At 39.4% G+C, this 144,179-nt stretch overlaps 8 protein-coding genes across 10 annotated transcripts; 4 read left to right on the top strand and 4 right to left on the bottom strand.

Moving 5' to 3' along the window:
• The first annotated feature begins 51,092 nt into the window (after window positions 1-51,092).
• LOC129765226 (uncharacterized) lies at window positions 51,093-97,854 on the top strand. Of its 2 annotated transcripts, none has more exons than XM_055765299.1 (6): window positions 51,093-51,241; window positions 51,359-53,833; window positions 53,895-54,070; window positions 54,133-54,343; window positions 54,407-54,550; window positions 96,523-97,854. In XM_055765299.1, the coding sequence occupies exons 2-6, from the start codon at window positions 51,404-51,406 to the stop codon at window positions 96,676-96,678; spliced, it is 3,117 nt and encodes a 1,038-aa protein (XP_055621274.1). In that variant the 5' UTR covers window positions 51,093-51,241; window positions 51,359-51,403; the 3' UTR covers window positions 96,679-97,854. The 2 variants fall into 2 exon arrangements, with proteins under 2 accessions (XP_055621274.1, XP_055621275.1); XM_055765300.1 differs by having other exon boundaries at window positions 51,109-51,241; window positions 51,365-53,833.
• On the top strand, window positions 58,253-60,073 carry LOC129765228 (tigger transposable element-derived protein 1-like). Its single transcript, XM_055765301.1, has 2 exons — window positions 58,253-59,173; window positions 59,225-60,073. Exons 1-2 carry the CDS (start codon window positions 58,285-58,287, stop codon window positions 59,344-59,346), a joined length of 1,011 nt encoding a protein of 336 aa, XP_055621276.1. The 5' UTR covers window positions 58,253-58,284; the 3' UTR covers window positions 59,347-60,073.
• Window positions 78,432-79,702, bottom strand: LOC129765229 (U-scoloptoxin(11)-Sm6a-like). Its single transcript, XM_055765302.1, has 3 exons — window positions 79,373-79,702; window positions 78,921-79,317; window positions 78,432-78,813 (listed from the first exon to the last, which is right to left on the bottom strand). Exons 1-3 carry the CDS (start codon window positions 79,484-79,486, stop codon window positions 78,611-78,613), a joined length of 714 nt encoding a protein of 237 aa, XP_055621277.1. The 5' UTR covers window positions 79,487-79,702; the 3' UTR covers window positions 78,432-78,610.
• An 11,039-nt stretch (window positions 97,855-108,893) lies between the features above and the next one.
• LOC129768806 (peroxiredoxin-6) lies at window positions 108,894-109,786 on the top strand. The gene has a single exon (XM_055770695.1). It carries the CDS (start codon window positions 109,052-109,054, stop codon window positions 109,706-109,708), a length of 657 nt encoding a protein of 218 aa, XP_055626670.1. The 5' UTR covers window positions 108,894-109,051; the 3' UTR covers window positions 109,709-109,786.
• A 2,357-nt stretch (window positions 109,787-112,143) lies between these two features.
• On the bottom strand, window positions 112,144-122,997 carry LOC129769408 (WASH complex subunit 5). The gene is made up of 6 exons (XM_055771674.1): window positions 122,612-122,997; window positions 122,261-122,555; window positions 121,710-122,196; window positions 120,031-121,654; window positions 112,578-113,402; window positions 112,144-112,513 (listed from the first exon to the last, which is right to left on the bottom strand). The coding sequence occupies exons 1-6, from the start codon at window positions 122,734-122,736 to the stop codon at window positions 112,360-112,362; spliced, it is 3,510 nt and encodes a 1,169-aa protein (XP_055627649.1). The 5' UTR covers window positions 122,737-122,997; the 3' UTR covers window positions 112,144-112,359.
• An 11,879-nt stretch (window positions 122,998-134,876) lies between these two features.
• On the top strand, window positions 134,877-136,399 carry LOC129769892 (corepressor interacting with RBPJ 1). The gene is made up of 3 exons (XM_055772412.1): window positions 134,877-135,189; window positions 135,267-135,550; window positions 135,613-136,399. The coding sequence occupies exons 1-3, from the start codon at window positions 135,118-135,120 to the stop codon at window positions 136,229-136,231; spliced, it is 975 nt and encodes a 324-aa protein (XP_055628387.1). The 5' UTR covers window positions 134,877-135,117; the 3' UTR covers window positions 136,232-136,399.
• Window positions 136,264-138,692, bottom strand: LOC129769891 (COP9 signalosome complex subunit 1b). 2 transcript variants are annotated; one of them, XM_055772409.1, is made up of 4 exons: window positions 138,546-138,692; window positions 138,084-138,398; window positions 136,990-138,021; window positions 136,264-136,539 (listed from the first exon to the last, which is right to left on the bottom strand). In XM_055772409.1, the coding sequence occupies exons 1-4, from the start codon at window positions 138,567-138,569 to the stop codon at window positions 136,459-136,461; spliced, it is 1,452 nt and encodes a 483-aa protein (XP_055628384.1). In that variant the 5' UTR covers window positions 138,570-138,692; the 3' UTR covers window positions 136,264-136,458. The 2 variants fall into 2 exon arrangements, with proteins under 2 accessions (XP_055628384.1, XP_055628385.1); XM_055772410.1 differs by lacking the exon at window positions 136,264-136,539 and adding an exon at window positions 136,573-136,897.
• A 1,075-nt stretch (window positions 138,693-139,767) lies between these two features.
• Window positions 139,768-141,447, bottom strand: LOC129769890 (uncharacterized). Its single transcript, XM_055772408.1, has 4 exons — window positions 141,003-141,447; window positions 140,835-140,945; window positions 140,494-140,774; window positions 139,768-140,434 (listed from the first exon to the last, which is right to left on the bottom strand). Exons 3-4 carry the CDS (start codon window positions 140,648-140,650, stop codon window positions 140,016-140,018), a joined length of 576 nt encoding a protein of 191 aa, XP_055628383.1. The 5' UTR covers window positions 140,651-140,774; window positions 140,835-140,945; window positions 141,003-141,447; the 3' UTR covers window positions 139,768-140,015.
• Between the last annotated feature and the right edge of the window lie 2,732 nt (window positions 141,448-144,179).

Raw genomic sequence — 144,179 nt, 5'->3', positions numbered from 1 at the left:
ATATGTTTTTACTGCTGCTCTGTTCTTATTTTAAAGGACTTTAATCCGAAAGTCATCCGTCCCTGTATTTACTGTTTGTTTTTCAGAACGCTTATAGCTCGTTTATTTCTCGACAGATCGTAGAGTTCGTCTCCAAAACCTCAGTTCTTTTTCATTTTTATTTACTTTGTTTGCGGAGACTACAAATCTTACAATTCATTCTTCTCCGAAACCACAGTTTAAGGTACGGTAATGTGCTCAATAGTGAAATATATGATAGTGAATGAGCTTATGACCACCTATACATTCCCTATCACAGCCATCATTTTGATTGTACGATATGTGCATACGCCGAAAGATGCCCGGCGTTGAACATTTAATAAGTACAAAGCCTTCAAAAAAAATCAAGAATCAAGTTTGTAAAAAAGTCACAGGAGGGTTGTGTCCGAGACACGACCGCAGAGCTGACGTAGGATTCCGTTAGGTGATCTGTTGATTTTGGATATGTTTGAAGAATTACCTCGTTAAACTCTTTGATAATGATTTGATGGCCCTGAAAACGACCTTTTTTTTGGTTGTTGGGTATTGTTTGTTCACTCGACCAGTGTTTACCGAGTGATGATGACAGAAGGATGGTAAACAGTCTTTAGATGGTGCGTATCAGATAAAAGATACCGAAGTGGAACGAGATATGATGAAAACCGCCCTCTGTGATCCTAGACAAGATACCTCCTGTGATATGTATGGATGAAGTAAAGAAAATAACTCACCAATATATAAGATAATATAAGATAATTACCAATACCGAACACAATCATCAATTTTTCTCATCAGTAAAAACATGTAGAGAAAACATACTTGGAATGGAGAAAGTAATTTTCTTTTATAATTTTTACTTTCTAAGTGTTTATTCAACCCAACGTGAATTTTAATTGGACTAACAATACCTAATACTATATGTAGAGCATATGGGAAATCACATTTTCTACTATTTTGCATGCCTTTGCATGCTTTCCTTGGGTGAACACAACAAAACAGACAGCTTAAATCGAACGACCCGTTCTCGAGCGGGCCTTGGTTTTCATTTATGAGAATTGAAATAAATCGTTTCATATATCAAGTCATTTTTAACACAACTGCTACCATATACAATTTTACACTTACACTTGTGCTATATTTTTCACAATACACGATCAGTTATTGATATGAAATTTCACGAAGCAATCAACATTAAAGTTCCAAATTAAAATTTTATTTGCTAAAATTAATCGTATCACTCACCTTACTTTCAATACAAAAATGCCCCCGACTTGCATATATTTGCAATATCGATTTCCTCCAGGCAGCTTGGTTTTGACGTCTCTGTTAGTGAATATATTTCGGCGGGAACAATAGTTCCCCCTACATTCATGTATTTGCAAACCGATTTCCCCCAGGCAGCTTGGTTTTGATGTCTCTGTTAGGGAACACATTTCGCTGGGAGCAAAAACTCCCCCTTCTTTCATGTATTTGCAATGCCGACTTCCCCCAGGCTGCTTGGTTTTGATGTCTCTGTTGGGGAACCGCCGCATGTGTCGTCAATTTCGACCAATCAGAAGTGGGTATTTCCGTTAGGATAGGGGGTTGAGATTTTCCAATTGTTCAATAATTAGTTTCATAACATATATTATTTTCTTCAATATAAAAATAAATTATGGAGTGCCGAAATCGATTGACGCAAAAATATCATCAATCCATCAAGAAATGACTGAGCAATAAGCGTTTGAAATTGGACAATTTTCATAATGTACTCGATTTTCAATTTGTACCCCAATATGTTCCCGAAAGACGTAATCCTACGCCAAAAAAACGCAAAAACACAACACCAAAGATTCTTTTCAGAACCCCCAATATGTTCATAAAGAGTAAACGGTAAACTTATCCATTTTTCAGGTAGATAGGTAGGTATTCACGTAGGAGAAGAAAATAAAACAATATATTTAAAATATATATTTAGCAAAAGCTGTCCCCTTTGTATAGTTCTAAGTCACTCCGGTTATGTCCCCGACATTACCCACCCGTCATTTTCTAGTTCAAGTAAGTAGATTCGCGAGTTATAGGGAACAGACGAATCAAAAGTTTGCAATTGCAAACTCCCATGCAAAGTCAAAACAAATGCTCAAAGCTATGCATACTTAGAGGCTGCTTCAGCGAACATGCATTCGATTCTGCTGCGCTGATTTTTTTTTTGCGCTTTGTCTCTCGTTAGTTCGCAATTCGAATCTGCGATGTATCGCATAATTCGCATTTTCTTCTGCTGGAAGCGTACAAGCGTCTCGGTGGTACAACTTTTTGCTTCAAGCCCACAGCTCGGTCTCGGCGAGTTCCCGGATTCGTCACCCCACTGTCCTCCGAGCGCGCGCCATATTCGCTCCGTGGAACCAATATTTACATTCACTAAATTGGAAAAGTTTGCATGGGAGAAGAGAACGCAAGTTGACGTTCTGGTACTTTGATGAAACTTCCAGCAGCTTTACTTGGTTTCGCTTTGGTACACGGACGCGTGATTACGAAAGAAATCCGCAGATTATACGCTAACTTCAGAGGGGGTCGGACAAAAGACACGACGAAGCTGACAATCGCTTCCCGATAATGTCATTAAGGTCATCGCAGCTGTTGCGGTGATTCAAGTTGATCGATGTTTTACTCAATTAGGCTAAGCGTGATGGAGACTCGCGTTGGGATCTAAAGCGAAGATGCTTTTGACATGCGGTGTCAACTGTATTTCAATCGAACATTGTAAGCCCCAGTGGAAATGGATCCGTCATGAGTCATTAAGTTTTTGTTTTACTTCAAACACGAAAGAAAGTTTTTTATTTTTCACCAAAGAAGCCAAAAAGGTGTTGCCACGAGAACTCAAAAAACCAATATAAAATCTATCGTTAAATTGACTCATTTCTAGTGCCGTTAAAGAAACGAATAAAGTACTGAAGCCTTCCCTGCCGACAGCAGATCGTTTTCCATCATATGGCTTTAATCCGTTTACTTTTGCACCGCATCGTTTGATCATTTGCCCCAGAAACAACCCATCAATGTATTGTATTTCCCCGTAGAATGTAACTTAAAATCTAATTCCGCAATGAGAGAGTGATAAAAGCGTTTCTATTCATATCCCTAATTTTACGACAGTTGTAACAGCTTTTTGACCTTTTTTTCCCGGTCGTGGGCCATAAAACGTGTGTTCGGCAAATTAAAGCTGTTTGATGGTTTGAATGTGATTATCATAAAATCAACAACTTTAGGAACAAGTCTACGGAAAAAAGAAGGCAACGGCTTTACGGAAGAGATAAAATTGGACGAATGAATTAACGGTTTTTGCTAGGGTGGAGCCGCCGAGTGCGCCACAACCGCTCATTGCGGCTTCGTTTGATTTGCTTTTTTGTCATTTGGATTGTGGCTGAGATTATCTGTAATGCTATAAATTTTCTTCGAACTGTACGTTCGTTGCTCGTTCCTTCCTTATAACTAATTGGATGACACTACAAAAGGGATGACAATAATGAAATCTCCTCAAATATATTGTATGTAATACATAAATTATAATCCACAATGCGTCTCCATATATTTGCGATTTGTTACCTATCTAATAAATAAAACAGAATGAAGCTGACATACAGGTCGCAACCGCATAAAATAACAGATTTGCTGTCTCAAAATGAGAACAGGAGTATTCTAAGATACACCAAACACTCGCACCGCCATCCGCCCCTCCGTGGCACTTACGGTACGGCAACGGGAAGCGAGTTTTTCCCGTGAAACATAAAGCACAATTGCACGTGCAAAAATATTGCGTTAATGATACCCAGAATACCGCTGCTCCAGAGACGACAAGATGGAAATTCATGCTCACTCCCGGGAGCTCAAATATATTCAGGATCCGTTCGTACTTTCCTCCATGCACTGGCCTATTTTTCTCTAGTTCTTTTCATTGCCATTCCTTCCCTCACCCCACCGTAGGACTACATGTAAGTGGCAATGGAAGGATGGTTGTGGATGTGCTCGTTAATCATGCAGAAGCAACATGACGCACGTAATTCAATTTAGCTTCTACCATCGTAAATTACCATCTACGAGTAGAGGGATGACTACGGGGTTTTTTCCTTGTTACAATTAGACAATGACGGCATAGTTTAGGTGATCGGGTTTTATGTTTTTGTGGTATTTATTCAAACATTCATATAGTTGAGTTCTTTTTAATTGCTTGAAATATAACATCTGATACTAAATGATACCAATTTATCATTTTGAGAACATAAACATAATCAAAGAGCGGATTTTTAGGCAATCAAAATGTAGAACCTTCACAAAATATTCAATATACGCCTATGAAATGCGAATTTTGTTCGAACACATTAAATGGAAATGAACAATGGAGTATTGTTTATTCAAAGTAAGCTTCATTTCATCAATCTTCTGGCGATTTGTGCGCATTAACAAAAACAAAGCTTCCCATATTGCCAATAAGCTGAAAATATTATGATATTATCGATTATTATGAAGTGTTTTTATGAAGTATTATTATTATGAAGTGTTCATGTCTGCGTAAGAAGAAAATCGATTTTCAAAATCGAAAGAAATAACCAATTATAAAATGGAACGGACAGCAAAATAGAAAGGTTATGTATGCGCTGGGGGTGAAGCTGCTGTTGATGAGCCTTGACGTAAGAAAGTTAAACCGTATGAAGCTGATATTGCTCTTCAGTTTACGTGAACCATTTGGATAAGCAAAACACATAGATTTCAGGTATACTTTTTTGGGGCACTTGTCATTCGAATCTCAGAATGAAGCTTCCTGCTGAATTAAATAAAGGAGTATTAAAGCCTATCATAGAGAACGTGGAAAAAAAATGGTAAGGGGTTGTATCTAGGACACGACCGCATATGTTCGACGTAGAACTACGCAATTACATCATGCAATCCCCTTGTTTACCGCTTCGAATATTATTTTAGAATGCATCGATTTTTTACGTAGAACTACGTCTTTCATTAAGGGTGCCAAATCAGAAAACAGGTCACGTTTTTATGAAATAAAGTTCACGTTAATAACTATTTTTGCCGCAAACGGATTTTGGCGATTTACATACCAAACGAATCGGAAATTCCCTAAGATTTGTTTGATATGCTATACATTACAATCTCATGGTGTGTAAATGGTTAAAACTCATGAAAACCATAAGCGTTTCCAATTTCCCATACATTTGTTCTGTTCATTTGTGTACTTTCCCGAACAGAGCTGTCAATAACGAGCATAAGTTGCTCGTTATCAACGAAGGGGAAATCGTGAGACTTAAAGGCTCCGTGAACAAAGGAAAAGAAGAAGAACGAAGGGGAATATTTGCCTAGAGCATGGTTGCCAATAATGATTTTCAAAAAACTGGTAAATCGCTCTTTAAAAAACTGGAAGAAAACTGGATCCTGTAAAACCATTTTATTTTAAAAAGATTGCCTTTAAAATGATTTTTTACCCATTCCAATGATTGAGAAATATAATCTCCTTTGAAGCTTCGTGTCGTTCATAAAATGGCGAAATAAACAATTAATTAATCATATAAGTATAGTCGTCGAAGTCGAAGTCGTTGCTATCTTTTTCTCACTCACGCAGAACGTAGGATAAGAAAAATCAATTTTCGGTTCGACGTTCTTGCGTAGTTTGTTTCAGCTCCCATTTGTTAACATTTGAATACGGACATTGAAAATTGCAACGAATGGAAACTCAAACAGACGTCTCCGTGCACTAATTTATGCAGTGATCTATGTATCAAAATTCTGGAACATTTTTTCATCGGGTCCCATAATATTATTTCAATACTAAAAAGAGCACATTCAATACCAAAGCAACACTGCTCAAGTGTTACTGTGGTATTGAAAAGCTATTTCTCTTCAATTTTGATATTATTCTTTAGTATTTTACTTTTATATCAGACTTGTCCAAACTAAATTTGGGTATCAAGATCAAAATGAGGTATCCTTAAGTATTGCCTCCTGCTCGAGAATATACTTTTGGAAAAATATCCATAGTATACATACTTGCTAAATAAACACTATAGTGCGGTGTTTTATACAAAGCCTGCATTTTTTTTAAATATGCATCAAAAAGGAGAGTTTAGATCATGCGTAATATTAACTATTTAGAACTAAAAATTAAAAACTAATATCCCATTGATGTAAACGGAGAACCACCAAGTAATCTTGGGTTTTATGTTCATATCAATCAAAGTCAATGGAACTCATTGACACTAAGGTCTTCTTAATACAAAATGATTTGGAGGGCCTTTAACATTTGATGATTATACAAACTCAAAGTCAGCATAGCACACGGGCTCTGTGAACTTATTTGGGTAAGTCTATGAACATTGCTAGTTGAAATGGTAGTTTAATAAGTCTCAACTAGGAGGATCTAGAAATTCGGAGGAGTAAGCAAGAAAAAAAATAACACTGAGTTGAGTGTGAAATAAAAGACAGATCAATCCAAGGTAAACGCAAATTGGATCGAACGAAGAATAAATGTTAAAAAAAACTAAATTGTGTCAGGGATATGAAGGGTGAGACCTAAAGTCTCCGTGAACAAAGGAAAAGAAGAAGAACGAAGGGGAATATTTGCCTAGAGCAGGGTTGCCAATAATGATTTTCAAAAAACTGGAAAATCGCTCTTTAAAAAACTGGAAGAAAACTGGATCCTGTAAAACCATTTTATTTTAAAAAGATTGCCTTTAAAATAATTTTTACCCATTCCAATGATTGAGAAATATAATCTCCTTTGAAGCTTCGTGTCGTTCATAAAATGGCGAAATAAACAATTAATTAATCATATAAGTATAGTCGTCGAAGTCGAAGTCGTTGCTATCTTTTTCTCACTCACGCAGAACGTAGGATAAGAAAAATCAATTTTCGGTTCGACGTTCTTGTGTAGTTTGTTTCAGCTCCCATTTGTTAACATTTGAATACGGACATTGAAAATTGCAACGAATGGAAACTCAAACAGACGTCTTCGTGCACTAATTTATGCAGTGATCTATGTATCAAAATTCTGGAACATTTTTTCATCGGGTCCCATAATATTATTTCAATACTAAAAAGAGCACATTCAATACCAAAGCAACACTGCTCAAGTGTTACTGTGGTATTGAAAAGCTATTTCTCTTCAATTTTGATATTATTCTTTAGTATTTTACTTTTATATCAGACTTGTCCAAACTAAATTTGGGTATCAAGATCAAAATGAGGTATCCTTAAGTATTTCCTCCTGCTCGAGAATATACTTTTGGAAAAATATCCATAGTACATACTTGCTAAATAAACACTATAGTGCGGTGTTTTATGCAAAGCCTGCATTTTTTTTCGAAATATGCATCAAAAAGGAGAGTTTAGATCATGCGTAATATTAACTATTTAGGACTAAAAATTAAAAACTAATATCCCATTGATGTAAACGGAGAACCACCAAGTAATCTTGGGTTTTATGTTCATATCAATCAAAGTCAATGGAACTCATTGACACTAAGGTCTGCTTAATACAAAATTATTTGGAGGGCCTTTAAAATTTGATGATTATACAAACTCAAAGTCAGCATAGCACACGGGCTCTGTGAACTTATTTGGGTAAGTCTATGAACATTGCTAGTTGAAATGGTAGTTCAATAAGTCTCAACTAGGAGGATCTAGAAATTCGGAGGAGTAAGCAAGAAAAAAATAACACTGAGTTAAGTGTGAAATAAAAGACAGATCAATCCAAGGTAAACGCAAATTGGATCGAACGAAGAATAAATATTAAAAAAAACTAAATTGTATCAGGGATATGAAGGGTGAGTGATGGATATTGTTTATACATTTCGAAATTATTTTACATAAAATGGGTAAAACTGAAGCACACATATAAAAAACTGGATAATATTTGAAAAAACTGGAAGATTTTAGTGTTTAACTGTTTGACTGGATCGAGAGAAAAAAACTGGAAGAATCCAGTTTAAACTGGAACATTGGCAACGCTGGTCTAGAGTATAAACAGTGGATCTCGCTGAGGCAAACTTTCATTCTTCGTGAGGACACCGACTGAACAATATCGTTGCTGGGTGAGCTGGACGGTGAGGAGTGGAGGAGTAATACGAGGAAGAAATAAAGTTTTCCAAAGAACCTTTTTGAATATTAGAGACGAATGAACTAAAGAAGTTGAAAGTCTCACATATGTCTTAGTTTCGGATTGAGCTGTGGACGCGACCAAATTAATGACTCTCTGATGTCTCTTGCATTGCAATAATTGCATCAGACTGACGCCATTGCATTAAGGTTCTGAGCTACACAATTGTGTGGGGAATCATCAAGCTAGGCTATCGTCAGCTCACCAAGAAAATAAATGTTCTGGAATTTTGTCTGTGATTTGGTTTCACATGACGGTAGCAAAACTCTCTCCACAAATGTCATCAATCTGCTGATCTGATCTAGACCGGCAATATTAACAAAAAGGGCTTCTGTTGAGAAGAACGCAAAACGGAGATAAGTGTGTGCATATTTAATAGCTTCAAGCCATCGATGTATGGATATTTGTGTGTGTGTACGTGGCCTGTTTTGTGATTCGGCACCCTTCCTGAAAGACGTAGTTCTACATCAAAAATTGAAAAACCTTTCAAAAGAACTAAGGCTACAATGCATACAAACTGTGGAGATTCGGCAGCGAACAATCCAGGAACATGAGCCGAAGCTTGGCAAATTGGGCTATGATAATGAAGCCACAGAAGAAACACCCAATTCGAGTTAGCCGCCGACAAAGCATACTTGCAAGCAAACCTGTGTTCCACCAATTGTCCGGTTAGCTTGGAACATAGGAGACGGTCCCTTAGTTAGGTGCAATCGAGCGACACAGGCCACGTCCTTACAGTCACCAGGGTAAATGAAGGTATCTTAGTATGATATTCGCAGCCAGAAGGGTCGCCTCTATAGCCTGGTTTCCTTGCGATTATCATGGATTATCATGTATAGTTGTTATTGGGTAGAGGTAGGAATCAGGATTCGCTGAGGAAAGTGATTTGATTATGTAAACGCGAACTATCGATGACCCGGCGATACGAAAATACGAAAATCTAATGTATCGAAACACACGGCAGAGATCCACTTTAGGTAACCTGAGAAATTAAACCTGCAAAATGAATTCGACCGGCGGTATATTCTATTATTATGGTGGTGATTATAAATGTGGTGTTTACAATCAGCCTCTTATTGCGTGGGAACATGCTGATTCTGTTGTTGACCTGAACCCCTCGTTGACTTCCGCTGCGTGTGCTGCTCTATTAGATGGAGTCACCTTTCTCGATCTCCAGCAACGCAACTCCATTCGCAATTTTCGTGGCCGCACATTGGACCTGGTTTTCTGCGCACCCGACATTAACATAGTTATTAGCGAATCCGTATCGCCACTGTTACCGGTGGATCTGCACCATCCACCATTAGAATTGTCGTTATCAGCCACAGGTGGAGTAGTGTCGGCTGCTGAGAATCGTAACGAAGCTGAAAACCCGTTGAATTACTCTTAAATTGATTTCGCTGCATTCAATGAGTTTCTGTGTAGCTACGATTGGAGTGCCCTTGGTCAGGACGTTAACAACATGGCGACGCGCTTTTGCAAAATTGTCTGTAGCTGGCTAGTAACAAATACTCCAAGAAAAAAACCTCGGATGTCTCCAGCATGGAGTACTCCATTCCACCCCGTCCGAAGCCGAATGTGCTGCAGCTAATGTTCCGGAGGCTTTAATAGACTTACGGTCATTCGCTGTTACTCCACAGATGAATGAGAGAAGCGTAAAGAAGTTGAAACGGTAAACAGTTCCTGGCCCAGATGGCATTCCAGCAATAGTTTTCTGTCGCTGTGGTTCAGCTTTGGCTTTGCCACTCTCCCGTATCTACACAGCCTCGCTGGATCAAGGAATCTTTCCAGATGTGTGGAAGCACTCCTTTATGTTTCTCGTCTTTGAAAGACGGGTGGGTAATGTCTGGGACATAACCGGAGTGACGTAGGACTACACAAAGGGGACAGATTTTGTTAAATATATATTTTAAATATATTGTTTTATTTTCTTTTCCTACTCTCCTTCTCCTAATACCTACCTATCTACCTGAAAAATTGATTAGTTTACTGTTTACTCTTTATGAATATGTTGATGGTTCTGAAAAGAACCTTTGGTGTTGTGTTTTTGTTATCACTCGATATTCCCATCTTGTTCGGTTAAACCTTCCTGTTTAGCTATTGCGTTTGCCACTCGCCACAGCTTTCACAGTTGGAAAATTTCTTCCCATCCAGCTTGTGACATGTTGTTCAGTAAATTACATTTAACATCTTTGCCACTCACTGAAACTAATTGTTGCCTTGATGAGCGCCGAACCGAAGCTGCTCTGTTCTTGATGCGGGTTTCTGATTGTCGTGAGCAGCTTTGCAAGCCAACTCGAGCACTCCGACGGCCGAAACTCTATAATCGCTGTTAGGTATTATTGCCTTTCCCTTAACTTGTCCTCCTTTGTTACGTCCACGATGCCGATGCCGTACAACCACACGGGTTTACGGTTTGAAAGAAAATAAGATATTTTTTTGGGGTCCGCGTGTTTTATACTCTAGCGGTACACACTCACAGGATAGAGACAAATCGGCAGACTCAGCCAGAGGGGCGAGTCCAACGAGACGAACGAATCAGCGTTAAAAGGGAGCGATGGCAAAAAAATACATTCATTACGATTTGTTCGCTCGTTGGATTCACATGCAGGCTAAAAATGGTCCTTTTCAGGATCACAAAATTATCCTGAATCTAAAGAGTTTATTTTTATCACTCGATATCCCCATCTTGTTCGGCTAAACTTTTCTGTTTAGCGAGCGTCATAATTTGGACCCCGAGCTCTATGTTTACAAAAATGTCCAACTAAATATTATTACAGGTCCGTCCAATTAGCTAAATGTCGAGATAAGTGTAAATTACTGTACTTTCAATCTAGAAGCAATTTAAGAATTGGTGAAAATCAATAAGATCAGAACAACAGCCAAATTCACATACTCATCATATCCTGGCAAACAAATTATGAAAAAATCAATTTGTGTTTTATTATTTTGGATATTGTTTTAGAAAGCATTGAACTGTATTTCCTAAACTCTTTTTTTGAAGCTTTAATGGCCCTGAAAAGCGCCTTGTTTTATGGAATGGTTCCAATTTAGAAAACTTAGTACTCGTGGTTTTAAAAAAACCATTTCGAACGCCCTCGATGCCGCCTTGTTCTGGATTTGCCACCAAAGCAGTTTGTATAAAGAACAAACTTTTTTCTTCTGCTACCTAATGCCGTTTTGCGATTGCGTTTGCCACTCGCCACTCGCTGCAACTGCCTGCTGTTGTCTTGATGTGTTCTGTTCTGAATGCGGTTTTTATTATCGTCGTGAGCAGCTTTGCCAGCTAACTCGATCACTTCGGCGGCCGAAACTATATAACGCCGGCTAGGTGGACTGGTGCACTGGTACTAACGCGCTCGGCCTAGCTACCCTTGCGGGGAACTCCAGATCAACACGGTTCGAGCGGGATTTTGCCTTTTCCTTCACTTTTCCTCCTTTACCATGTCCAGACATGGCTGCTTGGGTTGGTTTGTTGATGTGTTGTGATGCGAACCGATGTGGTGTACGGTTTGAATGAGAATGATCGTTACGGCAGCAGAGCGGGGATTTTTAAGCTGACTGGCTGGCTCGAGAATTACGCATGTGTGAGACTGCGACCAATGTTTCGTTCATTTTTTTCTTTTTCCTTTCCAATCGTGCTTCATTCTATTTCGCTGCTGCTCTGCTTGCCCGTTTTGGTCGGTACGATTTGAGGAGCACAAAATGGACCAATCAAAAATGGGCACATAGTGCATTTTGACTATGCTTGATATTTCACAATTATTCAATTATTTATCTCAAGAAAAATGAAATGTTATTCGTTATGATAGATACGTAGATATATTTCCTATCAATTGATGCAAAAACCTTTGCGATCTATTGAGAAATGCTCGAGTTATAAGCGTTCCAAATCTTGCATTTTTTCCTACTTGTTCAGTGCTTAGATTTCCATTTCACCCCCTATATCTTCCGGTTAGACGTAGTCCTACGTCAAAAAAGGAGATGAGCGCAACAAGATCAACTATCGCGGGATAACCAGCCTTTCTGCCGCATCTAAGCTACTTGAGATGATCGTGAACGATGTTGTCTTCTTCGAAGTTAAGAGCTATATCTCACCAATACAGCATGGTTTTATGCCAGGACGCTCGGTTAGCACAAATCTTCTAGAGTTCTCATCGTTTTGTGTCAACCGACTAGATGAACGAGCTCAAGTTAATGCTATTTATACCGCTATTTATACCTATTTATATAAAGCCGCATTCGACTGAATTGACCACTGCATCCTGTTGAGTAAACTATCTCGCCTTGGTGCTTCTGAAGGATTCATCTACTGGCTGAGGTCATACCTTTCTGGAAGGACGCTCCGTGTTAAGCTCCAGTCTCACACTTCATATCCGTTTGCTGTTTGTTCAGGGAGTTCCTCAAGGCAGCAATCTAGGGCCACACTGCTGTTCGTGATATTTTACAACGACGTGTCGCTTATTCTCGCATCCGGCGGTGTATCGATCTACGCAGACGATCTGAAGATCTATCTGGCTATCACAACTCTCGAGGATTGCCTTCGGTTGCAGAGCTTGCTTGGCCAGTTCGTATGTTGGTGCCGGCTGAACAAACTTACCATCAGCATCACGAAGTGTTTGATCATGAGTTTCTATCGAAAAAGTCAGCCAGTTATATTTGAGTACATGATTGATGATATCATCTTGGAGAGAGTAAGTCAGGTCAACGACTTGGGTGTAGCGCTCGACCCTAAACGCACCTTGGACGCACACCACTCTGCGCTGATCACTAAAGCCAGTCGTCAGCTTGGGTTCATTTCAAGAATATCTAGGGAGTTCACCGATCCTTACTGCCTGAAGACACTCTACTGTTCTCTTGTAAGGCCAATTCCAGAAACGCTTCATCCGTAGAGCGCTCAGGCATCTACCTTGGCGTGATCCACGCAATCTGATGTCGATTACTGAATCTGGATACGCTTGAAAGTAGTAGGCGTACTCAACAAGCCACTTTCGTTGCCAAACTAATTTGTTGTGGATTAGATGCACGTAACTTGCTAGAGATGGTTAACTTTCGCGCTACCAGCCGAATCCTACGATCCTCGTATTTGCTGCAACCGTTCCCGCATCATTTAACGTTTGGTCATCATGAACCGATAACGGGAATGATAAGGACATTTTCATCAGTAGAACATGTTTTTGATTTCGGAGAACCCTCACAACGCTTCAGAAACAGGTTCGAGAATTATAATGTGCTTAATGTCATGTATTAATGTGTTTCTAACTAGTTATAAGTATTTTGACGTAGAACTACGTCTTTCATTAAGGGTGCCAAATCAGAAAACAGGTCACATTTTTATGAAATAAAGTTAACGTTAATAACTATTTTTGCCGCGAACGGATTTTGGCGATTTACATACCAAACGAATCGGAAGTTCCCTAAGATTTGATTGATATTCTATACATCACAATTCCCTGGTTTGTAAAGGGTTAAAATTCATGAAAACTATAAGCGTTCCCATTTTCCCATGAATTTGTTCTGTCCATTTGTGTGCTTTCCCGAACAGAACTGTCAATAACGAGCAACTTATCGACGACCAACGGAGGGGAAATCGTAGAATTTAGTCTCCGTGAACAAAAGAAAAGTAGAAGAATGAAGGGGAATACTTGCCTAGAGTGTAAACAGTGGATCTCGCTGAGGCAAACTTTCATTCGGCATCGGACTGTTGAGCAATCCAGTTCACTTTGCTTTCGCTGCGCTTCGATCTAAGATTGGGCCCCACCAGTGGTAATCCAACTTGGATATCGTCGTTTGGTTTTTCTGTTCGTTTTTCGCGTTATTCGTATCGTGTGTTTTTCTTTTCGCGTCATAAATTGGACGCTTCGCGTAGTGTGTGATGAGCAAGAAGAAGAGGAAGGCAGGCTCGAGCCCTGCAACAAACGAACGCATTGCCAGGGGCAATAAAATTTCGAGGCAAGCGTCATCTAATGATGCACGCGATGTTGGTGCAGTGAAAAGCGCTCGCACTGAACCGAATCTTCGCGAGTGTGACACCGCATCGAACAACAGCGAAGTAGGCGATTTCGGCGCCTCGGTCGAAAATCGCCGTTACCCAGGCAGCAACCAAAATCGAGCTCCCCCCGCTGGTGGTAAAGGCGGTCGCTCTTGACAAACTCATCAGCGAATTCGCATCGATGGGTGTTTCAGCAGAGTATAAGTTGTGTGGCACAATTCAGAATTTTTCCAAGCAGTTAACATTGTTTGTTTTCTGTCACCATAAGGGCTTCGTTGGTGCCATTGAGAATTCATCAATGCATTAAACTGACGTTATGGCGAAGCAGACGTTAAGGTGATCCAAAGCATTATAGAATAATATCCGAATGTATAAATAAGCGACTTATATAAAATAACAGCGTAGTTCTACGTCAACAATGCGGTCGTATCTTGGACACAACCTACTATAATTTTTATTCCATTAGGACAATGTCAGATGAATTTAAACTCAAACAAATAAACAAATTATTGCACGTACTTTCTATCGCAATCCAAACCAGAAGGCGAAGAAAAAACTGTGCGAAACATGGGAAGGTAACGGAGAGAACTCCTCTTAAAACTAATCGGACCGGCGATATAGTTCGTAAATCTACGCACGTAGTCTTCATTGAATTCCAATCGCGGCGGCGAAGAGCTAGATTTCATTTTTCGGACTCAAATTTTAACGTCTGTGACACTAGTAAATGAAGCCCAAAATGAGCCAATATTTTGCATAGGGCTTATTATCGTGCAAATCAACATTTTGCTGCAAGTTCCGAATGAAAGTTCCAGAGTGTCGATTTTCGAAAAAAAATATTCAAATTTAAATTTTTAAAAAATTCAAAAAATTATGTCTCCATTTTGGTGAGTTTACCACGATACCATCATACGTTGAGCTTTGTTAAATTTGAAGGGCTTTCCAAAAAAAATATACAAAAAAAAATCGAAGGGGGGGTTTTGAGATATAAAAGTTGTTAATAATAAATTTAATTTTTGAGAAAAAATTTTTAACAGTTTATTTAAAATGTTATGAAATGTTATTTTGAATTTTGAGTTCCGATTAAAAAAAAAAAAAAAGTTCAATGTTTCTGCATGAAAATCTGCCGTTATTAACATTGATCTATGATAATGAAAATTATTTGTACGAAGATTCGATAAAACCAAAGAGGGTCGCGTCAAAAATTGCCATTTTTCGGCTGATTTGAAGGGGAATTGCTCTATGAGGATTGCAAGTAGTGATGATATTTACACACACACACACACTAAAGTCGCTTTTCACGCGGTTTTTTACGCGGCTTTTTTACGCAGTTTTAGGAATTTACGCGGTATTTTATACGAGGGTTTCGAAATTCATGCGATTTTTTTTACACGACTCGTATAAACCTCGTAAAAACTGACCTCAGTATAAACAGATTTAATGTGCTAATTGGTGTGACTTTCCACGAAATAAGTTTGTATTGTATCACGGATCAATAACTGAGAAATGAAAGGTGCAATTGTAGTATGCAAAAAAAAATCAGTTGATCAATTATTAGAATATAGGTTGCATTTCAAACTAATAATTCACTGTTTGTTAGATTTTTACACGGAATTTGTTTTGTGTTGTGTTTTTTACGCGGATTCTGGAATTTACGCGGTTTTTTTACGTGGCCATATCCCATTACCCACAATCTCGTTTTCACGAAAGTTATGAAGCGGTCTTTCGGTGCACAATCGCTAAATGTATCCATCTTTCGATTTACGGTGCAATCATTATGCATTGAAGTATTCATCATCAACGACGAAGTGGTAATTTTTCGATCAAACATAAATATCTCTTTATGGAAAGGTCCTACTAGAACGCTCTCAGAATCGAATGGAAGCTGTTGTATAAGGTTAATTGAATTTGCTATTGATTTAGTTAGCATAAAATTGTGTTAGTCTACGAAAAGTTTAAAAAAAACCAAAAAGAAATCGATTTTTTATCTCTTCCAGATATTTTTGTCCACACACCCAGATAAAAATGTGTTTGTAAAATATTCCAAAACTCAAATACCTCATCATGAATTGATTTTTCACGAAGTTACAGCATTCCTAAAATGGTATTGCTGTATTATGGCTTATGCGCTGGCGTTGGTATTGCTGGATTCTGTTTTCGTTGTATTCTGATGAGTTTTTAATTTATTTTCGCTTTCCCACTTCCTTTTGGCTTCTTCTTTTTCTTAGCCATATAAAACTAATCAATCTGAGGTTTATTCAACAAGAGGAGTGAACGGCGCAGAAAAGACGCGAAATTTAAAAAAATCAGCTTTTTTGATTTACAGTTATTTTGTTGGACTAGAGTAAGGCCATTGTTTATTAGGTGCCTTATTTTCTATATTATATTTATTTACTTTATTTTCTCATTCTTATCTCTTGGATAGAGTCATATGTTTTGCTACTTGAATGGCACTTTTTGGTCTATACAAAGGGAGGTTTGCAGAGCCCAAATTGTACCAATCATAACGTGGAATTTAGCTACTTGACATTTTGCAACTATTCAATTAATTATTTTAAAAAAATTGTGATAGATGCGTAGAAAGATATCCAATCAATTGATGCAAACATCTTTCCGATGTTATATGATTATGTTATAAGCGTTGAAAACATCTTGTTATTTGATACATGTTCAGTTTTTGGATTTTCACTTTATTTTATTTTATTTTTTTCATATTATTAGCATCAAAATTCGGCAAGAAGACCCATCTCTGAAACGCATGAGGGTTCATTTGAATGTACGTTTTCACGTGGCACTAGGACTAACAGGAATATATCAGTTAGTTTTAGTCCCACGTGAGAATGTACGTTCAAACGGACCCTCATACCTTTTAGAAATGGCGCTTCTTCCCGAACTTTGATGTTGGCAACACCATTCCTGAGATCCATGGGAAGGTCGGTTTGGCAATAAGGTTAGGGATAATTAATGTTTACATATATGATAATATCAGAGCATTTGTGTTTATGGAACTATTGTTACCTGTAAGATATTTTGTCTTTGGAAAACTTCGTTATCTTATTAAAGTCCTCTCATAAATTTGAAAATATGAATTTTATTAAAACTGTTAATTCGTTTTATTTCAGCTGTGTGCAACTTTAATATCACACAGTGTCAAAGCATCATCAAGTGTACCCATGAACAAAGAAGCTCAATGATATCGAATTAACTACTGGAGCGCGGTAATCTATCAAATTAATCCTATAAAAAGCAGGCGATTCGAGTAGCTTTCGGCAGCGATAACTATCATCACAAAACTGGAAGTAGATTTCTCTGTTTCGTCCATTTCAGCCTTCATTGAATCCCATGAGAGCTCAAAGTGCACTAAGCGATGAGTGCTAGTCCAGCAACATCATTGGGCTGGATGATGAACGATAAAGTGGGAAAAGAAAGTATTGAGGAAGAAAACCGTTTGTCATTGTTAGCTCCATCCTTCACTCTTATATTTGGCTAGAGCCTCGGCCATTAGCAATCTTCGTTCAGTTTATTGCAGAGATCAACTCCCCATCGTTCCTCGAATATGTTGACACATACTCTCCTTTGTCAAGATAATAACACGCAGGAGACAATGCAGCGAATTGTTTTTGTTTTTGTGAGAAAAGTGGTATTTTTTCTACAGTGTAATATTTAGTTTTTTTTTGCATCGAATTTGAAATGAAGGCCTAATGAATTTTATAGGGAGCTAGACAGTAATTCAAACAGAAGTTTATCATTACATCGGACAAATCTCCGTTTCTCCATCATGGAAACATGGAAACAGAATGCCCAAAAGTGATGACACGAAACTTTCGACTGATAATAACAGAGGAAGACATTTTCTCTGACGGTCAGCACGAGCGGCTAGCATCCTTCTTGTGAACAGACCTTTTCTGTATTTGCGCCCGCTCGGTCGGTTATAGTGGAGGCAGTCGCCAGTAAAAGCAAACGGAAACGAAAGTTTTATTATATGTTTACTGTTGTATAATTTTATGGGCGTCATGGACACATCTTCATCGTCGAGATGGAGAATTCTAGATAAGAAGAATTTAGAGAGTAGAGATGAAATAAATTGGGTCTATTACATACAATTTACAACCGTTGGAAGTAAATCACATTAGGGGAAGTGGGGGAAATGTGGTCACCCTAAGGAACATGCCCATTTTCTATGTCCACATACCACTACAATTTCCGTTTTTCTAAGAATATTGTAGTTCAACTTATTGTTGTTCAATATAGCATGCGGCTTTTATCATGAAAATTGAAAAAAGTACAGTTTGCATTATTCGAAAAAAAAAATTGAAAATCGAAAATTTTTTTAAGCGAGGAGGTAAAGTGGTCACCTGTGGGGGGCAAAGTGGTCACTCGCACATATCATGCTAGAAGGGATAGATTTATGCGTGTTTTCATGTCCAAATTTATTTAAATTATTATTGAAATAATAGGAACATAAGGGTGGCAGCGAAAATGGTCATGTCAAATTTCAAAAACCGACCATGTACATTTTGTTTATTGGCCCAAAAAAATTACCTGTGCAAAGTTTCAGCTGCCACGAAGCATGGTGGTTTGGTTAAAGGAAATTTGGAAATTCGAAATTTTATTTTCGATGCTAAATGACTTTAAAATGCATGAAATGTGGAGATCTGGTATCATTTCGAAAAAAAAAATTTGGCCAAAAATCGATCTTTTGGGACTTCTTCCTGAGAGGTAATGAAGTTATGGGACAAAATAATTGTCGAATTTAAAGAACCGACCATGTACATTTTGTTTATTCGTTCAAAAAAATGACCCGTGCAAAGTTTGAGCTCAATTGGACATGATTTAGAGGTGCCTCAAAGCCCTCAAAGATTTGAATTTTTATGAAATAAAGTTAAAGTTAATAACTATTTTTGCCGCGAACGGATTTTGGCGATTTACATACCAAACGAATTGGAAATTCGCTAAGATTTGTTTGATATTCTATACATTACAATCCCATAGTCTATATATGGTATAAATTGATGAAAATTGGAAGCATTCCCATTTCCTCATACATTTGTTCTGTCCATTTGTGTGCTTTCCCGAACAGAGCTGTCTATAACGAGCAACTAATCGGCGAGCAACGGAGGGGAGTACTGTAATCGTAAAATGTGAAGTCCACGTGAACAAAGGAAAAGGAGAAGAACGAAGGGTAATATTTGCCTAGAGTATAAATTGTGGATCTCGCTGAGGCAAAACCTTCATTCTTCGTGAGGAAATCGACTGAATAACATTGTTGCTGGGCGAGCTGGACGGCGAGGGATCGAATGCCTTTCTCAAGGCAATGGGGGTGGAGGAGTAATATGATGGATAAAGTTTTCCAAGGGCTTTTTTGAAGGTTAGAGACGAATGGACTGAAGAAGTTTAAAGTCTCAAGCAAGGAAGGAAGGCAAACTTTCAGTATCGTTCTGCATTTAAAGCAATGAATATCGCTTGTTCTTCCTTGTTTTGCGTCATCACACGTCTTCGTTTCGGATTGAGCTGTGGACGCGACCAAATTACTCACTCGCTGATGTATCTGGCATTGCAATCATTGCATCAAACTGACGCCATTCCATTGAAGTTCTGGACTATCGTCAGCTCACCAAGAAAATAAATTTTCTGGAATTTTGTCAGTGATTTGGTTTCGCATGACGGTAGGAAAACTCTCTCCACAAAGGATGACAGCTAAGCTAATCTAGACTGGCAATATTAACAGAAAGGGCTTCTGTTGAGAAGAGCGTAAAATTGCGATTGTTTTGTGTTGCAAATTATGCAGTCGTAATGATAAATATAAACAAGGAAGGAATATAGCGGGAGGGAAATATTTACGCTAGGGTATTAGTAATGTATCTCTGTTGAGGAAAATAATCAGCCTTTTTCCGAGCAGTTAACATTGTTTGTTTTCTGTCATCAATGCATTGAACTGAGGCTATGGTGAAGCAGGTGTTAAGGTTGTGCACTAAAAAATTATTTGGGGAATACCAAGTTATTCAATAAGTTATATTAAGTTATTAATTTATTTGGACTCGCGTGCCAGTCGCGAAACTGCTTTAACTAGGATTGCATTTGCGCTAATCTTGATCATAATGAAGCAGTGCTACTCTTTTCGAGGTTGTTGAGATTAACAGATAGATTTTATTTAGTTTATTCAGTCTCCAAGAAAGTAAATGTCGTTCTGGAATTTTGTATGTGATTTGGTTTCGCTTACCAGTAGCTAAACTTTCTCCACTAAGGATGACAGCTGCGCTTATCTCGAGCATGTATTGTTCTGCGAGCACAAGAATGAATCATCTAACAATTATCGTCAAATGATTCTACAATTAAAAAAACATTTCAGGGCGACCAAACCGGTAGAAAGGTTATTTTAAAAATTTCGTAGCATTATAAAATAATATCCGCAGTTATAAACAAGCGACTTGAATTAAACTACAGTGTAGTTCTACGTCAACAATGCGGTCGTGTCTTGAACACAACCTCCTATAATTTTTTTTCCTGAGTCAAAACCACAATAGGGACCCCTTTAGGAGCAGAAGTTGATAATATATATCAGCTTTTGAAAACAGAACATGGTTAGTAGTAATCCTTCACTGATCACATTGCCCCTAAACAACAAAGTAATTTCTATGCGCAATAATCGCTGAAATTTAACCAAATATCTCTTCACCTCTCCTAGAATATGTGAACAGTCGTCCAAACTGTTGATTTGTCGAAAATATTAGGTCAAATAAACTAAATTTCACTAGAAATTCCTTAAATTCGAAACGAATAAAACTACGACCGAATGGCTACCGCTCTCTCGGTATTTTTGTTTTTGTTTATATTGGGCTGTCAAAAAAGTCCTGCGGTATTTTTTTTTTTTGAATTTTCATTTGTTCATAAAATTAGTTACAATCATCTGTTTTAAGTCAAATATGCGCCGTTTTGTTCCATGACTTGTTCCCAACGAGATGCCAACTTCATAATACCCCTGTTATAGAAGCTCGCTTCCTTATTGGCAAAAAACTCGGATAGCCAATTTTCACAGGCCTCTTTTGTGGCTAATTTCTGACTATCTAGCTCATTCGCCATGGACAAAAGCAGGTGGTAGTCACTTGGTGCAAGGTCCGGACTATACGGCGGATGCAAAAGAACCTTCCATCCGACCTCCCGAAGCTTCTGGCACGTCACCAAAGAAGTGTGTGGCCTGGCGTTGTCCCAATGGAAGACAATGCGGCCTCTGTTTATCAAAGATGGCCTCTTCTTCATGAGTGCTACCTTCAAGCGGTCCAGTTGTTGGCAGTACAGGTCCGAATTGAGCGTTTGGCCATAGGGAAGCAGCTCATAATAGATTATTCCTTGACAATCCACCAAACACACAGCAGAACCTTCCTGGCCGTTAATGAGGGCTTGGCCACCGTCTGAGCCGCTTCAGCGGGCTTCGACCACGACCGTTTGCGCTTCACGTTGTCGTAAGTGACCCACTTTTCATCGCCAGTCACCATCCGCTTTAGAAACGGGTCGATTTTGTTGCGATTCAGCAGCGATTCACATGCGTCGATACGGTCAAAGATGTTTTTTTGCGTCAACGTGTGTGGCACCCATACATCGAGCTTCTTTGTGAATCCAAGCTTCTTCAAATGGTTAATAACGGTTTGATGACTTATCCCCAGCTCTTGGCCGATGCTACGGCTGCTACTATGCCGGTCTTTCTCGGCTAATTCAGCGATTTTGTCGCAATTCTCGACGACAGACCTTCCGGAGCGTGGCGCATTTTCGACGACCTCTACACCAGAACGAAAACGTTGAAACCATCGAGATATGTAAAAAGTCGGTTGAATTGAAAAAAACGACCAGTTCGTCGACTAATTCGTAGGTCATCTTTAGGTAAAAATAATGTGATAATTGGGTAAATTGGCATCAATTCATAACATCCGGAAAGTCATGGCATGGTTTGATGAATCAGGGCTTCAGATTCTGGACTGGTCAGCTTGTTTAACAGATCAAAACCCTATCAAGAACTTATGAGGAGTGATCGGACGAATAGTAGAAGCAGCTTTCAAACAGTATGAGTGATTTGAAGAGCTTAAACGAGAAGTATACTCTGCGTAGCTCAAATCACGAAACAACAGTTAGGATTGGTTTTTCAGAGTTATTATTGACTGCTAGTGGTGAAAGTAGTGATAAAAATCGATACCTTTGAAGACAATTCGTAGAATAATGTTCGGGTCTTTAACTTCGTTTTTCTCAAGTTGACGAAAATGTTACATTGGACCTTTTCAAAAGTTACGCGAGAATTATGCAATAGTTTGTTTAAAAAATATATAATTCTCTTCCAATTGATCGAAGCATCTTTGCGATCAAGAAATGACCGAGCCAAAACATCCGGAATCTAAATTATTTCTTACAATTTTAGTGTTTAGATTTTCAATTTACTCCCCATATTTGCTCTTTCAGACCTGGTGCTACGTGAAAATTTATAAAACATTTTTTATGACCAGTTTACGAGGGCGGTCCGAAGCAGATCTGCAAGAGCTGGAAAACGAATTCCGTGACCTAAATTGCTCCGCAATGAAATCATTGTTACAGAAAACATACATGTTTAGGATTGCTTGAAGAAAATTCAATGTCAAAAAAAAATTGGAGTGCACAATTTTCTTATCTAAAATTAAACAGTATGAGTCATCTCGAAACATGTAACACATGACAACATGCAGTATATGGTAAATTTAACAAGAGTATTTACAAATCATCAAAGTCATTTTTTGTTCGTTTTTGAGGCTTAAGTAACATTTTCTTAGCTAATAAAACGAAATCAATTTTTTTATATTATTACAATTATTACAACATATATTAAATGGTACAGATTTTTGAAAGAAAAAGTACAGATGGAAAAGATTTTTAGCCTTCCTAGTACAGATGAATGTGTGACAACTCTACTGGCAGCCGGTTGACGACGGTGGCGAGGGCGTCCTAAATGGTCTTTCTCAAGTCCGAGAGTTTTCTCTCAAGTTTTCTCAATTGGTCGTTTTCAAGGCTAGAGGTGAATGAACTGACTATGTTTGAAACCACTATAACTCAAATGCCAATGACAACACCGAAGGTTTTGTTCAAAATCACTAAAATTTTCATAAAGTGTTAAATTTTCAAGTCATATCATTAACTTGGGTACATCATGTTTATGAACTAAGTAATTTTCTCAAATGAATGCACAACAAAAATCCTGACTCAATGTTCAGCCAATGTTTGGAAAAACATACCAATTTTATACTGTTTCATTGAAATGATAACATTATAATATATATATATATATATATATATATATATATATATATATATATATATATATATATATATATATATATATATATATATATATATATTGATGATATAACTATCAAATTAATATCACAATTGCTTCCTTAGAGTAATCCCTTGGTTTCACTATCATTTCACATGAGAACTACATTGTAATTATAACATAATCGGCAGAAATCTTACAACACTACTCATTATCGTTTGTGTTTGACGTTTCCTTAGCGTGAGCACGTAGAATTCACCCGTTCATCAATATTTAACTTTCTCCCGTGTTTCATCAGTTCTCATTTTCAGTTTTTTAACAGTTTACTGTGATTGCTTGGTAAGTGTTTCGCAGTTGACTATAAAATATTATCAAGTGTAATGTAATTTTCGTCCAAAAAATTACAAAATAAAGTGTCCGAAATTTAAATTCAATCTGTTCCAAATTTGATTTAGTGTCCGAAGTTTGATTCTTATTCGCTTCATTTGAAAAGCATTTTATTCGATGATGATTTTATGTTTTCAATCAAATTGGTACCAAAGTAGGAAGCTTAAAAGCATATTGAACTAATTTATAAAAATTTCAACCAAATAATACCTGTGCATAAAGTTTAGATCTGTTTTCTGCATCATATGCCTTATTTTTTTTTATCCCATTTATTTATTTCAGGCTCATTAGCATTTTAGCTGTAACAGAGCCGAATTTTAATCGTGTACATGTCACATGGTTATCATATCTATAATTATAGCACATTTCATTACACAGTTGCCATTCGCCAGTATTCCTTCTATACCATTGCATATGGTACATTTACACAGTAGCCATTTAGGCGTAAGAGTATTCTGTATTGTATTTTTCTTCCATTATCCAGTTAGACCACCGGACAGCGGAGAAAGTTGATTGATCATTGTTGAGCTATTTATAGAACAGCAGCCCGATGTGTCTTGCAGAGCAGAGCAGTTGTATGGATGAATCGATCTAATTTCGACCGTGGATCGATCTCCATCGCTGATGATTGTTGCGTGGACGTAGCTATTCTGTAACAACACAAAGATGGTCAATGAGGGCCTGAGTTTTGAACTCACGATCTATCGCTTACTAAGCGAACGCGCAACCAATGTGGCTACGGAGACCCCCTATCATATGCCTTAAGCGTCCGAAATATGATTCAGAACGGTATATACTTTTGGACATGTTTTTCAAAATATTTTTTTCGAGCAAACTAGAGATTGCCGGATTTTATGTGTTTATGTTGAAATATCTTCGACTAGTTTTTGCTATATATGCGTCCCACGCGATAAAACAAACTTTCTGCTAAATAGTTAATCCACGGACTCCATTGTACTTTGACATAATATCCGGAGCTATATCAAGCCAGTTTATTGGAACTGAAACAAAAATTTACTGAAAGGTCCTACATCATCAACATTCACGAAATATGTTCTTTCTTTATGCTAATCGGCTTTGGAAATAGGAAACGGTAACGGGTAGTCATATCAGAACCATGCAAAACAAAAGGTACTCCCCACTTTGCCCTGGAACTGGACTGGAATCGTAAAGCTTGTTACGATACTGGAAATACTTATTGGAGACGAGCATTCTTCTCATCGTCATCCATTCTGGCAATGCATCTGGATACATTATTTGATCGATGGTTATGGTCATTGAAACAGTGATAAGGCCTTTTTCCAATCTCAATAACATTAGATTGTATGCATTCGATTGGGTCCATAATTCGATTCTAAAACTCAACGTTTATACTTTCTAATAATAGTGGATAGATTGTGTTACCATTTGTTCAACAGTATAGTCTCAATTTGCGTTTGAATATAATGCTGATTTATCCCCCAAACACCAGCTATTGTTTTGGGTAAAGTACACATCACACATATCATTCAATTGGGCTAAACCGGGGGTAGATCTGCACACTCTGCGACAAATACGTACACAGAAAATTGTTAATTTATTCATCATGATTCATTTATATGTATTTTGCCGGTTATTAAATGTTGAATTATGAATCATATAGGCTTGCCGCATTCCAGCATTAAGTTCTGGCACAACGTAGAAGGAAGCCATAATTGGATTCTAGCGACCCATCTCCAGCGAATGGTTTCCCACCATCGTTTTGCGCACCTATTTTATTAGCGAAGTTAAAATGGGATGTAGGACACCCCGTGTAAATTTAAGCGGAATTAATATTGCTGTGTTTCACATTATGGTACCTTGCGGTTGGGTGGCTCTCAACTTCAGCTATAGTTTGCTTAGTGTGATTTTTACTCGTGAACCGGTGAGAAGATGGAATTAAGATATCCTCCTTTCTCTCAGCTTTTCGCGTGATGCTACTACACCGATAATGAAAATAAGAAATTTTATAGTTTCGATTCTCTTTTCTTCCAAGGAGCTGAACTAAATATGGAAACTATGCAGAAGTATATATTTTCAGAATTTAAATTGCATTCTATCAACAATAGGGATGCTTTTAATATATTTTTAACCACTCAGACAATGCATCAAAATTGTTCCTAGTTCGATGAAACAATTTTGCCATACTTTTATTAGGTTGGAAGCCGTAATCCTCAAAATGGGGGGTTTGTCTATAATGAGTTGAACCATCGTTCAAATGGGCGCCCAAAGCTCTGCCTGCTGTGAGCAAATCCTATTAACAGGTCATATAATCAGCACTTTACGGCACTCATAGGAACACAATCACGACCACCCCCCTATACGCTCCCGTTGCTACACTTGGGCTCACTCGGGAAGCAAAAACACGAGTGTTTGGCCGAAAATCCGACGCTGTTGTTGTTGGTTATGCCCGCATGAGCAGCGCCGAGTGGTTTATATTGAGTGAAAAGTATTATTATGACTCAATAATTACCGGCTTTCACTCTCCTCCGGGAAGAGGAAAATGTTTTTACTGAATTCAAACAGGGTTTCAGAGTGTTGAGAAATTAGCTGCTTGAAGGCGAGCGATTACTGGGAAGAATTATAACGTTCGCTGTTGAGTTTCTTTTTATTTTCTCTGACAATATCATGAAAAGTGCGCGGACAATAGAGTTGAAGTTTTTATGTTTTTTTCTACTCATCTGTAGTGCACGATGTATGCTGAAATCGTGCCTCATCCTAGTTTATGTTAAGTACGACATCAAAAATAGAGGAATGCTATGAAAATCGAATGTTCATCTGTTGCTACACACCTTTTATCTTCACTTTTATCATTAAGAGTATGGGTACAAAAGTACACTGAAAACCAATAATTATTATTGTATTATTCGATTGAATGTGGTTTATTGATTTCCTGGTTCTTCTGCATACCTTTTATGATACCCTGAATATGTCAATTATTTTTTATGCTCCCCGCAAGCTTTTATCCGAGTACTCAAATATCCGAACTTACCACTTATTAGACTTTTCTTATTGCCCAAATTGTGGCTGGGTTTATCGATCTGCCGTTGTGTTTGTTTTTTTTTCCCGAAGTCTTCTGACATTTGCCGCACTTGATTCCACGAAAACTTTAGCGTACTTTTCAGTAGAATCAGCGCGAAACAACATTACGGCATCACAATGTTTGCATAGCCGTGCCGTGGAAATGTGGTCGCGATGGCTGCGATGGCATTGAAGAGCACGGCTCAGATACTACACACAAAAACTTCTTCTGTTTCGCCTGGACCGAATAGGACTACTCTCTGGAATATTGTTCCCAGGCAAAAAATGCAAATCATAACCGATATAATAATACCCTGAAGAGAAGGAGACATTCACGGAAGAAGCTCAACTTTTTGATGCGGAAGGAAGTAATTTCCTTAGAAGCTATTATTATTATTTCGCATCTGAAGTCCGAACAAATACTGCTTTCAATGGTATTTAGTTCTGTACCGCATAATCTGTATTTGATTCGATTTGGTATGAAAATGTCGAAATTTCCATGAACCAAATTAAAATTAAATGATACCGTCCGATAACATTGATTGTCAACCTTCTTTTTACTCTCGCGTAGTTTTCATTTGCAGCGCAATCATTTCGAGCTTCTCAATTCTCGACTACCGAATTGAACTTTTTTAAATGCAAATAAATAAATAGTTCTATTCTTCCATTATCCAATTAGACCGGACAGCAGAGACAGTTGATTGATCATTGTTGAGTTATTTATAGAACAGCAGCCCGATGTGTCTTGCAGAGCAGAGCAGTTGTATGGATGAATCGATCTTATTTCGACCGTGGATCGATCTCCATCGCTGATGATTGTTGCGTGGACGTAGTTATTCTGTAACAACACAAAGATGGTCAATGAGGGCCCTGAGTTTTGAGAACTCACGGTCGATCGCTTACTAAGCGAACGCGCAACCAATGTGGCTACGGAGACCCTCTTCGTGTAATGTTTGTTATACATCAGTTCACGTATCCGGTTCGGCATGGATTCCACCAGCTTCTGGCACGTGGTGACTGGGATGGCGAACCTATTCCGTGGATCCTATTCCACAGTTGCTGCTTATTCTTCGACTTCTTCGTGTACACCGACCTTTTCCCGATCTCCCACAGGTTCTCTATAGGGTTCAGATCCGGTGACTGCACTGGCCACTCCATGACGTCGACTTTGTTATCCGGGAACTACTTTTTGACGGTCTTGGCGGTGTGCTTCGGATCGTTATTCTGCATGAACTGCCATTTCAGGGGCATCTCCCACTCGGCGTGTGACAGGATAACATCCCTCATGATTTGGGCGTAGAGGTACTAATCCATGATATTAGCCACCCAGTACAAGGGTCAATCACGTACCCGGAGAAGCACTCTCACACCATAACGGGTGTTATAAAAAAATGAGAATTTTTTCAATCATATATAAAAAAAATTATTTTTTTTCATCGATTTCAGTATTGACGTAGGATTACGTCTTTCGGGAACATATTAGGGTACAAATTGAAAATCGGAAATCGAGCACATCGTGAAAATTGTCCAATTTCAAACGCTTATTGCTCAGTCATTCCATGATGGATTGATGAAATTGTTGCGTGAATCGATTTCGGTACTCCATAACAATTTTTAATACTGAAGAAAATAATATATGTCATGAAACTAACTATCGAACGCTTGAAAAATCTCAACCCCTATCGTAACGGAAATACCCACTTCTGATTGGTCGAAATTGACGATACATGCGGCGGGTCCCTAACAGAGACATCAAAACCAAGCAAACTCGGGGGATTCGGCATTTCCAATACAACAAAGTAGGGGGAGCTTTTGCTGCCACTGAAATGTGTTCCTTAACAGAGACATAAAAACCAAGCTGCCTGGAGAAATCGACATTGCAAATACATGAAAGTAGGGGGAACTTTTGTTCCTACCGAAATGTGTTCAGAGACATCAACACCGAGAAACATCAAAACCAAGGGACATCAAAACCAAGCTGCCTCGGGGGAATCGGCATTGCAAATAAATAATATTAGTTAATTCTAGCAAATAAAATTTAAATTTGGAACTTTAATGTTGGTTGCTTCGTGAAATTTCATATCAATGACCGATCGTGTATTGTGAAAAATTTAGCACGAGTGTAAGTGTAAAATTGTATATGGTAGCAGTTGTGTTAAAAATGACTTGATATATGAAATGATTCATTTGAATTTCCATAAATAAAAACCAAAGTGTGTTCCCGCTCGAGAACGGGTCGTTTGGTTTAAGCTGTTTGTTTCGTTGTGTTCATTTTCACCCAAAAAAAGCTTCTACGGCGAGAAAAATTGTAAAAGTGAATAAGTATTAGACAAAGTGATTTCCCATATGCTCTACATATAGTATTAGTTGTTGTTAGTCCAATTAAAATTCTCATTGGGTTGAATGAACACTCATAAAGCTATTGGTAATTATCTTATATTACATTGGTTAGTTTTTTTTAATTCATCCATACAAAACATAGGAGGCATCTCATCTAGTATCACAGAGGGCGGTTTTCATCATATCTCGTTCCACTTCGGTATCTTCTATCTGATACGCACCACCCAACGACTGTTTACCATCCTTCTGTCATCATCACTTGGTAAACACTGGTGGAATGAATAAACAATACCCAACAACCAAACAAAACGGCCCTTTTCAGAGCCACCAAATCGTTATCAAAGAGTTTAACGATGTGATTCTTCAAACATATCCACAATCAACAGATAGCCTAACGGAATCCTACGTCAACTATGCGGTCGTGTCCTGGGCACAACCCTCCTGTGACTTTTTTTATTAATAACATAATGTATTTTCTTCAAAAAAATGTCAGTGAATGTTTGAGTAAGGGCCGTGGCCTGCTGTTCGACGCAACTTTGTCGCGATGCTCTCACAAGAACGTTGTACGGCACTTACGTCCATTTTCCGGATACAATTCCGGATTCTTGTAGTCAGTTGCTTCGTGTCCTTGGCCCTCCAATTGTTTTTATACACTAGGGCACTGAGTGAGCCAAAGAAATCCTCTATTGGGCGGCACTGGGGCAAGTTTGTTGGGTTACGATCTTTCGGCACGAACGGTATCTTTTTCTCCTCAAGATACGCCAGCGTCTTCTTGGCGTAATGGGAAGACGCCTTGTCCGGCCAGAAGACGTACATCCCATCCGCGTGATGCTCGTTCAGGAACGGCAGCAGGATTTTATCGAGACACTCTTCTCGATAGATTTGTTGGTTGATTGCCAGATCGCTCGGCTTAAACCAAGGCTTTGAAATGCCCCGGTCGGAAATGGCGATGTACAACATAACCTTTTTTTCAAACTTGTGCTTGAACTTATATTTCACTTCAGGCGATGTGGATGACTTGTCGCTGGAGTAGTAATTATCATTTCCTGGAATATGCGTTTTGGACAGCGGAAAATAGCTTTCGTCGTCCAGAACGAAAGACGTCCCGCGGTATTTTTTGGTCATCCACCGACACTGTGATTTAACCGTCTCAATATGCTCCTCCGTGTACTCCGGCGACCTCGTCTTCTTCCTGCAGACGATTCCTTCCATCTTGAGGATCCGATGGATCAATACGTGGGAGCAGCCATATATCTGACCGGCGTCACGCAGGCTGGTCAAACAGCTTCTTTAACGATGTCTTCCTCTGCTTCGTCATTATCATCACCGGACGAGCACTTCCGACCTTCCGCTCTACGTTCAAGGAACCCAGGATACGATATACCGTACTGACAGGTACATTTTCTTCCTTAAAATGTGCCACCGTGAACTTTTTTCCTTGCTGGAAATGCGTTTCGTAGAACCGTACAATGCACGTGCTGTTTCGACGCCATCTTTGCTTTGACTAAATTCAAACTAGCAAAACCAAACACGCCTACTGTTTCTAGGGAGCTCAAAGAACAATTTTCTTGGAGAATGAAAATTTTACGCTCTTTATTTGAGTTACTGAAAGGTATTTAAAAAATTCTCATTTTTTATTTAACACCCGTTATGCGTTGCCAAATGTAGATCGAAATGGCTACCATCAGGTGAATTGATGTTTTGTTAGAAAGGTGATGGTGATGACACAAACATATAGTTGTCCGTGTACGGGTATATGTCAACTGGAGAACGAAAATTACTTTTTTTGGCATTTTGTTAACATGTCTAATCAATAATTTGGTCCCCTATGTAGAAATCAAAGAACTATGTCAGAAGGACGTCAGAGAGTCGTATTTTAGCGTTACGTATTTTATGGAATTGATGATATGGTAAACAAGAATCGCAGCAGACGAATTAGCTTATCGCGATTCCAAAAAACTGAATAAATCAACTATAATTTTTTTATATATGTTCAACGAACCAAAACCATTATGAGCTAATAAAGATTAAACCACAATTTTTATTCAACGATCGCCTTTGATGGGTGGAAAGCGCATCAGTATCTTAACAAATACAGCTGTATATATGAATGTGAATATCGAATTATACAACATTAAATCATCAATGGAATTGAACAATTGCGTTCGGTGAAGAGCGTGAAGAAATAAGATGCATCTTTTCTGACAAATTTGCTTCAACTCACTTCCTTCTACATAGAAGAATATTTCCAATCTCAAAATGATACTTCACCAACTTACATCTCGAAGAACGGAATAATGAGGTTAATACAATAGTGTAATTCGAGGAACAGGAACACCGATTAATCATCACTCAATCTTCTTTTGAGCCATATTTACACTTCTGACCGTCAACGTTCCTCCAATCAAGCATGCTTCGCAGCTCCACTCAACGCTTTGCTTGGCTCTTGACTGGAAACATAAATCTGCCAAATGGGATTACTGAAGCGTGCCGCATGGAAGGGAAAATCAGTACACTCAAGCCAGCGTAAAACTGTAAATGATCTTCCGGTATGATGAAAAAGAGAGAGTGTATTAAAAATTATGCTAATCTAGCTCGATCGTGATTTAAGGTAAAGGTGGAAGGAAGCCATTGTAGTAGTATAGGTAAAACCACGTGTAAAATGGGGCAATATTGTTTGTGAGAGAAGAGCAAAGCAATGTATGAACGATATGTTCCGATGAACAATTGTAAATATAAATGTACAGGGTTTTCCAACCTTAAATTTCGAAAGTAAATTGAAATAAAACACACTTAGAATTCGAATTTCGATGAAACTTTTATTTCAAATTAAAGTTTGGTTTATGCCATTATGTGTGAAATACAACATCTTCCAAATGTCCACCTAGGGCTTCCTTGCACACCTTGATCCGGAACAGGTAATTTTCGATGACTTTTCGGCACATATGGGGCGGTATCTCGGTCATAACTTCACGAATGTTGTCTTTCAAATATTCAAGAGTTTGCGGAGAGTTGGCATAGACACGGTCTTTCGCATAACCCCACAAAAAAAGTCTAGCGGGTTCAAATCGCATGATCTGGACGGCCAATTGGCATCACCAAAACGCGAAATTATGCGTCCCTCAAATTTCGTTCGCAATATGGCCATGTTCGGTCGTGTTGTGTGGCACGTGGCGCCGTCCTGCTGAAACCACATGTCATCCGTATCCATATCTTCAATTTGTGGCAAAAAAAATCGGTTAACATGCGGCCATAGCGCTCACCATTCACAGTTACCGTCTCGCCGTCCTCATTTTCAAAGAAATACGGTCCGATGACTCCACCAGACCGTAATGCGCACCAAACAGTGACTTTTGGCGGATGCAATGGCTTCTCAACAATCATGTGTGGATTTTCTGAGCCCCATATACGGAAATTTTGGGTGTTCACATAGCCACCGTGTTCTGAGACGAACCAGCCCGGGAGGCTGAAAGTCTCAAAAATAAAGAATAAAAAAAAACATAGCCACCGAGCTCGAAATGTGCCTCATCGCTGGAGAAAATTTGATGCGAAAATTCAGCATTTTGCTACTGTTGTTCGTTAACCCAATCGACGTATGCCCGACGCACACCATTGCGGAAAATTAAAAAATGAAAATTTAACTTCCGAGTTTTCGACGTTTTTCACTATACAGTGCGACAGCAGATGAAAATTTTATATCTTGTGAATAATCGATTAGAGTATGGTTGATATTACTTGATGGGAAGTATGCGAAAACGATCATTTTCTTCACACGGTTTCGCAAAATTATTGATTTTCGAGCGAGGAGTGAGGGAAGGAGATAAAATAAACGAGCGCCAGTGCGCCACTCCGGCAGTGTGTTCCGCCGGAGTGCTACCGGAGCACTGCGCCGAAATGTATGCAGATCGCGCTGGTGTGATCGATGTGCAGTATCACTTTCGTGTCGCCTAAAGACGACGCTCGTAGCGAAAGGGTTCAAAAAAAAAATTCCACAGCGGTCGAATGACCTATCTCATCGTTACGAAATGTTCACTGAAAACAAATGTGAGACTATTCGCTTCAATTAAAACTACCTTCTGATCGGAATTTTATTTTCAGTATAACCTTCATCCTGTTGGATGGCGGTAATTTAAATGACGTATAATGATTAGAACATTCCCGAACCGACAGAAGCCAAAGTGCACTGCATTCAGACTTCCGCCGAAAAATGAAAACGTTGCAAGCTGTCCTTAATAGGACCTAAAACCAAATGCATGTCATACTCTTCATTGCCACCCGACACAGCATCCACTCGGCATACTGCATTCCATTCGCAGAGGCCACTCTATCCTACTATCGTCCTTATTGACGATAAAATGTTACCGGTTCACATACCGGGCCTATCTACGAGAAAAGGCTTCTCACGCATATAAATAATAAATAGAACTCCGATACACTCGCAACGGCAGCTACCACTAGAATTTGGTGCACAGAATGTGTTTTCGCTTACTGCAGAAATGCACTTCGCCTGCCACCGGAGCTATGTCAGCAGCATCCATGCTGCTGTGGCTGGAATGGACATTGTGATGATAATAATAAATTTCCGTGATCCGTCCCGAAATCCTGTCAATTTGTAAAGTGAAAATTTAATGAGATGTCAACGCAACGCAATGGCTTTTTTTTATGTACATGTGCGTCTAGAGAAGTCGAATGAAATAAAATCGAAGAACATAAAATAATTTGTTTATTGCAGAAATTTATTCTTCGGGTCAAACCCCATGGTTGTATAGCATTACGTTGTTGCATGTTGCTTGATTGTTCCCTGCATCTGGATTGACGGGCCCTGTGCGAAAATTTCAATTCCCAACATTTATACAAAATAACAGGATCTTGAATCAAACAAGTTAACAATCACTTGAGTTGACAAATATTCATTTTATTATATCTTTGCTGAATGAGACTCTCTGCCTCCTGTTTACCATCGATTACGGAAATAATTATTTATTCCATCATATAATTGCTAATTATTGCACGGATTAGCAAGATCCTTTCCCATTTGGAAGGACGTCGCAAAAACAAGGCAAATGAATCACGCATGAATACCGAATGTTCCACTTACTATGGTGACGGTTCCTAATTTGAATAATGAATGAGAACGTCCATCACAAACCGTAACGGCGGTCTGATTTATGCATGAGGGTAAGAATTGAAAGATTCACAAATAAGTAGCAATGTGTCTGCTCTTCCACTGCCGCCATTGCTGTTTCCAAGGGTAGCGATGGAATCTCCCAATACGAGAGTGAGAGTTCGTTTTTTTTTTTGTCGGTGATGATGATTGTTGGTCCTTGGGATGGTTCGTGTGACCAATTGATTCACCTGGTTCTATACTTGAGTACATGATGTAGCAAACGAGTGGGATGATTTGAATTCATTTGTTTTTCTTGACTCAAAGGACACCTACTCTGCGAAGGACCGTGGTAATTGGAAAATAGTATTTTGTGATGATGACGATCACACTTAAGTGTGATAGGTATCTTTTGTCATGTATAATTTGCAAATCTTTCTTTTCTTTTAGCTTATTTGATTTGGTTCAAGCATAGCTACAAATTTACACAACTGCACAGGTATAATTATTTCTCTGTTCTATGTAAGCGGCGAGTGAACTGCAAAGTTTAAAGCCTCTGAAAAACAAAGAATGGAATGGAATTTGTTCTACGAAGTGTCATAAAGCCCAATATACGAGGTCTGTTCTAAAAATATCGCGACTTGTGAATTTCCGCAGGTAACGTTTATATTTTTGTGACGTTATTTTGGTACTCATGTCTCTCACTTATGCCGGTAAGTTCGGTCATTTTGAATATTAAGTTAATTTTTGACAGGTGCTTTGCTTGCACGTATTTTGGCTCGTCTCTGATTTTTGGCTATTCCCATTCTGCAGCTTCCATTCGTATCCCGCGAAAATTCAAAAATCGCGATACTTTTTGAAAATATCGCATACTACACAGAACGAACAGAGTCCACTGATAATTTATATTCGTATCACGTGGTTGATTTCCTATTGATATAACACTTATCGTGCGGTAGATTGTTTCTAAACACAAACTGGTAATTACCCAATAGCCTACTCTACTCTCCCCCTCGTACCTACAGATTTTGACACGGGCAAATATTAATATGCAAATACGGCGGAGATGCGCTTAATGTATCACTAATGCTTTCGCGTGATAATATCAAATTGATATCAAATTTGTCACGTAATAAATCAAGGCTAATCGGGTCTATGTGTTTGTCCACAGTTAATGAGAATTAATTATTGCCGCACTCGAGGCGATAGAAACCGCGTAACAAAAATTGGCATTTGATTGCAGTTCATTTCAAATTAAATAGTGCCGTTTGTCGTCGAGTTGTGTAAACTTTTTTTACTGGTCTCCATTGAATTCAATTTTGTTATCCCTTTACCCTTATACGACGAGAAACATTATCGATCAAATGTCCACGGAATCACCATAATATGCGACTTCCAATTACTCTGCATCTAACATTGGCATTCCCATCAAATTTACGCAAGTTGCAAGAATACTAATCAGATTTAAAAAAAAGTTAATTTGTCATTCTTAATTTTTATTTTGATAAATTATTCATTTCTCCTGAAATCCCACTATTGTCATCATCGCTTCCCAAATTCGAAGCTCGATGTCGTCAGCTCAAGCTTGACGTAGGACATTGAGAACAATTGCTTTTGAGTTAAGTCTTTGTAACTGTTCAGAAATCCGTAAATTTCACTCATTCAGAACTCCAAATGGTGGCCCCAGAAAAACCGTTTGTTATATGAACTGAACTAAACTTCAAACGGGTTGCAAGAGTCTTAGTGATAGCAAAAATCCGGAATCATTCATTAATAATACTTTCTATTTGCAATAGTAAACTCATAAAGAAAAACTCAGATAGATATTCCAACTTTAACACGAAAAACTCGACATTCTCTCTTTTTTTTGTATCGAGGTTTGTAAATGTACATGAAATCCTTATTGATAAAACCGTTTCTAGAGAAATATTAATCGATAGGTCCCCTTTTTTTTCTTTCGTTCATTCAATTTAGCTGAAGAAGCCATCATCTTACAGTGCATTCTCATACTTAATTTTCAATAGCTAGCTTGTCTTTGCGATATTATACTTGTCTGAAACATTTCCTGTGGTGGGTAGTAATAATTATATCGCCAGGTAATGCAGATTAGATATCTTATGACACTGAGTGCTCTTGTAAAATTTGTGTGGATTCTGTAGTGAAATGATCCCAATGAATGCTGTTTATTTATTGGGAAGGGAAAGCGAATGTACATGTGATTTGAGAATGTACCCTATTATCATAAAGTACCGGGAATTTAAAAATAAATCAAAATAGAGGTAAATGTCAGGCAGATATATTTTATCTCCTTCAAAATATGGTCCATATGGCCAGTTTAATTTTTTCATTGCAAAATTATCTACATTTTGATCGTACTCAATATCATATCTATATATATATAAATGGATTTGCCATACAAATGAAACAAAAATTTCTGCATTACTCGAGAATTAATCAAGTAAACGAAACCAAATTAGGTATATGGAGGTGTTAGAGTGCAATAAATGTAAGGGGGAGCTGCCATACAAATGAAAGACAAATTTCTGCATAACTCGAAAACTAATCAAGAAAATGCCAAATTTGGCATGCGTAGGTTTTAGGGGACGCAAAACGTTTCTATGGTGAATAGACACTCCTCCCGTCTCTAAGGGGAGAAGAAGGGAGTGGTCTGTCTTTATTCTATCATGTTGTCTGTATCAAACATTTATTCCATGTAACGGAGAAACATGTTATTTACAAGTGGTTGAAAAATCTTGAACGAGAATTGTGTCTGAAAATAATTTGATATTATAATGATGAGTTTTGGTAGAAGTACTAGGAATTTTATAGTAAAAGGCAAATTCAACGGGGTCAATTAGAAGATCAATCAATGAACAGTTCTGCGATTGGACTCATGAACTTTCGCTTAGTAAGAAAACGTAAATGTTTGAAGCTTTTGATAACAAAAAGAAAATTTTGGGCGGGACGAAGTTGGCCGGGTCAGCTAATCCTACATAAAAAAAGACGTGCATTGAACACGATGTGATTAGATAACAATAACTCTAGTAAAATCTCTATCAACATCAAGCTCTTTAAACCGTCGAATTTTTTTTTTTATCCAAAATATATATTTTTATTAAGGCTCATATGGCGTCAACCTGACGGGGGCGGGAGTTCAATATTTCGACAATGTTTGCCTTATAACTATGTTAGTAATATGTAACCGATTACTCGCGGTTGGCTCGAGGTTAGTATTACAAGTGTTTTCGTAATTGTGATGTTGCTGTCTCCAATGCTCTGTACCTGTGCCCGACACGGGATACTTCCTATTGGGATGCAGCTGACCATTAATCAGCAACGCCCCCTAGTCTGTACCCCATATCTAGCGTGGTGCGTCTTCTCGACTCGAGGAATCCAGGATAGAATGGTCACTAGCCGGCGCAAACATCAGCTCGTGTAGAGTTGTCATGAGCGGTACAACCTTTGGCTCTTGTTGAATGATCAGTGGACTGCACAACCTTTGGCCCGTGTATCTGTAAAGAGTGTGTGTATGTATTGCCGCGACTAAGTAAAAGATTATAGATCGGATAGGAGGGATATGAAACAGAGACACAACGAAGGAAACATCATTAAACGTTGACATCGGCGTTTCTGAGGAACAGGTATAGATGAAGCAGAAGATCAGGATCACGGCTACCTAAGATATCCCGGACGGGGATATCCGATTGTCTGCCTTTTGCTCTCAGTGCTCTAGAGAGCTTAGAGCGAGCAGCATGGAATCGGATACACGACCAGACAATATGCTCGATGTCGTGGTAGCCATCGCCACAATCACATAGATTGTTTGCTGCGAGCCCAATGCGATAGAGATGCGCGTTTAGGTTGTAGTGATTGGACATAAGCCGAGATATCACGCGAATGAAATCACGACCGACATTCAATCCCTTAAACCAAGCTTTCGTCGAAACCTTAGGGATAATCGTGTGTAACCAGCGACCGAACTCATCTTCACTCCACATGCGCTGCCAACTAACGAGTGAGTCCTGACGAGGAATGTGAAAAAATTCGTTATAAGCAATTTGCCTTTCAAAAAGTGTTCCTTTTGAAGCGCCCACCTTAGCTAGCGAGTCCGCTTTCTCATTCCCCGGAATCGAGCAATGAGAGGGAACCCATGCTAAGGTAATCTTGAATAATTTTTCGACCAAAACACTCAATAGATGTCTTATTCTTGTTAGGAAATAAGATGAGCGTTTATCAACTTTCATTGAGCGGATTGCCTCTATTGAGCTAAGACTGTCTGAAAAAATAAAATAATGGTCGATGGGCAGTGTTTCAAACATTTAGAGTCAAAATATACTCCAAGGTATTTGAAAAACATCGAGTGCCTGATCGCTTTGCCGGATAGGTGAAGCTGGAATTGGGCGGGTCGAAAATTTGTTAATAATAAGTGTTTACCATCGGAAAATTTAAAATAATTCTTAATATGCATCGACTCACCTTGTCCGTCACGGTAGAGATGGACAAAACAGTTCACTTTGATGAACCAAAACAGGTGTAAGAAAAGCAGTTGTCAAAAATTATCTGAAGATTCGAAATAGCCGTACTTATCAGCATGAGTGAGAGACATGAGTAACAACATAATGTCTCAAAAAATCTAGAATCGAAAAAATTCGTAAATTCGAAAGTCGCGATACTTTTTGAACAGAACTCGTACACAATAGAGGCAAGCCACCTATAGCCATCCCGTCGGAAGTTGTGTGCGTTATCGCCGAGATGATTCCTATCGGCATGAAAGTATTAATTGAAGAGAAGCTCGTGGAAATCAACTGAATTCCGTTTACACTTTATGTGAGAAAAATCAATAATAGGGGAAGGTGGCCCTTACCCGATCTGCTTAATTGCAACGGCTATTCATCACATAGAACTCTCTTTTTATGACTTCGGCAAAATGAATACTATAACCCTTAAACTATGTTTCATACTGTGCTAAAAAGGGGAAAGCAGGGGTAAAATCGGAAGTCCCTTTTTTCGACACCTTCAAAATTGTGGTCCTAAACCGACCTCGTCATGGTCCTGAACCGACTCTCAATTTTTTTGCAGCGAACTTTTTTCTACTTTCATTTGGCCGGAAATGACACACACTCCAAATCATATAGATGATAGGTGAAAATAACTGACGAGCGAAAAACGAATATAATCTTGTTTTGACTTCCGGTTTACTAATCATTGCTTGTAATGATCAACAATGATGGATATCCCCTACGATGTGGGTATTGCGTGAAAAACGGCACACCGGAAATAATGTTAGGGTAGTTTAGTTAAACAAACGAAAGAACGAAATGGTAGTAAAAGTAAAAAAAGTAGTAAAAAAACACGAATAAACAGAAACGGAAACGGAAACGGAAACGGAAACGGAAACGGAAACGGAAACGGAAACGGAAACGGAAACGGAAACGGAAACGGAAACGGAAACGGAAACGGAAACGGAAACGGAAACGGAAACGGAAACGGAAACGGAAACGGAAACGGAAACGGAAACGGAAACGGAAACGGAAACGGAAACGGAAACGGAAACGGAAACGGAAACGGAAACGGAAACGGAAACGGAAACGGAAACGGAAACGGAAACGGAAACGGAAACGGAAACGGAAACGGAAACGGAAACGGAAACGGAAACGAAAACGGAAACAGAAAGGGAAACGGAAACAAATGCAACGTCAACGCTCAACGTTAACTCTCAATGCTAAACGCTTACCGCTTAACGCTAATCGATCAACGCGCAAACACAAACGGGCACACACAGGGGAAAAATGAAGGGTAGGTTTAGGACCACCCTGACTATCTTGAATTAACGACATGCCGTGTACTACAGGTAACAGGCAAATTCAATTAATATTGCTAGTTATGATGATCAGACTATAAGCAGTCGAAATTGCCAATTTTTGTAATTTTTCGACATGTTCTTGTAGAACATTTAACTTACCAAAGGGTGGTCGGTTCTGGGCCCCCGATCGGATTAGGGCAACCTTCCCCTTTCATTATTTGGGTAAACATTTTTCTATGAAAACACAACTATGAAGGGCCACTCATTTTTTTAGAATTAACCTTCCATCTATTGGAGAAATCGAAGCAGCTGCTTATCATGCTAACATGCAAACTAAGACCTCTGTACTGTTAGCTTGTATTGGCCTCCTAAAGTTGAGGTTAGCCACGAGCAGATTACTGATATGTGCTCACTCCTTCCTGAGCCACGTTTGATCTTGGGAGGCTTCAACTCTCACGGAATAGCCTAGGCGGGAACAGTACGACGACAACCGTTCATTGCATATATCAGTTCTGCAACAGCTTCAATATGATAGTTTTGAACACTAGGGAAACAACACGTATACCTAAACCTCCTTCTAAATCAAGTGCTTTTGACCTTTGCATTGCTCGAATTTTTGGGAAAGTTTGTCCCGATTCCGTTCCCGTAAATAAAATTGTTCCAAATAAAGGATGTGTCACATCAAATTGCATCACGGAAAAAACGCTGTAGAAATTCGCCCAGTAGACCGATCCTTTTGAAAATTTTAGACAGTAAAATAAAAACTATTAAACAACTTTTGGCATTTTCTTTTTATTCATACCTCGAGCCCAAGCCCGTATGCTCGCACCTTCCTCTTTACCCCGTCCATAAGGTTCTGTACAACGTCAGGTTGTAGTTTTTTTTGAACAGAAATCCATTTTCTCTTGAAGTCCACCTCCGATTTGACAACTTTTGGGTTCTTCCGGAGGGCCTGCTTCATAATCGCCCAATATTTCCCTATTGGGCGAAGCTCCGGCGCGTTGGGCGGGTTCATTTCCTTTGGCACGAAGGTGACCCCGTTGGCTTCGTACCACTCCAACACGTCCTTTGAATAGTGGCACGAAGCGAGATCCGGTCAGAAGATGGTCGGGCCCTCGTGCTGCTTCAATAGTGGTAGTAAGCGCTTCTGTAGGCACTCCTTAAGGTAAACCTGCCCGTTTACCGTGCCGGTCATCACGAAGGGGGCGCTCCGCTTTCCGCAAGAGCAGATCGCTTGCCACACCATGTACTTTTTGGCAAACTTGGATAGTTTCTGCTTGAATCTGCTGTTTGAATCTCCTCCGAAACGCTGAATTTGTCCTCTGCGGATCACTTCTCGGATCACGTCTAAACTGCTTAACTACGCGCTTGTGATCTTTTGCACTGACGGAGCATCCATTTTTGCCGTTCTTCACCTTCCGGTCGAAGGTTAGGTTCTCGAAGTATCGTTTTAGTACTCTGCTGACCGTGAATTGGACGATTCCCAGCATCTTACCGATGTCCCGATGTGACAACTCCGGATTCTAGAAATGAGTGTGCAGGATTGATTCACGACGCTCTTTTTCGTTCGACGACATTTTTCCAAATTTACGAAAAATTGACAGTGAAGCATGGCCAACGTACACTCTTATCTGATTATCTATACACTCTTATCTGATTATAAGCGAAAGCTGAAGATATAATTCCTAAAACTTAAATTTCTACAGCGTTTTCTCCGTGATGCAATTTGATGTGACAAACCCTTTATTCCACAATATTTTCAATTCCATCTGTTTATTTTTATTAGACTCATTTAGCACATAAACTGTAACAGAGCCGAATTTATTCGTGTACATTTTTATCTCATGTTGTATATTACACAGCAGCCATTTAGGCGTAAAAGTACTCCTATCTCATCAATACATATTTTTATCTATTACACAGTAGCCATTTAGACGTAAGAGTATTCCTATTCTATCGATACACCACACATGTCGCCTTTTTCGGCGTAAGAATATTCCTATTGTTCGAATGTTCACAGGGACTGTTGATATGAGGCTTCCATTGGTATGTTCTAAACAGCACTAAATACCGATGCAGCCGACCATAATGTAAGCGATAAGTGACTGGGATTACCGTCACATGATGGTTGTTGCGTGGACGTAGTAGATGGTCAGTTGAGGGCCCTGATTTGTGAGCTCATGATTATTCGCTTAGTAGCGGACACGCAACCGATTAGGCTACGAAGACCTCTCAAATATTCCACTAAGTAGGTTCCGATAGAAGAATTCGATTTCTCTCTTGCTCTTCTTTTATATAAGAATTCTGCTCCAGGATCAGATAAAATTAAGTTCAACCTGGAGTCTCTGGAGCATAATATTGTTCAAAGTGATTGAAGACAAGTACGAGTTATAGCTATTCAAAAATCAGTAAAACCAGTGTCCGACTTCTATTCGTACCGTAAAACAAATGGTTCCAGTATTTTTGGACATAAAGAAGACCTTCGATTTAGTTTCAATACCACCTCTATTGAATAACATGTTATATAACTTGCTTTGTGAGAAACATTTTATTTTTCTCACGGAGATTCGGCAATAGGTCAAGTCTCTTACATGGGTTTCCAGGACTCACGAATAAATACCCTTTTGTACAACTTCTACGTAAGCGACATTGGTAATTACTTACAGGAAATTACAGCCTAAGACAACTTGCAGATGATGGAGTGGTGTATGTCGTAGGACCGAATGAATCCGGCCTACAAGAACCCTTACAAGATACTTTGAACAATTTTTCAACCTGGGCTATTGGACTAGAAATTGAGTTCACCACGGAGAAAACAGAGATGGTCGCCTTTTCTAGAAAGCATAGACCAGCAGAACCAAAGCTTCAACCTTCGGGTAAACCGATCACTCATGCTATATCATTCAAGTATCTATGGGCTTGGTTCGATTCCAAATGTGCTTAGGGACCCATATTAAGTATCTGAGTAAAAAATGCCAACACAGAATAAACTTTCTCCGTACAATTACCGGCACCTGGTGGAGAGCCCATCCAGAAGATCTCATAATGTTGTACCGAACAACTATTCTCTCAGTGATGGAGTATGGCAGTTTCTGTTTTCAATCAACTGCCAAAACACACCTCATTAAACTCGAGCGAATTCAGTACCTTTGTCTCGTATTGTGTTGGAATGTATGCCCTCAACACACACCATGAGTCTCGATGTTTTGGCAGGCGTACTCCCACTAAAAGATCGCTTCAATTTGTTATCTCTTCGGTTTTTCATTTGGTGTGAGGTTATGAACCCATTGGTCATCGGAAATTTTGAGCAGCTGATCGAGTTAAACTTTCACTCTGGATCCATGAGTTCATACCAAGAATACATCTCCCTGAAAGTTGATCCTTCTTCGTATATTCTCAAACGTGTGTGTTTTCCTGACTACATAAATTTCTCTGTGCATTTTGATCTGTCCATCAAGAACAAAATCCTCAGAATTCCAGATTACCATAGATCGGAGATCATTCAATACGCGCTGGCGGCATTGAGCTACGTTTCCTAATTTCGGGACGCCAAAGATTAAAATTGATTTTCAGGCGGAATGAACACATATTTAAAATTATAATTAGGAATGAAAATTAACTTCTCTACAGCAAATTAGTATTTTATTTAAATGAAACACTTTTCTTCGCAGGTTGTGAAAAAATCTCCTGTTTTTGTAGACAACTTATATCTTCTTCTTCTTCTTCAATGGCACTAACGTTCCTAGAGGAACTTCGCCGTCTCAACGTAGTATTACTTGCGTCATTTTTATTAGTACTTAGTTGAGATTTCTATGCCAAATAACACGCCTTGAATGCATTCTGAGTGGCAAGCTCTAGAATACGCGTGATCACAGTGCAAGTCGGAGGAAATTTCTTTGATGAAAAATTCCCCCGACCAGAACGGGAATCAAACCCGAACACCCGGCATGTTAGTTATGACGCTAACCACTCGGCCACGGAAGCACACAACTTTTTTTTTTATCAATTCGTTTATTTTTACAGGCTCAGTTACTTAAGTTTAAAGGAGCCGAATTCTTAAATATAATTTTGAAACTATATATATAAACAATTTTCTTACATCTATGGTTAGTAAGGTGGAAAACCGATTACTCGCGGTGTACTCGAGTTTAGGAGGGTGACATATTTTTAGGAGAAGGATGGGATATAAGGAAATTGTAACAATGTTGATGAACACTCATTTCATAAATCTATTCGTATATCTATAGTAGGGATTGTTAACCGGTTTTACCGTTACCGGTTTCACCGGTAATACCGGATCATTTTTCATTACCAAATTATCGGTAATTTTACAATAAATAACCGGTAATTTCGGTAATTTTTCATGTTTAGACCATAAGAAATATTTGCCTTTATGTCACTTTAAAATATTACTCGAGAATCAAAATAAGATCGTAAAACACAACTGGCAATGTAACGCCGATTCTACGATCTCCGAATCTCAGTTCAAAAATCGCTGCCCGATCTGAAAACGAAGCACAGGGTATGCTTCGGCGATAAAGGAATTGGTTGATGCCCTCAAACGAGTTCTGGTCGCTGTTGAACTATGTCTTTATGAATTTTACGTTGAATTACAATTTATGCTAGAACAGCTATCGGAACAACCATTAGAATATTTGGTACAGCTGTCTGAAGCCCTGATTGAAAGGACTGAAACGTTTCGTATATGCAGATTTGTTCGCCTATATGAATAATCATTCTGCTCGTGGTCGGGACACAATTAATGATGACTTCGGCATCTTCTATCAAAAGTCGGACTGCAATGATCAAGCAGGCATTTGAAATCGTTCGAAATTTGAAGATTATGGTATTGATTAAGTAGCTAGACAGCAGGAAGGAAAAAATCCACTGGACTTTGCCGAGCCGGCAAAACAGTTGAGCATCAAAGAAAAACGTGAACCACGATTGCAGCAATCAAAGGCATCAACATCCAACCTCCAATCCAAGCTCAACGTCTATGAATGGATTGATGAAAACACTCAGACAAGAGTTTTCGTACAGAGGATGTCAAAGACAAATACGTGGAAATATTATTCGATACTCTTCGTACTGTATGCCCAACATCATTGGATTCTGAACGTGCGTTTTTCTCTTCTAAAAATTTCGTCAATGATATCCGATCTAGATTAGAAGATGAAACAATTAACATTGTTTGTGTCCTTCAGTATTACTTTAGCCAACAAACTAAGTAGCAAACATTGCAAAATGTTTTCTTGTAAACTAATCATTATCAATAAAAACCGTTTGATCAAGAAAATGGTTTATTTTAAAGTATAATTTCTATCGGTGATTTACCGGTATTACCGGTAATGAAATTTTCATTACCAAATAACCGGTTATTGAATTATTGGCACGGTAATGCAATCCCTAATCTATAGTGTATTTACATTTCAACTTATTCTACTATTTATAGCAAGGGGACGAATTACCCGCAAAGGAAGGAAAGGAGGGTATAAGGATGTAGGGACAATCACACACGAAGATCTATAGCTTTAAGGAAAACATATATATGGGACATGTAATCAAGGTCTAACCGAGCCAACACATCTCTCACCGGCACATTGGGCTGTCTTCCTCGGGCCCGAAGGGAGTTTTCTAAATTCGATCTGGCGACCAGATACACCTCGCACGACCAAACAATGTGCTCGATGTCGTGATAACCTTGGCCACAAACGCAGAGATTGCTGCTGGCAAGATTGAAACGAAAGAGTAGTGCATCTAACGAACAGTGATTGGACATGAGTCGGGAGAAGGTGCGAATAAAGTCTCGACTCAAGTCTAGACTTTTGAACCACGGTTTGAGGCTAACCTTAGGGATAATCGAGTGAAACCACCGGCCCAATTCATCTTCATTCCACTTGCGTTGCCAGTTAGCGATGGTATTTTTGCGGACTAAAGAATAAAATTCATTGAAGGCGATTTGACGCTGATAAATATCGCCTTCAATTGCACCTACCTTTGCTAATGAGGCAGCCCTCTCATTACCCGGAATGGAGCAATGTGAAGGGACCCAGACAAAGGTAAGCACACAACTTATATATTATAATTAAAAGTTTAAGTGAAAATGTCGGAAATGTATAGACAAATGGTTAAATAAGACTCAGAAATACGTGTTTCAAGTAACTTAATAACATGACATGAAAATTTTCATTCGAATTTTAACATTTTAAAACAGGCTTCCTATCTTAGAGATCGCTATCGACGCTATCGGGTTTGGGTCCCTAATTAAAAGTCGACACGGCATCAGTGTCATCGCGAATTGCGATAAATTGTACTTTACTGGTGGGTCCTCTATAAACGAGTCCACAGGGTTTGAAGTGTTTATTGAAATTTTCAACACCTCACATAGTCTTCAGTTTCCTTGCTCAGTATATATTGCTGAATTGATGATTATCCCTATGGTTAGCCTCAAACCGTGGATCAAAAGTCTGGACTTGAGTCGAGAATTTATTCGCGCCTCCTCCCGTCTCATATCCAATCACTGTTCGTTAGACGCGCTACTCTCTCGCATCCATCTTGCCGGCAACAATCTGTGCGCTTCGCGAGTAATCGGTTCCCTTCCTTGCTAACAGTAGAATAAGTTGGAATGTAAATGCACATTATATATAAGAATAGAATCAAGAATTTGTTCAAACCATCGATATTGTCACACACTTTAATATATCCCCTCCTCTCTCTGAATAAAATTTGTAATCCTACTGGACTCAAGTCGACCGCGAGTGAACGGTTTCGTATCCTATTCACCATAGAATTAACTAACATTTTCAATTATTAGTTTAAAAATAAATAGAGTTTAGAGTTTGGCTGCTTGAGACCTATGTAACTGAACCTGTAAAAATAAACGAATATAACAAAACAACACTACTATTTCATAACTGTAAATTACGTAGTTAATCACATTCTATAAAAAATATTCACATAATCATAATCATAAAAAACACCACAAAAACAACCTGAATTATAAGCTCAACACTCAAGCCGAATTTAGACGAAGTGAGTTACTCGGTTGGTTGCGAGTAAACGTCAATCGATCCGAAGAATTACGAACGCACCCATACCACGAAATTTAACATTTGAATTGCATTTATGGGGCTACTCGCAGCCAAGCTACTTCCAAGTTTTTTTGTCTTTAAACGAGCGAGTAGCTCTATACATACAAATCAAATATCAAATTTTGTGGTATGGGTGCGTTCGTAATTCTTCGGACCGATTCGGGACATCGAAGCTGAGTTTGACAGCCAGTTTATATCACGGCTTACAGAGACAAGGCTAGTTCTTAAGCGAGTAAACTTTTTTTTTTTGATGACGTCTTCCGAATTGTCAGTGTAAACAGTCGCCAGTTGTATTTTGTTTTCCGACTTACGCGTAAATGTTCCTGAAATGAAAAATCGAAAATGGTTCAATGCGCTGTGAGCGGGTGTATAAATTATGAAAATGACATTATCGGGCCAAAAAAGAGATTCTTTCGCTTTCCGAAAAATCGAGAATTATGTTCTTTGTGGATAAATGTTTTATCAAATTATTCATGGTGTTAAATATAATCAACTATATTATCAACGCACAAACTTACAAAGCACGAAAAATAAAAAATAAGAACACATTGTTTACTTCAACGACTCAGATGACGTCACTAAAAATGACTGATCCGGAGTAGCTAGCCTTGTCTCTGTAAGCCGTGGTTTATATGAAGCAAAGATAAACAAAACGCAAAGCAAAAAGTGGTGGTTTTTAACAAGTAGTTTCACAACTGTAGTGAATTGATTTTGATGATGGTAAGCGTTGAATGGAAGGATAATATTCTACAGAGCTAATTAGGTTGAAATATATACACTAGCAACAAAAGAAACATATTTTTATTGCTGTAGAAAATGACGCTTTCTCTGCGGCGGGAAAAATTAACACAACTTCAGGAACAAAATTATCAATGAAAATCAAATTGTCCGTATCAAATGAATGTTCTAAGTAAAAGTGTAACGAGTTTTGTACAAGTGATAAAAAAATCGTGAGCGAATACAGTGTCTAGTGATGATTTTTTTTCGTGTTTTATCAGGAGCCATTATTGGGAGAAAACGCAACATGCAATGTATTTGTGGGCTTGGGAGATATTTTTAATTTCACTGCCGGAGGTAGTCGTTCGGTCGTCGAGGGTTATTTTACATACCTGGTGGAAAGAAATGCAACGCGTTGATATGAAGATTTCAGGTACGGTTGTTTATCAATGGCTCAATTTACATCCGGAGCCATTAAAGCTATTCGAGGTATGAGGTTTCATCTGTTTTCGATGAAAGGTTACACTATTCTGGGCCAATATAATAATTTACAATCTGGAACGACTATACAAATCGAGCGACAGTTAGATTCAGCGTTTTGATCATATTTTTCAGTATTACTAACAATAGCAATTTCTTTATTGTAAAGGCAATTCGTTCAACTTATGAGGTCCACTTTTCAAAGGTTCTGGTGAAAAGATTTAGGAGTTCTTCTAGTGATGATTATACACGAATCCGAACTATGTAACCTGACCATGCAAACAACATTTCAAATTAATTTTCATTCAATGTATGAAAATTTACAACTGCATTTGACTGCATGCTAGTCTCAATGAAGGTACTTTTATTCGAGTCTGTATTGTATGTCAACGCCATAAATAAACGGTTCCTGAAGAAAAACTGCTTTACTAAGCTTCACTCTATCACTACGTATTCGTTTTTTTATAAACTACAAAAGAATTCGAGAAAAAATAGCACTCAAAGTATAGTTAAAAAACACACGGTTTGTTTACTTTTTTCTCATACATTCATAATATCCGCTAGATGGAGACAGCGTACCTTCTATGTCGCGAATTGCGTTTACTCGCAACCGAGTAATGTGTGATTCACATAGAACGTTACGGAGAAGGATGTCTACGTTCCGTCAACGTCTCCACCAATTCACACATGCAGTCAATGCTTCCACCAGCACAGTCACGTCAAATGTCAAACGAATGATTTATTTAATGCTATTAAACAATTTTAAATTTCAATGCCCTCTTTCGAATCAGCATGCCTAGAATCAGTTCTAAATTTTGAAAAATTCGATGAAAATCATTGAGTTCAATTATTTAAATGCTTATTTATTTATTAATTTTGTCAAACAAATGTAGACTACACACTTATACACTAATGTTACAATGTTTTCTTAGGTTAAATATTATTTTTGCGGTACATGTTTCTTTTTAGCTGTTTTTTATTCATTGTTGTGTCAATTATTTCGCAGTGCTGATTGTATATTGATAGGGGCGTTATTTGCATAATTTGTTCTGGATGTTTTGGTTAGAAACAAATTTCGTGACGACCAGGTACATAGAAATTTAGTTTTTCTTGTAATTCAGCTGACTGTACTCGTTGCTAAATTAGGTCATTAAAAAAAGAAAGCATTGCAAATTCACGGAGTTCTTTTAGTGTTTGGATGTTTATGAGCATGCAGCGTGCTTCATATGAAGGAAGTGGAAATAAGGTCCAATTGAGTTTACGAAGTGCAAATAGAAGAAACTGTTTCTGGACTGACTCAATGCGTTCTTCATGTACGACCATATACGGGTTCCAAACGATGTTACAGTATTCCAGAATAGGCCTTACATATGTAATATATAAAAGCTTTATTGTGTATGAGTCCTAGAAGTTATGTGAGAAGCGTTTGACAAAACTTAACACACTATTCGCCTTATTTATTACAGAGTTGTAGTGTTCTATGAATGTGAGTTTACAGTCCAGGACGATGCCTAGATCTCTAACTATTTCACATTTTTCTACATTCTGATTTCCAAGACATATTACAATATTTGGTACATGTTATTTTCTGCTAAATGTTATAGAGTTGCATTTTTTCACATTCAGTTTTAGTAGATTTTTATCACACTAAGTATGGAATACATGTATTTCGTTTCGAAATGCTTCGATGTCGTTTTCATTTCCAATTTCCGGGAAAAGCTTCATGTTGTCGGCATACACAAGTACATTGATACGCTTGAGAACGAAGGAGATGTCATTAACGTACAGAATGAAAAGAAGAGGACCAAGATGATAGCCTTGTGGGACTCCCGAAGTGACTTTTACTGGAGAATTGGAGAATTTTGAAAATGAACAATTTGTTCACGGTTTGTTAGATAAGAATTGAGCCAGTTTAAGAGTCTTTGTTCCATTCCAATTTTCTGCAATTTGAAGAGTAGTAATGGAATGTCGATGCGGGACCCGTCGACCCTTATTCAACAATAATAATATATAGACTATTTCTCTCAGCTAGTCGCAAATGATTTTCACTCCGAAATTCGGAACTATGAGATATGTTGGCATAAAAAGTACAGTAAGTTATTTATAATGCGACATGCCGAGGCACCACTCATTGTCGCATTGGAGGCGATTTTGACCAGTAATTGGACATTCGCGACTGGTGATGACTTTTGACGTGGTGCCATAACTTGGGCCCCGAACTCAATGTTTACAAAAATGTCCAATTAGAGGTAAAAATGTCCAATTGAACGTGTTGCATCACAGTTCTGTCCAATTAGCTAAATGTCGAATTAGATGTAAATTACTGTACAACCAAAATCAAAACAAAAGCCGATACACAAAGTCCAGACAAAAACCCAAGGAACCGTCCCTCTCCGTCAATTATTCTTTTCTACAAATCCTGCCGGTCGTTTTCGTTGAACGTATGCTGACGGGTCGTTACGTTGCCGGTGTATGTAAATGTTTTCATAATAATTGCATGGTAGAAAAACTGACGTAACGTGACGCGATGGGGCGTGAACGTGACGTGGATGTCGTATGTGAATCGCACTTAGCTCACAACGTCTGAATCCGGCTACAGTTTGCATTTTTTCTCAATTCCCACCTATTACATTGTGTACTCAACCTGACGGTCGAAATGCCCCTTTTTTCAATCGTAATCACGCTTGACGCCACCTCTGTCGCGCGACTTATAATTGCTGTCACAGCGACGATAGCATTAGCTGTATCGAAAAACGAGCAAAATACAAAAATATTTGTTTCCTAGCTGAAGTTTATTATATATTGCCGCAAATATTATCATTATAAAGCAAAATACAGTGAGAGGCAAAGGTAATTGTGGTGTTTTCGAAACTGTTCGCATGGAATGAGAAAATTGTGATTGTTTATCAAAGTTTGCCTCCATCGCTACCGCGCAGAGTAAGAATCTAATGTTTACCTTCCTATAAGTTCTAGCGGATTCATATTGGACAAACTTTGAATGAGTAAGCCAGAATGAGCTCAACAGAGTTGGAAAAAAGCACGAACGCGACTTCGTTCGTTAATCTGCCAGTGGATGACGGCTCACTAACCACTCCGATGGCTATCGGTGTGGGCAAAGCGAATGCGGGCGATATTTCCATGAGCGACGAGGAAGGGAGGGTTATAACGACACTGGAAAGTCCAAAATATACTTTTACTTCCACGGCTTCTAAGGATACAGTTATAATTCATAGTCAAACTATTATCAGACCAGCTAAGGCAGGATTGAAAGAGTTAGATAAAGCGGGAAAAGATGCATCGAGCGCTAAGAAAACCGAAGATTTACTAGCTAAAATGAAAAGCCGGTTGAGTAAGCAGATCGATCTGAAACTGGTTACGCCTCCTAAGTCGCAGCAATCGCCTGCGCAGGGCGATACGAGTGGTTCTATTGAAATTCCACACGATTTGATACTGAGCAGTGACATCCCGCAAACTCCACTTTCGTCAGCGGCAGCCGCCAAAGAATTGGAGGATCATGATTTAATTGCTATTCTAGAGGGAGATGACGTTGAAATAACGGAGAATGCTACCGAGATTGAGGTTAGGGTTGGCCGAGGTGAGGACGGCTCGTACAACGATGATCAGGTTTTGGAAGAGATTCAAATATCTTTTGTGGATGAACAAGATGTTGAGCAGGAACAGAAGGATCGAGAAAAGGAAATAGCAATGAGGCAAATGGCAAATTTGCCAATTCTGCCAAAAGGCAGAAGACCTAAGAGCAAGACACAAGTACCATTTCCTGTGATTCCCAAATCTCCAAATGGACCACCGAAGTTGGTTACCATTAAAGGGCAAACAACTATCAAGCCCGTTCCAAGACCAATTGTTATCAAAAACGAACCCGAGGATGAGATCTCCCCACTCAAAAAACACATACCTGTCTCGAAACCTGTTCCGAAGGTTACTCCGGTGGCTATCCACAAAGCCCGTATAATGTCACCACCCGCAACACCAAAAACGGTTATTCCTGCTCCGAAACCGTCACCGAAAGATATTATCAACTCACTGGTATCGGATTGGGACGACGAACCAATTGTTCTGAAAGAAGAGCAACTCAGTCCCGCAAAACAATCGCCAAAGCAACCACGCGTTTCTACGATGGGTCCTCCTCCGATGGGCCCTCCTTCAATTGAAGAACCGCCCAAACGATCCCGTATTATAAAAAAGAAAATTATTTGGGATCCTGACAATCCGGAAACACATATGTCCTTCGCGAGTTTTGTGAAGTCCAACAGAGCCAGAACACAGCCTGAAGAACCGGAACATAAGGACACGCCAGTCACAGCGCGACCGCCAGGTACAGGCTTTCGCCGGAAGCGAGCGGAATCTGTAGCGGTTCACATGATAAAAGATACTCCGTACATACCGCCACCTTTTCTGAAAAGGGCAAGAACACCTGAACCCGTAAACAAAACCATTCGTCCGATCAGCATCCCGAAGGGACCCACCATTACACGCAAGAAAAAAAGTGAAATTGAAAAACTTCTCGGAGATGAGGGCGCCATCAATATGCTATACGATGTTGAATGTGAGAACAGCAACAAGGATCTGCTGAAGGATGCAGATATAAACTTGGATTCCGACGATGAGGATGAGAAGCTGCAAGCAAAGGCGAAAATAATAACCGACGCGGTCATCAAGCAAGGGACGTCTCCGAACGAAACCTCAACGCATGTCCCGCGAGTTAGAACAAAACGTGCATCGACACCCCAACAGCAAACATCAGTGAGCCCAGCTCCGACATTGACAACCACTGTAACCACCACTCGTAAATCCGCAGGAACCGCAGGAAGTGGACCTGGCCGCAAACGTAAGCAGACTTCCGCTTCCGATGATTGGGACTATGTGTACAGCTCCCGCAAAACTAATGATGACGCAATGATCATTCGTCGACGCTCGAACAGCTCCTACTCCAGCTCGACCAGCCCGAGAAGATTGAGTGTTGAGCAGCAAGCCGCCACAAACGAAACTCCGACGGAACCGGCTGAGAGTACAAGTTTTGAGTTCGTCAAACCATCGAGTAAAATATCACCCAAACCAGGCAACATTAAGCTCGACTCATCGCTCGTTGCAAACATGAAAGGAAAACTGAGCAAAGCCCTCGGAAATAAACCCAACGTGAATGACGCTTTGAACGTTTCGATTCCGTCGTCTTCCTCCGCTAGAGAACCTCCGGAAAAGAAAGCTAAAGTATCCCCTAAACCGAAGGTAATGAAGAGTGAAACGATTACAACAACTGTAAAAGTCGCGGAGAACGGCAACTCAAGCTTATCCGGAGAGTCTACACAGGATAAACTTGACGAACTAAAATTGAGTGAATTGAGTTGTAAACTTTGTGGCAATTATGCTGAGGTGGTGTTGGCACCCAAAGAGACCAAGCTTAAAGATGTGTTCACAGTCGAGGTAAGAATTATGGGGAAACTAAAATTAAAAGCACCGGCTAATCGCATATATTCACTTTCAGCTGATGAACGAACTAAAAGACGTACTAAATTCATTGAAAAACGATCCGATCATCCGGGTAGTGCTGATACGCTCGACCGGCAAGCATTTCTCCCGAGGAATAGATGTTTCGTACCTGATCCAACCCAACGCTGAAAAGCGAAAAAATGCTGCGCAAGTTTTCAGCGGTCATTTGCGGTAGGCATGGTTTTCCTTCAATACTTCCACATCATCATCGGCGAACCTTTTGTATCTTACAGAAACTTCCTCCAAATATTGGCCTCGTTCAACAAACCATTGGTGGCAGCTGTTCACGGGGACGTTCTTGGACTGGGCGTCACAATGCTACCCCTGTTCGAGGTAGTTATTGCTCAAGATAATTCGACATTCTACACCCCATACGCAGTGTTTGGTCAACTTCCGGAGGCGATGAAGATTTTCAGCACGAGCAAGAATTTGAAGCCAAAAGCTGTAAGTTATTTACGCCTCATATTCGAAAAAGAAATCTAAAATTAGCTATATTTGCGCGCACAGATTACAGATTTACTATATCTTGGCAAGAAGATATCCGCAACGACCGCTTTGGACTATGGTATTATAACAGACGTTGTGGCGTCGGAGAAGCTACAGGACAGGGCCAATAGCATCACAAAGAAGCTAGCATCCCTTTCGTCGCAGGTAAGTCACTCATACGGCGTGAGAAAAAATAATTCCTTTTCCGAGAAGTTTGTGACGCACTGAAAACTGTTTGGCATTTTTCATAGTCTCGAAGATTTGCATCAAAACCATATTGACCCCTTCCATGAGGTTGTGCACCAGAGAACCAAATTTCAAATCTAGCTCTAGGAGAAAATTGAAAACTTCATTCGAATAAGCACTAGTTATATCATAATTTTTATGAAAAGAATTTGATTTTTATGCAGCAACCTTCGAAGGAGGCAAGTTTAAAAAACTACCTAATAATATTTAAAATATTTTAGGTTTTCACTATTTTTATGTTTCTTGAGATATCTCTGCACTTGCTTAACCAAAGCTCAATGTCTATATAGCTTTGGATGGATAATTTAATACTTGTTTGAGGAGCCGTTGGTTGGTCTAGGTTTCATTTTGCAATTTGTGAGAAACAAGGATTTGAAAAACAGGTCTTTTGAAGCGTTGTCACGTCACAAAAATAGAGCATTTTTCAGTTTATCAGATGAATCTAAGTTCAAATATTTTTATACTTGAGTTTCTCTGAGCAAACAAAGACGGTCAACAACCCACAAAATTTGATTAAGATAGGTCCATATATAGAGGAGCAACAATTGTTTCCAGAAGTTGTTGTCACGTCACGCAAAGTATACAATCGATTCCAGGGTGATGTGACAAAATTTTGACTCACTACAAACACTTTTTTTTCGTTTTCATGTGTACATCACACTAAATTACACAATGTTATAGTAAAATCGAGAAGCGTTCCTACAAGAATCATCAGTGAGAGAATATTTTTTAATTAGATTGGCTTTTTGTCAATCAAACACATTTGGGATGTCGCAACACCCAACTTTTTACTGTTTCCGATTATTGAACATTAATGTTGTATTTTCAGTTCCGTTTCAAAACATACAAAAGAACTTTCTTCTATGTTTTGTCGACAATAGATGAACGTAGATTCAAGAATATAGAATATAATCTTGTTTCGACTTCCGCTTTGCTGATTAAATGATAAAAAATATGTAAAACCCATACGATTTGGGTGTTGGTTGCAGGTGGCGGAATCGAACATCGTATTCCGATGTCATTTTAAAATCGAGGATGGTGACTTCCGGTTCGTTCAAAGAGGTTCTAAAACACCAAAAATGACATGAAATCACACAATACGAGTTTTTTAAAAAACTGAATACACTGGAGTCGCTTTTTACGCGGGGGATACGTGCCGCGTAAAAGAAAACCGCGTAAAAAAAAACCGCGTAAATTCCAAAATCCGCGTAAAAAAAAACCGCGTAAATTCCAAAATCCGCGTAAAAAAAAACCGCGTAAATTCCAAAATCCGCGTAAAAAAAAACCGCGTAAATTCCAAAATCCGCGTAAAAAAAAACCGCGTAAATTCCAAAATCCGCGTAAAAAAAACCGCGTAAATTCCAAAATCCGCGTAAAAATAAACCACCCTAAATTTTAAAATACACGTAAAAAACTAATAGTCAGTGAATTATTGATATAAAATGCAACCCATATTCAAACAAATTGCATATTGTGTGCATATATTGCGTGACACAAGGCTTCACGAAGGTAGCTCCTTGGCCGATTGCATGTAAATACCTGTTTAACCGTTTGAGTGCGGAGAAGCGCGATAGCGCTCCTCTTGTTTCTGCGGGGAGCACCTTTAAACATAGGATTTTGTCTTTCTGGAACATGTTGGGGGTACAAATTGAAAATGTCCAGATTCTACCGCTTATTGCTCATCCATTTTTCGATGGATTTAACACGTTAAGCCCCGATTTTTTCGTGCTCTGCTTCCCATTCAGCGCGCATCAAGAGCGTTTGAACAATATAAGTGTCGGTCCCAGCTCCCGAAGATACTTATTGTATAAATAAAAAACAGTCAGAGATTCAACTAGAAAGTAGTTACAAGTAGGTTTTTACGCATTTTATGCCTGTTTTATCTTTGAATTATCTGTAAATCGCTACAAGTTGTTGTTCCGTCCAACGTGCAACAACCGAGTGGTAAGTAAAGAGCTGTTTGGTTAGGTGGCATGACCAAAATACGTAGAAGCATATTTTAACCCTGCCTCAAATTACTATTTTAACAACAAATTTCAAATGTAAGAGTATACAAACTGTTTCTACAGTATCTTATATATGTATTGGCTACATTGAATTGTTCTAAAAGCATACCTATCTGTTATATGGTCGGTGTTAAGTCAGACCGGGCCATGTGACATTTTTATGATTTCGAGAAAACGAACATAAAGTTTAATGCTCTGCAATTTACAAAGCATTTAATTTTTTCGTTCAATATTGTTCTCAGAAGTTTGAGCTACTCTCTGCCAATACTGTGATGTATGATAGTTGTAAAAAAACATCAAGTATCATGCCAAAAAAGGCTGTTATTTGGCTGCCTATACGTACAAAGTCCGCTCTGACTGAACTAAATGATGTATTTTTTGAGAGTTGGTTCACTATGACTGAACAATTCCGAACAGTATTCGTCAATATATCGTCAAATTTGAACTCATTGTCATCGTTACAGCCTAAATCGCACTCTGAAATAGTATATTTTGCGATCATTCACACTGCATTTTTCACTGATCCGTTCAGTCGGAGTGAACCAATTTTATTTTTATGCAGTCGGGCACAGCGTGTGTTGGTGATGGCTAGCTCATAGTTGCGCTGTGGGAGGGGTACTCGTGGTTTGTGGGGTCGTGTGCAAATTATGTGTGCTGCTAGATGCTGTCGCTTCAGTTCGTTCGGTGTGGAACTGAACACATATAAAAGGACGAAATCGCATTAAGAAGTTATTCGTGATTTAACCTTGCAGTGAAAGTTAAAGTGAAAGTGCAGTTCCTGAACCGTGGTGGTTGTAGAGTCTAGCCAGTTTGTGTTCGGTCGAGTTCGGCCAGTTCCCAGCGAGTTACCCAACCTTGGGGGTAATCGTGTGCAGTTCCGCTTTTCGACAGTTAGCTGAAGACGTCAGCAGTATTCAAAATTTTTGATTAAAGGCATACTCTAAAATGGCTTCGCAAAAAACCGCCTTCAAAAAAAACAGATCAAGAGTGTCTCTTTCTTTGGAAATGAAGCTCAATATTTTGGATGCCCTTCAAGATGGGAAATCTGTTGCAAACGTCGGCAGGAATTTAAAAATCAACGAATCGACTGTGCGTACAATTAAAAAGAATCAAGATAGCATCAGACAGACAGCAGCTCAGGGCACTATCTATGCAACAAAATCCTCATCATATACACGAGATCCATTGATGGTCAAGATGGAAAAGGCACTTCATATGTGGATCGAAGATCACGCGCAGAAGAAAATACCCTTGGATCAGGAATTAATAAGGGAGAAAGCTTTGAGCCTTTACCTTTGGTTAGAGAAGAATGAGCCGTCTTCAAGTAAAAAGAAAGACTTTACCGCGAGTAAGGGATGGTTTTATAACTTTATACGTAGTAATTCCATTCGCAACGTTAAAATCAAGGGTGAATCCGCATCGGCCGATGTTTCGGCTGCAAATAGTTTTCCTCCAAAGCTCGCTAAGATCATAAAAGAAGGTGCGTATCATGGTGACCAAGTGTTCAATGGAGATGAAACGGGTCTTTTTTGGAAAAGAATGCCGTCTCGTACCTACATTACGCAGCAGGAGCAATATGCCAGTGGTTTCAAAGCGGCCAAAGACAAGGTTACCCTGTTATTTTGCAGTAATGCTTCAGGCGACCTTATGTTGAAACCGCTATTGATCAATCGTGCTATGACGCCCCGCTCGTTGAAGGGGGCTGATTTCAACAAACTGCCAGTGCACTGGAAAGCTAACACTAAAGCGTGGGTCACAAAAGCCGTTTTTGAGGAATGGTTTTACGATATGTTTATTCCGGAAGTGAAAACATACTTGGAAGGAAAAGGTTTGGAGTTCCACGTGCTTTTGATTTTGGATAACGCTCCAGGACACCTAGTTATCAAGCACCCAAACGTTCAAGTTGTGTTTCTTCCACCGAATACAACTTCTTTGTTACAGCCTCAAGATCAAGGAATAATTGCTGCTTTCAAGAAGTTGTACATTAAACAATGTCTTCGGTACATCCTCGAAAAGCTTGAAAGCGATGAAACGATGACGGTAATTCAAGCGTGGAAAGAATTTAAGATAAGAGACGCTCTGACGTTCATAGGAAAGGCTCTGTCTTCTATGAAATCTAAAACATTGAATTCGTGCTGGAAGCCACTATGGCCAGAATGCGTGAAAGCTGGTTCAACAGACCCTTCAAATGTGGAAGAATCAGAAATTCTCATTCTGGCACATGCAATTGGAGGGAAAGGATTCAAAGATATGGATAGTAGAGACGTTGAAGAGCTTCTTGAAGACACCGAAATTGAAGATGATGAACTGATGCAGAGTTTAGTCACATCGGAGCCTTTAGAGGACGATGAAGACCGGGATATCAAGCCATGTGATATCGAAGACGGGAATAAATTAGCGGATACCCTCGTAAAACATTTTATGGAAAAGGATCCTTGTGTTGAGAGAGCCGTTTCATTTCGGAATGATTTGAAACTGTGTATGCTTCGCTACAATAGATTGAACGAAAAAACACAGCCAACAGTTATCGATGAAGGTAGTGACATTGATGTTTAAAGTGAAAAGTATTTTAATAATATCTTTACAGATGACGAGGATTTCAGCTTACCATTGGAACGCAGACGATCTCGTCCGATTTCTTCGGATGAGGAAGATATCGCCACATCATCTAACCGCAAACATCCACGTGTTGCTAATGATAGTGATTAGATCAATAAAAGAAATTCTTTTTTCCACTTGACTACAATAAAATTGATTTATGAATACATTGGTAAAAATATCATGGTAAAAAACTAAAAATATGTTTAATTAAATTTGTCTAAATTCCGAAAACATTTGTTTGTATTGTAATTTTTTCAAATTGCAAAAATGCAATTTGAAAAAATTACTTTCGAACTACTGGACCGCTTCACATGATCGATATATCAAATTAAAGCCAATTAGCTAGTCTTTCTTGAAAAAATGTTATACTAGCAAAACAGTTGGATTTTGTTTTCGTAATTATTGATTGTATTTGTTTGCTTATAGTTTACATGATCCAAGGACGCTATATTTTTTTATGTTTCTTGAAAGTTCTGGTTTTTCCACACAAGATAATCGAAAATCAGAAATGTGATTTTTATCGTTTTCGAGTTATGAGTTTGCCGATGGTCCGAAAAATCAGATTTTTCTCTTTTTCTATAAATAACTTTTTTCTAGAAAGAAGAAGCTTTCAAGAAAAAAATATTTAAAATATAGTGCCCTTGGTCACGCAACCATATAAACTATAAAAAACAAGTACAATCAATAGTTACGAAAACTTGGCAAAATTGGTTGTACTGTTCGAAAAATGAGAAAAAATGTTACTCTATGTTTCTATATTTTGTATTTTATATGAAACATCTAAATTGGTAAATTTTATCAACAATTAGAGCGACAAAAACTCTAAAGTTTTTAATTTGTTATTAATTTTATCAAAAAAAAAAAAAATGCATAATAAACTTGATTGTTTCTTGAAATTTAATTGAAGCTTTCTGAACGCTCTATAATTTGTTCTTCGACATCTAGCTCCTATATTTTCTTATTCCGCAGCAATATCATTTTAAACAATTCCTGGTGAGTCTTCAATTAGAATTTCCTAATTACCACGGTTTTTACTCCATTGTACTTATAATATCCAATAAACTTTCACCTTAACTTTGAAATATTACTTTTTTTCTTTCTTGAAAAAAGGCTATTTGAGATATAAGACTTTTTTTTCAAACTGAGTGTATTATAGTCCAAAATTGTATATAATCGAACCATAGATAATCGTGTCAGTATATAATCGACTCTGTATATAATAGAGTGAATATATTACTTCAGAAATCCGGTTTCATTATTGTGGTTTTAGTTGAAAACCTGACCAAGAAAATTCATTTTGCTTTCGTTGGATTGCGCCTGCGAACTATGTGCTACAAGAACGGAGCTTACAAACATCTTTACATCAGTTGCTCCACAATTGGACTGTACTTGCATCCTAATTTGTGGACTATTGCTGTATTTGCCTGAAAATAGAGTATCCAAACTACAGTTCGGAATATGAATCATGCGTCGAAACTTGATTCAAATTCCGATCACTACTTTAATACTAATTTTAAAGAAGATGTCTGCATAAAAGATTTCTAGTAGATCCATACCTTTTATAGCACTTAACATGAAAACAGCATACAAAATAGTTATACAACTACAAAAACTGAAAAACTGCGGAATTTGCTAACGCAAACAATGTGTTATTGGTTTCGACACATTTTTTGCAAATGCTTAGTCTTATGAATTATAAGCTGTATCGATACCTGTAAATGTTATTTGAATGTAGCCAATACCTCAAACAATGTCAAGGCTTTCATTATTCTATTATTTATAACATTAAAGTTTAGTAAATTTACATTTGAAAATTAAGTGTTCGGAATTTGAGACAAAACAGTACTTTGAGCTCCATCAACCAAATGTGTCTATCTTTTGAGTCGTAGTAAATGATATCTGCTTCTATGAAATGCTATAATATGCATGAACAAATTCAGTTCAGAAAAAAGCAAAAAGCGTTTGAACTTTTTCACCGTGGAGAAATATTAGGTTGTCTTATGTCCGATTGGGGCAGTCTTTCTTTGGAAAAAGTAAAAAGCCTTTGTGAATCACGAATATACATATTTTTACTGGTAGATGAAGAACAATCGCTAAGATCGGACGCAAATAGATAGCATCCTTTTCTCCAGAATAGTAAAAAAAAACTTGAACCCTCGAAACTGTATTTATTTCTATACAAACATTTGAAACAAACCATCTCGATTACTACGGCAAAAAACTTCACCACATATGGTTAAGGGTGCTTCAAGTAACTCAATTTTCAAATTAGGCTTTTCAAAAGGAATTACATTGCTTAAAAGTGGTATCTCTCATTCGTTCAATAGATTATTTTCAAAATTACACAAATGAATTTCGAATACTTATTCAACCATTGATCAAAATATCCGACAAATCTTTTGACATATTGTAAAGTGACAGTCAAAAAATATACGATGTTACATACTTCTGTCCGGTACTGTGAGTAAATTTAACACTTAACGCCCACGTTTAATCTGGGAAAGCAAATAGCGCAAAAAAAGAAAATGTAGAACTGGTTTTTCCTAAATGAACAAATAAATTCCTATTTAACAATCATAACATTTTCCCCTCCAACAAATATGTCACCAGAGGAGAATTTTCGATCATTGCTTTCTACGGAAATCAAGTAAGGACGCAATACATTTTAGATGTAAGGATAGTTTTCAAGAATTGAGTGTGAAGTGTGAGTGTGAATGAGAATGTATGAATGTATGAATGTGAACATTGTTAAAATGTCCTTACATCCCATCCTTTTCCTAATGAAAATGTGTCACCCTTCTAAACTCGAGTCGACCGCGAGTAATCGGTTTCCTATTTTATTAACCATAGAATTAAGGAAACATGTTAATATATTCTAGTTAAAATATAGTGATGAATTTGGCTCCTTTAAACTTATGCAACTGAGCCTGTAAAAATAAACGATTTAATTAAAAAAACAGTAAGGACGTTGGTCCAAATGACGAACTAGCCAAAGGCTGAGTGTCATAAATAAAAATAAAAAACGGGGACATATCTTTCACATTTTTTAGATTGGTGTTTGACATCTCTTGAAATTTTTTTTGAATTCATATCGCTTGGAGTCTTTTGAGTAAAATTTACAAAAGATATTTCATATTAAATTTGTGTTGAAACATATAAAATTTCGCTGAAATACATCCGAAACAAAAAAAGGGGATCAAGCTCACATTACTTACACTATTGTTGTTTATTCTTTTTCCATTCGGTTACCAAAATCGTTTCAACGCTAGCTGAAATCGAACCCAGAATCAGGTACCAATTTCGCCAAGATTGCGACAACGTTATCACGAGAATACTAAATCTTATCCCTCAGATATACCGTGTTAACCTCGAGCAAACCACAGTTATTTAACTCAATTCCCAGGAGACAAACATAGAAAAAATGAATTTGGCTCCAAATATTGAAGCAAACGTACTTAAGTCTTACAAATGAACAAATTGAGAAGAAAATACAACATACCGCGTATAAATCGATTCTTTTGGAAAAACCGCGTAAATTCCGAAATCCGCGTAAAAAAAAACCGCGTAAATTCCGAAATCCGCGTAAAAAAAAACCGCGTAAATTCCGAAATCCGCGTAAAAAAAAACCGCGTAAATTCCGAAATCCGCGTAAAAAAAAACCGCGTAAATTCCAAAATCCGCGTAAAAAAAAACCGCGTAAATCCCTAAAACCGCGTAAAAAAAGCCGCGTAAAAAAAAACCGCGCAAAAAAAAACCGCGTAAAAAGCGACTTTAGTGTATACAGGAATCCACGTTTATTTATTCATTACAATCAAAAGACCTGGACATGAGTGCCCTAATGATACCTATTTAATTAATAACATAAAATACTTAATCTACTTAAAACTATGCCTAACTGGAAAGAGCGGTCAAGAATGATACATCGGTAAAGGTAAACAAATCAATCGTTCTCTTGTTTGTCCTGTGCTAATTCTTGTTTATTTACTGTTTTTGACTATCCTGTACAACGATTTTTGTGTCAACGAATCAACAAATCATCGCTACATCGAAATCACCTCGAGTTTGATTGCCTACCAGATATCGAATCTATTTATTTGAGATCTAAAAAGTTATCGCCCAGTGGAACACAAACAATGGCTAGCACCTCAGTTTGCCACTCTTGTGCTTTGGAGATAAATGAAGTGGAGAAGATTACTTGTGACGGCTTTTGTAATTCAACCTTCCACTTGAAATGCGTTAAATTGTCTGTTGCTACTCGTGAAACAATAAAAAACTGTGCCCAGATATTCTGGCTATGTAATTCTTGCACGAAAATGATGAAAAATGCCACATTTCGTCAGGCCATTTCATCTACTAATAAAGCCATTGAGGCTTCTCACGATATGCACAACAAAGCTCTCACTGAGCTGCGAACTGAAATTGAACAAAACACTACCAAAATAAACTTGGTTTTGGAACAGTTCCCTAACGCATCGAATCGGCAAGTAATAGAACGGCCACCATTGAAAACAGGCCCGCTTGACAATTCGAGGAAACGTGCCCGAATCGACGACGAGCCAAGGAATGAAGTCGTTGCTGGTACCAGACTAACAAACTCTGCTGTGATAGTACCACTAGCGGTGCGCCCGGAGAGAGCTGATTTATTCTGGCTGTACTTGTCTGGCTTCGACCCCAAAGCTACAGAGGATAACATTCGTGAACTTGCAAAGAGTAACTTGAACACAAATGAGACCGTTGACGTTCGAAAATTAGTTCCTAAAGGTAAAAATCTTGACGAACTTACTTTTGTTTCGTTCAAGGTCGGTGTTGTGTCGAGTTTGAAGGAAGTCGCACTTTCGCCCGCAACATGGCAAAAAGGAATCACTTTCCGGGAGTTTGGTCTCGAAACTCGAAGTCCATTTCAATTCCGACGGTGAACATTTTCTTTCACTACACCGCCCGCACTTACCCGCACGCCCGAAAGATGACGAGAGTGTAATGAGAAATTCGTCATCACGTACCGATCTATCTGTTTACGTTCCAAATCGCACACCGAATCGACCCGCTCTATTTTCATTCACGCTATATTACCAAAATGTGCGTGGCCTTCGCACCAAACTCAGCGAACTTCACATGGCTCTCTCTATTTGCGACTACGACATCTTAGTGTTTACCGAAACTTGGCTTAACGAACTAATATTGGATACAGAGTTGACTGATGAACATGTGATATATCGTTGCGATCGTTCCGCTGCCACAAGTCGCTTTCGACGTGGTGGTGGAGTATTGATTGGAGTTAAACGGCACTTGCGAAGCAATGTTGTGCATGTCGATAATGTCAACCAGCTGGAACAAATCGTTGTTCGTGTTGCTGATGACAACAGGGATCTATTTGTATGTGCGATATACCTGCCTCCCAATACTGAACCGATGAATTATGAGCAACACAGTGCATGTATTCATCGTATTTGCAACCATATGAGAGATAGAGACAGGATACTGGTGTTGGGTGATTATAATTTGCCACTGCTACACTGGGGCTTCGATGAGGATATCGGAAGTTTCATACCAACCAATGCATCATCTGAACAGGAGACTACTCTGGTGGAATCGATTCTTTCAGCCGGGTTACAGCAAGTAAATCAACTGACGAATGACAATGGGAGAATGTTAGACTTGGTTTTTATCAATGACATAATGTGTTGTGAAATTTTCGAACCCCCCATGCCGTTGATGAAAATAGATCGCCACCATAAGCCTTTTATTGTCAAGCTAACCGTTTTGAATATGACACGTGTGGATAGTTATGAGGAGCAATATTACGACTTCAGGCAATGTAACTTCGTTGATTTGAACGCTAAAATTTCGTCGATTGATTGGAGCGAGATTCTCACAGTGGGCACAATAGATGAAGCTGTTAGCCGGTTTCATCGAAAGCTGGATGGAATCATTCATGGGAGCGTACCTTTGCGCAAAAGGTTTGTTCAACCGAAGGGTAAACAACCGTGGTGGAACAGAGATTTAGGGAATCTTCGAAATCGACTTAGGAAGGCACGAAAGCGGTATTTCCAACTGAGAGGCGATGATCAAAAGACTGTTGTGCGGGAATTAGAGCGCCAATTCAACTCTTTGAACCAAGCATGCTTTAGATCTTACATAAGCCGTGTGCAGAGTGACGTCAGGACCAAACCACAACAGCTTTGGAGACACATCAAACTACATTTATCGTCCAATGGAATTCCTCAGAACGTTTTCTACAAAGGCAGTACATCGTCATCATCAGTTGACTCAGCTAACTTATTCTTGTCCTTCTTTCGAAGTGTGTTAAGTAATAACTCACCACCTTTGTCTGAACGGTACTTGAGTAATCTGCAGTCATATGACCTGAACTTGCGGCTTATTTCATTCACCGAAGAGGACGTCTACAGGAAGCTGAGCCGTCTCGAAGCCTCGAAGGGAGCCGGACCGGATAAGTTGCAACCTTCTTTCATCAAGACATGCAGCTCCTCGTTGGCTTTGCCGTCTACTTTGCTTTTCAACCGTTCGCTGAGAGAAGGGCAGTTTCCCGCATTATGGAAAACTGCATCAATAATCCCTATTCATAAATCAGGTGACGTCCACAATGTGCAAAATTACAGAGGAATATCGATTCTGAGCTGCATGCCGAAAGTTTTTGAAAGTATGCTGCTGGATCTCATATACCCATCTGTCCGCCACATCATCGCAAACGAACAACATGGGTTTGTCAAAAAACGGTCTACCACATCAAATCTCATGAGCTACGTTTCTCTGCTAATTGACAAAATTGAGAAAAGGCAGCAGGTTGACGCCATTTACGTGGACTTTTCGAAAGCTTTCGACCGCGTTCCTCACGCCCTTGCTGTGGAAAAACTGAAGCGATACGGGTTTCCACTTTGGCTAACCAATTGGATTAATTCGTATCTGACTGATCGTAGTGCACACGTACGGATTGGCTCGTCAGTTTCATCGCCCTTTTCTGTCACCTCTGGCGTGCCGCAGGGCAGTCACTTGGGTCCTCTGCTCTTCGTACTCTTTATTCACGATATTTGCGCTGTTCTCAAATCGCCTAAGTTGATGTATGCAGACGATCTGAAATTGTTTCGTGTAGTAACATCAAGTATGGACTGCTGTGCTCTTCAAATGGATGTAGATACTCTGCTGGGATGGTGCTCAATAAATGGCATGGAGGTGAATATTAGGAAATGTCATGCGATAACATTTTCGCGACTTTGCTCACCAATCACATTTGAATATACGATGGGGTCGACCGAAGTGGAAAGAGTTGCAGCCGTCAAAGACCTGGGTATCGTGCTCGACAACAAGCTAAAATTTACGCAGCATATTGCAACGGTCACCGCTAAGGCTTTCACCGTTCTTGGGCTCATTAGACGCCACACTCAGGCATTTAGAGATGTCTATTGCGTCAAAGCATTGTATGTGTCGCTCGTACGCAGTATAGTGGAATACGGTGTTACTGTTTGGGCCCCATACCACGCTGTTCACATCGCTCGTCTGGAACGTGTGCAGAAAAGTTTTATCCGATATGCTCTTCGTCATCTCCCCTGGCGCAACGACCAACATCTGACCACATATGAAGAACGCTGCGCACTGATTCACTTACCGACACTGCAGAAACGACGAGAATTTCTCCAGAGACTGCTGATTTTCGACCTTCTTAACAACAATCTTGACTGTGCTGAAGTTTTGGGCAAGCTTCGAATCAACGCTCCAGGTAGAACAACCAGACAATTTGTTTTCTTCCGGCAAGCAGCACATCGTACTATATACGGACAGAATAATCCCTTGGATGTTTGTTGCCAACGGTTCAATGAAGTGTATCATTTGTTTGAATTCGATATGTCCAGAAATGTGTTTGTTATAAGGATTCAATAATTGAATTTTAGTCTGTCCGACAATTTCTTGGCGAAGACTGAATAAATAAATAAATAATTCCTTAAACTTGCGCGAGATAAGTGGAAGTCATAAGACAAGTAGCAACGGTTAAATACACGAGACATTGTAACTGTAGTTTTGTGCGAGAGTGAGGGAGGCAGAGAAATGTATGTGAACGCAGGTTACGAAGGCGTATATTAAATCGGTCGACTGAAGAAGATCAGCACTATCGATTTTCGAGGAAATTAGATCGGATATAAAAGTAGTCTTCGCTACATCTCTAAGTAGACTGAGCAAATCGAGTCCGATCAATTTACAACGATCCTCATAGCTGGATAGATTCGAAGGATCACTCCAGGGCGAGTTACGTAGGACGAAACGGACGAATTTCCGCTGGATCGCCTCAATTCGCTGGACACTATTTTGATAGTAGAGAGACAGCATATTCAAGATGACGCACTAAAGCACAATAAAGAGCTTTTATACAATGTTGGTTTTTGAATTGCTTGGTGATGCGAAAAATGATGAGATATGGTCGCTGAACGTTAGCTTTGATTCTAGGACGATACCAAGATAGTCACAACACGGTTCAAAGAGATATTGCGTATTTTATACGAAAATGTTACAGGCGATCATTTCCGCGTGAACGATATGACCGAACACTTTGCTGAATTTAATACCATTCTATTGGTTTCGCAGCAATCAGAGAAAATATCGAGTTGTTGTAGGAATATCGCATCATCGACACTATTTACAGTGTAGAACAATTTAAAATCGTCCGTATATGCAAGTTTGGGACACTTTAGACAAAGATTAATATCATTGAGGTAAAACAGGAATATGTAAGGGTCAAGATGACTTCCTTGAGGTACGCCCGATGTCACCCGAAAAGGAGATGAAACGGTGTCCCCGATTTTCACTGACATCACACGATCAGTCAAATATGAGTGTAACCAGTTCAAAAGAAAACTATAGAAGCCTAGGCGTTGGAGTTTGACGACAGTGATATCGTGATTGATTTTTGTCGAACGCGGCCGAAAAATCTGTATAACAGCATCGATTTGGTTACGAGACTGTAGAGAGTGGGCGTTGAACGATCTATACAGCACCAGATTTGTAGAAGTTGACCTTCTGGGCATGAAACCGTGTTATTTATCGGAAATGTAACTGCTGCAGGCGTGTGAGATGGATCAAAGGATCGTCTCCCTATATAATTTTTAACGTCCTTCTTGCTGCCTTTTTTAAAAACAGAGTCAAAACGTTGTCACGTGACGCTGGAATGGGTCTTTTATATTATTTATTCAGATCAATCGCAATTAACCTTTGACAAGAATGTCTATACGTTAACCATTGAATATCTTGTGAAAGTACATTTATTCCAAACCGTCACAAGTAACTGGTTCATTATGCCGCTGAATCCAAAAATCTTTTGAATTCTTCGAGCTTATGGTAATTTATTTCGTAGTAACATTGCAGTAAAACTCCGATGATGCCACGGTGCAGAATATTCGCGAATGCAAATTAAACATCCAGTTTTTGAAATAAATATTAAAAAACAATTGAAGTATCAACAACAGGAAGAGCACAATTAGGCCCTTTGATGCGAACGTTGAAAATTACCGACGGGTTCATTGCATATCGTAAATCTATAGGCCATCATCAGTCACAAACCCATTTTTATTCATTTGCCCCTCGAACATTTTGACAGAAATTGAATATGACATCTATTATTGATATATAAGTGCTTTCTAACGGCTGCGGCCAGTTAACACATTAAGGACCGCACGTTTTGGGGCGAACTTGAACGCTTCATTTGTTCGGATTCCAGGAATGAGATCGTTTTCTTCGATGTGGATGAGACGAAGGCGAGCCATCGGTAGGCCTTGTTAGTTTCTTGGCAAACCAAGGGTTTAACCTTCAAGTGTAGAACATACGGGTTATTTCGTTATCAATCCGTAACAGACGGAACGCGAAACACGAGAAATCTCGTGAGCGGTCCGCAATAGAGGTGTGCAAATCAGCTCATCATGATGAACAGCTCTGATCATATCAGCTCATCTAAATGAGCTGTTCTTTATGAACAGCTCTTCAGCTCAGTTGTCAGAGCCGACTTTCAATTTGGGTCCCAAACTCGATAGCCACGAAGCCAGTTTGAAAATGTTAAAATTCAAATGAAATTTTTCACACCATATTATTAATTACTTGAAACACGTATTCCATACTATTATTTACAACAGACTCGGCGAGTACAACATTTCCGACATTTTTACTGAGGCTTTACATTACAATAGAAAGTTTTCTTCAAAAAAAAAAAATCTTATGAGATTTTTGCACCGCCTGCAAACAAAGTGTTTTTCATTGAAATAGAATACTCATTTGATACACAGAAGTTAATTTTCATTAATAATTTGAATTTTAAAAACGTGTTCATTCTGCCTGAGAGCCAATTATTATTTTTGGCGCCCCCTAAACTGGTAAACAAAGCTCAATGCCGTCAACGCGAATATAACAGTTGAAAAGACGAGGGACAAATGAAACTAAACTGATGTCTTAACACGAAGAGCGAGAGACGGTCAGTTCATTTGAATCTTACAGCTCACACACTCTCTTCAATTCTACAGCTCTTTTCTCTCCTTCATCATCATCAAAGTGAGCTGAAGAGCTGTTTGATTTTTTTTGCGAGCTGTTCCGCGTCAACTCACTTCAAAGAGTCGATTCTTCGGAACAGCTCATGAGCGGATGGCACATCTCTAGTCCGCAATGTGTTAAAGAGCAGTCCAGTAAAAGTACACCCAGTCAGCGAACAACTACTCTGCTCAAATATGCATGGTTGACGTAGGCGCCAACATGACCAGAATCCAACTTTTTACTGATTCACATTATTTACCGTGTTATACATACTCCAAACGTATAAACATGGTATGTTTGTTCGAAAACAATCGAGATTCATTGAGAAACTCATTTTGACGTAGCAGCCATTTGTATGCAATAATTACGTCGCTCCTATAAGAATCAAGCTCCATTTTAATAAGGTCAGAGTTAACCATATTTTCACCTATATACGTTGTTTTTTGTATAATGAATAGACCCACAGTCCTGAATTATTTTGGAATCGAATTCCGCAGGTTCCGGAGACATGGCTGAAACAAAGCCAAGGCCTAGAGAAATCCTGAAATTCATAGTGTGAATGTCAAATTTGGTCATTTTCAATTAGCTCATTTAAAGTCACTTTAAGCGTTTATAGATCCACTGTGGTCACCCATACATATTCCAGATTGATTCTTCTAGCGGAATGGACTTTGTCGATCTGAATTAAACTCAATCTTGAGATATATCAAGGATACTAATTGGTGTGAATTTTAACAGTCATTAACGTATTTGGATGTCTGGTCATATTCGGCCTGCTTTCTGTACTTATCCCAAATAAATAGGGTTACTACTTCTGTATTCATCTAATCCAGAGGTACACAACCATTTTTTTAGAGGGGCCACAAACACCTGTTAGTCATGGTGCCGCGGGTCGGAAAAAATAAAGAAGGGCGCTGTCCATGATACAACCGCATTGTTAACATTGGGCTATAAAATCCGAACCGAATCGGATGTGTGATAGAGTTACGATGGAGACAGCAACCGCTGCGGAAAAAATTGTCGCCTTCAGTTTTCCATCGAAGTGTGCAGTTTTATAATCTGGAAACAATCCTCGAATTGACGAAAATTTGTTGATTGGATCGGAAAAAGTTACCGATAAGTCATTCACGATTTATCCGTCATTCTGCTAGTGACCGGATGGCAGCGGTTGCCTTTCTCGTGCCCGAATGTATAGTTTTGTTTTCCAAATTGTCGTTTTTTGGCGACTGGAGGCGAACGAATTGAGAAAGTTTGAGTCTGCCACTATAATTTCAAATATCGTCACCAATAAATCCGAACATGCTCCAAAATTCACAGAAGCTCCCTTCCAGCAAAAAAAAGTTATAAAAATCAAACTGCTTTTCAATACTTGGGATATTATTTTAGAATACTTCGAAATTTTTGAAATAACTCTTTTGTCGAAAGTTTTTTAGCCCTGAAAAGGACCTATGAGTTTGCGTGGTATTGTAGAAGCAGTTGAAGTTGGGTGATTCATGAATCATTCTTATTCTCGCAGAAACAATACACGAAATTTGTGTAAAAATTTGAACCAATCCTGCAAATATTCGTTTTTTGATACTGAGATTTCCTTACGGAGTAATTTTACCTTTAGGGTCCGGAATTCATTCTCCAGATCTTGTATGTTCCCATCGTAGAGTCCGGGAAACGCCTCTAACACAACGTTAATGTTTGTCAAATCATAAAAGTTTCTGGGATTTAACATTGCCGCAGCCTTGAGCATCGGATCACAAAATCGAATCTCTCTCACTTGATCAGCTCCACGAAAAACTGCGACAAATATCCTTAAAAAGGTTTTGCCTTTCGCTGTCCATTGTTCTGATAGTGTCTTCTGCTACCATTCCAACCTAAATATTTTTACCGCTTTTCAAATTGTCTTCAAAGTCAGTAGCATTGGACATTGAAATTGCAATATTTTTTCTTTCCACATTGTCCGTAGAACGAACGCTACATTTGCTATTTCTATTTCATAAAAACATGTAATGGTTTCTAGGGTTTTCATTATGTTACAAATACAATTTTGTTATAAATAAAGTAACTTCAGATGGATCAACCAGAAGAACCCGCCGGGCCGCAGGTTGAGTATAGCTGATCCAATCGCTTTTCACATTCATGTTATTCGTAGCAAAAAGCACTATATGCTTCTTCATATCATGTACATATTCAGCCATTCCATGCCAAACCGATATGGTGGTTCTTAGATTTCTTTAAAAATTGGTAATTTTGTTCTTTGTCGCAAAGTATTAGATCCGTATTTTTCAGAAATTCATCACTTTTGAACTACTGGGCTTCGCTTCGCTTCTTTGTTTCAGGGGGCTTCAAACTTTGCAGTTCATTCGCCTCTGCCGGATCGATCTGGCCGACCAATATATCAAATTGAAGCCCATGAACTAGTCTTCTTTGAAAAAATACCATACTTTTAAAAAAATATCTATGTTGTTTCCGTAATTCTTTTTCTAGTTCAGAGGTTTTCTAGCTTACATGGTCTCGAGAACAGAGCGCTGTATTTTTCATATTTTTTTGTTTAAAGCTGAGTTTTTTACATAACATATCCACAAATCAGAGAGGCGTTATTTTTTGTTCCTAGGTTATGATTTTTCAAAATTAACCGATGGATCGAAAAATCTATTTTTACATCTTTTTCCCCACCACAAAAATTCATTACTTTTGAAAACCTTGCATCTCCAATGTAACGCTCTCGTTTTCGAAGCATTGAACTCTCACCCCGTACAAAAATGAAACACATAGTCCTACGTCAATATACCAAAAAATTAAAATGAGAATTTTTGCGCTTACGTCACTGCGAGATTACGGCAGTACACTTGTCAGCCTGCGAGTATACTGCAACTTCGGATTCCTGGGGTGCGACAAAGGGTCCGTGTCGCGAAACTGTGAGTTTTAACAAGAAAGGAGAGTTACATCAAAATCTACCGTTGGAAGCTCAAAATCGAGGTGGTATATAAACCCGTCAAGCTGAGTATTGCTCGATTTCATTCGTTGAAGTGCTATTGCGTATATTTCGTTTTTCCATATGGTTTTATTTTCACGTGACAAATCTCGCACGAAACTCTACCAGTATGAAGTTTTTCCCTTTGATTAAACGTTTCAAGCTGGTTCTCAAGATCTATATACGTATGAAAATTGTCCATGATTCTACGTTTCCAAAATTCTTCGAATGCGATCGTTGTATACACATACAACCAGTACACCATGTGTTTGGGATTGTCATGAGTACTCGAAATACGGGTCTGGTTCTCCGATTAAAGGGTGTGTCACATCAAATTGCATCACGGAAAAAACGCTGTAGAAATTTAATTTTTAGGAATTATATATTATAATCAGATAAGAGTGTATAGATCACGTTAGCCATGCTTCACTGTAAATTTTTCGTAAATTTGGAAAAAGAGCGTCGTGAATTAATCCTGCGCACTCATTTCGAGAATCCGGAGTTGTCACATCGGGACATCGGTAAGATGCTGGGAATCGTCCAATCCACGGTCAGCAGAGTACTAAAACGATACTTCGAGAACCTAACCATCGACCGGAAGGTGAAGAACGGTAAAAATGGATGCTCCGTCAGTGAAAAAGATCACAAGCGCGTAGTTAAGCAGTTTAGACGTGATCCGAGAAGTTCGGTCCGGGATGTCGCCAATAAGCTGAATTTGTCAAGTGCATTCGTCCAGCGGACCAAGCAGCGGGAGGGCCTGCGTACATACAAGGTTCAGAAGGCTCCTAACCGCGACGAAAGGCAAAACATGGTGGGGAAGACGCGAGCCCGGAAGCTGTACACCGAAATGCTGACGAAGCCGCATTGCCTGGTAATGGACGACGAAACCTACGTCAAAGCGGACTTTCGTCAGCTGCTGGGCCTGTTGTTCTTCTCCGCAGAGGACAAATTCAGCGTTCCGGAGGAGATTTGCAAGCAGAAACTATCCAAGTTTGCCAAAAAGTACATGGTGTGGCAAGCGATCTGCTCTTGCGGAAAGCGGAGCGCCCCCTTCGTGATGACCGGCACGGTAAACGGGAAGGTTTACCTTAAGGAGTGCCTACAGAAGCGCTTACTACCACTATTGAAGCAGCACGAGGGCCCGACCATCTTCTGGCCGGATCTCGCTTCATGCCACTATTCAAAGGACTTGTTGGAGTGGTACGAAGCCAACGGGATCACCTTCGTGCCAAAGGAAATGAACCCGCCCAACGCGAGAAATATTGGGCGATTATGAAGCAGGCCCTCCGGAAGAACCCAAAAGTTGTCAAATCAGAGGCGGACTTCAAGAGAAAATGGATATCTGTTCAAAAAAAACTACAACCTGACGTTGTACAGAACCTTATGGACGGGGTAAAGAGGAAGGTGCGAGCATACGGGCTTGGGCTCGAAGTATGAATAAAAAGAAAATGCCAAAAGTTGTTTAATAGTTTTTATTTTACTGTCTAAAATTTTCAAAAGGATCGGTCTACTGGGCGAATTTCTACAGCGTTTTTTCCGTGATGCAATTTGATGTGACACACCCTTTACATAATCGTGTGTCTGCTGACGAACAATTATCTATTAGCTTGTTTCAAAAGTTCTTACCCTCGAAGGCCAATCGCATCCTAGGTGTGTGGTAGCATTCTGAATAGCATATTCATCGCCTTTCACACAGAAGAGATGCCTCATCATGGGCCGTTGCTATAATTAACATCAACTGTGTCGTTCATATGCTCACACGGAGCAACTGCATAACTATTACACCACATTTCGCATGCTCGCTGACATGACGTCGTTCTGCCACATATCCCATAATGCTATCTAACGTACACCTCATACGCAGGCTGACGAGACGGTACTCCGCCTAGTTTCCACCACACGGTCAATCCTCTGCACAGAGGTTGTTCCGCCACGTATTCCACGAGAAAGTATTCGCGGAGAGCGAACACTCAAACTGAACGGTTCATTTTTTGCATAAGGCTTACAAATTTCTTCACATTTCAGTACCTCTCACTCGAAGCTGTAAAGTGGCTACACGTGATACGTGGCGGAACAACGGTTGCGATACCATCGTTTTCACATTCCAGCAAGGAAGGTATGGTCCACCTACCGTGTGACACTCCCTTCTTCATACTCCAGTACCGCGATTATAGCGATCTTGCAACTTTTCGATACCATTTTTATTGTACTCTTTCGGTTTTTCCAAAATAGACCTCAGTTTCGGTAATCACTTCATCATCGGTCTTAAGTTTCTTGCCAGCGAGCATTCTCTTCAGGACTGCGAACAGAGAATAGTCGCTGGGGGCCAGATCTGGAGAATACGGTGTATGCGGAAGCAATTCGAAGCCCAATTCATGAAATTTTGCCATCGTTTTCATTGATTTGTGATTTTTTCCATTTTTTTTACAATAACAAAAGTTGCTTCACTCTCAATGCTGTAATTCATGAACCAATCGACCGATTGCTGTCAAATATTGACACGTATCCATTGAAAGATGGTGCTTTGTGATAGTCAAGTAGATTTTTGCAAGAGGGGCCATCTAGACATCAACCTTTTGAACTTTTCAGCCGAGCTTCTATATCATGGACAGACATACAGCTGTACTAGCGTTGAACGTGTACCATCGTAGCATGACAGACATGCTATAGTTGTACATTGCACCGCGTGTCAAACTGACAATCAGAATTTTGACCATTTTTCACCACATATTTCAATGAAAAAGGTTTTTATTTAGCGTCTAAACTATCAAACACAACATCCAGGTTTCCAATCTGAGTTATTAACTCAAGAACAAGTCAATGAGAAGAATGTTTACCAAGTGTTTTGATTCGGCTTGTTTATGCTACCCACCACTAACCGTCTATAGCGCTGCGCACTGTTCAACTGTAGCCATGTACAACAGTGAGACAGGTCGGTACAGATACAGCGATTGTACCGAGTAGCTTGCATGGTTCTAGCGCTGTACATCGCGTCAGACATAATAGGAGTACCGGTAAGTTTCTTCGTTTTTATTTCAAAAATTAATGCTCTATTTTGCAAAATGGTTACAAATTTAATATTCAAAGTATTGCCCATCGCTAGTCACAACTTTTTCCCATTTTTCTGGCAATTCACGGATCCCTTTGCGAAAATAATCGACCGGTTTGTTGGCTAACCACGAATCGATCCAATTTTTGACTTCATAAAAAACAGAGAAGTGCTGGTTAACCAGACCATGTTGCATCGATCGAGAAAGGTAGTAATCGAACGGAGCAATGTTTGGAGAATACGGCGGGTGGGATAAGACCTCCCATTTCAGCGTTTCCAAGTCGTTTCCGAGCATTGTCGTGCTGCAAAATAACTTTATCGTGTCTGCTCGTATTGTGGCCGTTTTTCCTTCAGTGCACGACTCAAACGCATCAATTGCCGTCTGTAGAGGTCCCCCGTAAAGGTTTCATTCGGTCTCAGCAGCTCATAGTACACCACATCCAGCTGGTCCTACCAAATAGATAGCATAACCTTATGGCCGTGAATATTCCGCGCGGCCGTCGATGTTTTCCGTAGCTTTTTTCTTTATATTGAAGTAATGAAGTAACACTCCCCGCAAAAACACACTCGTTGGTACGAAATTCGACATATTCGAAGTGGCAAAAAACTATGTTGTTTACGCTTCAACTTTTTTGGCATATACTGAAAAAGACGCGCAATGACAGTAGCTTTACAACAAATGTCTGGAAATTTGATTCACTGGAATAATAATCAAGTTTCGTAATCTGTTGTAAAACCGAAGAAACTTATCTGTACACCTTATATAATAGTACATCGGCAAACATATCAGTAAAAAATACTCTAGATTTTCTATCCACTCGAATGAACCATGGCTTGGTGGTATTTAAGAATTAAGAACGACTCCGAAGACTCGGGCTCAGTCCCACGTATAGCACAAGGTTGGTACATCAAATCGAGGAGACAGTAAATCGCGACGTTACATGCAATTAGAAAACATTTGGCATCACAATACTTTTTTGAAAATCCCGATTTCATGTACTAGAATCATGAAAATCAATTTCCATACACCACTGACGATTAGAAAGCAGTCTTACACAAAAATTAGAATTTGTAGCGATGGAATGAAAAAAAATGGTTGACGTTGGGTAAAATGTTAGTCTTAATCTGTCCAAATATGTATGGTATGTAGGGTAAACAACAACATGATAAAAATCCATTTTTTTCACCGATTCGCTCGCTTTCATCACTATGTTATACATACGCTAAACCTATAAACATGGTATATTTGTTCGAAAACATTTGAGAATCATTGAAAAACTATTGTTATGTCTAAATGTACACAATACTGAAGTCACTTCGAACATATGGCAATCCGTTTGAAAAAGGTCAGAGTTGACCATATTTTTAGCAAAATATTTATTGTTTTTGTATAATCAATGGACCTACTGTCCTGCGTTCTTTTAGAATCGAGTTCCGCAAGTTCGGGAGCCATGACTGAAATATGTTTCGAGTCTATAAAAAAGAAGATCTCTAAACTTCATCATTTGGATGTCAAGTTTAATAATTTTCCTATAACCAGAATAAATATTGGTGCTGCTCATGTATTCATCCAATCGCTTCTCAAGAGTTTGATTTCTCATTTCTAAGTTGTGTTGTTGAAAATAAGCAAATATTATAACAAAAAATCCTATCTGTTTTGTTCTTTGATGTTTTGTTTACGAATAGGTTACATATGAAAATATAAGGACGGTACTCATCCTACATACGCTTCTCTCATTTATTTAAAACTAGCAAACTTCGTCCCGCCCAAAATTTATTTTTCGTTATCACATTCACGTTTTCTTACTAGCCGTTCATGGGTCCAACCGCAGAACTGTTCATTGATTAATCTTCTAATCTACCATTTAAAATCACCTTTTACAATAAAATTCCTAGTACTTCTACCAAAAATCGTCATTTTAATATCAAATTATTTTCAGACACAATTCTCGTTCGCAGTTTTCAGTTCTCGATTTTTCAACCACTTGCAAATAACATATTTCTCCGTTATATGTTATAAATGTTTTATACAGAAAGTATGATAGAATAGAGACAGCCCTAAATCGAACAATTGCATTCTCGAGTTTTGCTCTTATCAACTCGGCGATCCATTTTTATGTATACAGATAGAAGACGAGATAGGAGGACGTTTTAACACAAGAAAAATCATTTCCACCTACGAACGAAGATCAAATTCGTAAGCGCAAACATCAAATGGACTAACAACGCTTGTCAATATGTAATTGTAGAACATATGCGAATTGAATTTTTCAAACTTTCCCATTTTCCTTCGGAGTTTTTCGAAAATTTGCAATTATCATGTTTGGTTGGAATATGTGTATTATTTTTATTGGACATTCTCTCCATTCCAGAGGAGGGAGGGATGTCATACCATCAAAGAAACATATTTCTCGTACCTAAAAACCCACACATCCCAAATTCGGCTCCGTTTGCTTGATTAGTCCTCGAGTTATGCAGAAATTTGTGTTTCATTTGTATGGCAGCCTTCCCCTGAGAGGGGTGAGAGGAGTGTCGAACCACCATAAAAACATTTATTGCTCCCTAAAACCTCCATATGCAAATTTTGGTTCCATTTGCTCTAGTGGTTCTCGAGTTATGCAAACCAACATTCCCCCCCCCCCACCTCTCTGAAACCAGCACATGCAAAATTTTAGTTCCGTTTGCTTGATTGATTCCCGAGTAATGCAGCCCCCATAAAAATCAACAACAAAAATGTCACATGGGCAACATCGACCATATGAAAAGAATACAAATATAATATAATAAGAATTTTTATTATAACACCATTTATTGAATACAGCATCGTTAAAAAAAGATCACCACCAATCATAATCATATATCGGCAAACATCGTGCTAAATATGCAGGCCCTCGATAGAACAACTCACTCACTTCGGTATGATACTCGTCCAGATCGAATTTACACTGGTGCGACACCGGACAAGTGCATCGATGAAATATGAATCCATAATCCTGCCTGGCATATCCGCAAAATTCGTAGGATTTACATCGTTCGAAGGCTGAAATATCAAAAATAAACATAAAAAATCCAAAAAAGTGACCCATGTGGATTTGAGTATAGTGAAGTGCAATTGCATCAACAAAATATAAGCGCTGCATTCATTACCAGCACAGCGATAGTTGTCCACCACCGTTAACTGATGACGTTCGTCGTTGAAATTTTCGCCCGTTTGATTCACGAAAATCCATTGCTGCTTCTGAGCGTCGCACTGACAATGCACTTCAATAGACACATTTTTGGCGCCGTACTTTTGATAGAGGGTCTTCTTCTGCAACGCTATATCATTCGGTTTGCATTTAGCCAAACCACTCGGTGCCGAGCAGAATTTCATCTGGGTGCGGCTGTTCACATTCATTATGTGGCCATGCTTACTGTATGTTACTGGACAGCTTGGCGTTTTCAGCGGACAGCGACAGATTTTCTCTACGGCACTTGGCATCCAGTAGCGATGATGAACGATGTTGCATACTTCATGCTCACGGCATATTCCCGTCAAGGTGTCCTAGAAAACAATGACTACAATATGTACAAAGGTGACTTATCTTAACAGGGATTACGTAATCTTCGAAGTGGTATCTGTAGGCTTGAACCGTGACAGATGTGACTAAAATATGTAACGTTATCCACACAAAATTCTCCTTCAATAGAGCCATTACATTGCGAATCCACATTCGCCAACAAATCACAGTCGCTTCAAATGAACTAAACGCCAGATTAAGACTGAAATGAGCCAGTGCAAATCACGGTAAAAATCCACCCGAACCCGAAGTGTGTTTGTGTACGAAATCCATCAATTAGAACATCTCCAAGCGCACAAAAGTGAGAGCTTATGCTACGCCGCGAACACGCCGCTGCAAATCAGCATGCTATTGACCACGCGACTCAAGAGGATTTCTCCCGACCACGATTTTCTTGGCCATGCAACAAGTGCTAGAACGTTTGACATGGAAAATAAATTTCCCGCGAACGCTTAATTTTTTTTATTACCGTTCCCAGCTGTGTTTTTGGATGCCACAGTGCTGTCCAAATGGAAGATACACTTCGAGTTAGTCGCAACATCAAATTTGTATGCCTCGTTTAAGCGTGTGGTAAAACAGCTTCTTAGAAAATGTGACGGTGAATAGTTCCACTCTTCTGCTACGCACTGTATCAGAGTGAGAAGTAGAGCCACTTGAACCACTCGAACCGGCCGTGGACGGTGGAAAAGACGACGAACAACATCCGGGAAACATCATTTGTTTTCACGCTGAAGATTGGAGCAAGATAAATGGTCCGTTGATGTGGACGAGGAGAAGAAACGGTTTGAGTTTTGGCATCTAATGATGGACAGTTTGAAGACGTAAATAAACAATTTATCAAGCGATAATTAATTGGTAGAAAATGAAATATGATACACTGTAGAAATCCTAGGTAGCAGCAGTTTCAAGATCGAAACCTGTTATAAAAAATGTTATGAAAAAAAATTGTTCTCTTTCGAACTTGTCAAGTGGTCCTGAAAAAAACCTTTTTGATGTTATGTGGACATGATGATTTGATTCGTGAACCCATGTGCTGATTTGTAAAGAAACAATTGGTTTTAATTAATCCATAGCAAGATCTATGTAAAATGATGGAGTCAATCATGCAGTGCAGAGGGGATTGTGGTGAGTGCCCCTTTATGTATGTGTGTATTTGTGGCAGCTGTTTCAATTCCCAACCTTCATCCCCGGATGCGAAACCCTTTTTCGCTGCTGAAGCTTTCGTTGGCCGCCTTCTTATTGGTTTCGACCTTAGGGGTAATCTTTAACCCTTCTATACTCGCGTGCAAAATCGTATGCGTAATCGTGCGTATACTCGCGTACGGTTTCACAGACCGAATGTTGAACTTTTCTGTAATGTTGCTATTGTCTTTTTTCAGGCTTTATTGGTATTTTTTTGAAGAATAGGGTATAATTGATTAAAAACAACTCCAGAAAATGGATTCCTCGAGTCGAGAAAGACGCACCACGCTAGATATGGGGTACAGACTAGGGAGCGTTGCTGATTAATGGTCAGCTGCATCCCAATAGGAAGTTGCCCGTGTCGGGCACACGCATAGAGCATCGAAGACTGCAACATACCAATTATGAGAACACTTGTAATACTAACCTCGAGCCAACCGCGAGTAATCGGTTACATATTACTAACATAGTTGTAAGACAAAAATTGTCAAAATATTGGACTCCCGGCCCCGTCAGGCTAACGCCACATGTGCCTTAATAAAAAATATATTTTGGGAAAAAAAAAACTCCAGAAAATATGTTTTCTTCGTCTTTATTCAGTTCTAATAGTCATCTAATTCAGCTTTCTCAAAACAGAGTAATTTTTGATACTCCAACACAAATAACAAAATTCGCTGACTATCCCTGCCATGATAAACGCTAGCGTTGCGCTGCTTTTCTTCAATGTTTTTCAATAACTGCTATAGCAAAACTGTACCAAAACGCGAAAGACTTTCTCGAAATTATTGGGCACAATATGATATAATATAAAAACATTTCGTATCAGCGACACAAATTTTTATTTACTGTTGAAAAATACTGCTTGAATCGTTTCGCTTTCAACTGTATTTTTGTGAGGTAGATTTGCATATCTTACTAAAAAATTAACCCTCAACATAAAAATATGAAATTAAAAAATTATTTGATAAATAATCGAAAAATCCAAATTAAGAACCATCGTATCCTGAAATATTGCGTTGTATTATGAAAACGACAATATATTTTTTCTCTTATTTTTGTTATTTCATGGGGCTTTCGTTTGTTTCCATTCGTTAATTTGAGGACGATTTACCTTGCAGCAGCATTCGTCTGTCACTCGTTCCTTCCTCTTATACACCGATCACCATACACAGTTCGTTCTGAACTGTACACACAGTTCAGCCAGCTGTCAGTTCGTTCTGAACTGCATACACAGTTCACTGACACCGTACAGTTCGTTCTGAACTGAACTGTATACACAGTTCAGCCAGCGGTCTTCGTACACAGTCTTTCTGAATTGGGTAAGCAGTTCATGTGAACTGTTGCCCAGTAAAAAAGAACGACCGTTCGTTCACTCTTTTTGGTGAACTAGTTCTTTCGAACAGTTCATAAACGGTTTGCTCATCTCTAACTGTCAGTCACCGGTGACTTACGCAGCAGTCAACGTGTTAATTAAAAATAAGCAACTGAATATAATTCATGAAAGTGTAAAAAGCTAGAAAATAACCTAAAACAATTTAAACGATTGTGGTTTAAATAATATGAGAATCAGAACATACCATAACTGCACGCTTGATACAAACTTATTTCTTACATTTCATGCAGTTGTAGCGTGTTTTTCGGGTCTTTTTTCGAAAAGAAACATGTATAACGACCTTCTAGATAGTTACCAGATGATAAAGGTTCTGGAATTTCAAGTTTTCATATTTCTAATATTCTTTGTCTCTGTGTTCTTGGTAAACTAAGAATTAATGCCTGTTTTTATAAGGTACGAAAAGATGATACAAATTTCCTGCAACTTGTTTTCTTGTCGATATTGCTCAGCCCATATATTAGGCTGTCAAAAAAGTCCTGCGGTATTTCCGCGAGGTGTCGTTGTAAGCGCGTAGTTCTAGTTGTATTCATTGTATCGAGTCATACTATAGCTTGTTGGAAAGGTATTTTTGCGCGCTATAATATAGTCCTTGACAGTGTTTTGTTTGGTTAAGTCGTTCGTGAGTTATCGTGTCGCAAATATGGAGCAAAATAAAGAGAAAATCCGACATATTTTACAGTACTACTATGACAAAGGCAAAAATGCATCTCAAGCTGCCAATAAAATTTGTGCAGTTTATGGACCCGATACAGTTTCCATTTCCACCGCACAACGATGGTTTCAACGTTTTCGTTCTGGTGTAGAGGTCGTCGAAGATGCGCCACGCTCCGGAAGGCCTGTCGTCGAAAATTGCGACAAAATCGCTGAATTAGCCGAGAAAGACCGGCATAGTAGCAGCCGTAGCATCGGCCAAGAGCTGGGGATAAGTCATCAAACCGTTATTAATCATTTGAAGAAGCTTGGATTCACAAAGAAGCTCGATGTATGGGTGCCACACACGTTGACGCAAAAAAATATCTTTGACTGTATCGACGCATGTGAATCGCTGCTGAATCGCAACAAAATCGACCCGTTTCTGAAGCGGATGGTGACTGGCGATGAAAATTGGGTCACTTACGACAACGTGAAGCGCAAACGGTCGCGGTCGAAGCCCGCTGAAGCGGCTCAGACGGTGGCCAAGCCCTCATTAACGGCCAGGAAGGTTCTGCTGTGTGTTTGGTGGGATTGTCAAGGAATAATCTATTATGAGCTGCTTCCCTATGGCCAAACGCTCAATTCGGACCTGTACTGCCAACAACTGGATCGCTTGAAGGTAGCACTCATGAAGAAGAGGCCATCTCTGATAAACAGAGGCCGCATTGTCTTCCATCAGGACAACGCCAGGCCACACACTTCTTTGGTGACGCGCCAGAAGCTCCGGGAGCTCGGATGGGAGGTTCTTTTGCATCCGCCGTATAGTCCGGACCTTGCACCAAGTGACTACCACCTGTTTTTGTCCATGGCGAACGAGCTAGGTAGTCAGAAGTTAGCCACAAAAGAGGCCTGTGAAAATTGGCTATCCGAGTTTCTTGCCAATAAGGAAGCGAGCTTCTATAACAGGGGTATTATGAAGTTGGCATCTCGTTGGGAACAAGTCATCGAACAAAACGGCGCATATTTGACTTAAAACAAATGATTGTAACTAATTTTATGAACAAATGAAAATTCAAAAAAAAATACCGCAGGACTTTTTTGACAGCCTAATATATTAAAAAAAATATCCCCTAAACTGTAATTGTAAAAAAAAATGGGTGGGTTATATCTTAGACATAACCGCAAAGTTGACGTGGGACTATCTTAGTTTAGTTAGTTAGGGACTATCTTAGTTAGTTAGTTAGTTTAGTAATCATTTATTTGTATTGAATAAATTTTTGATTGAACAAAATAATTCCCGAATTGAATTTAATTCAATATATTTGCTTTGTGAGTAAAAATATTGAACAAATGTCTTGTAAGGTCAATTCATACATTGTGACAGATTATGTTCTTCATTACGAGTACATCAAATTACTGTCCTTTTACGTTTTGTATGATGCTTAGGACTTATAAAATATGTCAACGGAAGAGTTATCAACCGATTATTGTATTTTACATTTCCCTCTGAAGTTTGTATCTCTCGTGTGTACGCACTTCTCGATTACTAAATTTACTTGATTTGATGAACTTCAGGCACTCATTTTCTATTTTGACATGTACTTCGAGCGCATATTGTTTAATCAATAGGCGTTCTCGCAGCAAATGGTTATCAACATTTTGCCTAATCTTCCAATGATATGCGTAGAAATTCAGATAGCAGAAGACATGCAGGCATATCCTTCAATGCAATCTTGAATAGCTGAGCCAAAACGTTGTGTAATCCGTGTTAGGAAAACACTTTCCGGAAAGCAAAAAAAAAACATGCGGGTGCAAATATATCATATTCATATACTATATTCCAGTCTGCACAAAGGCAAGCGAGTACAAAAGTATTCGCAATATGTATTTATTTGCAAGACACCTTGGTTTTGAAGTCTGTGTTAGGGAAACAACTTTCAGTCGGAACAAAAATGCCCCCGACTTACATGAATTTGCAATACCAATTTTCCCACGCTCCATGGATTTGAAGTCTGTGCTAGGGAAACACATCTCAGTCGGAACAAAAATACCTCCAACTTGCATGTGTTTGCAGTGCCGATTTCCCCCAGGCACCATGCTTTTGAAATCTCTGTTAGGGAACACATTTCGGTGGGAACAAAAACTCCCCCCACTTTCAGGGATTTGCAATGCCGATTTCTCCAATGCTGCTTGGTTTTGAAGTCTGTGTTAGGGAACACATCTCGGTGAGAACAAAAATCCCCTTACTTTCATGTATTTGCAATGCCTATTACCTCAAGGCTGCGTGGTTATGAAGTCTGTGTTGGGGAAACCGTAAATCGGACCAATCAAAACGAGGCAGTTAGGGCGTTTAGATAACGCTTAACATTTCACAGTTATTCAATTGTTTATCTAATGAAAAATAACATTTTATTAATTGCGATAGATGCGTAGAAATATTCCCTATCAATTGATGCAAACATCTTTCCGATCCAGTAAATAATGTTAGAGAAATAAGCATTCGAAATCTTTCATTTTTTCCTGCATGTTCTGTGTTTAGGTTTCCATTTTAGCCCCCCCCACCGCCCCATATATTCCGGTTAAACGTAGTCCCACGTCAAAACCATAAGTCATCGATTAGTTTATAGTTTACAGTTTACAATTCTTCCACAAATGTGTATATGTATGTATGACCCTTGTATTTAGCTATTTTTAGAAAGTAAAACACTCGTATTTTTCTCTTGCACGTATGCAGTGTTTGGATTTCGATCAAAATCGAATGATACACAATGTGTCATGCAAGTAAACTCTCACGAACATATAACCAAATGAGAGGATCATTCAGATACTTGTATGAATGTCAGTAATCACTTGTGTAATATTTAGTGATTAAACTAAGAGAGGAACGAAGACTGTTGATTGCATATCCGATCTGTATCAAACATCGCATACCATTTTCGAAGCCTGCATACAAGTTTGAACCACATATATCGTCCCATTTTATTATAGCGAAACCCACTGAACAGAAAAGTGCAAAGCAATAAATGATACAAGAAAAATTACGTCATCATTTAGTCACCATTTGCGGGGAGCAGCGAATGGAAAAAGAGATAAAACGCGAGAGTTTTTGCTTCTCACTGGAGCGGTGTTGCTAGTAAAACTATGCGGTCTATATGAATATACATATTTCAAGGGATAGCGGCGTTCAAAATGGAAAATATAATCTGACTACCCTCCCTTAGCCTCTATCGAGCTAAATAATCATATAGTTTGCACTCTCTGAGACTTAAAAATCAGGGTCTGCTACATTAGCTGAATATGAATCTTTCGCTTTGCGTGGTCCGTACGATCCTGCTGTTTCATGATGCATGGAGAGCTCGACATGCATATGTTAGAGGCAAAGAAGAAAATAAGCTTTCTGACCAAAAGCGTATATGATAGCTTTGCTTGCATGCTGGTGTGCAATAAAGTGTGAGCCGATGCAGAGTTGTCTCGTTCTCTTTTGTGTCGTGATTTGCAACACATAACAACAAAAGAATACCGCTGGGGGAAATGTTTTCTGAAAGATCATATTTGAACGAACGAACGCGATTTTTTCAATGAGTGGATCATTTGGCAAACACTGCACGTATGAAAATAACAACGAATAATATATGATTCCGTTCAATTCAGTGACAAAAGGGACTAACATCAAATAAGAATAGTCCGGTAATGATCTTTTGCATTATATTCAATAAATATTTCACGCTACTAACATTAATTTATACATTTCATTGAACAATTTTAGCATTAGCATTAGCATTGAGCAAGTTGCATAATATCGTAGGTGGTACGAATTCAAAACTGTTATGTTAAAAAACAAGTCTCCACCCGTTGCTGATGATTAGTAATATCTCTTAGGTAAAAGTATGTTTCCTCCAACAGTTAAGAACTGTCCTGGCCACCTCCTTGCTAAGGAAAGGGAAGGAATGTTAGTTCGACATTTACTTAAGAGAGATGCAGAGAACTCTACGACCTCTCATAAATATCTCGGGAAGTTAGGAATATGTTAGTAGGGAAGGTAAGCCATAGGATACACTCAGCCTATTACTATTACTATTACTACTACTTAATGCAAGTGATATCTGCTGAAAGAATTGGTCAATGAAATTCTATGATATTACATTGTAGAATGATATAGATGCATTCCGGCCTTCCGATTGTTGTCACGTTGAATCTGCGGGAGTGAGTGTGTTTCAATTATCAATGCGAGACTAAATATGAAGTGTCACAAGTCCTCTTCGGTCTTCTGATCGTTGCCACGTTAATTGTTGCGTTAACCACATCTAGAAATTGGAACATGAATTGAGAACCAAAAGACACTCAGAAACAGAAATACGCGTCCAGCCATTTTCATGAATCTCGAACGAAATTGGAAACATTCAACACGAAACATACTTCACACGACGAAATATGCTATAATAAAATAAAATATTGTTCAAATAAATAATAAATAAATTTAATATGTATGTAATGAATTAAAAATATGACAATGAATGTATATTGTTCTGCAGTAAGTTACATTTTAGTCAACATGCCGAGCCACCACTCAGTGTCGCATTGGAGGCGATTTTGACCTTTAATTGGACAATCGCGATGACAATGGTACAGTATCGACATCTGTTGGCGACTTACAATGTGGGAGCATAATATGGGCCCCGAACTCGATGTTTACAAAAATGTCCAATCAGATGTCAAAATGTCCAATTAAACGATTCGCCTTGCAGGTCTGTCCAATTAGCTTGATGTCAAATTGGTTGCAGCTAACTGTATAACAATAACATAACAAATAACCATATATCGAACAGAACTCTCCAGAGAATGAATTAAAAATATATGTAAATATTTTGATATTTTCAGTGGCTCTGCAATACGAATTTGAAAAAAAAATAATGTTGCTGTTTTGATATAAAGGATTTCTTTTTTTAATTCACATTTTATTTTTATTGAATAATAGAAAAACCTGCAGGAGTGAGAATGCTTTAGTTTCTAACATGAAAATAATGTTGAACATGAATATAAACATTACATTTTAAACATACATATGGAATATAAAATCGGAACCATATAATCCATCTGCCTCTGGAATGTGAATTGATATTAAAACTATAAAGTTGATAATATGATGTTGCTGAAGTATGCAAAAATCGACACGAACAAAATCAAAATTATCACTCCTATTCAGATCCAAGCTTAAATAAAACTTTTACTACATAATTGAATATATGTGAAATTAAATCCAAAATATATTTCTAACAAAATGAAAATGAACATGACAATAAATTTTTGAGATTTTTCGAAAATGTCCCCGAAAAACGGATGTATTTCGTTACCCGAATACGAAGGCTGTTTTGGGTAACCTGAAAAGTCTACCGAAACGTTTCCTCTATTTTCGTAATGTGTTTATCAAAATTAGTCTCTAAAATAGTCAAAAAACTTATACATTTCATTGAACAATATTCTAAAATAGAAAAAAGGTCGCGAGGCAAGGCGCAAATTGAGAAGCGTATAGCGCTCGTAAACGAACACGAGACTACCAACACGACTCATACGTGCCACAAACGTAGCGTGGTGGAGCGCATATTCAGTCACAGTTTGGTGTAAATAACGTGCCACTCGCATACAATGTCTGATTCACACAGATTTGCGCGATATATTTATTTACTAACACAATCACCCGACCGGTACGACCACACAGTGCCAAACTCACCGCACTATATGATTGTTCACCAACACAACCACCACAACCGGTACGACCAGCACGAGAAACTGTGGTTCAGCCACAGCATCACGCGAGTCGTGTCTCACGAGCGCTCCACAATCTCGCGTCATCTGGCCAATTTGCGCCGTTCTATCTGTTTTCATTAGCCACAAAAACAGGCGCTATATCGCGGCAAGTTACTCGCGCTATACGCGTCTCAATTTGCGCCTGGTCTAATCCTCTTCCTCGCTTCTCTCCACACGCACGCTCTTCTTTCGCTCTCCTCTCCACAGATCCGCTCCTCCACCTCGCTTCTTCTTGCCGACACACCTTTCGTCCCCTTCCTTCTTCCTATCTTTCACTTTTTTTTCACTCTACTGCTCTATAACGCGCTATTTCTTTTTCCGTTTTATTTCTTTGTGAGAGGCACTGATCGAAATCTTCTCACTGCGAGCAATCACCTCCGCGTCTTCCCCCACTGCTCATTTCACTTATTCTCTCACCGGAAGTTGCCGGGCCATTTACACTTGAGATCTTCCGCTATCTTATTTTGCCTTCTTCGCACACCACGTGTTCGACCAACTTATTCTTTTCACGGAATTGAAATTTCGACTATTCGCGCTCTCCAATTTCGCCAATTGGAAGAGCGACACTGCATCCACTAACTAGTGCCACGTTCCGCACTAACAGCCTCTGGCTAAACAATTTTCGTGCATGCGGTACACCCGCAGTTGCACACACCATGCAGTTGCGCTGAAATCTGCATAGCACTAAAAACCACACGGAGATTTCTCCACCACACCACTGCTACTCTTGCTGGTTCCTAGTGTTGGTGCGAGCGATCGGTTTTGTTCTCGCTTTGCTACCATACAGATGAAGCATAAATTTCTGGATAACTCAAGAACTAATCAAGCAAATGGAACTAATTTCGGTATAAGGATGTTGTAGGGGGCAATACAGGTTTCTATGGTGGTTTGACACTCCTCTCCCCTCCCTAAGGGGGGCTGCATTACTCGAGAATCAATCACGCAAACGGAACCAAATTTGGGATGTGAGGGTTTTTGGGTAAGAGAAATGTTTCTATGATGGTATGACACCCCTCTGCCCTCTGGAATGGAGCGGGGATTTCAAAAAATTAATGTAACGGAGAAACATGTTATTTGCAAGTAGTTGGAAAATCTTGAACGAGAATTGTGTCTGAAAATAATCCCCTAATCATAATATTATAATAACGAGTTTCGAAGAAGTACTAGGAATTTTATAGTAAAAGGTAAATTTGAAGGGTAGATTAGAAGATCAATCAATGAACAGTTCTGCGATTGGACCCATGAAGGTGCGCTTAGTAAGAAAACGTTAATGTGATAACGAAAAATTAATTTTGGGCGGGACGAAGTTTCCCGGGTCAGCTAGTAGAATATATGATACGAAAACATATGTTAAGGACGTGAAACAATAGTCCTCAGAAACTTTATCTCATTTGGAATCTTGAGATCCAGAGTGGCTCGACATCCCTGTTGCTCGCACTTGATCGAAGAATAAGGGCCCCCGCACACTGCAGTCGTTTTTTCAGTCGATAGTTTGGTCGGATTGGTTTGCTAGTGCGCACACTAGCCAACTGTCGGTCGAATATTCTCGAAAGACTGTATTCAATTTGTGTTTGACAACGGAGAAGAGAACGGCGAAGGAGAATCAAAAAGAGATTCAGAGAGCTTTGGGTGCATCCCACTCTCAGTGATTTGCATGGCGCGTATGTCGGATGCCAAAATTGAGAGCGAATTGAACTGTCGACCGATAAACAATCGTCGTGTGTGCGTAGGTCGATGCTAGCCAGTACTGATTAAACGGAAAGCCGATAGCTGGCCGACAGAATAGTTTAAACGCAATCGGGAAGCCTATCATACTTTTTTATCGGCCCAAACTGAATTGGTGTAGTGTGGGCATATGCATATAGCTCCATACTGATTAAGTCGTCCGTCCTATCTATCATCCGACAGAAGTCTGCAGTGTGCGGAGACTCCAAGACTAAGAAGCCAGTTCTCATGTCTTAGGTTTGTACTGTTAACTGTCTTACAGTTCGTAATAGAGATGGGCAAACCGTTCGCGAACGGTACAAAATAACTAGTTCGCCAAAAAGAGTGAATGAACGGTCGTTCTTTTTTAAAGAACGGTTTTTCGCTACACAAACTGATTGCAACGGTTTGCGAACGAACTGATCTAGAGTGAACTGTTTTGGAACGAACTGTTTGCGAACGAATGAGTGCAGCTGAACTGAATAGATGTGGAAAGCAGATTGCGCTAGACAGAATGAATAAATACAACGAGAACGCTTGTAAAAAACTAACAAAATCTAACGATATTGTCATTTACAAGCAAAATGCTTGTAATGCAGGGCTTATTTTGTTAATGTATACGCAATTTTGAGTTTAACATTAAATTAAATTTTCGTAGTTTTAAAGTCAAAGCTATATATTTCTCAATGTATTTTTTTAGTTGTAATTTTAATTTTTAATTCTTAAATCTTCTAGTGAGAAAGCATAATGGAAAAATTGTTTTACGTTGCGCGTTATATTTTGTTATTGTTCGCATGATTGATTGTTTTTTTGTCGCTATTATAGTGACTTTCAACACATTTGGATGGTTCGTCACTTTTTACTTCCCTTTTTGGAAGAATATCGGGAGTGAGAATTGAACTCGTGATCTTTGCGTGAGAGGTATGGATGTAACCACTACGTCAGATCGCCTCTACGTGGATTGATTGTTTGTGAAAATCGAAAAAAGTCGTTATTGGATTTTTTCTCTGATGGAACAATTATGAAACACGATCTTTCATGGAACCTATGTTTAGTCCTAACAGAAAATAGGAGGTTGTGTCAAAGACACGACCGCATTGTTGACGTAGAACTACGCGGTTATTTTATATATTTTATAATGCTGTGAAATTTTAGAAATAACTGTTTGGTAGAATGTCATTTCATCTTGCTACATGTTATTTAGTATTGCCTCAGTAGAATTATACCTTTAGGCATCGTTCTTACAACGTAAACCAAGCGCCAAAGAAGCGTTCGCCATAGCATGCATACACAGTCATACATTGGTGGCTTGAAGCTACTAAGACTATAAACACTTCGTACCATTTTGCATTATTCTCAAAAGAAACGCTTTTGTTAATATTACTGGCCTCGAAAAAAGTTGCATTACTTTTTCATGCTCAAGATAAGCGCAGCTATCATCCTCAGTGGAGAAAGTTTTGCTATTGGCAAGCGAAACCAAATCACATACAAAATTGCAGAACAAAATTTACTTTCTTACTTTCTAACTAAACGAAATAAACTGTTTCTGTTAACAACCTCAACAACCTCGAAAATAATAGCATTGCTTCATTATGATCAAGATTAGCGCAAATGCAATCCTAGATGGAGGCTGTTGGAGTTGAAGCACACTGGCACGCGAACTCAAATAACTTTTAACATTCCAGTACGACATTCAAGATGTTTGGTATTCCCCAAATATTTTTTCGTGACAGGGCCAATGCACACGGGAGCAGATACAAAAAGGGGTTTCAGCGTAGCGAAGATGCACTATGAAGCACGCACGTACGCACACGTATATCCATATATCGATGGCTTGAAACAACTGAATATACACACACTTATCTACGTTTTGCGCCCTTCTCAACAGAAGCCCTTCCTGTTAATATTACCGGTCTAGATTAGCTTAGCTCTCATCCTTTGTGGAGAGAGCTTGCGAAACCAAAATTCCAGAACATTTATTTTCTTGATGGGCCGACGATAGCCTAGCTTGATGATTCCCCACACAATTGTGTAGCTCTTAATAATGCAATGACGTCAGTTTGGTGCAATGATTGCAATGTCAGAGTCATCAGCGCATGAGTAATTTGGTCGCGTCCTCAGCTCAATCCGAAACGAAGACATGTGATGACGCAAAACAACGAAGAACAAGCGATGTTCATTGCCTTGAATACAGAATGTGACTGAAAGTTTACCTCAGCGAGATCCACTGTTTATACTCTAGGCAAATATTCCCCTTCATTCTTCTTCTTCATTTTCTTTGTTCGCGGGAACTTTAAATCTTATGATTTCCCCTTCGTTGCTCGTCGATAAGTTACCCGTTATTGACAGCTCTGTTCGGGAAAGCACAATGGAGAGAACAAATATATGGGTAAATGGAAACGCTTATAGTTTTCATGAATTTTAACCATTTACACACCAGAGGATCGTAATGTATAGCATGTCAAACAAATCTTAGGGAATTTCCGATTCATTTGGTATGTAAATCGCCAAAATCCGTTCATGGCAAAAATAGTTATTAACGTTAACTTTATTTCATAAAAACGTGACCTGTTTTCTGATTTGGCACCCTTAATGAAAGACGTAGTTCTACGTCAAAAGGAGAAACTCCTGCCGTTCTTCGTGAAAGGGTTCCCTGATGGACTTCGGGAAAAAATCATATTCTTCATAGCAAAAGGCTTGAAGTGTATCATCCGTTACTGCTCTGAGGGGTACAAGTTTATGGTTCCTTCTAGGAACCATTACAACGCCGTCAAAGAAATCCTAAAACAACAGGGCTGTGAATATTACAGCCACGACATCGAAGCTGACAAACCTTTCAAGATGGTGCTGCGTGGACTCCCTGACATGTATGTGGAGATCCTGTTGGAGGAGCTTAAGCAAAATGGTCTCAAGCCGGCCCAGATATATAAAATGAAGCGACATGACACATCCCGTACATATAGAGATCAACTATATTTGGTCCATCTAGAAAAATATTCAACATCACTGAAGTATTATAGGTTATATATACTTCAGGTTATATAGTGCATGAAATGCTACAAATTCGGGCATGGGGCAAAAAACTGCCATAAGGCTGAGCACTGTATCCAGTGTGGCAAAACCCATGAGAAAAATGCATGTGATCTAATCGAAACCGCTGATCCCGTCTGCGTAAACTGTGGAGCCGCACACAAAGCCACCAGCAAAGAATGTCCAAAACGTGCCGAATACGCCGAGATCCGGAAAAGAGCAGCTGTCAGTCATCAACGTGGTCGAAATCGCACCATGCGTCCAGCCTTTTCGGAATTCAACTTCCCTTCGCTCCCGTCACGGCCAGTGGTACCGCAGCTAACCTAGCTCCTCTTCCTCTGAATCATCGAGTCCGTAGCAATGGTGTTGCATCTTTGGTAACCAACCAAGCTGGCTCCAGCAGTACTGCATTTCAGCAGCAGGACTCTTCTCCTCCTCCAGGCTTCTGGGGAAACCAGCACGGTCCCACCCAACCAGTTAACGGAAGGTATGTCGCAGATCATCGTCCATCTAACAACGCTCGATACCGACATTCAAAAAATGATGGTGCAAATGATGCACTTCATGACAAACTTCAACGTTCTTAACTGGAATGGCCACTCTGTGGGTAAAAAACAGCATGAAGTCATCGATTTTCTGCGACAACATGATATTCACATTGCTTTTTGACTGAGACTCACCTCAAGCCGGAGAAATCCTTTAACCTGCCCGATCACACATTCATCAGACTCGACCGAGTGCAACAAGGTGGTGGCGTCGCCATTGCCGTCAAGCGAGGTCTGGTGTATAGGATGCTGAAACTTGGGGCCGAAAGCGTACACCTTCTTGGCGAGCACCTTCAACCGTTGCCTAGACCTCGGTTACTTCCCCACCGCTTGGAAACAATCCAAGGTAGTACCAAGACTGAAGCCGGGTAAGGATCCCACCAACCCGTCAAGCTATCGTCCGATTAGCTTGCTCTCGTCGCTCAGCAAGCTCTTTGATAAACTGATATACACTAGGCTCCTACAACACACCGAATCGAACAACATCATCCTTGAGATACAATTTGGCTTCTTGAATGTAATTTTCAATTCCAAGGGAACTGGCAGATTATTTTTCAGCAACGATAACATCTTTCCGGAATCTTCTCGTCGCTGGATGGCAACCAAACGAAAATAGTTCCGCGCGTGTATGTGTGTGTGTGGCGGCTGCTCCGATGTCTCAAGTGGAACCGTTTGTGGCATCACTCTCCTCCTGATGGATTCCCTTCTGGCCTAAGGTGCACAAACAGGCTTTTGGTGACACCGTTCATCAGCGCTTTTATGATAAACGAAGTTAGCTTCACCACAACAGCGACAAGATGCTCCAATCGCTGTTCAATTATAACTGAGTGGATTTCCGAGCAGCGCTCGCTTATATACCGATTGGTGATTTCAGTAGCCCGTTTTAAAAGCAATGTTAAGGCTATTGAAACAAGTTTTTGGATGAAAAAGTAACAAGTATATAACGCGTAGACAATTTATCTTTCGAATGAAGTGTTTATCATACCATTTCGTTCAGTTGTTTAGGAGCTATTAACGCTCAAAATCTCGGTCTCCGGCGTAACGCTTCCGTTTTCGAAACTTTGATTTTACACCCCGGTATAGAAATGAAACACGTAGTCCTACGTCAAAAAACTGTGGATATGGTAACCATGATGTGAGATGATATGTGGCGATGTCAGATTTTTCACGTAGGACTACGTCTTACGTTAAGGGTGCCAAATCAGTAAACAGGTCACGTTTTTATGAAATCAAGTTCACGTTAATAACTATTTTTGCTGCGAACGGATTTTAACGATTTGCATACCAATCGAATCGGAAATTTGATATGCTATGCTTTGATATGCTATACATTACAATTCCAATATGGTTTAAATTGATGAAAGTTGGAGGCATTCCCATTTCCCCATACATATGTTCTGTCCATTTGTGTGCTTTCCCGAACAGAGCTGTCAATCACGGGCAACTTATGCAGCTGCTAGAATAGAAACAACGAAGGGGGATAGCGAAAAAAGAATATTTGCGAAGTAAACTCCACCATTGCATAGTAAGTAAGCTATCGCTAGCTTTGTTGACGGTTTTGACCGAGAGTCGAAAAACAATTTTTCATAAACGGTCATTCTCGTGATGTTTCATCTTTATCGCTGCAACTGTGTGCATCTGTTAGACGCGTGTTTGATGCTTGTTGAATGGCGATGCACGGAAGATTACGATTAAGATTAAATACTTAGTAAAATGCGTGCATTTTACAAATTACGACATATGTATTATTACGATATATGTATATGTATGTATATGTATTGTTCTCGCAAAGGCAAGAAAGAATCGTTGCATTTCGAAATGATTCTACAAAACCACGCAAGTCATTTAACCTTTTCAGGGTTCTTGGAACTTTTTACTAAAGAGTTATTTATGAAGTTTCGACGTATTCGCAAATGATATCCGAAATAATAAACCAACAAATTGAAACGCTCCGGCGTTTTCGGCTTCTGTGCAGCGATTTTTGAGGATTTAGTTGACTTTTTTTTTTTTTTCGAGAAGGCGCACCCGAAATCATCTTTCTACTTGCTGATCGCCCTCTTCACAGTAGCAAATACGGATTTTTTACTGCAAAAACAAACCCAAATATTGGTTACTGTTTACTTCTCCCCGGTAGCAGCGATGACATTTTTCGGCTTCTTCTCGGTGGCTACCTTCTATGCCCTTCCCTTATTCCCGGGAACGATTGCCTTTTTCGATGCTGGCGCCTTCTTGGTCCCCCTCTTAGCGGTCCCATTCTTCTGTCTGGTGGACTCCGTTTTAGCCTTAGGTGGAAGCTTGAACTAACACGACGCACCAGTGCTGTTCGTTTGCACAAACAGGCTCTTGTTGGTGACACCATTCATCGACGCTTTCTTGATAACCGAAGTTAGCTTTGCATCAATTTTGAGCAACGATAACATGCTCCGACCGCTGTACAATTATAACTGAGTGGGTTTCCAAGTTGGTACCTGCTTATATATAGATTTTTGTGATTTCAATAGCTTTCGCTCATAGCAATTTTTGCGCTATTGAAACAAGTTTTTGGATCAATAAGTAACAAGCATATAACGCGTAGACATTTTCTTCTTCGAATTAAGCAGTTGTAATACAATTCCGTTCAGTCGGCAAAGCATTATTAGAGCTCAAAATCTTTTTTCCCCAATGTAACGCTCTCGTTTTCGAAACTTTGAACTTACACCTTAGTATAGAAATGAAAGACATAGTCCTACGTCAAAACATCGCCATATATAAATCTCAATAATAACCTTATAGATTCACTTCTGTTGAAAAAAAAAATTACTCACTTTTTTTCAGCAATTCTACCAAAATTGATCCGGAAACCTTCCAATCACATGTTATAACAATATTCCTTCTCTCCCTTACTTTCTCCTTCACAGGCACACAAATCAATCAAATCTAATCTACGACAGGAATTGTTGGGCCGATTGTATGAACAACTAGTTTCCGAACAGAAGAAACTCTGCCAGCAATGGGTCACACCGGAGTGTCAGGAAAAGTTCAAACAATTCGTCTCCAGGGGTGGAGAGTGGTGATCCAATTATCCGTAAAACAACGGCGCTAAGCGTGTCTCGTGGTAAACTCCGATGGATACAAAGCAATTTGGGTGTAAATAAGTGAGAATATTTTTTTCTATTTTCTATATTTTTTTCTAATTTTACCCAATGCCACAATCCTTTGAATTAGTTAAAAACTTTTTGGGCGAAATTGAAAAAAACGATGAATTGGCAACATCGCTTTTGTAATATTTTTATTTTATTACACCATTGAATTAATACTTAGATGCAGCATCATCAGATGATTTGACATGTTATGACTTGAAAGTTTGATTCTTGACTATTCAAGAGTTAATTGTACTGCAATTGACGAAATTAGTTTTTTCTCATCTTGAATCCTAACGTACATCTTCGAATGACTCTGTGACTCTCAGCGTCGAAGAGCCTTGTTAGTAATATCATGTTTAGTGAAATGCAATTTTATTATACTTTCTTTTATAATAGTTTTATGTCTACACGGGGTTTGTAGCAATTAAAGGTAGCGAGAGGTTCTGAAAGTTGTGAATTGCTCTGTCAATATAACTTTAGGAAGTTTTTTGTTGGAAAAATATCACACAAGCAGAGATGTGGAGTCGGTTTTGAGGCCTTATTTGGATATGTTTGATAGAGATCATAGATTCTAGTTCCAAGACAAGTAGCTTTTTCATACTTCCCGAAATTATCCGCCATTGACCTTCATCGTCCAGCTTCAGTCACTACAAATACACTGACTGTCGATCACCGCCGTGATACGGAAATGGTGTATAATCTTATCAAAACTACTACTTTTACTACGCTGAAACATTCTACTGTTTCCCAACTGTGTTAATTTGAAATCATCTTCTGTCGGTAGAATCCAAATGCCCAAAATATTTATCACAGTTATGGCATGAGAAACTCCAATGCATCAGCTCACTCTGATCGCTCCGTCAACATTTTCACGACTTGCAACCATGTTCAAAAATACTATCACATCGTAAAAAAAGATTCCTCTCCTACCCTGTCGTTGTCGACAATTTTAGAGTTCAAGAAGCAAAAAAACTGTTGGATTCTGATAGTTGGAATAGATTAGATACACAAGATTTTTTGTTACTTTAAGACATATATTTTTTATTTCATTTCTATTAATACTATAAAAAGATTATAATAAAGATTATTGTCAAACCTCGATTTAGATCTTAGCCTCTATAACAATTTCTGTTTACGAGAAAATGTTGAGAAAACCTTCAGCGCAATCTTGAGAAAATCTTCGTGGTCTGCTACTGAAAACTTCTGAAAAAAACGTGTATTATTTATTTGTTACAGTGATACACAGTATTTCCCGGTTCATGGCTGCAGTTCTCCAACGTCGAGTGGCGCCATTCTGGCCAAGCCCTGCTCCACCTGACCCAAACACCCTCGTTCGCTGGACAACTCTGCTCTATGACTTCACCGGATTCGATCCGAACAGTCACCCAGATTCTGTACTTCGATCGAATCGAAATATTTCGATCGACTTGGCAAATCCTATCGTCTGTTTCGTTCGATTTGTTTTTATATTCGAATATCTTACGTTTAAGCTATTTTGTTTCCGAGCATTTAACGAGCAAAACGATCGGAATAGAGAATAGCAAATGCCCGGTATTCTAGCAACGTGTCCCGCTCGTTGTACTCACCCGGCCTTTACAATATTTTTTGAATGCGGAGTGCGCCATAAAGTTTCCCCAGTTCGTGGCTCATTGTACTTCCCCGTATTTCGTTTTCCTGTACACTGCCGTATATTGTTGTGAGTATTCGACGTTGGAAAGGATTACCGGTTTATGAGGGTTTTCTCCGTACGAGATCGGAATTTTTTTTTCCAAAATAAATATTTTTGTTAAGGCTCATACGGCGTTAGCCTGACGGGGCCGGAAGTTCGATATTTTGACAATATTTCTTATTAGCTATGTTAGTGGTATGTAACCGATTTCTCGCGGTTGGCTCGAGGTTAGTATTACAATTTATTATAATAATTATGATGTTGCAGTCTCCAATGCTGTGTACGTATGCCCGACACGGGATACTTCCTATCTGGATACAGCTGATCATTAATCAGCAACGCAATCATCAGTTCGTGTAGAGTTGTCATGAGCGGTACAATCCTCAGCTCATGGTGAATGATCGGTGATATTGGAATTTGTTGTCCTCAATTTCGGGATACGAAGCACGACTTTCCAGTGGAATGGAGACGTAGTAGTGTGATCTCCAACCCCAAAGTCGGACTGAATATCTATTCCTTGAAAGAATACCGGCCAATACCTCCTGTACGTCTAAGATCCTGGAAAGAATGACAAACCGATGGCTCGTCACCCAAAAATTTGCCTTTCGACCGGGGATGGGCAAAAACACGTATTTCGCATCCCTTGGAAAAGGTGTAGCTGAAGCCAATAAGAATTGACAGCATTTGGAGATGATAGCCGTGGATCTGGAGACGACGTACAACTGAACCTGGATTCCAGTTGTAGTTCTAAAGACACTGGCAGAATTGGGGGTAGACGGCAACCTGCTGCACTTTGTGAAAAGCTTCGCGACAAACCGAACCTTCGAGGTTAAATTTGGGAATGTTGTGATATGCACAGGAAAGAAAGAAACGACGTGTTACTCTTCCAACTAACAACCTCATACTGAATTTTATTTCTGGTCTGTACGGATACATGAATCTGTGTTTACGTGTGCGTGTAACTGAAGTGTAGAGTACATTGAACACTGATACAAAAGTGATACTATCTTCAGATGCCACATGAGTTCCTGGCATCCCTCATCCAATGCGATAAATTCCGCCTCTGTAGATGACAACGCTACACACGATTGTTTACGAGTATCCCAGTTCACTAATCCGCCGCCGTACTTAATTAAAAACACCGGATTCCTGTCACCTCTGTCGTTCGCCCAGTCGGCATCCACGAAACATTCTAGACCTTCTGAACCAGAACCAAGATGCAATCGCAGGTCCTTAGTTCCTTCCAGGTGTTTAACCAACATGCCTTCCCTTCTCGCAATGGTCAGCATCGTTTTTAGGGTCGTCTGTTTCACTACGGTTGCAAACACTTCATCGAAATCATTACCATACTTTACCATACTGTTGCGAAAACCCCTGCGCTACGAGTCTTACGTCGCACTGTTTGTCTTGTTTCGTTTTCCTTTATTTTGAAAATCCACCTACATCCAATTGCCTTTTTTACCAGAGGGAAGTGGAACTAAGTCCCACGTCTGGTGCTTTTTGAGGAAATCCATCTCCTCCTGCATCGCTATTTGCCAGAATAATTTATCGTGACTGCTCATCGCTTCATTGTGATTCTTAGGTTCATCGACACTTTGACGCATGACGCATCGCCACATCTTGCTGGTCGCAAACCTTTCGTCGAACACTCGGAACATCTCGTCGTTTGTTCGGGTTCTTCATCCGACACAGTTTCTTCATCACTAAATCCATAAAAACTTTCATTTGATTCTTCCCTCGTATCTGCATCGTGAACGTTGCAACTATTTCCGCCGATGATCACTGGATGACCCGTTTTTCTCTTCAGCTGGAACTCGAACTCAATTTTGTTGTTCTTCTCGTTGCTAGGTATACTTCTTGGATCGCAGACTGCAGGCATTTCGTCTACAAAACTTGCATCCCGACTTATAATGACTTCCTTTGTTGCTCGGTCAAGAAATCTGTAGGCCTTATGCTCTTTGGAATAGCTTCTTGCGTTTTTCTTTCGGTACCCACGCGTTACTGCCAAAGATTTTCAAATCACTCACATTCGGTTTGGCGTTAAACCACAACTCGTATGGGGTGACACTAACGGATTTCGATGGTAAAATGGTTCAAAGCTTCTGCCCGGTAACACTGCGGAAGATTAGCCTCGAAAAGCAAACATCTAACCATCTCCACTAGATAGCGGTTACGACGTTCAGCCACTCCATTCTGTTGAGGGCTGTAACCTGCAGTGAACTGTACACTAATCACGCTTGTAGAAATTCCTCAGCCGCTTGCTAGAGTATTCTGCTACTTGATCCGATCGTACTACCTTAGGGCTGTGTCCGAAATGGTTCTTCACGTATGCCACGAACTCTTTTATTTTGTCGGCTACTTCCGACTTTTCCTTCATACCAAACAATAACGTAAGAAATCGTCGGTCACCGTCATAAAGAAACGGTATCCACTCACTGACGGAACTTCCACCGGACCACAAACATCTGTATGTACGATATCTAGAGTAGCTAAACTTCTCGACTCAGACTCCTTATGAAATGGAATACGTGTACTCTTACCCTTCATGCAATATTCGCAAGGCTCATCGACGTCACATTCAATTATTTTCAACCCGTTCACAAGATTCCGCGACTTCAGAATCCCTCTGGCATTCGGTTCTCTATGGCCAAACTTTCTGTGCCAGGTATGCTTACAATTTTCGTTGAGTTGACTCTTCATTGCCAAAACAACCTCATCGTGCCGCTCAAGTTGATATAATCCCTGCTTGACACTGGCCACGGCGACTATCACATTACCTCGCTTTATTTGGCAACCACTAGAGTTGAAAACCACTGTTGATTGCTTTTGTGTGAGTGTCGACACCGAAAATAAATTCATCGCCAGAGATGGAATGTATAGTGCCGAACTTAATTGCATCTTCGTACGTTTACCTTTCTCATCACAACACTCAAATTCTCTACAACCTTCACCTTCTACTTTGGCTACTTTTCCGTCCGCCAGTTTCACGTATTGTATTTCACTACGATACAATTCAACGACAAAATTTCTGTCCGCGACAGTGTTGCTCGTAGCACCGGAGTCAACAATCCAACACTTGTCCATATTATAGCTCGCCGTCACGCACATAATGAACGCGAATTAAACACTGGGCTTGATCACGAACGTCACTTCACGGTGAAAACGAAATGATTTGTATGGAAGGTTATATGCACTTCATTTCGTTTTCACCGTGAAGTGACGTTCGTGATCAGGCCCACTATCTTCTTTCTTCTTGGTAGTCTACGGCTGAGCATTGCTTCGTTTTTCCGACTCTTCAAAAAACTTCCTGCGAAATTTTTGTTTATGCCCCGGCTGCCTGCAGAAACGACATGTGATTTGTTTATTCTTCCTGTTTTCCTGCATGACCTTCAGCACTGAGTCTGAGTCTGCACCCTATCGCTCAGCAGCTTCATCCAAAAGTTTCCGTTTTACCAGTACCGACGTTAAATCAGCTTCAGCTCGACTCTCGAGAGCAGTCGTCAAAGCTTCGAAGGAGTTTGGAAGACTTCGCACAATCATTGCGACTGCTAGGTTTTCTGCCAGCTCCTGCCCGGCGTTGGCAAGTCTTGAAAATAATTCCTCCATGGCAAATAAATGTACTTCCACGCTTTCCCCTTCAGAAAGGCGTTTATCACAAATGCGCTTCAGAAGAGAAACTTTGGAGGTTAGGCTGGTTTTCTCATGATGATTTTTCAAAGCGAGCCAGGTTTTTTTTGCAGTTCTCACAGCACGAATCAAGCTATGCTGATTATCGTCAATCAGAAACCCAATAGTTGTTCTCGCCTTAGCGTTCCCTGCATTCCAAATAGCATCATCCTCGTCTTCCGGCTTGACTCCTGGTTCAACATAGCGCCAGAGCTCCTCACGGATAAGCAACAGCTCGACCTTGAATCGCCAACTGGGATAATTGCTATTATTCAATATCTGAATACTAAAGCGGGATCCATCCATTTCAACCTCATCGCGTACGAGTTAATTTTCGAAAGAGCGGGCCAAATGCAAACACTTTGATGGGGAGTAATTTCACTTCTCTGCTGAGAGTCTTAGCGCCTTGTTATATGCAAGCGCACCACGAGAGAGACTCGATATTGTACGTTTTGGCACAATCATTTCACGTTGAGTGAGAATCGATGTTGTACATGAAAGGATTAACACACTACTGCCACGACGATTATCGCGACTATCACGAAACCACTTTCTTTTCTCCACATGCAGGCACATAATCTGTTGTGATATGCACAGTACGGGAAAGAAATAAAAGACGTGTTACTCGTTCAACTAACAAACTTATACTGAATTTTATTTCTGGTCTGTACGGATACATGAATCTGTGTTTACGTGTGCGTGTAACTGAGGTGTAGAGTAGATTAAACACTGATATCTTTGTTGTCATAGGGATGACATGAATCTAGCAGGGAACACCAGTTCCAGGCGCCTTCAAGAAGAAACTGGTGTACCTCAAGGTTCCGTCTAAGCCGTCACCCTCTTCCTGATAGTAATGAACAACCTGTTCCTGGAGCTACCGAAGGGAGTATTTGTTTTCACCTATGCGGGCAACATCCTTTTTGTAGAGGTGAAGAACACTCACAGGGTACCACGCATCAAGATCCCACTACCAATGCGGTAAATGGGCTGTCGAAGGAGGTATTTGACTTTCGACGCAAAAGAGTGGTCACATGGTGGTAATGACCAAAAAATCTGTTTACGGGTGGCCAGAGCCATCGTCAACAGCCGACTTACCTACGGCTTCGAATTGATGTGCCTGTCCAGAGATAGACTCTTAAAAACTCAATCACTGATTTACAACAAATCGATACATAAATCTAGACGATTCATGCAATTTTATGACATTTGGCATCGAATTTTTTGACTTAGGACTACGTCTTTCATTTCTATACCGGGGTGTAAAGTTTCGAAAACGAAAGCGTTACGCCGGAGACCGAGATTTTGAGCGTTAATAGCTCCTAAACAACTGAACGAAATGGTATGATAAACACTTCATTCGAAAGATAAAATGTCCACGCGTTCTATATTTGTTACTTTTTCAAAAACTTGTTTCAATAGTCTTAAAATTGCTTTCAAAACAGGCTATTGAAATCACCAATCGGTATATAAGCGAGCGCCGCTCGGAAATCCACTCAGTTCTAATTGAACAGCGATTGGAGCATGTTGTCGCTGTTGTGGTGAAGCTCTTCGTTTATCATGAAAGCGCGGATGAACGGTGTCACCAAGAGCCTGTTTGTGCACCCTAGGCCAGAAGGGAATCCATCAGGAGGAGAGTGATTCCACAAACGGTTCCCCGGGAAGACATCGCTGCATACACATACACGCGCGGAATTCTTTCCGTTTGGATGCCATTCAGCATCGAGAAAGTTCCGGAAAGATCTAATCATTTCTGGAAAATAATCTGCCAGTTCCTCTGGGAATTTAAAAATACATTCATGTGAAAGAGTTTATTTGAATGTTTTCTATCCATGTAACACTGTGACCAAATATGTTTCAATCAAGTACTATTAACAGGTGGTTATCGAGTTAGTATTAACCACTGGTGGGCTTCCAGTATCGAGGAAAATGTGAAAATATCTAATCATTGCTGGAAAATAATCTGCCAGTTCCTGTGGGAATTTAAAAATACATTCATGTGAAAGAGTTTATTTGAATGTTTTCTATCCATGTAACACTGTGACCAAATATTTTTCAATCAAGTACTATTAACAGGTGGTTATCGAGTTAGTATTAACTACTGGGCTTCCAGTATCGAGGAAAATGTGGAAATATCTAATCGTTGCTGGAAAATAATCTGCCAGTTCCCCTTGGAATTGAAAATTACATTCAAGCGAAAGAGTTTATTTTAATGTTTTCTATCCATAAAATATCCATATAATACATTTGGGTTTGTGATTTGTCAATCAAGTACAGTTAGCAGGTTAGCTTCTGAAGATTATTCTTCAGAACAAGGTTTTTCGTATCCTATATTGGATGCATAAAACCTTGTGCCTCCAACGTAACGCTCTCGTTTTCGAAGTCCCCCAAATATTCATTTATTCATTCATTCAGAATGGATTTAGATTCAACTTCAAACAAATGATCTCTAAATCAACGATAGTCCTACGTCACCCTTGCGGTTATACCATAGATATAACCCACTTCCTGTTTTTTTTGTCGTAAACCTTGAGCCCATGGTGATTCTTCGGTTTTCAAATAACTCACATTTTGAGGTTTGCGACACTAGTAAATGAAGTCCGATTGAGCTAATATTTTTGAAAGGGTACTTTATCATGCAAATCAACATTTCACAGTGAGTTCTATATGAAAAATCGAGATGACGATTTTTATTGGCACCCTAAACCATATGTTTCGTCTCGTATTCCGAAACAACGAGTCCCAGTCCCAGAGAGTTGACAAAAAATATTTCGAGATGACAGTAGATCTCGACGATTCATGGCATTTGGCATCAACATTTTTTTTTTCATTTCAGACTCCCATTTCATATAACCAATCCCCCTCCCCCCCTCGGAGGTTTTACAGTTTTTTAAAAAATCTACTTTTTAATCAAGTCCCGTTTGAAAATTCGAAGGTCACTTTTCTCCCATACAACTTTTGGCACTCTAATCCCATCATCCATTACCATCTAAGATAAGATCAGACAATAGGAGGTCTTTTACGGATCAAATTTCTGTCAGTCGCTCATTGGCTGATTTTGATAAATTTTGTAAACAAAGTCGATTTTTTCAGTGTTGCCAATAAAAGTAAATAGCGTTTGATTTGTATTGAATTTAGAAATAGTAAATTCTTCTCGCCGCTTTGATACTTGCTAAGTCCATCAATCCAACAAGATGTTCTTGTGTATCGGTTGTATACGAAGCATTCGGTACTACGGTCATGTATTGCGAAAGAGTCACAATTTTCAGGTTGTTCCTGAATTGCAATGGAGTTGAGCGCCGGTTTTTGCACGAATCAACGAAGAAAGACTCTCCAGACAATCTTGGACGTGTTGTTATGGATATCATAATTATATTTTAGATATGGGTGTACATATTTTATCCTTTTGAAACATATTTTTGAGATTGCCTAATTGAAAATATGCAAAATCATAAAATTCGCACCAACCAAATGCTACGATTCATAAAAACAGAAATTTAAAAAATCCGATATTTTAAAATATTTGGCAATTCTGGCATCTTCATGTCATAACTTCGTTTTTGGACGACGAAGAAGAGTAAGGAGCCAGTTGTCTGATCTTATCTTAGATCAAGATGCTGAAATAATAGGTGTTTCGTTCTTGACACTTTCATGACAAGACGTGAGACAAGTAGCGAGACGTAGTTTTCAAATTTATTTACTTTTTGTTTGGTTGTGTGGTTATGGTTCCATATCAACTCGCTGAGGAAAATAACTGAAGAAAACAACATTGTTGAAGATGCCATACCAGCTGGTACATATTTTTTTCATTCCGTTTGAGAAATGACACTTTCTTAATCCAATTTATATGTCGAATACCAGCAGTATTGCCACGGTGTTTACAAAACCTAGCATTACAACATTTTGCGCGCTATTTTGCTTCAAATTTATTCACAAAATTCAAGGCTCAGGATTTCTTTTGATTAAAACATCCAAATCAACTGGTTACCTTCCTGTAATATATGGTAAATTAGCTACACAAGAGACAACTAATTTGAAAGCGCGACCAGCTATTTTGCCAACGAATGCATTTGTTACTAAAAGATGCGATTTGTTTTGTAAAAAAATTTGTTTCTTCACGAGCAATGGCCGAACAGCAATTTTGACATTCCGGTCCACATATAGTACACCGCTTTGTCTTAGATTACCATCAACATAAATATCATAAGTAGGCCCGCACAAGACGGGTCTATGGTACTAGGTGAGGCCGTTTCGTCACTAAGTTGGTTAGGGGAGCGGTATATGAAAACAGTACGGAAGAAGGCAGAAGGGGAATTATTTGCTTGAAGCGTGAAAGAGATAGACTGATCAGGAGTGAGCTTCTTCACTAGCGTATTGTGTTTTGTTTACAAACAAAACACAGTAGACTTCCAAGATGGCTGAAGAGTGTTTTTAGCAAGTTGGCCCACCTTAAGATATACTTCTATGCGTCTTGGGCCCGTACTCCTACCCTTAGAAAAATCCTCGGTCGAAAACTACTAAATACATTTGGTAATGCAAAATTAGTAGAATGTACAAATTTTTTGTACATATTGTCAACAAACCCGCATCCCTACCAGAGATTTGTATATTTTACTCGATAACATTAGTAAGCTTGGATATTGTCATATCTGAAAATTGGTGAGAAAAGCGCGTATTAACCATTTTCATTGTTCCTATAAGGCAATACGGAGGTATAATAAGGATATAATTCTGATACGTGCTTTTTCGACAAAAAAAAGTAGCCGATATTGGGCTTCCGAATCATTGTTCTGCTTGACATATGTGTTTATTAGTACGGTCGAAAATGACTATAGATTGGTAGTATTTACCAAAAAATTCGTTATATTTACTAATTATTTCTCTCAGTGTACCCAAGACGCGTAGAAGTATACCCTAAGGTGGGCCAACTTGCTAAAACCACTCTGCAGCCATCTTGGAAATCTACTGTGTTTTGTTTGTAAACAAAACACAATACGCTTGTGCCGGAACTCGCTCGTGATCAGTCTGTCTCTTTCACGCTTCAAGGAAATAATTCCCCTTCTGCTTTCTTCCGTACTGTTTTCATATACCGCTCCCCTAACCAACTTAGTGACGAAACGGCCTCACCTAGTACCATAGACCGTCTTGCTCCTACCCAAGGCGCTTGTATAAATGTATAACAGGTGAAGCAACATCATCACTTCAATGAGAAGGGTATTACGGTTTGTGGAGCGGGGGTTGTTTGTTTTGTTATTGCTAGGATACGCCATTTTTGCATTTTCACATGCGAGAGTAGTGGATGAACTGGATGAGAATGAAATTCTACAAAATCATCCCGTCTTTTTCACATAAATTCGCGAAAGCCGAACAAAGTGGGCATCGTTCGAATAAGCGTCGCAGCAGTTTGTAGAGAGCCGCCGGCAGCGTTCTGATGCTGTTTGTAAACAATACCGACAGCAATTCCAATATGGGTGAAAGTGCATTTCATATGATTGTTTAACCTGGTATATATAGAGGCGCCAATGACATTATTCCCACCTTTCATCTAGTACTCAATGCCAGGGATGCCAGGTGATTTTTTCGAATGTCTTCAAATGTCTTCATATCGGATGAAACTAAAATTCATAACTTACTTTTTAATAGTTTAATAGCTTATTCAACATTTATTCTAATTGGTATGGTTACATAGCGTATTTCATTAAACTTACCTTGAGGTGAAGTTTATTTCAACAAATATGAACATAGAATATATTGCGTAACTGTGAACTAAACTTTATGAGTTCAGAAATGATAATTGGCTTGATAAACCATTGATTGAGTGAATATAGCCCCAGTTCTTCAACAAAAAAACAGAACTGTGATAACTGAATTTGTTCATTTCAGCTTTGAAGTTTTGGTTTTAACTCAAACCATATCCATAAACTATTTATTGAAACGGTATGTAACCGGAAAACCTTCGATTTGTGAAATGGTGGTTTGAATGAAAGGTCAATCTATTGTATAGTATAGGCCCAAAATAATAATAAAAAATACAATGTCACAAAAAATGTTCACAAAATTTCACATTGTCTTCAAAATGTCTTCACAAATCAAATCTCACCTAACTTTTGAAAAGGTACTATGTAACAAATGACAAACGAGTTAATGGATGCACGCTATTAATTTTGAATCATTGAATGCATTACAAAAACAATCGTTCACGTATCTATCTTCTTCATCTTTTTGTCGCCGATACAAACAATATCCAATGTACAGATTCGGATTTTAAGCACTCGGCTGTTACTTCGGACGCCACTTTCCTCCGACGCTCGAAAAGACCGAAGTAACAAAGCAGTCAAAACAACACGAAGTCGTACTTCGGTCGTTTTGAGTTTTTGTTACTTTCAGGTGTTGTTATCGATTTCAGTGCAATTCAACGAGTGATAACAAACTGTCTTTAGAACGAAATGTTGATATCTGGATTGTTGTTTAGTAGTTAGTTTCAACTTCTTATCGTGCAACGTAATATGTCCAATGTGCAAACGCGGCAGTCAAAACGTCCAATGTAACATTTTTCGCTCCGAGGCTTCAACATTAAGCTCAAATCACGAAACAACAATTACGATTGGTTACTCAGAGTTATTATTGACTGCTAGTGGTGAAAGTAGTGCTAAAGATCGATTCCTTTTAAGACAATTTGCGGAATAATGTTCGAGTCTTCAACTTCGTTTTTCTCGAATTGACGAAAATGTTACATTCGACCTTTTCAGAAGTTACGCGAGAAATGTCTTCACAGTAGGTCACATGTCTTCAAAATGAAGACATGTCTTCAAACCTGGCGTCCCTGCTCAATGCAAATGCCAACACGGTTTATTTTGTTTGGTCGCTTAGCAGTTCCCTTCCAGTTAATTCGAATACAAACGGTGTGGTAAAACGTCTCAGGATAAACCGGCAATATTTCAACACTGTTCATAAATTTTCGTGTTTCCGAAAATGGTTCTCAATTTGGGTGATCAGTTTCCTAATTTCATCGCTGACACAACGGACGGAAAGATCGATTTCCACGAATGGGCCGGAGATTCGTGGGCTATTTTATTCTCCCACCCGGCTGATTTCACACCGGTATGCACTACGGAACTATCTGCAGTCGCTCGACTAATTCCGGAATTCACGAAGCGGAACGTGAAGCCAATCGCTCTGTCATGCGACTCGGTTGACTCGCATAATGGGTGGATCGACGACATCAAGGCATACGGAAAGTTATCGGAGTTTGGTTATCCCATTATAGACGATGCCAAACGGGAGTTGGCGGTAAAATTGAATATGCTTGACAAGGACGAAATTGGCGCTGGAGGGCTACCATTGACATGCCGAGCTGTTTTCGTTATTGATCCCAACCGGAAGCTTCGTCTGTCGATTCTCTATCCAGCCACAACGGGTCGTAATTTTGCCGAAATTCTTCGGACCATAGATGCTATGCAGCTGACCGATAAGAAGAGAGTAGCCACCCCGGCAGACTGGGTACAGGGACAGGAATGCATGGTGCAGCCGAGCGTTAAAGAAGAAGAGCTGGCGGAGCTGTTTCCAGACGGGGTGACCAATGTTGATTTACCTTCCGGCAAGAAGTATTTGCGCAAAACTGCTCCTTGAACAGCATGGCTGTATTGAATCTTGATCTGAATATGTGATTTTTTTTGTACTTCAATAAATCGTACTTATGAATTTGAATATTATTATTTGTTTATGTTCGTTCGATACCATTATTTCGTTCGAGTTATAGGGTCCTATTATAGAAATCGAGGCGATAAGAATTTTGCTCATTAGCACTATTCTACTATTATAGATTATAGATACCGATCAATTCGATAGCATCGATCGAGTGATAGCTATCGGTGCAGCTTTCAGAGTTTTTTGAGTTTTTTGGTTTGCTTGTTGCATACCTTGTGTTAGGTCTCGAAGAATCGGATTATCCCTGTACCAGATTCCATCCGTGAAATATTTCAAACCACTCAATAGTATCATACGAATATAAAACGGCAACCGTTAAGGCTATACTCATGTTTATCGCTTGCGGTATTTTCGTTAGGCTTTAGGCGTTAGGCTCTTATTCCATTGTATTTAATTCCCGCCGCAGTATTGTAGTTTCCGGTACTGCATAAAACACAGAGAAATTTGATCACGTTCCTCTCAATTCGCAAGTTTGGTGTTTTATTAAGAGTAAATCCCCATTTTATCTCGTCAATTTGTTCAACACAACGTATTCGGGTCCTATACCGCAGTTTAAGTGGATGAGTAGCAACTATCATCATTGGATACTTGTCGTTCCCACGCTCCCACGTCATCCCGATATTCGCTGAACGGACTTCCGATCACCTGCAATTTGGATAGCGTCAAAATCCCCATCCCCTGTGTCGACACCCCGGAGGCTGTATCCAACACCTTGAGAGAATTATTTTGTTTATGTTTGCGACCCCAATATTTTCCTTTGAGAAACATTTCAGAAACACCAAAATATATGCAATAACAAGACATTAAATTCGAGCTCGGTACGAGATCATCTCAGATTAACAGAATACGAAATTTTGCTCGATGTAATAAAGACAGTGAATGTATCGACTTCTCTATTCGATTTATATAATAGGGCCCGTGATTTTATTTTCCATATTTCGAAGGTTTTGTCCATTTAACATGTTCACGCCGGGGCTGTAATTCATAATCCTCCCCATTTGGTGGCTGCGCTTAATGCTTTTCGTTCTATCATCGTTTTAATTCACGTTCGTTTGTTCAAATATGATCTTGCAGAAGATATTTCCCCCATTGGCATTCGTTTGTTGTTACATGCTACACAATAACGATGAGGCAGTCTAGTGCAAGCCACCGGTGGTACGCACCGGCGTAAATGTGTTAATGTTCGAATAGAAACAACTAGAACGAAATACCAAAAAAAAACCCCGAAAGGAATACAAAATGGAATTTCATCAAGTCATTCGAAATGTTTCGAATCGATCGAACTACAGTTGATGTTCCATTTAAAAATGCTGTCCACTTTTTCGTCACCACTGCAGCTTCCGATCGATAAGCATTCTCCGGTAACGTTCTTTTGGCAATTTCCCCAACTTTGCGGGGGAGAAGGTTGGATTTTCGAGTTGTGCCAGTTAAATTTTCAAGCGTTGTTTCTGTTGGTTGGACGCCATTTTGGGAACTGAAGAGCAAATGTCAAAATAATAAAGAGGAATCATTCTACACCAGCGGTTTTCAACCTTTTTTCCCCATTTTCCCCTCTACGAAAATTAATCCCAATGCTCCCCCCTTTCAGTATTTCGAAAGACTGTCTGTAGCATATCAGTAAAATAATGAAAGAATACAAACGGGTTTCAAGTTATATTCGCAACAAATTTGATTTTATACTTATATAAAGTCTGTCAGGTCAGAATGGTACCTGCGCCTGAACATATTCAGCCAAAATCTCATGTCCTCTTAGATATCCACTCTGTTACGGTGTTTTGTGTTCACCGGCAGTATTGTGGGAAATCCATATTCACATAAATACAACAACATTCGTGACGCGTATTCCACATATCATGATAAAAATAATTCAATCGAAGATCAATGTGTTTGTTCTGAAATTGATCCAAAACTTTCGCCACTGCCAGTCGGAAGGGAATCCGAACCATGTCCAGATCTTGTTTTTGATATGAGGAAAATATGTTTCAAATTTAACTTGAAGTCATTTTTTAAGACTGTACAATTTCCGTTTTCATGGTCCTCTGTACTGTTTCATCGTCTATTCCATCACTGACGGAAAGTCTTTCAAATATTGCGAAATTGTTCAATTGAACATTACATTTCAGAATTGAAAATGTTTGCCGAGAACCGCAAAATTTAGCGTATCCAATAAAGTTTTTGTGGCAAATTTTGCTGATCTCTGTCATCTTCAATGATCAAAATCCCCACTAGGGGGAATTCCTACTGGTTGAAAACCACTGTACTACACGCACACACCTACAATCAGAGAGGTGTTCAGAGGGTTGCTACTGTACCAGAAAGGTTGGTGATATTGTTGAGAAATGTATACTGCTATAATATGCATAAGATTGAAACATCGCTTTATGTTCGTATATATAAAATATCTAAAAAGATGGCTAAAATGACCGCGTAGTTTATGTACGATCGCGTACGCGTAAACTTCACTCTACGTACCAAGGTAGACTCATCGCCTTCATGAACCAACCAAAACTCTATATTTAACAAAAAAAAACTCAAGATGCTCCACCTCTGAGGCACCAAAGATCATTTTGATGTCAAGATTTGCCGCCTGATAGAAACTCGTATTGGTTCAAAATCGAATCTGGAATGAACTGCTCCAAATGGCTTCGTGGAATCTCCGCGACACGAGTGAATGTTTCCAGAAATCGCAGTGCCATCACCGCTTCCACGCAAATTTCCTGCTTTGCCCTAAAATATGCGAACAATCTGATTGATGCAAGGAATCTATTACAAAAATAAACTTGGGACTCACTTAAGGTTGGTATCCACAAAGGACATTACATATTGACAAGTGTACTGAATGAAAAGGTCCATTTCACGCTCCTGGAATTGTCCGAATAGCGTCAGTAATCCTATCACACAGGGAAAACCATCGATAGTATCGTTCTTTTTCTTTGCGATTAAGCTGTCGACGTTTTTCATATACTGGAATCGTGGCAAATGAGCGATCAAAAATAGAAACCCTAGCAACGGTAGGAACCGTGGGTTCTTGGTGCTGATATATTTCTTCTTGTAAGGGCTGTATAATCCAGCGCACTCCAAATAGCGATTCAGTTCGGAAACCAAATCTGAGCTGGGAAGCGGTTTGCTTTCATCCAGCATATGCCGTTTCACGTCCATCAAAATGGCATCGTTCAGTGTTCTCAGCGAAGATTCTAGCTTGGTGGATTTGACCTTGCAGCTGCAATTAATCTCGAAAGCTATATGTGTTCGAATGATTTGTTTTTGGCCGATTTTCAGGATCCAATCCTGTAGCTTGGGCCATATCCGAGTGAATGTGGTGATGAGGCTTGCGTACGTCTTCGCTGGATTATCAACGAAGTCAGCCTTTTGCAGCTCCGACTCGACATTGCCGAGCACATCATGCCAACTGGGCTCGTCCTGCAGCTTCCGTTGTATCGTAACCAGAAAAATGTCCAGCTCTGACGCCACTAAAAAAGAGTACAGCTTGTCAAGACCCATCAGACCGATTGGTCCAAATGCCTCGTTTATCCTACTGGCGATTTTGTTGGTTAGCACAATTTTGTGCGTCTTCTGATCGTACCAGGTATTACAAATTTCTATGTATGTCGTGATTCTGAAGTACAAAAAAATAAAAAAGCTCAAAATTTACACATGTTGATGTAACGTTTACCCGAATAACATTCACTCAAAATACATTTTCCCGAAAAGCATTCACCCAAATGTAACGAATACCGGAATATTGTTCACACGAATGCAATATTCAATAACGATTGCATTAAAAAACACGGATAATTTTCTTCCAGCAGTTAGCCAAAATTTTCGACCTTGCTGTCGAACATATCAGGGCGTTGCAGAAGTTTTTACCAATCGGTGCGTTGGTGGTTCCGTACGTACGAGAGCATGATGGGTGCATCCAATGCGATCACTGAGTGGCCTGCGTAAGGGTGGGTTTAGACTAGTGATATATTCATGTGAAGAAATATGATGAGATCAATAGAAATCGCATCAACCGTTTACACTAACTTGAACTTCTATAATGAATATATTCATATCTTAGGTGAATTTATTCACCTGAAGTAGAACTGCATCCAACTTTATTGATTTCTCACCAGTGAGAAATTCACAAGCGTTTACATATGCTGAATTTATTCAAGTTATATATACCTCGAATAAGTGTATCATATTTATTCTCACCCGTTTACACCTATTTTCACGTGAATAAATCCATCTATAGCTATAGATCTCCCTAATGTAAACCCGCCATAAGAGAGGTGCTTACGAAAGCGCGCAAAAATGCGACATGTGATGCGCTGGAACGTCCGGCGGATCACAGTCTCGTAAGCTTGCATGACGGTCAACATGGTGCGAGACACTTCGTAAGCGATTGGCCTTTGAGGGTAAGAATGTTTGAAACAACCTGATACTTGTTGGCATGTTTTGACGTAGGATTACGTCTTTCGGGAACATATTGGGGTACAAATTGAAAAACGAATATCGATCGCATCGTGAAAAATGTCCAATTTCAAACGCTTATTGCTCAGTCATTTCATGACGGATGGATGAGATTTTTACACATCAAAACATTGCGGCACTCTATAACAATTTTTCACCTTGAATAAAATTATCTATATCATGTAATTAACTATCGAACAATTGAAAAATCTCAACCCCTATCCAAACGGTACTGATTGGTCGAAATTGACGTCATTTCTTTTTCGCCTACTTCGCTTCTTTCGTTCCCCGATAAGTCAAATATTTGCATGTCGAGCGAGTGGGGGGCGCCTATTTCTCACATACCAACTGATATAAAAGGACGGTAGCATTTTTCGATATCTAAGAGACGAATGAACTCTCAGAGTTTAAAGTCTCTCTAATTCAATACCTTCCTTCCTTCCTTCCTTCGATATCTCATTCTCGTTCAACGCTCAGATCGGCAAACATCTGGGCTTCTAGTGTGCAGTGTTCTACAAATCAACCAACACCCTCCGGTGCGGCAAAGGAAGCAAAGGAGAGGAAGCAGCGAAGTGCATCGAATTAAATCTAGTGTGCATTGCTGGTGCGCTCTTCACATCAACAATTGGATGCAGCAAAGGAGGCAGAGGGGCGAAGTGCATCGCATCGTATCACACCCGCTATCCGTCGTTTAGCTCGTCGTGGTGGTGCCAATCAAACCCTCGCAAACCGACGCACAGAAGCCGATGACGTAAAAGTTAAGGAAAGCAGATGCGAATCCGTAAAAGCTACCGTTGGCAAAACTAAACTGCTACATCCGACTGAAACGCAGCAGATTCCGTACAACCCATTTAACCATTCCAGTCCTTCTCAGGACTATCAATTTGTTTTGAAACAAAAGAGTTTATTTAACTGTTTTCCACTTACCACAAAAACTATATAAAACTATGATCAAAAATACTGTTTATTTTTACATTTTCTACTAACAGGGAACCGTCAGCATTTTGACGCCAGTGTGTCGCAAAAATGTTAGGATTACGTCTTTCAGGAACATATTGGGGTACAAATTAAAAATCGAAAATCGAGCACATCGTGAAAATTGTCCAATTTCAAACGCTTATTGCTCAGTCATTTCATGATGGATTGATGAAATTTTTGGGTCAATCGATTTCGGCATTCCAGAACATTTTTTTATATTGAATAAAATAATATATGTCATGAAATTAACTATCGAACAATTGAAAATTCTCAACCCCTATACTAACGGACATACCCACTTCTGATTGGTCGAAATTGAAGACACATGCGGCAGTTCCCTAACAGAGACATCAAAACCAAGCTGCCCGGTAGAAATCGGCATTGTAAATATATGCAAGTCGAGGGCATTTTTATATTGCAAGTAAGGTGAGTGATACGATTAGTTCTAGCAAATAAAATTTAAATTTGCAACTTTAATGTTGGTTGCTTCGTGAATTTTCATGATCGTGTATAGTGAGAAATTTAGCACAAGTATAAGTGTAAAATTATATATGTTATCAGTTGTGTTAAAAATAAAATTATATATGAAACGATTTATTTCAATTAAATAAATAAAAATCAAGGTGAGTTCCCGCTCGAGAACGGGTCGTTTGGTTTTATGCTGTCTGTTTTGTTGTGTTCATTTTCACCCAAGGAAATTTCATACGGCGAGAAAAATTGGAAAAGTGAAGAAATATTAGAAAAAGTGATTTCCCATATGCCCTATATATAGTATTAGGTGTTGTTAGTCCAACTAAAACTCGCATTGGGTTAAATAAACACTCAGAAAGTTAAAATTATAAAAGAAAATTACTTTTTCCTTTTCAAATATGTTGTCTCTATATTAAAGTATTATGTTTTTACTGATGTGAAAAAAGATAATTGTGTTCGGTATTGGTATTGGTGAGTTTTTTTTTCTTTATTTCATCCATACATAACACAGGGGTCATCTCGTCTAGGGTCAAAGATGGCAGTTTTCATTATATCTCATTCCACTTTGGCATCCTTCTATCTGATACGCACCATCCAATAACTGTTTGCCGTCCTTTTGTCATCATTGCTGTCACCATTCACTGGTGAAGTGAATGAACAATACCCAACAACCAAACAAAACGGCTCTTTTCAGGGCCACCAAATCATTATCAAACAGTTTAATTATGTAATTCTTCAAACATATCCAAAATCAAAAGATAGCCTAACGGAATCCTACGTCAACTATGCGGTCGCGTCTCGGGCACAACCCTCCTGTGATTTTTTTCCATTCTTTCTTAGCTTTATTCATTAGTTCCTCCTTCGTTTTCGCCACGAAATTGTTGGAGGAAACCCTCCGTGTGCCCAGAAATTCCCGATAAGACGCAGCTGAGGGACATTCGGAGGGTTGGCGGATTTCGGAACAACGTCTATCTTCAAGTGCTTCATCTCCTCCGGCGACTTCTTCAAATAGTGCGCGGAGACCGGGTACGGTCAAAACACATCCTCATCCGGATGATATTTTTGGACGAAGGAGGCAACTTCCGGCTTTGTGTGAAGTATTCAATTATTTACTGCCGGGGTTCCTCAATCGCATTAGGGACCTAACGAAGCTAAATTGACAAATGAGTGTTTTGCCGTTCACTTTAGTCCATTGAAAAAAACACATACATAAACTTGCATATAATTCCTTCACATTTCCTTTAAACTAAATATCGTAATATTCATTAAATTCACCATTTCTAAATTCAATACAAATCCAACGCTATTTGTTTTTAATGGCAACACTGAAAAAATCGGCTTTGTTTACAAAGTTTATCGAAATCAGCCAATCCTAAATCAGAACGACTAACAGAAATTTGGTCCGTATCTGACAGAAATTTGGTGCTTAAAAAACCCCCTATTATATGATCTTATCTTAGGTCTGGTGCAAGGTGCTTGTATAAATGTATAAGGTATATATAGAGGCGCCTTGGTCTGGTGTAAGAGGAAATGGTGCCAAATGTTTGGACTACTACGGCTGCTATGATCAACATCACTGTTATACTGTAAACGACGAGGGGTTGGATATTGCGTAGAGTTAAGCCTTCTTTCACACACCTCATACTTTGCACTGTAGATCTACCCGTTCGCCACAATTCCCGAACGGAAGAAGAGCGGCTTTGACTTCCTCTTTTCGCTCGTCTCGGCTTCAGTCACTGCCGAGACAAGCAAAATATCCTATTCCAGTAACATATTTGAAACAAACACCTGGCACCCCTGGTTATGAAGTTCAATGTTTACATTTGGTTGTGGTGTTTGTGAAATGTCCATTTGAAAATTTGTAAAAAAAAATCAAATTACTGAATTGAGTTTTATAGGGCTCTTGCTACACATACATGCAGAGCATCTGTTGGGCAAACATCATTTGTTTACATTCGTAGCTTCTAGGCAGCAGAAGCGGATTCATTATCAATCGACGTTCCTGTAGATGATTTAAATATAGTTGCGATCTTTCTATTAGCGCGAAATATTCCATAGAAGTAACATGAAGTTTGTGAAACAGTTAGGCAAGCTATTCACCGAACAAGAGCTTTTGTGTGACGCATATTGCTTAACTTACCAGCACCTATTTCACGATTTTCATTGAGCGACTTTCCCACTAGATTTGAATCGAAAAAATAACAGGAAAGGATCATCAGCATGTTTGGACCTAGATTCAAGACACAGAGGGTCGAGCTCTCGTTCGAATGCTTCCTCGTATTTTCCATGAATTAGCCAATTGATGGATTTTCTTCGTTTCCGATCTATTTTCTTATAACCATATTTCACTTCTCCGCAGAGCATTAAGACCTGGAAATCTTATCTGAGGGTTGGTTGATCTTTCTGGCTGAATATGTTCTTAATTTCAACATAATCATCTGCTTTTTTGCAAAACTAACCACCGATTAAGGATATCTGCACACGAATATTCATTATAGTTTATTTCCTCACGAGACCAGCATTTCAGGGCAAAAAGCACAAAGCCTGAATGGGAGCACACTTCACCGGATCCTGCTATACAATCGCAATGTGCAATTTGCATTGTTTCTGTGAAACTTTTTGAATAATCAATCTGCTTCCATTGATATGAGTCATAGCCATAACAGAAATTTCTATTTTTCTCCGTGTATATGGCTTTGACGCTAAAAGTAAATATTTTTATGTAAAGAGAAATATATCCGCATGTTATTAATATAGTGTAGCGCGTAAATTCTATAACTATTCCGCTGAAATAATTATTTAAACAAAGCTCAATCTTGTCGATCCATATAAATCCTATGCAGCGATCTCTTTTGCCTGCCCAACAGATCACTAATAATATATGTACGCTGCAAGCGCCCTATAGTTGCACCTCAAAAATTACAATGCTTATGCAATTCTAGTTAAACCACGAAACAATTTCTGAAGATGAAAGTGGAACAAAGCTATACCGATGCTTTGAATCAACAAGGTACAACCCAGTCGGCGACTCGTCTGATTGTTCAGCGAGCGCGGACAAACGGTCAGATAAGACGAGCTGCTCGACTGTTTTTAGTCGAGCTCGGTTTCTGGAATATGAAAACAAACGAGACGAGCGCTCGTCTTCTCGTCTCGTTTTCAGGAATAGGGCCCTATTTCAGCGAAATAGTTACGAAAATTACGTGCTACTCTATAATAGTAACATGCGAACAAATGTGTCTTTGCATAAAAATATTTACTTCTAGTGTCAAAGCCATATACACGGAGAAATATAGAAATTTCTGTTATTTTCCATATCAGGCGAGCAGACGAGCGCTCGTCTCGTTTGTTTTCATATTCCAGAAGCCGAGCTCGACTAAAAACAGACGAGTAGCTCGTCTGGTTCGACGACCGTTTGGCCGCGCTCGTCAATGAATCAGTCGAATCGCCTAGTATGTTTGATGTGTTTGTTCACCTTGTTGATTGAAAGCATCGGTATTCTTCTTTTCCGCCTAAACGGCTGAACCAGTATTGCATAAGCAATGTATGTTTTCAACTGCAACAATCAAATTCAATTCAGTAATTGCACGGCACGAAAAGGGTCTTCACATATTGAACGAAAATGAGTAATCCAAAACAACTACTTTATTGGAAATACATATATATAGATTTGAAATTTTCCTTGATAAATCGTTGATTAGGTGAACAAACAATGCCCCCAATAAATCCATAATAACAAAACGTCTGAGTGATGAAACCATATGCTCGAGGAAAAATATCAATGAAACAAAAAGATATATGAGACTTATTCCTTTTTGTTATGTTTTTTAAATATTTTGGCACTGAGAAAAGAGTATCGATTGATTTTAAAATTGTTTGGTGTTTTTCTCAAAACAAAAACATGTCTTCTCATCTGACATCACTGATCATACCGAGAAAAACTGACTGAAGTCTCTCCAGTCTACCAAATAAAACATTTCAATGAAACTCGTGTACTGGAATTGGATATTTTGCTCGTCTCGATAATGACTGAAGCCGAGACGAGACGAGACGAATTGCTCGTCTCGTTTTCTTGAATAGGGCCCTATAAACACTTTGACGATTGAGCTGATATTTTGCATAGGGTGTTTTTTCGAGGTGGTGCACATTTTGTACATGCTAACTTTTTGAAATTTTAGGGCACGCTAACCCTCCCCCATCACCGTGGACAGAGTGGACATTTTCGTAACCACTAACCCCGTCTAAAGTTGTCCACGTGGTATGTACATTCGAGTTAATCTGATATTCGGAGAAATATCATATTCGGGTAAATGTTACATTCGGAAAATTGTTACACAACCTACCTAGGATCAGTTATCCTCAATATTTCACGAGCCAATCTTCCCACGAATGTAATTGATGCCATATCGGTGGGTCCATAGCTTGGAATAGCTATCGCACCGTTCTGGTACTCCGAATCCCCCCACCCAAGCACTTTGTTTTTCACGAAAGGATTACACTCACGCTGGACGTTATAGTTGATGATTCGTTGCATTTCCTCGTTCCATATCCGTAAACAGTGAATATTCAAATAATCCTGTACATACTCAAATGAACGCTTGTACCCATCAATGATTTTATGCAGAGCTATCAACTTTGCTTCCAGCTCGGATTCCTTCGCTTTCAGATTGAACGTTAAATTATGGTGGAAAGCCTCCGATACGTTTCTGACAAACTCCTTCCGAATGCCATCCTCAAGCAGTTGTTTAGGGTCTAGCTCAACGACCCCTACGAGTGTAGTTTTCATCGCAAGTATTCCTTCGGTAAATGTCGACACAGAATAGGTCAGTTTCGCTATGGTTAAGCGTTCATCCAACTGTGCGTATTCCTTCATTTTGTCTTTCTCGAGCCGCATTGGGATTTGCTTGATCACGTTCGTCTGCAGATGGATGATCTCGGCAAGGATTGAGAACATTGTGTGCGGAATAATCTGAACCACCTTCCGAATGAAATTTGCCAGCTCATTGCTATAGTACTTGGAAACATCCATCAAATGTTCGCTTTCGGCTTGGTTAAGCCGTAACAGTGGAATTTCCAGCGCAGAAGCCATTTTCAAAAAGGTTGCCCTTAGTTTGATCACCAAGCTTGGCTGCTTCTTGATATTCTCCTGCATCATCTGGGTGTAGTTATCGATCAACCTCCAAGCGTAGCTGAAGTCTCCGATCAGCTGAAGATTGATTAAATCGTCTTCCTTAATGCTAATCGTGTGGAACATTTGCTGCAGAAACTGACGGGTCTCGGCAATGTTTTGTTTCACTTGCATATTTTTATTAAGATCATGGAAATCTTGAACCTCTTCCAGTGCTCGAATCAACTGAATGATATTGCGTCCGGATGTGCTCAAATCTTTGTCCTCGTTACTGAGCTGTGCGATCTCCTTCTGGATGTTGGAAAACCACTTAGCTAAACTGTCATTTTTCTTCATCTTACCGAAGGGCTTCTGCCCCGAGTACGCTTCCACCAAATCTTGGACCCGTTCGCAACCTTCCTCTTTGCAAGTCTGCCATCGTTGCACTCTGTCATCCAACACCCTCTTCAGGATGTCCCTTATTTTTGACTCCAACTGGGCAGTGTTCAGCAGAAGCTCAAAGAACTCAATTCCCTTGAAGTTTATCTCTTTTTCAATCAATTCCTTCACTTGGCGACATTTTTTCAGCGAAGCTGAACTGCCGATATCGATAACGGGTTGGCTGGTGTGAAGCATAACCCAACGAACAGTAATATTGCACTCCCGAATTAAGCCCGTCACCTTTGGAATGTTATCCAGCAGTTTCTGTTCCGTTAGGTTTCCCTCCTTCAGGATATTCCTGGTGCGACTTAGCAGTGTTTCCATCGATCGTTTCTGTCTGACGCATATTTCGTTCAAATTATCGGTGTCCAATGTGTTAAGTAACGCGGATTTTGCCGCGTTGAAACTATCCCATGCATCTGCAAACAAGAACAAACTGTACATCATGTCGAATCTAACCAACACTGCGCTTACTCAACAGATTCACCGTTATGCCCATGTAGAATGATACAATCCAATTATCGGCGAAAAATTTGTCCACAATTTCGCGCATCCGCGCTGTTTGTTTGTGCAATGTGCTGGTGGAGAAAAATAAACACACGTAAAGCATCCCCGCCTGGCTGGCCAGCGCAGTGGATCGATGTTCCGGTAAAGGATACACAGCAATCTGATTGTAAACATCATCGGATCGTAGTCGCCCAATAACCATCTCCACATAGAGGGGATTCAATGGGATACGAACGAAATAGTCCTCCGGATAGTTGGAAAGTTTCTTCGTGTTAACGACATCGTTGAATCCAGTGGAGCGTAGAAGTTTGCACACCTCATCGATATTGCTGTCCCCATCGGTTTTCAACGCACTGTACCTGGAGTAGGCTACGAGAAGTCGTTCTCGAACTACACCCGGAATTTGCAGATCGACCACTAGCAACATGACCCCGTAAAGATACAATGCTTCGCACTGTAACAAATCAATATATTTCCATGTGCATAAATTTTCTAAATATCGTGATGGTGGTAAATACCATGAGTTGCTTTCCCTCCTCATTCTGGAACACTTTCTCAATCGATTGTTGGATGAACAATCCCGTGTTCAACTCATCGATGAATGCATTCAAATCTTTGATGTATTTATGAATGCTTTCAAACACAATATAGAAACGATTCAAAATCAGCAGGTAGTTATCTTTAATTTCCTCGTCCAGTGCTTGCAGCTTCTCATCCGCCTCGATTTTCGCTTCCTGAGCGTCCGATATTTGGAAGTAGTTGAAATCCATAATAATTTCACCATACTTTTGCTGTTCTTCCTTGGTTTTGAGGCTGAAACAAACCGATGAGTACATAGACGATCTTGACCGTGTACACATGCAACCCACCAAAAAATCTCCGGTATAAACTCCTTCAACCGCAGCAACTCACAAATGATAACGCTGCCTTCGGCAACAATCTGTAGGATTGTCTGGCCGCAGACATTGTTCTCTGCTAAGAATTCGGCTGCCATCTCACGAAAACATCACCCCACTTGGTGCCTACCACTTACTCAATTAAACGAATCGTTATCTCGAATTACACAAATTTACATCATTCTGAGAATACGGATATTAAAGTTTCAAACGCGGTGTTTCTGCTTGTTTTTCTGTATTTGTTTGTTTCTGTATTAAGTGCTATCATGCACTGAATGAAATTACGATTTAGAATTTAACAGCTTTTGAATTATAGAATCTCCTGATAAAAGTTTCATCTGTTCGGAACACTTTCTGCTTCTGTTCTAGAGATGTGCCATCCGCTCATGAGCTGTTCATTCGAATCGCTTCATCATAGTGAGCGGATTCGGATCGGCTCGCAATCAAAAAAACGCAGCTCATCAGCTCATTACGGAGCTAGAGCTGATGAGCTGATGAGCTGTTGAGCTGTTGAGCTGATGAGCCATTGAGCTGTTGAGCTGATGAGCTGCTGAGCTGATGAGCTGTTGAGCTGATGAGCTGTTGAGCTGTTGAGCTGCATAGCTGTGGAGCGCAAAAGCTGCAGAGTGTGATTTGCGAGACGCGAAAGAATTTTTCGTCTCCCGCGCTTCATGGCATGACGTCAGTTTGTTTTCGTGTATCCCTCTTCGTACTTTAGCTTTAGCAGAGATGCCAGATAGGAAAAAAGGTTTTTGTTTTGAAGATATTCAATCGTTCGTTACTTCATTAAATTTTTCTTATATGGCCAAACAAAATAATACACATTATTATATGCTTGTAAATAAATTTAATATATTACATTGTTATTTCATTCCTCAATCGATAGTTGAAAGAGCCGGACGCTTATTGTTCGCGTCTCTGCTACAAATCGAAGCTGGTGAAGTTTTTTTTCCCTCCGCCAAAGTGCCTTTGGTTTTTTTTTTCTTTGACCGTTCGTGGCAAGATAAGTGCCGTTAATACCCGGAACAGCGAGGAAGCAGCACCTCTCCGGCAACGCCGGACCGGCGATCTGTGAATTGGTTCCAGCGGCATCGATTTCATCATAGAGAAGTATAATCAACAACAACTTTTGTCGTCACGCTATTGTGTTTACCTCGTAGCGTGCGGTGTTGTATAGCTTTGAATAGGGGTGTTCAAGGTTGTTCGGACACCGCAAATTAGTATTTTGTTTTTTTTTGGAAGAATTTTTTTTTTTTGAGATATATATATATTTATATATTTTTCTTAAATTTAAGTTAATTATTAGTCTAAGTTAGTTTTAAGTTGAGTTTTTGAGCGCGCGTGCGTGTGTGTGTGTGTGTTTTTTTTTTTCATAGACGGTTGCGCACCGTTTGCGCAACCGTTATGACATCTACCGATGCCATTGTTGCGCGGACGCGCTATTATCAATCGACCTCAAAGGGACCATGGGTTGTTTTCTTTCGGCCCAAGGGAAAATCGTTGAGAACTCTTGATATTTCAAGAGATTTGCTGCGTCAATTTTCGGGCGTCTCGATACATAAAGAGAGACCGGATAAACTGCGTGTAGAAGCACTGACTTTTGATGTGGCCAACAAGATTGTTGACCACGAAGCTTTTAACAGGGAATATCACATCTACATCCCTTCTCGAGAGGTGGAGATAGAAGGCGTAGTAACCGACGCGAGTCTGAGTGTCGATGAATTGAAAAAAGCTACGGGTTCTTTCAAAAACTCGATGATAGGTGATCTTGTAAAGATCCTGGATGTTAGAAACCTGCATTCAGCATCTTTGGAAGAAAACAAAAAAGTTTATAAGCCCTCGCACTCTTTTCGGATTACTTTCGCAGGTTCTGTTCTCCCAAACTATGTGAAAGTAGAAAATATTTTTTTCCCAGTGCGCCTGTTTGTACCACGGGTTTATAATTGTACCAACTGTAAAAAGTTGGGACACTCGTTTAGCCACTGCGGCAACAAATTTCGTTGCGGTAAATGTGGCGAGAAACATAGTGAGGATTCTTGCACACAAACAGTGGAAAAATGTATCCACTGTGGCGAGAATCCTCACCCTCTACAGGAGTGCCCGAGGTACAAACAGCACTCCGATAAAGTGAAGCGTTCTATCGCTGGACGCTCCAAGCGGACTTATGCTGAAATGCTAAAGACCGCATCAGCCGCTCAAGATGAAAACCAATTTTCGGTTTTGTCATCTCAAGAATCGGACTCTGATTCTGATGAGGGTCATATTACGGCTGCACCAGAATCTTCAATAAAGGATGAATCATCAAAAAGAAAGCTCTCTTCACCAACGGTGCACCGTAAGAAACCTAAAGTGACCCTCGGAAGATTGTCTAATTCCAAGGGTAATAGTAATAAAAAAACGAATCCGAAGGCTCCTTCTCAGCCAGTTCCTGGTTGCAGCAAGGATTTTACGTCATTACCCAGAGAAGAGAGAAATAAAAACGCTGCTCCTCGAACTTCTCGTAGAAAATTCGCGTCTAATCGAGGATTGATAGGTTTTTCGGACATTGTGGACTTCATACTAAACACGTTAAAAATTCAAGACCCCCTCAGAAGCTTTATTTCTGCCTTGCTTCCATCTTTAAAGTCTTATCTTAAGCAATTGACTGCTTCATGGCCCCTCCTTGCATCAATCATATCATTCGATGGATAATTCCCCTAGCGTAGTAGAAGATATGATCAATGTGCTACAATGGAACTGCCGTAGTCTAGTGCCAAAACTAGATTCGTTCAAATTTTTACTTCAAAATTATGATTGTGATATATTTGCCCTCTCTGAAACATGGCTTTCTTCTGACACTGAACTCAACTTCCACGATTTTAACATTATTCGCCTGGATAGAAATGATTCTTATGGAGGAGTACTTTTGGGGATCAAAAAGTGCTACTCTTTCTATAAAATTCCTCTCCCAGCTCTATCAGACGTCGAAATTGTCGCGTGTCAAATAACTGCAAAGAGTAAAGAACTTTGCATAGCTTCAGTATACGTTCCTCCAAATACTAACATTAGCCGTAGTCATCTTTGGAATCTAGTCTCGATTCTCTCATCCCCAGTTCTAATTCTGGGTGATATGAACTCTCATGGTACTGGGTGGGGTGATCCTTATGATGACGCCAGAGCGGCTATTTTTTACGATTTATGTGACGATTTCAACTTGACTATCTTGAACACTGGTGAAGCGACACGAATTCCAAAACCTCCGGCTCGAGAAAGTCGTCTCGACCTTTCTTTTTGCTCAAGCTCGTTATCATTGGATTGCCAGTGGAAGGTCATCAATGATCCCCATGGTAGCGATCACTTGCCAATCAGTATATCAATCAAGTGTAGCCCGCAATCCACTGAACCATCTCGAGTTCCATTTGATCTAACAAGGAACATCGACTGGCAAAAATTTGCAACGGCGGTAACAATCGGTGTCGAATCAATAGATATACTTCCACCATTGGAAGAATATCGATTCTTTGTCGATTTGATGTATAAAAGCTCACTGGAAGCACAAAAAAGAAAAGTTCCAAGTGCTCCGTTTAAAAGAAAACCAGCCACTCCTGGCTGGGACGATGAATGCACAAAACTGTATTTGAAAAAATCTGATGCTTTCAAAGCTTTTCGTAGACATGGAACATCCACACACTTCGAGGAATATTCAAAGCTTGAAATACAGCTGAAACAATTAATTAAAGCAAAAAAACGCGGTTACTGGCGCAATTTCATTGAAGGTCTTTCTCGTGAAACCTCAATACGTACCTTGTGGAGGGTAGCTCGCAACATGCGTAACCGCTCATCTACCAACGAGAGTGAAGAATACTCCAACCGATGGATATTCGATTTCGCGAAAAAGGTCTGTCCAGACTCAGTTCCAGCCCAACATACTCTTCGAGAAACGTCTCCGAGCAGTGGACCTCTGGACGGACCATTCTCAATGCTGGAATTTTCTATGGCTCTTCTTTCATCGAACAACTCTTCACCCGGAAGCGATATGATTAAATTCGTTCTTCTAAAAAATCTTCCCGATATCGCGAAAAGACGCTTGCTAGACTTATTCAATACCCTACTAGAAAACAATATTGTGCCACCCGAATGGAGACAGGTCAAAGTAATAGCAATTCAAAAGCCTGGCAAACCAGCGTCTGACCATAACTCATACCGTCCGATTGCTATGCTCTCGTGCATTAGAAAATTGTTGGAGAAAATGATCCTTCGAAGACTCGATCAATGGATCGAGACAAATAATTTGCTATCAAGTACACAATTTGGGTTTCGCAAGAGCAAAGGAACAAACGATTGTCTAGCGTTGCTTTCTACAGATATTCAACTGGCCTTTGCGCACAAGGAGCAATTGGCTTCAGTATTCTTGGATATTAAGGGAGCTTTTGATTCGGTTACCATAGAAATTCTGTCAGACAATCTGGACAGATGTGGACTTCCTGGAATTTTGAATAACTTTTTGTACAATTTGTTGTCAGAAAAGCGAATGAACTTCACCCTTGGACAACTGACAACTTCCAGAAATAGTTATATGGGTCTACCCCAAGGCTCATGTCTGAGCCCCCTTCTTTATAATTTTTATGTGAAAGATATTGACAGTTGTTTGGCAGAACAATGCACGCTTAGACAGCTTGCAGATGATGGTGTGGTTTCCGTCAGAGGTCTCCATGCCGAAAATTTGCAAAGACCATTGCAAAATTCCTTAGATAACTTGTCTTCTTGGGCAAGGAACTTAGGGATCGAATTCTCGCCGCAGAAAACCGAACTGGTAGTGTTTACTCGAAAGCGGTTCCCAGCCCAATTGCAACTTAAGCTTTTGGGCAGAAGCATTACCCAATCATTGACTTTCAAGTACCTTGGTGTCTGGTTTGATTCAAAATGCACTTGGAATACCCACATTACGTATTTGAAGCAAAAATGTCAAAAGAGGGTCAACTTCCTCCGCTCGATTTGCGGCACGTGGTGGGGAGCTAATCCGGGAGATCTCATAACACTTTATAAAACAACTATTCTATCCATTCTGGAGTATGGCTCTTTTTGCTTTCTCTCAGCAGCTAAAAGTCACCTTCTAAAACTGGAACGAATTCAATATCATTGTCTGCGTATAGCTCTTGGCTGTATGCACTCAACGCATAACATGAGTCTCGAGGTTCTGGCAGGAGTAACTCCTCTACAGAACCGATTCTGGGAACTCTCTCTCAGAATACTGGTGAAATGCGGAGTCACGAACACACTTTTGATTGAAAACTTTGAAAAAATTCTTCATCTAAATATACAATCTCGGTTTATGAGAATTTACCACCACTATATTTCGTCAGATATTTGTCTTCCATCGTTTACTCCAGACCGTGCTCACTTCACCATCAGCAGTTCCTCAATTGAATACGATCTGTCGATGAAACAAGCAATACTTGGAATCTCAGATCAGCTTCGATCAACTTACATTCCCCGTATTTTTAACCGAAAGTACTCAAAAGTCAATTGCATGAAAAGATACTTCACTGATGGGTCTCGCCTCAATGGATCCACTGGCTTCGGTGTTTTCAATGAAAATTCGAGCGCCTTCCGTAAACTGCAGGAACCTTGTTCCGTTTATGTTGCTGAGCTGGCAGCAATCGACTTCGCATTGGGGATGATCTCCAACAAGCCTGCAGACCATTACTTCATTTTCTCGGATAGTCTCAGTTCGCTTGAGGCTCTCCAGTCGATGAGAACTAGTAGGCACCCATCTTATTTCCTCACAAAAGTGAGGCTGCAGATGAGTGCACTGATCGAAAGATCTTATAAGATAACCTTTGTATGGGTCCCCTCTCATTGCTCAATTCCTGGCAATGAGAAGGCGGACACTCTAGCAAAGGTGGGTGCCCAGGAAGGCGAATTGTTTGATAGACAGATTTCATACGATGAATTTTTCCAATTACTGCGTCAGAGTTCCCTCTTGAGTTGGCAAACCGATTGGGACACTGGAAGTCTTGGGCGGTGGTTATATTCAATTATTCCAAAGGTTTCTTCGAGAGCGTGGTTCAAAGGCTTGGACGTAAGTCGTGACTTCATTCGTGTAATGAGTAGACTTATGTCCAACCACTACTCGCTAGATGTGCACCTCCACAGAATAAATCTTGTTCAAAACAATGTCTGTCGGTGTGGAAACGGTTACGATGACATCGATCACGCAGTTTGGCAATGTACGGATAATTACGCAGCCAGAGAGTACCTTTTGAATGCCCTTGAGGTCCAAGGAAGACAACCCTATGTTCCTGTTAGAGACGTGTTGGGAACTCGCGACATCTGCTATATGCAGTTGATCTATATGTTTGTGAAACGGTCTAGTATAAGAATTTAATGCTTTTGTGTTTTTTTTCTTTTTCATTATTAGTTTGTTTGTATTGTCCCCTCATCTCACCGTCGCCCACCCTCGACAGCTAGTCGAACACCAGATGCTATCCCTGGTCATTATGCACAATGCTACAGTGCGTGCGGCAACCCTCGGTTGAGACAATGATACCTCATATCCATATCCCTAACCTGACCCGTCCCACAAAAATTGTTGCCCCTCTAACCTCGAGTAAACCGCGAGTAATCGGTCGAAACCTACTAAACATAGATTTAAGATGAAATTTTTGTATAAACAAAACTTGAGTTAGCGGCTCCGCAAAGCTTATGCGATTGAGCCTTACAAATAAACGAATTGGAAAAAAAAAAAAAAAAATTACATTGTTATTTAAACATTACTGTGGAAACACATACATTTATTTCCGCGTGCTGAATCAAAACAATTCAGAAAACCACCCGGCATAAATGTTGATGATTGATACTGGTCCTTTTGTTACCTTTGTGATCACGACTAATTATTTCTCGTTGCACCTATTAGTGGATTTATTTTTATATCCTCGGATGCAAAAAAAAAATCACAGGAGGGTTGTGCCCGAGAGACGACCGCATAGTTGACGTAGGATTCCGTTAGGCTATCTTTTGATTTTGGATATGTTTGAAGAATTACATAATTAAACTGTTTGATAATGATTTGGTGGCCCTGAAAAGAGCCGTTTTGTTTGGTTGTTGGGTATTGTTCATTCACTTCACCAGTGAATGGTGACAGCAATGATGACAAAAGGACGGCAAACAGTTATTGGATGGTGCGTATCAGATAGAAGGATGCCGAAGTGGAATGAGATATAATGAAAACCGCCATCTTTGACCCTAGACGAGATGACCCCTGTGTTATGTATGGATGAAATAAAGAAAAAAAAACTCACCAATACCAATACCGAACACAATTATCTTTTTTCACATCAGTAAAAACATAATACTTTAATATAGAGACAACATATTTGAAAAGGAAAAAGTAATTTTCTTTTATAATTTTAACTTTCTGAGTTAACTTTCTTTTAACTTCACTTTTCCAATTTTTCTCGCCGTATGAAATTTCCTTGGGTGAAAATGAACACAACAAAACAGACAGCATAAAACCAAACAACCCGTTCTCGAGCGGGAACTCACCTTGATTTTTATTTATTTAATTGAAATAAATCGTTTCATATATCATTTTATTTTTAACACAACTGATAACATATATAATTTTACACTTATACTTGTGCTAAATTTCTCACTATACACGATCATGAAAATTCACGAAGCAACCAACATTAAAGTTGCAAATTTAAATTTTATTTGCTAGAACTAATCGTATCACTCACCTTACTTGCAATATAAAAATGCCCTCGACTTGCATATATTTACAATGCCGATTTCTACCGGGCAGCTTGGTTTTGATGTCTCTGTTAGGGAACTGCCGCATGTGTCTTCAATTTCGACCAATCAGAAGTGGGTATGTCCGTTAGTATAGGGGTTGAGAATTTTCAATTGTTCGATAGTTAATTTCATGACATATATTATTTTATTCAATATAAAAAAATGTTCTGGAATGCCGAAATCGATTGACCCAAAAATTTCATCAATCCATCATGAAATGACTGAGCAATAAGCGTTTGAAATTGGACAATTTTCACGATGTGCTCGATTTTCGATTTTTAATTTGTACCCCAATATGTTCCTGAAAGACGTAATCCTAACATTTTTGCGACACACTGGCGTCAAAATACTGACGGTTCCCTGTTAGTAGAAAATGTAAAAATAAACAGTATTTTTGATCATAGTTTTATATAGTTTTTGTGGTAAGTGGAAAACAGTTAAATAAACTCTTTTGTTTCAAAACAAATTGATAGTCCTGAGAAGGACTGGAATGGTTAAATGGGTTGTACGGAATCTGCTGCGTTTCAGTCGGATGTAGCAGTTTAGTTTTGCCAACGGTAGCTTTTACGGATTCGCATCTGCTTTCCTTGACTTTTACGTCATCGGCTTCTGTGCGTCGGTTTGCGAGGGTTTGATTGGCACCACCACGACGAGCTAAACGACGGATAGCGGGTGTGATACGATGCGATGCACTTCGCCCCTCTGCCTCCTTTGCTGCATCCAATTGTTGATGTGAAGAGCGCACCAGCAATGCACACTAGATTTAATTCGATGCACTTCGCTGCTTCCTCTCCTTTGCTTCCTTTGCCGCACCGGAGGGTGTTGGTTGATTTGTAGAACACTGCACACTAGAAGCCCAGATGTTTGCCGATCTGAGCGTTGAACGAGAATGAGATATCGAAGGAAGGAAGGAAGGAAGGTATTGAATTAGAGAGACTTTAAACTCTGAGAGTTCATTCGTCTCTTAGATATCGAAAAATGCTACCGTCCTTTTATATCAGTTGGTATGTGAGAAATAGGCGCCCCCCACTCGCTCGACATGCAAATATTTGATTTATCGGGGAACGAAAGAAGCGAAGTAGGCGAAAAAGAAATGACGTCAATTTCGACCAATCAGTACCGTTTGGATTTTTCGTTGAGATTTTTCAATTGTTCGGTTGAGATTTTTCAATTGTTCGATAGTTAATTACATGATATAGATAATTTTATTCAAGGTGAAAAATTGTTATAGAGTGCCGCAATGTTTTGATGTAAAAATCTCATCCATCCGTCATGAAATGACTGAGCAATAAGCGTTTGAAATTGGACATTTTTCACGATGCGATCGATATTCGTTTTTCAATTTGTACCCCAATATGTTCCCGAAAGACGTAATCCTACGTCAAAAAATCTCGATGGTTTTTTTTTTCAAAAAACGTTATCTCGGCCAATATTCCTGGAGGCATTCTATTTGGCTACTGCTGGTTTTTCTATTGTTTAAGTTCAGCATATCCTAAGCATCTTCTATGTTGGATTTCAGCATACAGTATTTGTTGTATATTATATTATTAGAATTCATATCAGTTTTAGTTTTTGTACAATTACGAATTAAATTCGTTTATTTTTTGCTTTCCGTCTATTAAAAAATGCACACTATGCAATGTCCCATGGTGATTACGTTTCATATGCAATTGTGTGGACAACTGCAAAATTCAACTGAGCTGAAGAGCTGTTCCAAATGAGCAGCTCACTTGTACGAAGTCGTACTTCGGTCGTTTTAAGTTTTTGTTTCTTACAGTAGTTGTTATCGATTTCAGTTCAATTCAACGGGTGATAACAATAATAATCTGTCTTTAGAACGAAATGCTGATTTTTGAATTGTTGTTTAGTAGTTAGTTTCAAATTCTTATCGTACAACGTAATATGTCCAATGTGCAAACGCGGACAGTCAAAACGACCAATGTAACATTTTTCGCTCATTGGCTTCAACTATAAACTCAAATTACGGCACAACAGCTACGATTGGTTTTGGAGAGTTATTCTTGATCGCTAGTGGTGAGAGGAGCGATAGAGATCGATAACTTTTAAGACAATACGCGGAATAATGTTCGGGTCTTCAACTTCGTTTTTCTCGAGTTGACGAAAATGTTACATTGGACCTTTTCAAAAGTTACGCGAGAAATCGCGGATAGTAAAAATAAAAAAAAATACGCTGCTTTATTTGGTACTTTCGTATTAGCGTCACCGGAGCCGAAATACAATAGATAGCAATTTTATTGTACACACTGGCACTCAGATATCTTTCGTATTGTTGCTGCCTTGTTGTTTGTAGTGTTTTGTCATTTCTTATTGTTACGAAAATGCGTTTTTATGATTTGCGGTATTTAAGTATGAACGCCACAGGAGCGCAATTTTCATTTTGTTTTTTTCGTAATGAAATTTATGAGAAAAAATGAGAGCAACGTAATCGGGACGAAGTCTCCATCAATCGAGAATAAGGAACAGAGGCGGCCCTAAGCCGCCGAGGTGACGTCGGAAGTGGCTTCTTTTCACCTTGTCCGGTTAAGTTTTGCTTTGAAATATATCATTTATATTTCAGTACAAAAATTAACCGGGGAAATGTATGCCTAACTAAAGGATCGCCTCCTGTTTCAAACTAACCGGGCAATCGATGGAACACAGGTTTTTTGGCGAAAGGCCGCCGCTTCCGACGACCTTCCGGCGACCGACTCGGATTGCGTCACCTTGGCGGCTTACGGCCGCCTCTGTTCCTTATCCTCAATTGATGGGGATTACGTTCCCATTACGTTGACCTCAGAATAAATTTAATTAAGAAAAACCAATTCATAATGAAAATTGCGCTCCGGTGGTGTTTATACTTAAATACTCCAAATCCCATTTTTGTAGCACTAAAAAATGACAAAACGCTGCATACAACAAGGCAACAACAATACAAATAATATTTGAATGCCAGTGCGAACAATAAAAATGTTATCTATTGTATTTTGGCTCCGGTGACGCTAATACGAAAGTACCCTTTATTTATAACTGCTTGAGCGATTTTCATATTTCAGTTTCACATGGAGGTGTTCACATTTAACATGGAGTTTGAAGTTAGCAACTATTCGACTATATAACCGAACCGAGTTGTGAACAACAGTAATTGACAGAATCAAAATGTCAGTGAACCGCAGCAATATTGGGTACACTGGGAATATGAGGGATTTGACGTTTTAGTCATACCCCTGGCTCCACTGCCGTGCTGGTATGCCCAAGCCCCGGGCAAGGGGATATGATCCGCGAGTCAAGATGTGCTACAAATTTAGCTGTCATTGCCAAACCTATCAAATTACTCGGCGAACTCAAGGCAAATCTATGGAACAAGGTGCGCCCATTCGCTAACTAAAAAAAGAATTGTTTTTTGAAAAAAAAAATTTCTCATATTAAACGAATTATTGAATATTTGATTAGTTTTTTTAGTATATCTTTGCAAAATAACATCTCCAACGCTCATCATCAAACATCATTTCCGTAAAAATCTAATCCACAATTTATACTATGCAGCACCATTCACAGAATGACAATCGAAAATTCGAACCGGATCAGTTGTGTGACGACATCACTCGAAACGAAACAAATTTTTAGCTTTACTTTTCAGCCGAAGAACACAGCTATCACCGCACTAAAATACCTTCTTTACATCTGGCTTAAAATGTACGTAAACGTAAACGTCATATTTAACTCGAAACAATCGTTAAATTCGTGAAAATTTAAAGAAGGTAGTTTTGAAATCTTATAAATAGTATGTAGATTTTTAAGTTATTCGATTACTTAAAACACGTAGTCCTGACGCTTACTTAGCCATTTGGTTGTATATTTCCAAATATTTTACAACACAATAATCACAAAAACTCACCATTATAATATAAAATCAGCATCAAACACAATTTCAGTTTCATATTATTTCACAATTTTCGAGGAAACGTATTACTCTATTACATAGAATACATATTGAATACAGAAAAGTAAATTTTCATTCATTATTTTTTGTTCTAGAAGTGTGTTAATTTCGTCCTTAATTTCGTTTTCCAAATGGCGCAAATCATTATGGTGCCTTCAACGCAAAGACAATAAATGAAACGCTTGCAGCGTAAAACGTAATGAATATAATGAATATAGCAATGAGTATTTAATAAAGTATCAGTATATTCCACAAATTGTGCTCAATCGTCTTAATTTACTTTTGTGTATTTTTTAAATGGCTGCAGAAAACCACTTCACGTTTTGACCCACCTGGTAGTATGTTAAGTGCCTTGTTTTACACCAGCTTGAGAGTTTGGCAGTTCTCGCGAGTGACAGTGGTCGCAAATTGCATTTGCGACCCGGACATGTTTAACGCTGTCAAATCCTATGTGCTAGTATACGGATGCCCTCAGGCTGGGTATGCCTGATATGTGAACTTCCTATCTTCCTGGCTACTCAACAATCAAAGTTTCACACAACCAAAACCCGTGAATCTTCCCACCTTCTATTCTTCATCTCGTTCTGATTCATTCATGTGTTGACATAAACTGTCAAAAATATAAAAAGAAACGTCGCAGTGCACTGATTGATATTTCGTGATCTCTTTCGGGCCAAAATAAGCAGAATTTTGTTTGCGAACCCAATCTCCTTGTTCGAAAAATACTAATTTTCGTGTGATCGTTAAAAATCTAACTTTCACGATGGGTAAAGGTTTTAATAACTACATGTGCAAAAAATTCTTCCATCCTGCATCCAGGGATAATTTGAAACGGGTAAGTGCCTGAACTCTTCACAGTGCTTTCCCTGTCCCATGTATCGATTCACCATATTTCGAATCGCCCTTCCCCAGGTATGGATGGCCGAACAGCAAGCCGATGCTTACAAGAAAAAGCAGGAAGAACTTCGCAACCAGTACGAGAAGGAACAAGAGCTGCATGACAATAAAGCTATGCTTAGCAAGGAGAGCAAGGACAAGCTGAGCGTAAACTTCATGTACGAACTTCCCCCGGGAATGAAGAAGGAACGAGAAAAGGAGACGTCGGACGAAGCTGAGTACAAATTCGAGTGGCAGCGGAAGTATAATGCGCCGCGTGAGAGCTACTGCAAGGGCGATACCGAGATCCGGGATCAACCGTTAGAATTGGTTGTGAGAGTGAAGTTGAAATCTCTCATTTATATTGTTTTCTTTTTTTCAGGTTCGGTATTCAGGTGCGCAATGTTCGCTGTATAAAATGTCACAAATGGGGCCACATTAATACCGACAAAGAATGTACAATGTATAGTCTTTCGATGAGTGAGGCAAGGAAAATGCATTCCGAAGCTGAAGCGAACCAGTTGCTATCCAAGAATGATCTAGAGCAAGGGCTTCGGGAGGATGGACTTGCCATGAAACGAAGTGCCAAGGAGCTAGCAACCTCGCATCAATTGGTTGAAGAGCCAGGACTGGACAAAATTCAAACTGAAACAGATTTCCTGAAATCATTGACCACCAAACAGAAGAAGAAGCTGCTGAAGAAATTGGAGAAAATCGAGAAACGTCATAGGAAGGACAAGAGGAAGAAACAATCAAGCTCGAATTCTAGCGGTTCATCAGAATCGTCATCTGACGAAGAGGAAGAACAATCCAGGAAGAAATCCAAGAAGTCCCGTCGCAAACGCGGAGCGAATTCTTCCGATTCGGATGATGGCGATAGAAATAGAAGGAATAGGGATAAACTTCATGCAAAGTCCACTTCCAGTCAGAGCATTCGTAAACACAGCAGAAGAGATCGTTCCCGTTCCCGGAGTCCACGCCGCGATCGCAAAAGGCATTAAGGCATTTTCGAAACGGATTATTAACTCCAGAATACAAGCATAGGGTTTTATTTTATCAAGATTTAATCCAAGTTATCCATATTCAATGTAACATATCAATAACTCTAGAAAGATTTTAGAAGCCATCCTGTTCCGTAGCGAAAATAAATCGAAAGTAAGTTCAATTTACCATGATTGCATTCCATCTTTTTCTCGAAACGTCCGAAAAAACTCTTCAAATGAAATTATCAATTACGGACCAGCGTTGATGAGGATGATCCAGTGGCCGGGAGTATTTCGGTGGCATGGTTACACTCTCGTGGTTGATTCTGCAATGAAAAATAACATCATTTAGCGGACGATCAAATACATCGTTGTGGCTTATCTGTTCTAATGTGATGTAGCTTAGGGGGAAGAAAATTGTCAGTGAATCGAGTTCGAATGTAGTGGAAGAGTGTCCGTTGCGTCACGTTTTATCAGTAGGGTCATTGTCGTAATCCGTTTGTCATTCGTAGTCCGATATGGAACGAAACATATTCTTGATTATATTATTATTTCAAGCAATTGTATTAACTCATTAAAGTTTTACACTTTGAGACAAAGTATCATTCAGAACAACAGTAATATAAATCATTTCTACTGCTTGTTTTGTAAAGCTGATTTGTTTTTCTTGTCTGCGACTACATCCTGAAATATATTTTACAATTACGATTAGAGATAATGATGCATTGTCATGGATGGACAATGTTCATGTTCATGGGATAAAATTTGATACTCACCTTCACATGAATATGATGCCTAACCATAGCTGCTCTCAGTATCAACATCCGGGAGCGCCGTTGGAATTCTTTGCCAACATTTATAGCTTTCTCGAAAGTGGCGCTTCTGTGATCGGCATCCTTCGCGTAAAGTATCTTGTTGTGGGAATCGATTCGTGCTTGAATTTGTCCCTCCAGTATCAGCTGCATAAGTTCGTTTTCCAGAGCTCCAACCGAACGATTGAAAGCGGTTGCCATTTTACGCATATCGGCCGAAAGATAGGGACTGAAGTACTGAACCAAAGCACGGTTACGGATTTGTATATACAGCGCGTTAACATGGGGAGCTATGTACATGTCCAATAGAAGATTTTCCTTAATTTCGTCAAGCAACTTTAAGCAAGACGCATATTTGGATTCATAAAATTTAAAGATGATGTCACGCAGTTGTGGTTCCAGCTCAAGGAACAACTTAAAAGAACTGCTTGAGATTACATTCTTCAGCTCCTGTCTATCGAAAGTGGCCAACGCACAAAGTCCTCCATACATTGCGACATTATTTGTGGAAATCATTTCGGGAAAATCGCACAGATCAAAGTTAGCCTGGAGAAAATTCTTAGCCGCAGACTTATATTTCCGAGTGGCCAACTCAGCCAACCCGGCGGCACATTTCAAACGTGTAATTACCGCTTGATTCGGATCTTTATCCTTGGAGGTTTCCGCAATTTCCGTGGTTCCCTCTGCTTTGGACACATAGCTCAGCACATGTGACCAATTTTGGAGATAAACTGACACCTTAATGACGTTCAGACACATATTGACCACATGCTTGCCACTGGTGCAATAATCACGCGCTCGGGAGTAACACTTGAGAGCATTGGACAGATCTCCACAGTTCAAATGATGATCGCCAAGGTCGTCATGCCCACGCCGAATGCTTTCCTTGATAGAATTCGCCTTGTAATTTTTCAAATCACAATCCAGCTTTTCCAGTTTGAGCGCAGACTTCTTACTCTTTGTTTCAACCCAAGCAGTATCGAAGCTTGGAATATCCTATCGAGACAAAAAAAACATTTGAAACAACAAGTCAACCCCAGAAGGCTGCACTCGATTACCTGTGAACTTGATTGAGCGGCCACATCCGGTAGGGTACTGCCAGCAGACAAATCAGCCAATTTTTTGTGCAAATGTTGGTACAGTGTTACATTGTAGGTCGTCGTCACATAGTTGATGGCCATTTTGAGCGCTTCCAAGCGCAGTGATGGACAATGATCGGCGATATAAATCAGTCGATGTAGTTTCGCAAAACCGGTGTACTGATTTGCATACACTTCCAGGTCGAGCGATGAGTTTTCCACAATGTACATGTCCTCTTCATTGTTTTCATTATCTTCCGGCTGGGCGTCGACCTGCATCGGTTCGACTGCGTTCTGGGGGAAAGAGTTAAACAGAAATAAATATTTCTACGTCATACGGGATTACGGAATAGGAACAAGTGCCAAATATTTTATTCCCATCAAAGCAGTCTCCCTTTAATTTGCAAACTATTTGTTAAATATTTTATGGTTATATGTTACCGGCACAATCAACGGGAGAGGCATCGTTATATTTATGGCAAATTTAAGCTGAAAAGAAAACTATTTTCAATTGCTGCTTAAGTTTCCGAACTCAATGGATTCCTTCTGTAGCTGTCAAATATTTACCCGAAAAACAACTGGCAAGGTTACTCTTGTGGAAGGTTTTCTAATAAATCGAAGGAGACAACCAGGGATGCCAGGTGTTTTTTTCAGATATCTTCACATGGTATGAAAAAATGTCTTCAACTGTCTTCACAATTATCAAGGAGCTCGAATTGACAGGTGGTTCGTTTTCGAAAGTATGAGGATCAAGATGCTAAACTATAGGTGTTTCGTTCTTGACACTTTCATGACAATACCTGAGACGAGTAGCGAGACGTAGCTTTCTGAATTATTTACTTTTTGTTTGGTTGTGTGGTTATGGTTTCATATCAACTCGCTGAGGAAAACAACTGAAGGAAGAAATAAACAAATATATATTCGTGAAAAATAGTGTACTAGAGCTGCAATAAGGTATTTATATTATATATTATAACCGCTCCATGTAATGTAATTAAACATACACATACTCTTTACAGATACACAGGTCGAAGGCCACTGATCATTTAACAAGAGCCAAAGGTTGTACCGCTCATGGCAACTCTACACGAGTTGAAGATTGTACCGTCCAGTGACCATTCTACCCTGGATTCCTCGAGTCAAGAGAGACGCACCACGATTGATATGAGGTACAGACTAGGGGGGCGTCGCTGATCAATGGTCAGTTATACTCCAATAGGAAGTATCCCGTGTCGGCCACACATACATAGTACTGGAGACTGCAACATCCCAATTATGAGATCTATGTAATACTAACCTCGAGCCAACTGCGAGTAATCGGTTACATATTACTAACACAGTTGTAAGACAAAAATTGTTAAAATATTGGACTCCCGGCCCCGTCAAGCTACGTGCCTTAATAAAATATATATTTTGGGAAAAAAAAATTATATATTATTCAATATTTTTGGGGGACAGTGAGGATTTGATGAGCTTGTGAATGTGATAAAAGTGCTATAAGTCTAAGAAATCTGTTGTCCAACTCCTCCACAGATAATCGTTCATCTCGCGGTTCTCTATCATGCCAAAATTATATTGTGAATATTTTATTTACTTCAGATGCCGTATTATTGTGCAGTAAAAGGATGTGGAAACAAGGTTCTCATGACGAAAAATAACCCGGACATTGTTTACCACACTTTTCTCCGAGATGGAGATAAAAATCAAAAATCAAATCATATGCTCACGTCATTTCCATAGAAGCAGTTACGATGACCGACATCAAATGCGCCATGAACTTAATGGTACGAGGAAATATAGGATGTTGAATTCCAAAGTTAAACCTTTTTTCTGCCTTATATGTATCAGCCATTCCATGTCTAACCGATATAGTGGTTCTCCGATTTTCGTGGAAAGTGGTAGATTTGTTTTTTATTGTAAAATATTAGACCCGTCTTTTCTTGTTTTTTTTATTAGGGCTGTGTGGTATACGTTGCAAATCGTGAATATTGTCACCGGATTAAGGGGATTGTAGTGATGTAGAACGTTGAACTTTTGACTAGTCTGAAATCGATCCACCGCCGCAACAATAAGAAATTTCTCACCGTGCAATTTTTCGAAATGACTGGTATACTCATCGGCAGTGCGGAAATACTCTCGGCATACAAAGCAGCAGCGCAAAGAGGGGTCCAAATTGTGTTTCAGCATACGTTCCACCGTAGTCACATAACGAATTTCCGATAGAAGTCGATTCGCCGCTACCATCTCTTTAATTTCCTTCAAAACTTTGTCGTTTTGTAAAATTGCATCCAGCATACGCAGGAATTTGTTTTGCTTTTTGGAAGTTAACTCTGAAAAATCAACAAATATAATCATTCTTTAGCGGAATAAATATATCAAACCGACCTACCAGCGTGATTGTTCTGTTCTTGCTGCTCCAGTAGGTTTCGCAACCGCTCCATGTTCAATTTAAAATGATTTGGTCGATTACCATTGGCATGCTGTTGGATTGGCTCATTACGTGTTATCAAATTGTGGTTCATCAGCACCCAGCCCAACTCGTCCATTTTGACACGAGTGTTGCGGCGCAGTTTTATTTTTCGCGTAGTTTCCGTTTGATGATGCCTCCGTCCTTGATCAGATTGTGCCGATAAATTCGTACCACGTACGATTCTATTTCATGCTTTTGCCCTGGTGATAAAACAAAAAAAAATTAACACTCTCTTTTAAATGCTCAATAAAACCACATACGAAAAACGCTGCTTGCTTGGAAAGAAAAGCATTGATTGCGCGGCTAGAAGGTAAAATATACTCAAAACATCCTTCTGCACTGTTTTTAATTCGACCGCTGATTGTAGATATCTGAAAAAGTAGAAGCAATTATGAGAAATTGTTATACGAAAAAATCCAGAAAATTACCTGCCTACAGTGAAGCGCGAGCAGCTATTTTGCCTACGAATGCATTTGTCACCAAAAGATATGATTTGCTTTGTAAACAAATTTGTTTTTTCACGAGCAATGGCCGAACAGCAATTTTGACATTGCGGTCCACCTATAGTATAACGCCTTGATGAGGATAAGGCATGGAAGATGCGAGAGGAGATGAATAATGACAGCGACTATTTTTGTTTATAAACAAACCAGGTCCAATTTTTATGCAACATATCGTTTTCTGCACACCAACAATCACCTACGCTGGGCCGGTTTCAATCGAACTAGCTGTTGTGTCTCACAACCCGCACGATCAGGTGAGTCTCCAACTGACGCAGCAGTCGCCGGGGAACAACATGCTTGGATATCCATAGCGTACCGCTGCGCTCACTCAATCGTAATGGGTCGTCAACGACTAATGTGATCAAAGCGGATGGAACTAAGAGCAGTACAGCACAAGCCCACCGGTAGTGGCTCTTTAATATACCCGCTAGCACAGCTCCCACAATCGCTGAATTGCCAATCCCAGCAGTAACGGCAACAACCTTCACGTTCCGTAAAACAGCAATGAAGAAAATAACTTGCAGCAGTCACCGAAACACAACAATGCCAACAGCGTAAAAAAGCAAACACATATCGGTATGCATTCCTCATTGCATGTCATTTGTTATCCTATTTCTCGGAAAACTCTAGCCGTTTATTTGGCCGCTGTCAATTCGAGCTCAAGTAATGGCTCAACAGCAATTCTGACATAACGTTCCACCTTATTATACCACCTTGGCAATCATTTTGAAGGAAACTAACGGTGGAAACGGAATGAAACGTATCCGCGATGACAACGGTACGGTGTCGACATCTGGATACGAGATTCGTTTTTGTTCAGTTTCAACCCCAGTGCCGCACTAACTGCTGTCAAAACGTTTTTTTATTCACTCAGTTGCGCACTCAGTGTCGCACTAATTCGCCCCGAAAGCTGCTAGTTTCGCACTGAGATGCTTCACGGGTTGGCACTCGGGTTCACCAATACAACTATACTGAACTGTCAAGTTCCGAGTATTGTTTTGGAAAATCTAGAAATGAAGACTATGAAAATGGAAAAGCTACTGCTCTTGCTTTTGTATTATTGGAATCGTAATCCAATTCAGATTCTGATTTTGAAGAGTATAGTCGTGTAGACGGCATTAAGCTCCGTGTGCTTTCATTGGGAGGCGAAAATTATTATGGATATTCAGGAGGAATAAACATGCTCTCAAAATCAAAATTATGAATGAAAATTTACTTTAACGTATCGAATATTTATTTTATGTGATGACATAAGAGGGTTTTTTTCCGATATAGCAGAAACATTGAACGAAAACTGTGTCTAACGATGATTTTATATTATAATAGTAATTATTTGTGGAACAAACAGGAAATGCATCGACAAATGGTTAAGTGAGTATCAGGACTACATGTGTTAGGTAATTAAACAATATGAAGTAAAAAATGTCATTCAAACTTTTATATTTTTACACTGCATTTGGCCCTTCTTATCTGATAGAGAATAATTTACCTCCCAAGCACTAATATCGCCACCAGACGTCGACACTGTACATTTGTCGTCGCAAATATAAACAAATCAGACTATATAACGCATACCAACAAACCACCGCATTCGTGAAACTGAAAACGTTTTTTTATTACAGAGTCAGTGTGGCACTGACTCAGTTTTAAAAACGAATTCGCTATAGGTTGAAACTGAGTGAATAAAAAAAACGTTTTGACTGCAGTTAGTGTGGCACTGGGGTTGAAACTGAACAAAAACGAATTCGCTAACACTCAACCAACCGGGGATGATTCAAAGTGCCTAGAAGGATATCCTAAGGTGGCCCAACTTGCTAAAACCACCCTTCAGCCATATTGGAAATCTACTCTGTTTTGTTTGGAAACAAAACACAATACGCTAGTGCAGAAGCTCGCTCGTGATCAGTCTGTCTCTTTCACGCTACAGGCAAATAATTCCCCTTCTGCTTTCTTCCGTACTGTTTCCATATGACCCATTCCAGCGTGACGTGACAATGGTTTGACTCACTAAAAACAGTTTTTTCTCGTTTTCATGTATAAATCACACGATTTCCAAATGGTAAATGATTTTAAAGTGAATTTGAGCTGGTGCTGGTTGATGACAATTTTCTCATGGGGGAACTTGGATTCCTCGTTCCCCATGCACAAGGAAGCAAAGTTACTCCAAACAATCTAAACTTAACTAATTTTGTACTATCAGTTTTTCTTACAGGCGGTGATATAAAATGCCATATACTGAGGCGTGCAGTTTAATGATTTAGATTAGCGGACGGGTATTTAACTTTGAGATATGATTCAATGCTGATTCAAATGTGGGTAGGCCAGAACGTGTGAATTGAATGGCTGGTTTCGCACAACGGGTTAAAGTAACAAAAAAATGAATATGAAGGGAAGTGATGTGCTTTTATGTAAGATCAGATATATCGAGACGACCGCACCTGGTTTGTTTAAAAACGGATCGCGACGACCGTACTAGTATGAATTAAGAGCGGATCGTGACGACCGCGCCAGGTTTAATTAAAAGCGGATCGTGACGACCGTGCTAGTATGAATTAAAAGCGGATCTTAACGACCGCGCCAGGCTTATTTAACAGCGGATCGCGACGACCGCGCTAGTATGAATTGAAAGCGGATTGAGACGACCGCGCCAGGTTTAGTTGAAAGCGGATAGTGACGACCGCGCCAGGTTTAATTAAAAGTGGATCGAGACGACCACGCCTGGTTTATTTAAAAACGGATTGGGACGACCGTGCTAGTATGAATTAAAAGCGGATCGTGACGACCGCGCCAGGTTTAATTAAAAGCGGATCGTGACGATCGCGCCAGGTTTAATTCAAAGAGGATCGCAACGACCGTACTAGTATAAATTGAAAGCAGATCGAGACGACCGTGCTTGGTTTTAATGAAGTGGATTGCGACGGCTGCGCTAGATTTAATTGAAAGTGGATCGCGACGACAGCGCTATGTTGAATAAGAAGATGATCACGACGACCGCGCGTGATTTGGTTCAAGCGATCATGTTACAGCGAATTATGTACAGCTTGAGAAGGTAGTAGATGCTCATGAAACAGCCAGTAAAAAAAAATTGAAGAGATTTGAAAT

This window comes from Toxorhynchites rutilus, chromosome 2 (assembly GCF_029784135.1).
Source record: "Toxorhynchites rutilus septentrionalis strain SRP chromosome 2, ASM2978413v1, whole genome shotgun sequence".
Taxonomy (NCBI): Eukaryota; Metazoa; Arthropoda; class Insecta; order Diptera; family Culicidae; genus Toxorhynchites; species Toxorhynchites rutilus.
The sequence above is the reverse complement of the archived record's forward strand: the minus strand, read 5'-3'. Positions and strand labels throughout refer to the sequence as shown.

Bases quoted from the DNA above. Each gene is read 5' to 3' on its own strand.
- LOC129769892 (XM_055772412.1), top strand. From the start codon at position 135,118: ATGGGTAAAGGTTTTAATAACTACATGTGCAAAAAATTCTTCCATCCT. The intron at 135,190-135,266 runs GTAAGTGCCTGA...GCCCTTCCCCAG, and splicing joins CCAGGGATAATTTGAAACGG to GTATGGATGGCCGAACAGCA. The intron at 135,551-135,612 runs GTTAGAATTGGT...TCTTTTTTTCAG, and splicing joins ACCGAGATCCGGGATCAACC to GTTCGGTATTCAGGTGCGCA.
- LOC129765229 (XM_055765302.1), bottom strand. From the start codon at position 79,486: ATGTGGATTCGCAATGTAATGGCTCTATTGAAGGAGAATTTTGTGTGG. The intron at 79,318-79,372 runs GTAATCCCTGTT...ATTGTTTTCTAG, and splicing joins GATACCACTTCGAAGATTAC to GACACCTTGACGGGAATATG. The intron at 78,814-78,920 runs GTAATGAATGCA...TTGATATTTCAG, and splicing joins GGACAACTATCGCTGTGCTG to CCTTCGAACGATGTAAATCC.
- LOC129768806 (XM_055770695.1), top strand. From the start codon at position 109,052: ATGGTTCTCAATTTGGGTGATCAGTTTCCTAATTTCATCGCTGACACA.
- LOC129769891 (XM_055772409.1), bottom strand. From the start codon at position 138,569: ATGCCTCTCCCGTTGATTGTGCCG. The intron at 138,399-138,545 runs GTAACATATAAC...TCTTTCCCCCAG, and splicing joins CTCTCCCGTTGATTGTGCCG to AACGCAGTCGAACCGATGCA. The intron at 136,540-136,989 runs GTGAGTATCAAA...TTTTCATTGCAG, and splicing joins GGCATCATATTCATGTGAAG to AATCAACCACGAGAGTGTAA.
- LOC129765228 (XM_055765301.1), top strand. From the start codon at position 58,285: ATGTTGAAACCGCTATTGATCAATCGTGCTATGACGCCCCGCTCGTTG. The intron at 59,174-59,224 runs GTAGTGACATTG...ATATCTTTACAG, and splicing joins GCCAACAGTTATCGATGAAG to ATGACGAGGATTTCAGCTTA.
- LOC129769890 (XM_055772408.1), bottom strand. From the start codon at position 140,650: ATGGACGAGTTGGGCTGGGTGCTGATGAACCACAATTTGATAACACGT. The intron at 140,435-140,493 runs GTAGGTCGGTTT...TTGATTTTTCAG, and splicing joins AGAACAGAACAATCACGCTG to AGTTAACTTCCAAAAAGCAA.
- LOC129769408 (XM_055771674.1), bottom strand. From the start codon at position 122,736: ATGGCAGCCGAATTCTTAGCAGAGAACAATGTCTGCGGCCAGACAATC. The intron at 122,556-122,611 runs GTGGGTTGCATG...GGTTTGTTTCAG, and splicing joins TTTATACCGGAGATTTTTTG to CCTCAAAACCAAGGAAGAAC. The intron at 113,403-120,030 runs GTAGGTTGTGTA...TTTGTACTTCAG, and splicing joins TTGAGGATAACTGATCCTAG to AATCACGACATACATAGAAA.
- LOC129765226 (XM_055765299.1), top strand. From the start codon at position 51,404: ATGAGCTCAACAGAGTTGGAAAAAAGCACGAACGCGACTTCGTTCGTT. The intron at 53,834-53,894 runs GTAAGAATTATG...ATTCACTTTCAG, and splicing joins AAGATGTGTTCACAGTCGAG to CTGATGAACGAACTAAAAGA. The intron at 54,344-54,406 runs GTAAGTTATTTA...TTGCGCGCACAG, and splicing joins AGAATTTGAAGCCAAAAGCT to ATTACAGATTTACTATATCT.